Source organism: Rhinoderma darwinii, chromosome 12 (assembly GCF_050947455.1).
Source record: "Rhinoderma darwinii isolate aRhiDar2 chromosome 12, aRhiDar2.hap1, whole genome shotgun sequence".
NCBI lineage: Eukaryota > Metazoa > Chordata > Amphibia > Anura > Rhinodermatidae > Rhinoderma > Rhinoderma darwinii.
The window spans coordinates 47,379,303-47,523,481 of record NC_134698.1 but is presented as its reverse complement, the minus strand read 5'-3'; the positions used below and the strand labels follow the sequence as shown (position 1 = coordinate 47,523,481).

The window sequence follows — 144,179 nt, the reverse complement described above, 5'->3', positions numbered from 1 at the left end:
ATAGAAAACAGAGGGTGGTTATTAATAGTACATCCTCAGAGTGGGTCGCAGTTACCAGAGGGGTTCCACAGGGGTCAGTATTGGGCTCTCTTCTTTTTAATATGTTAATTGACCCCTTCAGGATAGCCTGTTTTGGCCTTGTGGACACAGACTATTTTTTCAAATCTGACATGTGTCACTTTATGTGGCAATAACTTATGAATGCTTTTACCTATCCAAGCGGTTCTGGGATTGTTTTCTCGTGACGTATTGTACTTTATGTTAGTGAAAATGTATCGACCAAATTTTCAATATTTATTTTTGAAAAATAGAAACATTTCGAGAAAATTTATAAAAATTAGCATTTTTCTAAATTTAAATGTATCTGCTTGTAAGACAGATAGTAATACCACACAAAAGTTACTAGTTAACATTTCCCACATGTCTACTTTATGTTTGCATCGTTTTTTTGAACATTCTTTTATTTTTCTAGGACGTTACAAGGCTGAGAACTTAGCAGCATTTTCTCACATTTTCAAGAAAATGTCAAAAGGCTATTTTTTCAGGGACCAGTTCAGTTCTGAAGTGGCTTTGAGGGCCCTATATATATATAAAAAAAAAACATTTTAAAACTGCACCCCTGAACATATTTAAAACCGCATTCAGAAAGTTTCTTAACCCTTTAGGCATTTCACAGGCATTAAAGCAATGTAGAGGTGAAATTTACAAAATTCATTTGTAATACATTTTTTTCTGTAAGGCTGGGTTCACACGACTTATTTTCAGACGTAAACGAGGCGTATTATGCCTCGTTTTGCATCTGAAAATAGGGCTACAATACGTCGGCAAACATCTGCCCATTCATTTGAATGGGTTTGCCGACGTACTGTGCAGACGACCTGTCATTTACGCGTCGTCGTTTGACAGCTGTCAAACGACGACGCGTAAAATGACTGCCTCGGCAAAGAAGTGCAGGACACTTCTTTGCAACGTAATTTTTTTATCAAATCTGTTTTTATTAATTAATAACAGGTACAAGGTACAGCAACTCCAAAATACAAAAGTACACAAATAGATAGAAACACATGTCATTTCCGTACTGCAGTACTAGGTAGGGTAGCATTAAACATGACAACCATTTTTGCGTTCAATGTTTGTACTAAGTTGTAATACGATTTTAACTGTGCCCCTTTGGAGAACCTGTACCCACCAAAACAGGGTCAAAATGATAATAATACAAAAACTTGACTCTAGGAGTCGGGTAATTCGAGAAACAGGGGATGATAGGATGACAGAAGAGCAGGAGGAAAAGAAAGGAGTAAGGTGGGGGGGTACCTCTTAAGTTAAGTCAATGAATTGGCGTTAACAGCTCTACAGGATACTTCAAGTTACTGTGAAGCAGTAAGTAAGTCATCTCGGTGTTGTGTCCAGGGAGCCCATATCTTTATAAACAAGTCATATGTGCCCTCACCTCTATTGGTCAATTCTTCTAACCGATAAATTTGATTCACCTTATCAATCCACTGGTTCATTGTGGGAGGTTCAATTTGCAGCCAGTGTAAAGGTATTAATGTTTTTGCCGCAGCCAGCAAATGAGTGAATACGTTTTTCTTAGATAAAACTATATCGGAGGAAGGGAGTGCCAGAACAATAAGCGCTGCATTCAACTTAACCTGTGTGTCGCATACTATGTTGGCAGCTACCTCAATTTGTTTCCAGAACTTTGTTATCAGTGAACAATGCCACCAAATGTGCGAGTAAGATCCTTGCTGAGATTTGCATCTCCAACAGATATCCGAATCTGCCAAACCCATTTTATAGAGCGCTACTGGTGTTTTATACCATCTAGTAAGCAACTTATAATGATTTTCTTGTAGTTTTACGCACCTTGAAAATCCATGAGAATGAGCTAGGATGAAGCCTCTTTCCCGTTCTGACAGCTGCAGCCCAAGCTCCAGCTCCCACGAAGAGACAAAGGATAGCAGATCCGCCACATCAGGTGTCAACAACTGTGCATATATACTCGAAAGTTTATGTTTTTTCACCTTTTGTGTAGCTAGGCATTTTTCAAACCAGGTAAGTTCTCTATTTGCCTTGTGTGTTGCTAAAAATTTTGAGCAAGTTACTTGTATATTATGCAATTGGAGAAAGTTAAGCTTTCGGGCCGAGGACGACATCAGAGACTGGAGCTCCCCTGCCGTTGGAATCTGATTCTCCGGCATCAGCTCTGCAATCTGAACTCCGGAGAAGTGTGTCCATATATCTGACCTATAATGCACTGGGGTGGAAAGTAGTTTTGGCAATGCTACCGCTGGTGTCAAAAGGTGACGGTTGAGAGACCCCTTTATCCGTTAAACCATATCTTGCCCAGACTTCTAACGTCCCCTTTAATAAAGGGTTCGACAATGACCTAAGTTCTTGTTGTGTGGGCACCCATAATGTGGAATGAAAACTCTCTACGGAGTATAAGGAAGATTGATCAGCTCCTCCTGGACCACCTATCGCTGAGGCCATATCCAGCCATCTCTGTAGATGAATAGCTTTATAATAAGTTTCTATGCTAGGGAGGCCAAGGCCTCCGTATCGCTTCCCCCTGGTTAGGAGTCTATATGAGATGCGTGGCCTTCTTTGTTTCCACAAAAATGTGGAAAAAAGGGACTGAACTTTCTGAAAAAACGTTTTCGGTAAGTGAATGGGTACCATAGTCATAGTGTATAGGAGCACTGGAAGTATATATGTTTGAAGCAGATTTTTTCGTCCTATCCATGAGAGATATGGGATATCATAAGATTTTTTGTAGCAGAGGTATATAATTAAGAGCATACAAGGAGTCAAGATCTTTAGGAAGTCTAATCCCAAGATATTTTACCGAATGAGTGGGCCATGTAAACTCGGAGGTGGTTTCCAACACTCTCGCCTGGGCCGATTTTAATGATATATTGAGGATTTCAGATTTAGTATAGTTTATTTTAAAATTTGAAATAAGGCCATATTTACTGAAAATTTGTAGGATAGATGGAAACGCTGACACTGGGTTCGTGATGGTTAGTAGCAAATCATCCGCGAAGGCGTGCACCAGATGTTGTCGAGAGTCTACCTCTATACCCGCAATCCGCGCATCCTGTCGCAGTGTCTGCAAAAGGGGTTCTAAGGTTAATATGAACAAAGTGGGTGACAGGGGGGCATCCCTGCCTAGTTCCATTACCAATAGAGAAGGAGGGGGACAGAATCCCATTTACCCCGATCCTGGCCGAGAATTTACTATACAACGTAAAAATTGCTTTTATGAGACCTTCTGGGAATTTAAACTTGGCCAGTGTAGCCGCCATGAAGTCCCATGCAACCCGGTCAAAAGCTTTTTCAGCATCCGTACTCATTAGGACCATAGGTATCTTAGAATCTCTAGCCCTTTGAATATAATTCATCAAGCGGATGGAATTCTGTCTCCCCTCTCTCCCTGGGACGAATCCCTGTTGGTCCGGGTTTACTAGGTTTGCTAGGTATTTATTAATATAGAAACAACACAGACGCACTTCTGGACTTTGTTTGTATTGCGGCCATGGAGGCCATATTGTGCGTCTGTGCCCCCAGAGGCCGGAGAGACCCCATTGCCTAGGATTGGTTGGAGAGACAACACTAGGTGGAACAGAATCTAACAGAGGATTCGCTTCCAAACGGACTATTCCTGTGACCCTGGTATCCGGTGACAGGACGCATCAAGTCTCTGCCTATCTTGACTCTGGCTCTGCTGCAAATTTCATCCAGAAAGAGCTTGTGGATCATCTTCAGCTGCCCACAGTTCCCCTGGAGACATCTTTGGCTGTGGCCTCAGTTAATGGACTGCCTCTGCCTGATCCCATTATCTCTAAAACCAAGCCGTTGAAGCTCCAGGTTGGAGTACTTCACTCTGAATTTATTTTGATCCTTGTTTTGCCCAAGGCCATCAATCCTGTTCTGCTGGGCCTGCCTTGGCTTCGACTTCATGCCCCAGTCCTGGACTGGAATTCTGGAGAGGTTCTCCAATGGGGCTCCAAGTGCCATGGTCGTTGTCTGTTGCAGATCCATCCTGTCAAGCCTTCTCTGCCTCAGTCGCTGTCGGGACTGCCTCCCCATTTTGCTCAGTATGCAGATGTTTTCAGCAAAAATGAGGCTGAGACGCTGCCTCCACATCGCACCTATGACTGCCCCATTGAACTGGTTCCTAATGCCTCTCTTCCCCGTGGACGGGTATATCCTCTCTCCTTGCCTGAGTCTCTATCCATGTCGGCCTATATAAAGGAGAATCTGGAGAGGGGTTTTATACGAAAATCTTCCTCCCCGGCCGGGGCTGGATTCTTCTTCGTTAAAAAGGATGGATCCCTTCGTCCCTGCATTGACTACAGGGGCCTCAACCTGATCACAGTCAAGAACAAATACCCGTTGCCACTCATCTCTGAGCTATTTGATCGCATACGAGGGGCCAAAATTTTTCTAAGCTAGACCTGCGTGGGGCTTACAATCTAGTCTGGATTCGCCGGGGTGATGAATGGAAGACGGCATTTAACACCCGGGACGGGCACTACGAATACCTGGTGATGCCCTTCGGACTGTGTAACGCTCCAGCAGTGTTTCAGGAGTTCGTTAACGACATCTTCCGAGATCTACTCTATGTCTGTGTTGTTGTTTATCTCGATGATATTTTGATTTTCTCCCCAGATCAGACGACTCATCGGAGGCATGTTCGTCAGGTTCTACTACGATTGAGGGAGAATCATTTATACGCCAAGCTGGAGAAGTGCGTCTTTGAGAAGAGTTTTCTGCCCTTCCTGGGCTACATTATCTCGGATCAAGGCCTCAAGATGAATCCTGAGAAAGTGAAGGCTGTCCTGGAGTGGCCACGTCCCCAAGGCTTAAGGGCCATACAGCGGTTCCTGGGATTCGCCAATTTCTACCGGCAGTTTATTCCTAACTTCTCTTCTCTGACGTCTCCCATCTTGACCCTTACCAAGAAGGGTGTGAACGCCAAAGTGTGGACTCCAGAGGCAGAGTCTGCATTTAATAGCCTGAAGAGTGCCTTCACTTCAGCCTCGATCCTCCATCATCCTGACGTATCTCGGCAGTTCTCACTGGAAGCGGACGCTTCCTCTGTCGGTGCAGGTGCACTTCTGTTCCAGAGGAGCTCCAAAGGAAAGGCTGTAGTATGTGGCTACTACTCTAGACTGTTTTCTTCTGCTGAGCGCAATTATTCCATTGGAGATCGGGAGCTGCTGGCCATCAAATTGGCCCTGGAGGAGTGGAGACATCTTCTGGAGGGCGCTGCTCACCCCATCCAAATCTTCACCGACCACAAGAACTTCACTTACCTTCAGTCCGCTCAAAGACTTAATCCTCGTCAAGCCAGGTGGTCGCTGTTCTTCACCCGTTTTCTGTTTGCACTCCACTACCGTCCCGCGGACAAGAATGTGAGGCCAGATGCCCTGTCCAGATCGTTTGAGACGGAAGACACGGTGGAGTCCCTCCAGACCATCATAGACCCCTGCATCGTCACTGCTAATCCTCTGCAGGTTAGAGACATCCCTCCTGGGAGGACTTTTGTTCGGTTGGCGGACAGGAGGATTCTCCGCTGGGGACATAGTTCTAAACTTGCTGGGCACGCTGGTGTCCGTAAAACCCGAGACCTGATCGCTCGTCACTTTTGGTGGTCCACGCTACATAAGGATGTTCTGGACTTTGTCTCTTCTTGCACGGTGTGTGCCTCTAACAAAGTGACTCACAGCAAGCCTGCCGGCCTGCTTCAACCTCTGCCTGTACCCAATGCCCCCTGGCAGCACATTGCGATGGACTTTGTCACAGACCTTCCCCCCTCAGCAGGATGTAACACTGTCTGGGTGGTGGTGGACCAGTTCTCTAAGATGGCTCATTTTATCCCGCTGACCGGCCTACCTTCTGCTCCTCGTCTGGCAAGTCTCTTCATCCAGCACATCTTCCGCTTGCATGGCTTGCCTCTTCACATTGTGTCCGACCAGGGGGTTCAGTTTACCTCTAAGTTCTGGAGAGCCCTCTGTAAACTCCTGGATGTGAAATTGGACTTTTCCTCTGCCTATCACCCCCAGTCCAATGGGCAAGTTGAGAGGATCAACCAGATCATGGAAAATTATCTCCGCCATTTCATCTCTTCACAGCACGATAACTGGGTACAGCTTCTACCATGGGCCGAATTTTCTTACAACAACCACACAAGTGAGTCCACAACTTCCTCTCTGTTTCACATCGTCTACAGTCAACATCCCAGAATCCTTCTTCCTGTGTCGACTTCATCCCAGGTTCCCGCTGCTGACTCTGCATATGGGGACTTCCTGCAAATCTGGCAACAGACCCGGTCCTCTATTTTGCTGGCAGTAGATCGCATGAAGCGAAAGGCAGATACTAAGAGAAGAGAGCCGCCTCAGTATCTTCCGGGGACTAAAGTCTGGCTGTCTTCTCGGAACATTCGCTTGAAGATGCCCTCATACAAGTTCGCTCCCAGGTTCCTTGGACCATTCGAGGTCCTGCAGCAGATCAAACCTGTCGCCTACAAGCTTCGGCTGCCTCCTACCCTCAGGATTCCCAACTCCTTCCACGTTTCCCTCCTGAAGCCTGTGATCCTAAACCGCTATTCCAAGACTCCCAGCCCTGCGGTTGCTCCCAGCGGCTCCTCGGACATCTTTGAGGTAAAAGAGATCTTGGACACCAAGAGAGTGAGAGGAAAGACCTTGTATTTGGTGGATTGGAGGGGGTTTGGTCCCGAAGAGAGGTCCTGGGAGCCAGAGGAGAACCTCAATGCCCCTACTCTTCTAAAGAAGTTTCTCTCTCGCTCCGGTCCCAAGAAGAGGGGGCGTAAGAGGGGGGATACTGTAATGTCCGTGGCTGCGGGCTGTCAGCTCCAGCCTCCCGCTGACAGCCGCAGCCACGAGTCGGCAAGCGCTGGCCCCAGCCTCCTCCTCAGGAGACGCCAGCGCTTGCATCCACTCACCTCCGCCGGAGTCCGCAGGGTACGCGCGCACGCTCGTCCCCGCTCTTAAAGGGGCAGCGCGCGCACCGGACATCTTGAACGACCTTTGACCCGTGAGTACCCTGGGCTATAAGAGGGGTCCAGCCCCCTAGTTCGATGCCTGAGCGTTGTTAGTTTCCCCAGTCTGTCTTGCAAATGGTCCCTTAGTGTTTCCCGTTCCTGTTGTTACCCGTACCAAGTTCCGCGTTCCTGTTTCCCGTGCTTTGCCCTATTATCTAGTTGTGCCACGTCCTGTGTCATCTGCCACGTCCAGAGAAATCTGCCACGTCCTGTGTCATCTGCCACGTCCGGAGGAATCCGCTACTTTGTGTCATCTGCCACGTCCGGAGGAATCTGCCACGTCCTGTGTCATCTGCCACGTCCGGAGAAATCCGCCACGTCCTGTGTCATCTGCCACGTCCGGAGGAATCCGCCACATTCGGAGGAATCCACCATGTCTTGTGTTATCTGCCACATCCGGAGGAATCCTCCACGTCTGGCGCAACTTGCGGCTCCTGTGTCATCCGCCACGTTTTGCGCCATCTGTTGCACGTATCTCATCTGTGCCAGAGCTACGGCCACCATCTGGACTATTCAGGTACCCTTGTGCGGGACATTGTATTTCTGGGGTGTCCTGTTGTTTGGCCAGCTGCCTCCCCGCTGCGGCGGTACGGCCTAGTGGGTCCACTAACCCGCTTCGTGACAACCGTATATATTTACAGATTTCTGTTTAGGTGGCCACAGATCTGGAACGGTTTTGAATTAGCTGTAAAAGCAGAATGAGCCATATAGAAGAGAAAAAGCAGAATATTTTGAGACACTAAACTGGTCAGGAGCTTTATAACTTTTTTATTTTTGTGCCAATGGAGTGGTGTGTGAAGGATTATGTTTTTGCGGGAGGAGTTGTAGTTTTTATTGGCACCATTTAAAGTACCATATAATGGGTGAATTAGAAAAAACTGAGATTCCTCCATGGTTTTTGGGTTTAGTTTTTACTGTATATATTTACCTTCTCTACTTTTACCTTAAGAGAATGTAAATATATACATCCCCAGAACCAAGCTCAGTACATAAATACAGCACCAGAACAAAGTTCAGTACATATATACAGCAACAGAGCCGAGCTCAGTATATATACAGCAACAGAACCGAGCTCAGTACATATATACCACACCAGAACCAAGCTCAGTACATAAAAACAAAAAAAAAAAACGTTCTCACCTGTCCCCGTTCCCGCTTCTTCCTCCAGCGATGCAGGACTGGTCAGAGACCAGACGGCGTCATCCTGTATAATGGCGCAGTCGGCGTGATGACATCATCGAGCCGACTATGTCATTAGTAAAGCGCCGAATGGGAGGAAGGGAAAGAATAGTTCCCTGTCTCGTCAGCGCAGTAAGCAATTGTATCCGCATCCTAAGTATGCGGATATAATTGGGTGAGAGGTCCCGCTTCACTCCGGTTCTCTGAACCGACTGTAAATTTAACAGCCGGTACGGGAGAACCGGGGCGAACTGGGCCCCTTTCCAGCCTCGGGCCCCGGGCACTTGCCCAGATTGCCCTCATTATAATACAAACCTGCTCACAGTAAAGAAGGCTTGTCGCCTCTGCAGATTGAACCTTTTTGTCACCAGGCGAAGGGAGTGCCCCCTTGTTTTTTGAGGGGGTTTTTACATGGAACAGGATTTCACCATATTTTTTGTATGTGTCATATATTCATATAAGTTAATTAAGTCTCCCGCTTAGTCGTCTCTTTTCAAGGCTAAATAGGTTTAATTCTTTTAATCTTTCCTCATAACTTAGATTCTCCATGCCCCTTATTAGCTTCATTGCTCTTCTTTGTATTTTTTCAAACTCCAGGGCATCCTTTCTATGAACTGAACTGCATATTCTATATAAGGCCGCACTAATGCTTTGTAAAGTGGTAATATTACATCCCTGTCCCACGAGTTCATGCCTCTTTTAATACATGACAATATCTTGCCCGCCTTAGAAGCAAGCTGATTGACATTGCATGATTTTATTTTGTCTATGATCTACAAGTACACCCAGATCCTTCTCAACAAGTGACTCCCGCAGTGTAGCTCCCCCTAGGAAATATGATGCATGCAGGTTGTTGGTACCCAGATGCATAACTTTAAATTTTTTCTACATTAAACCTCATTTTCGAAGTGGATGCCCAAACACTTAGTGTGTCCAAATCAGCTTGCAATTTACGAACATCTTCCATAGACTGAATACTACATAGCTTGGTGTCATCTGCGAAAATAGAAATAGTGCTATTAATCCCATCCTCTAGATCATTAATAAATAAGTTGAATAATAGTGGCCCCAGCACTACACCACTTATAACCGGGGACCATTCAGAGTAGGAATCATTGACCACAACTCTCTGGATACGGTCCTTGAGCCAATTCTCAATCCAATTACAAACTATACTATCTAAACCTATAGTCCTTAATTCACCCATTAGACGTCCATGAGGAACAGTGTCAAATGCCTTTGCAAAGTCCAAAAACACTATATCCACAGCCGCCCCTATGTCTAGGCTTCTGCTCACCTCTTCATAAAAACAAATCAGGTTGGTTTGACAACTTCTGTCCTTAGTAAAACCGTGCTGGGTGTCACTTATAATACTATTTATTGTCACATAATCCTGTATATAGTCCCTCGATAGCCCCTCAAACATTTTCCCCACTATGGATGTTAAGCTTACTGGTGTATAATTACCCGGGGAAGACCTAGAGCCCTTTTTGAAAATAGGCACCACATTTGCCCTGCGCCAGTCCCTAGGCACTATACCAGTCACTAGAGAATCTCTAAATATTATGAAGAGAGGGACAGAGATAACTGAACTAAGCGCTTTAAGAACTCTTGGGTGTAGCACATCTGGTCCCGGGGCCTTGTGCACATTTATTTTATTTAACTTAGCTTGGACCATATCTACATTCAGCCAATTCAGTATATCAACTGATATATTAATAGCACTGGCAGCGACTACATCAGCTGCTCTTTCTTCTGTTGTATATATAGAGCTAAAGAACCCATTTAGTAACTCTGCCTTCTCTTGATCCCATGTGACCAACTCCCCATTACCACTATCTAGGGGTCCTACATGTTCAGACCTTGGCTTTTTTGCATTTACATACTTGAAGAATTTTTGGGGATTTACTTTACTATCCTTGGCCACCTGCCTTTCATTTTGTATTTTTGCTGATGTTATTAATTTTTTTGCTGATTTTTTTAAGCTCTGTATAATTTACAAAGACTACAGCTGTACCCTCAAATTTGTATGCTTCAAATGCCCTTTTTTTTGTCATATATTGCCCTTTTTACAGAAGATGTAAGCCATATGGGGTTTAATTTGAGTTGTTTAAACTTGTGACCTATAGGAATACATTTTGCACTATGATTATAGAAAGTGGATTTTAAGATCTCCCTTTTATTATTTGTACCATTATTTGACATTAGTTCTTCCCAGTCTATATCCTGAATTGCAGCCCTCATCCTGGGGAAATTGCCCTTCTTAAAATTAAGTGTTTTTGCCCTCCCAGCCTGTGTTTGTTTTTCACAGTTAAGGTAAAATATAACTATATTATGATCTGTTACCGAGGTTTTCACGAACACTGACATTCTCAAAAAGCTCTGCATTATTAGAAATGACCAGATCCAACAGAGCTTCCCCTCTAGTTGGGTCTTCCACAAACTGGCCCATAAAATTTTCCTGCAACAGGTTGAGGAAATTTCTCCCCATTGCAGTTGAAGCCGAACCATGACACCAATTAATATCCCGGTGATTAAAATCTCCCATTTTCGCTACAGTACCCCCCCTGTGCTGCCCGCTCCATCTGTTTATGTAGCTGACGTTCCATCTCCTCAGTTATATTGGGGGGGGGGGTGTATAGATTACTCCAAAAGTAATTTTTTCAGTGTTTACCTCCCTTTGTAATTCGACCCACAAGGTTTCAACCTCCTCACAATCTTCACACATTAATGTCTCATTCACACTCACCTTCATATCACTTCTCACATACAGACATACACCACTGCATTTCTTATTAGCCCAGTTTTTCCGAAATAGTATAAAACCCTGTCGATTTACAGCCCAGTCATGTGGAGAGCCCAGCCATGTTTCAGCAACACCAACTATATCTATATTTTCTTCCAGTATGAAGGCCTCCAGCTCCCCCATTTTGCTTGCTAGACTTCTGGCATTTGTGAACATACACATAAACTTGCCTTTCAAATTGCCACATTTGGTATCAGAAATGTGATTATTTAACGTTATTTGGGCATTTTTATTTTCATTGCTGTTTTGTAACAAAAGGATCTCCTTATCCTGTTGTCTAGTCCTCTTCCCCTTGTTCTTTGAACAAGTTCAAGAAGGGCCTTGATGCCGTTCTTGAAAAATACAATATTACAAGTTATGAGTACTAGATTCTGGAGATGGGATGTTGATCCAGGGCCTTATTCTGATTGTTATATTTGGAGTGAGGGAAGAATTCTTCCCCTAATGAGGCAATTGACATCAACCTCATGAGTGTTTTGCCTTCCTCGGCATTAACACTGTGGGATTATAGGTTGGACTTGATGGACCTGTGTTTTTTTTCAAAAAATCAATTATGTAAATATAAAGTATGTCACATTTGATCTCGCACGATGACTCAGGCTTGGTTTACACACTATATTTTGGCATCTGAACATTACCAATGATTAATATAACCAAAAGACACAGCATGGATCTAAAAAGGCTCAGAAAAAGTAAGGTGCGGCCATCAGCAAGCATGTATTCACGTATGAGCCAGATCCTAGGGCGTATACCCATAAAGCATCCAAAGCATAAATATATAACCTAAAGAAAAGGACGCCAAAAGACTGAAAATATAGAAAAATAAGGAAACACTTTATTTGAGAATAACACATGAATATACAATGATTAAAAAAGAATCCATAGACCAACAGGTAAAAAAGACATACAAGCCATGCAATTTGATGTAATGAATACAGTCTGCATAGACAGAGAGTACTGAAAGCCAAATGGCTTAACCTGGCACTAAATATTTCGGCAAGCCGTATATAAATTGTGATGAGTACAAAGTAGAAATATATATCATATACAATGGTCAAGGTAAGAGTACTCAAGTACGTAATGACAGCGCCGCAAAACCATGGGCAATGTTAAAGTATGACATATAAAAAATAGTCACAATGAAAAATGACAATACACATACCCATTGAAAGCCCAGGTTAAGAGTGCACAGCGAGATGTCTGCCCCAACGCGCGTTTCGGCGCAACTGCCTTCGTCTGGGGGTAGCATTGAACAATGTATGTTCCACTTCTTATAGAGAAACGCTGACCAATCAAGAGGTATCCTAATCAGGGATCCCAGATGTAACAGTGTAATAATAATATAACGCCGCATAGTTACCGATCGCTTCCTCGAGGTGAAAACAAGATGGCCGCGCCAACCGGAAGCGCCGATCACGAGGGGCCGGAGCCGGACACACGTCACCGCGTCAATAGACGCGGTCACGTGGGTCCGGAGTCCGGCGCGTCATGAGCGGCGAAACGGAGGCCGACCACCTGAACACCAATCAGAGGGAGCGATGCAGCGAGAGAGTGAGTAACCCTGGATACACAATGTTTGTAAACAGCGGCCGTGATCCCTAGTAAGGTTTAAAGCGCCAATGAAGGAAGTTAAATGTAACCCTACTGCAAAGAGACATATGTACATAGAACATTGTTGTAAAAGATATATCACAAAAGTAACATGAAGTGCAACAATCATAAGAGAGAACTTGAATAGACAAGAAAAAAATATAATGAATGAATAAATGAGTGCAGTGTGCATGGAGGTGAGAATGTGTGTGTGATTGATGATAGAAGTGAAAATAACAAGGTAAAAAAGGTGAATGAATGAAAGTGAAAAAAGTGAAAGAAGGAAAAGTGATGTGAGAAACACTTGAATCATAATTGGACCATAAATCCATAATGTAAAAAGAAAACATTGTGTTATTTGAAAAAGTGCATAATGATGTGCACTGAGTACATAATAAATAATGTGTTTATTCATATACAAATGTCATTATAAAAAATCTTTTTACATGGGTAAACAACAATAAAACACTTATTGTTATGTTTGGCAAAAGAGTGACCTAAGAATATTCACAGAGATAAATCTGCACGCTGATTGGTCAATACATATCATAAAGAGACAAAATCAGTAATAATGTACAGCGACGTCCCAAGAAGTGGAAAACAAGAGATCCAGATATAATGAGAAAAATAACTCATATCGAGAGTCTAATCTGTAAAAAACAAATACAAAATGTTAAAATCACAAAGACACACAAGATCCTTTATGTACAACAATAATAGAATCCAATACCACTAAAAATTGCTGACAGTCAGAGAAATGATGAAAACCCTGCGGTCTCATTGAGACCTGCAGGGTGCATAGTTTGGAGCCTCCAAATCCACTTGCATTCAAGCTGTAGTAGACGTTTTTTGAGATCACCTCCACGCATACCAAGGTTGATATGATCAATGCCCCTGATCTTTAGCATCTTGGAATCACAGGCATGATGTAATCGGAAATGTCTAGGGATTGTCTTAAGCTGTTCAACAATGTCTGTGGTCTTTACATTTTCAATATCCCTGACGTGCTCCCTAACCCTCAACCGCAACTCGCGGGTAGTCATACCTACATATATCTTGGGGCATGGACAAAGGGCATAATATATGACCCCCCTAGTGCCACAAGATATGGGCCAACAAATCTTAAAGTTGTGACTGCCACTAGAATCCACAAAACTATCCGAGCGCTCTACATTTGGGCAGCTAATGCAGTCACCACACGGTCTGCAACCCCATTTTGGCCCCTTGGTGCCAAAAACCTTACCAGGTTTAATAGGTGAAAGGTAACTACGTACCATGGTATCGCGCAGATTGGGAGCTCTGCGCGGCGCCATGGCAGGGTAATGAGGTAGCACCTTCAGCAAAACAGGGTCGGTCAACAATATGGGCCAGAATTTGTTCAGGACGCTGCGCATATCTGTCCACCGTGAGTTATAGGTGGTAACAAATCTCACCTTCGATTGTTTGCCAGTTTTTGGGGTAACTTGAAGTAGTTGTTGACGATTAACTTTTGACGCTCGATGCCGGGCCATACGTATACTACGTTGACTGTAACCCCTTTGAGTAAACCTATCTCCTAATTCCTCAAAGCGATACTTGAGATCTTCCTCGGTAGAACAGATCTTCTTGATACGCAAAAATTGACCCACTGGAATCGCATCAATAGTGTGTCGAGGGTGTAGGGAGGTGGCATGCAATAGTGAATTAGTAGAGGTCTCCTTCCGATGAAGATCTGTCTGTAAGAGACCATTACCATCTTTTTTAATTAGGATGTCCAGAAAGTCAATACTAGATTGACTCCATTTACATGTAAGTTTAATGTTAAGCGAGTTGCAATTCAAAACATCAATGAATGAGAGGAGATCATCAGAAGTACCCTGCCAGATCATGAAGATGTCATCAATGAACCGTGCCCAAAAAGGGACACGGCTCATTGATGGCCCATGATCTGACAGAAAAAGGTCCCTTTCCCACAGCCCCAGGAACAAATTGGCATATGAGGGTGCACAAGCTGCCCCCATAGCCGTCCCCTGGAGCTGTAGGAAAAACGAACCATTAAAAGTGAAAAAATTATGTTTGAGTGTAAAATCTAAGAGTGATAAAATAAGTTGAGAAATCTCACTCTCAATGTCACTCATCTGCAGAAAATTTTTCACTGCATGCAAGCCATCACTATGCTGAATGCTGGTATAAAGGGACTCAACATCGCATGTAACCAGTAAGTGGTCTGGATCCAAATGAATCCCCTCAATCTTTAACAGCAAATCAGCCGAGTCACGTAGGTAGGATGGAAGACACTCAACCAGAGGTTTTAAATGAAAATCGATCCATTTACATGCCTTTTCAGTAAGACCCCCAGTGCCTGAAATGATGGGCCTACCTGGCGGGTTCTTTGCATCTTTGTGAATCTTAGGCAAAAGGTACATTGTTGGTATGGTAGGTTCCGGTACGTATAATGAGTCGCATAAAGACTTCGTGATTGTACCATTCTCCACAGCATCCTGCAGAATCTTCTGAAATTTCAATCTGAAAGATGACAGGGGGTTGAAAGTAAGCTTTTGGTAGCAAACGGCATTTCGTAATTGGCGGTTAGCTTCATGAACATACGATTGACGTGGCCAGAGAACTACATTGCCCCCTTTATCCGCCGGTTTCACTATCACATCGTCCCAGGCTTTTATTTTATCAAGGCTTTTTCTCTCAAGTCGGTTCAGATTATCATGGCCAATTTTATTGGATATCGTACTCCATTCTTTGGAGACAAGCTTCACGAATAAGTCAACTGCTGGACAGATAGAAAGAGGGGGAAATTTGGTGGACTTGTTCTTAACACACTCCGGTATCTTACCTTTAGGCGTACATTCTTCTTGGCTAAGTAATTCTTCCAACGTACGCAATGTCTCTTTTTCTTGTGGAGTTGTAAAGATGTTATCCTCCTCCCTAAAGTACCACCTCTTAAAAATCAGGGATCTGCCGAATAGTTGTAAATCTTTTACTGCTGAGAAATGGTCAAAAGAAGAAGCGGGGGAAAAAGTCAACCCCCTTTCCAACAGAGACATATCACTAGAAGTAAGTGAGTATTTAGAGAGGTTTATTACCTTTAGGTGTTGGTGACCCAAATTGGGTTCCAAAATTGGGTTAGAGTGCGCTTGTCTGGAATTATAGTCAACTCCTCTATTAACCCTCCTTTTCGGATATACTGAATTACTATAGTTGACCTTTCGTTTCTGTCTAGTGCTGATACGTCCTGGACCCGTGTTACGTATAGTCGTATCATACTGATCACTGAGAGATGATAAGGAAGAAATAGATGGAGAACGGCTGACACTCAAATTTGGTGTACGGCGATTCCATCTATACATCCGTTTCTGGGTATAATCATCATGATCACGAATCAATTTCTTGATTTTAATTGACTCGATTTCTTTCTCCCATGTGGTACATTGTTGTTCCAAATGGCCATTGAAAATCTCAAGATTTTCCCTAGACATTTCCGACTTGAAACGTGTTTGGATGGATTCCAGCTCCACATCCATGGTGTTGAGTGACTTGGTGTTAAGGTCAATGAGCAGATCCATCATTTTTCGGGAACAGGCGTTGCAATTGTTCTCCCATGAGGATGTGAAAACCTCATCCTCAATGGGGAACGATGGAAACACCTGGACACGCAGACCCCTGGGAATGAGATTGTGTTGGAGATAGTTTTGTAAAAAAGCACGGTTCCACCATATCTTCATCCTTTTGTGCATGAGGTTTTTAAAATAATTCTGAGACTCCCTAACATCTCTCTGACTGCCAGCACCCGTGGCCATGGATCCATCTTTAAAAACATTCGAAATTTGGGAAAGCCATGATTGTTCCCTGGCCCGAAAATCCATGGTTGGATTGCTGGAAGTATCTGTAAAGAACAGAAACAAAACGAATAATATAACCAAAAGACACAGCATGGATCTAAAAAGGCTCAGAAAAAGTAAGGTGCGGCCATCAGCAAGCATGTATTCACGTATGAGCCAGATCCTAGGGCGTATACCCATAAAGCATCCAAAGCATAAATATATAACCTAAAGAAAAGGACGCCAAAAGACTGAAAATATAGAAAAATAAGGAAACACTTTATTTGAGAATAACACATGAATATACAATGATTAAAAAAGAATCCATAGACCAACAGGTAAAAAAGACATACAAGCCATGCAATTTGATGTAATGAATACAGTCTGCATAGACAGAGAGTACTGAAAGCCAAATGGCTTAACCTGGCACTAAATATTTCGGCAAGCCGTATATAAATTGTGATGAGTACAAAGTAGAAATATATATCATATACAATGGTCAAGGTAAGAGTACTCAAGTACGTAATGACAGCGCCGCAAAACCATGGGCAATGTTAAAGTATGACATATAAAAAATAGTCACAATGAAAAATGACAATACACATACCCATTGAAAGCCCAGGTTAAGAGTGCACAGCGAGATGTCTGCCCCAACGCGCGTTTCGGCGCAACTGCCTTCGTCTGGGGGTAGCATTGAACAATGTATGTTCCACTTCTTATAGATTGTACGATGAGTGTTTACATGTTGTGATTTTTTTATATTTTGTGTCTCCCTTATTTCCTCATAGAGTGTAAGCTCTTGCGAGCAGGGTGTTTAAATTGCAAATGTGTTTTGTCGCTATGTAATGTCTGATCTCTGTACATGAACCTTCTGAATTGTAAAGTGCTGCAGAATATATAACAATTTCAGTCTGACTGTAATGACGGGGTAGGGAGACAGAGAGGTGAGCCCTAATCTACCCGCCACTCAGTCCCTGCCTACTTGCAACGGCCCGTCCTAGGCGACGGCGTACAACTGGGCGACGGTCCCTACGCCCAATAAGTGCACGACAGACAAACAGACAAGGGTACACAGAAGCTAAGGGAAATGGGGCAGTTGCCCACGGCAACACAGTGAGCAACAAGAGTAGTGAACGAGCCGAGTCAAACCAGGAGTGCACGAGGTACAAATCGCAGAGCAGGAGCGTAGTCCGTAAAGCCAGGGTCAAAAATGAAGCTAGGTCAATAATCATAGCAGGAGCAGCAGAGCCAGGAAACAGAAAAGAATCACAGGCAAAGGAGGAGCAGGAAATGCAGGTATAAATAGACAGAGGGTGGGAGCTAGCTCCGTCTGGCCAGGCTGTGATAGGCTCTCCCACTCCTCAGCGTCCCAGCCTAACTGGTAGAAGATCGTGTCACTCTCTCAGACTTAGGAGCAGGTGCAGACTGATTACCCACGGGCGTCGACACAGAAGCTGTGTCTGGCACATCTTTTACACTGACATTTATTCCAATGATAGAAGACTTCTGTTCTTATAGAGCGATCAGAGCAGTTTGGATTACAGATAACACTGATAACCATGTCTGATTCATTCGACGATGGCAGCATTATCATCAATTGAAAACAATCACTTTGTGTCATTTACATACTTAGATTTTTGGAAGATGTGGTCCTATGCAAAATTATAGCGTGTAAATTCACTCTCAATCATAAATATATATTTTATTTAGACTAAATAGAATACTGTGCAAACACTAACTTATGATCACAGAAGCAATTGGACTGGAGTGTAGGATCTTTGCAGGAGGTTCCAGTATTGTACAGTTGCCTAAGGCCTCATGCACACGAACATATTTTTCCTCCTGTAAATACGGGTCGTTTGTCACACGTATTCGACCCGTATTCCAATCAGTATTTACGGACCCATGCCCGTAAATACGGGTCCGGTGTCACCAGTATTCCACCCGTATTTATGGACCCGTTTTCTCTACACTAATCGGCAGCCTCTTCTCTCTATCAGTGCTAGAAAGAGAGAAGGGGCAAAGTTTCCGCAGCGATTGAAAGTAAAAGAAGTTCATACGTACCGTTGTCTTGGTGACGCGTCCCTCTTTTGACATCCAGTCCGACCTCCCAGAATGACGTGGCAGTCCATGTGACCACTGCAGCCTGTGATTGGCTGCAGCGGTCACATAGGATGAAACATCACCCTGGGAGGCCGGACTGGAGGAAGAAGCAGGTAAGTTAAGTTTTAATACTATTAACTCCAGCGGTAGTCACTGTCCCGGGGGCTGAAAGAGTTACTGCCGATTAGTTAACTCTTTCAGCACCCTAGACAGTGACTATCCACTGACGTCGCCTGGCAACGCTCCCGTAATTACGGGTGCACACACGTAGCCACCCGTAATTACGGGAGCCCCATAGACTTCTATGGGCCTGCCCGTGCCGTAATTACGGCCTGAAATAGGACATGTTCCATGTTTACCTTCCCGTAAGCATACAATAGAAGTCTATGGGCCTGTAATTCCGGGCGTTTTTACGTTCGTGTGGATGAGACCTCAGGATATGTTCACACACTAGAGTAAAAACGTCTGAAATTGCGGAGCTGTTTTCAGATAAAACAGTCTCTGATTTTCAGGCGTTATTGAAGCTGAAAATTAAGCTTCTTTTAATTTGGAGCTTCTTTTGAGGCGTTTTTTGAGTAGTTTTTCATAGTGTTCAATGGAAAATCAGCTCCAAAAAACGCCTCAACAAGTGACATGCTACTTCTTCTGCGTCGTTTTACGCTCCGTTTTTAATTTTTTTTATTAACGTGGCCGTATGACGCCTCGTTTTATGCGGGAGAAGTTGTATTATTTTTTTTCACCGCTTGGAGGTAGAAAAAGATTGATTACTTACCGGTAATCGGTTTTTCAAGAACCTATGACAGCACCCCTGGAGAGACGTCCCATCCACTGGACAGGAAACCTGAGGATATAAAAATGGACACACCTCTCCACACACCCAGTCTTTAGGAAGAACTCAGGATGAGAAGTAATTTAGCTTTATGTGGTTTTTTTTAATGAAAATCCCTCACACCTTTATATGTACGATATTTACAGGAGTGCTTAAATTAAAATTAGCGATCCAGCTTATGAGGGTAATTTATTACAGACATGGAGGGTAACAGCGGGGTGCTGTCATAGGTTCTTGAAAAACCGATTACCGGTAAGCAATCAATCTTTTACCTATTCACCTATGACAGCACCCCTGGAGATGTAAAATAGAAACCAATATTTTTAGGGTGGGACCACAGCTTGTAGTACCTTTCTACCGAAGGCCAAATCAGAGGCTGTATGTAGTTGTAATTTGTAGTGTTTAAAGAAGGTGTGAGGAGAACTCCAAGTGGCAGCCTTACATATTTGGTCTAGGGATGCGTCTGCTCTCTCTGCCCATGAAGTGGACACGGCCCTGATGGAGTGTGCTCCGAAAAACTCTGGGGGCTTGAGCTTTTGATTTATGTAGGCTAGTCGTATGGCCTGCTTGATCCACCTTGCTATGGTGGCTTTGCTGGCTGCTGAACCCTTGTTGTGACCCTGAAACTGGACAAACAAGTTTTCTGAGGATCTCAGATCCTGGGTAATCTTTAGGTACTGGACTAGACATCTTACGTCTAGGCAGTTAAACTGTTGTTCACTCTGATTCTTTGGGGAGTCTATTGATGGGGTTCCCCATCTGAGGATGATTTCCTGAAATATTGATGTGTTCAGGCACCATTCTGATTGGTGAAGTGTTTCTCGGCTTAGGAAGTCTGCCACCTGGTTGTCTTTCCCTTTGAGATGAACGGCTGATAGAGTCAATAGGTGGTGTTCTGCCGGAGAAAATATCTGTGTGGATAAGTCCATCAGCGAGGCCGATCTCGTACCCCCCTGCCGATTTATGTAGGATACTGTAGTTGTGTTGTCCGAATAGATCTTTAGGTGCTGACCTGAGATTGCTTGTATGGATTCCTTCAGGGCCTGAAGAACTGCTGCCAGTTCCCTGAAGTTGGAGGATCTCTGAGTGGTCTGCTAGTCCCACTGACCCTGAAGAAAAGAGGAGTCGTAATGAGCTCCCCACCCCCAGGGACTTGCATCTGTGGTCATGTTGAGAGTAGGGGTTATCTTCCATGGAATACCCCTCGTGAGATTTTCACTGTTTAGCCACCATCTGAGGGATAGTGAAAGAGATGTGTAAGGGTTGGTCCAAGGAGAAACTGCTCCTGTCCCATTGATTTAGGATGTCCCACTGCAATGGCCTGGATTTGAAGTGGGCCCATAGTACGGCTGGGATGCATGATGTCATGAGTCCCAGGACTGACATAGCCTCCCTGAAAGATGTTGTATGGCTCAGGTAGATCTCTGATATCCTGCTTATCAGGGGCCCGATTTTTTCTTCTGGAAGGAAGGACATCTGATTGGAGGAGTCCAGCAGGGTTCCTAAGAATACACATCTTTTTGATGGAGTTAGATTTGATTTTTTTTAGATTTATGTTCCAGAATATTCCGGACTATTTGTATATGTAGGGTCAGAGTTTGAACTGTCTCTGCGACCAACAGGAAATCGTCCAGATATGGAATCAGGAGAATGTCGTTCATCCTGATGTAAGAGGTCATTTCCGCTATTAGTTTGGAAAATACCCTTGGGGCTTGTGAGATGCCAAAGGGGAGAGCTCTGTATTGTAGGTGAGATACGGACCCGTTGAGTGTCACTGCTACCCTTAGGTATCTTTGATGACGATGACATATGGGTACGTGATAGTAGGCATCCTCTAGGTCTATTAAGGCCATCAAGCAGTCTCTGGAGAGGAGGTTTATAGTTGACGTGATGCTCTCCATGCGGATTTTTTTGTAGGTCAGATAAAGGTTTAATTTTTTTAGGTTTATAATGACCCTGTGTTTGCCTCCTGGTTTGTTCACATGGAAGAGAGGGGAATAAAAGCCCTGACCTATCTCTGTGCTTGGAACCTGGATTAGGACCCCTTTTTTATGAGTGACAGAACTTCTATTTCTACAATCTTTTGTTGGTCTGGGTTCCTTAGGGCCCTTGTGGGAAAAAATCTGTCTGGGGGAAGAGATCTGAACTCTGGTACGTACCCGGTTTTTATGATTCCTAGAATCCAAGGATTTGCTGATATATTTTGCCAATCCTTGAGAAACAGGGAAAGGCGACCCCCCGTGGCGTCCTTGTTGGTCCCTATTTTTAGGGTCCCTCTGGGGCCTGAAGAGAAAGGACTTGTTTTTCCTATGAAATCTCGAGGGTCTAAATTCCTGTCCCCTAGGGTTAGCGTACCCCCCTCTTTTATTACTGAGCCGAAAGGACTCTCTTGTGGGCCTTGCTTGTGTCGGGAACCCCTTCCTACTATCCGATGCCTTTTCCAGCAGGTCATCAAGTGGGGGCCCAAAAAGGTAATCTCCTGAGCAGGGGATAGCACAGCTTCCCTTTGGATCCGGTGTCCCCTTTCCAGGTCTTTAGCCAGATAGCTCGTCTAGCCGAATTTGCCAGGGCCGATGATCTGGCGGAAAGGCGTACAGCGTCTACTGAGGCGTCTGCCAAGAAGTCTGCTGCTTTAGAAAGTGTTGGGAGGGAGGCTAGGATCTGATCCCGAGGGGTCTTGTCTTTCAAATGTAACTCCAGTTGTGCGAGCCACACTTTCAGGGATCTAGCCACACAGGTGGCTGCGATTGCTGGTTTAAAACCCCCCGTAGAGGCTTCCCAGGTTTTCTTAAGGTAGAATTCGGCCTTCCTATACACAGGGTCAGACAAGGAGCCAAGATCTTCAAAGGGAAAGGAGTGCTTCCTTGATATCTTGGCTACTGGAGCGCCAAGCCTGGGGATGTTGTCCCAGTCCTTGCATGCGTCCTCCTCAAAGGGATACTTCCTTTTGAGAAATTTGGGAATACTTGTCTTCCTATCAGGAGTTTTCCATTCCTTCTTAATAAGGTTAGATATGTTCCTATGGATGGGGAAGGTTCTATTCTTTTTAGGGCCTAGGCCTTGAAACATAATATCCTGGACGGACCGTGGTTCTTTAGGGTCATCTATATTTCTATATTCATAGTCGCCCTGACTGTTTTTAGGAGTAGGTCTATGTCCTCAGTTGGGAACAGATTCCTTTCTCCCTACTCCTCACCTGATTAATCATAGGAGCTGTACTCCCCTTCTTCACCTAGCAGGGGATCCTCTTCAGCTGAGGAATCGGAGTCCATCCAGCTAGAAAAGGCGACCTGAGGATCTCTTTTCTTTTTAAGGGATTTTAGTGAGTTCCTAACTTCATCCCTTACAATATCCTTAATGCTTGTGGCTAAGTTTGTGGACTCTTCAGAGATGATATTATCTAAACATTTTTGACAGAGTCTTTTGTTATAGGAAGATGCGAGTTTCTTTTTACATATCGCACATTCCTTGTTATGGGCCTTATCCTGTTTTTTTCTAGGACAATCCCTGGCCTAAACATATGCACAAGAGAAAGGGAACAGTATTAAGCAAGGAGGGGGGTTTTCTTTCTTACCCCATATCCTGGCGTCCTCAAGTACCGGACTGGAGGACTTGGCATCCGAGCGGTCAGTGTGTCGTGGTGCTTCTCCTGGCGATTCCATAATGGAGGAAGAAGACTGGAGGACAAAGCTCCTGCTGTTTCTGGCCTAAAAAGGCCATGGATTGGCTGGGAGGCCCTCGTCTCCGGACGCTGGAGCGCCTCCTCCCAACGTGGGCCACCGGAACACCTCTCCCTGGAGTGTTGGACGCGTCACCGCACGGAAGTGACGCGTCGCGGCGACCGGACATGCCAGTGAGAGCGCCGGAAAGCCGCCAACGCTGGGTATGGTCCGGCCCCTTCCCGAGCCGAACGAGCCCCGGGAATCCGCTCCCCGCCAGAGGAAGGCCCACCGTGTGGACCTTAAACCACCACCTTGCCTTGCAGCAGGAGGGGAACGATGGACCGGGAGAGGCGGGAGTACCTATCCCAGACTAAGGTTGCTCCCTCCGAAGGAGACTTATACCTTTACAGAGCACAGCTAGTGGAATAAGGTGAGACCTTGCTAGGGGGTCTGCAACCCCAGGAGAAGTGTTTTTCCTCAGGACAATCTTCCATCCGGAGGACAGGAAACCTGACTGGGTGTGTGGAGAGGTGTGTCCATTTTTATATCCTCAGGTTTCCTGTCCAGCGGATGGGACGTCTCTCCAGGGGTGCTGTCATAGGTGAATAGGTAAAAAATTATTTTTACGGCGTGAATATAGGGAAAAGTCATTCTCTTCATCGTTTTTCTTGTGTATTTTTTATCCCGTTCACGTTTCACACTAAATAACCCATTAGATTAATTATTCAGTTTATTACGGTCGTTTAGATACCTAATATGTGTAGGTTTTTTTGTTTTTATTTAGTGTAGGGGCAATAAAATATATTTATTGCAAAATAATGACTTTTCTTTTTTAATTTATTTTGTTACCTTTTTTTTGTAATACCATTAAGGGATAACTTTTTTTCTAACTTTATTTTTTTACTTGTAATGTATTAGCATACTCCTTTATGCTAATACTCCATACTGTGTCACTATGACACAGGCTGCTGTTAGGGCAGCACATTGTCTGCCCAAACAGCAGGTTTACTGAACAGACAGCCTGGGGTCCTTTCTAGGTCCCCAGGGCTGACTGCAGAGGGATTCCATGCTCTTTATTCACGTCACCGGGTTTCCAGTGACACAATTAACGAGGGGTGTTCCCTTTGATCTTGCCGTTATCACGGACCGCAGCGATCAAAGGGTTAAACAACTGGGCTACGAATGTTTTCCGACCACAGCTGCATTCAGCAGGCTGCTCTAAGATTAGGAGCTGTAAGTTACAGCTCCAGCTTAGAGGAGCGCTCAACAGCCTCTTCTACAGCGACGCCAAAAAACATCGCTGTAGACTAAGCACATGCACCACCTGCCGCCAAAAGACGGTGGGTGGTCGTTAAGGGGTTAAAAATCTAACAAATAATGCAGGCTCAGATGGAAATTGCATGACTGCTGCAAAACTGTTTTCTCCTAGCCTGCTGTCATCACAGTGACAATCCAGCTTTGTACTCTTTCAGCCAGACTGGTTGCTTTGGATCCACCACTTGAAAATGAAAGCTTTTTATATTTGGTTATCACACAGTGCATCCCTAGCAACCAGTCTGTTTCAAGACTTTAACTTAAAGCGACCCTTCGGTTCACAATAAAGATTTCACTAAACATGCAGAATGTAAAGTTAAAATACCTGGTGCCCTCCTTTTTAATGTTGCTACCACGGTTTGTCCCATTCACAATCTCCTTTTCATGTATGTTCACAGTCTCTGATGCTGTCCAATCAGCGCGAGGCATCTTCAGACTGGCCAGGCCAAGCACGATCTCGCGAGAGCAACCTTATTTTGCGATGGACAGCATCAGAGTCTGTGAAGCTGGCTGGAATCAGTGCAGTATACACCCTGCAGGCGAACTACAGAGAAATTCAATATTGGGTGGCAAAATAATGGGGTGGGGGGGGCATATCTGAAGAATGGAGGGCACAGGAAAAAAAATGGTGCTGGAATCATGGGGATAGCAGGATTCAGGTCAGATAAGCAGTTTTGATGAATTAGGAATTTTGAGGCAGATTTTCATCTGCCAGCGCTTTTTTCGCCTGGGTTTTCACCCACAGCCTAGACGCTGATGCAAGGACCACGGGCAAAAAACGCCATGACAGACACTCGAAAACGAGCGCCACAGGGTTTTTTTTTCTGCCTCCCATTGATTTCAATGGGAGGTCAGAGGTGGAAACTGTGGCAAGAAAGGACATGCCGCTTTTTTCCCCGTGAACAGCTAACAGCCGCCAGGGAAAAAAAAAAATCTGTCCCTCATTGAAATCAATTTAAGCTGTTTTTTGGTACAGATTCCAACACGGTTTCCACATTAAAAACCGCAGTGTGAATGGGGCCTACAAAGGGACGCATAAGTAGTCTCTGCTAATGAATACTCAGTGGACAGTCATCTGATCTGAAGATTTATTATGATAAACAAACTACACATTACAAGACTGGGCTTCAGGCTCATAAGAGTACTTCTAGCATTTAAAACATATAATCCTGTCCCAGCGCCCCCACATCTTGCTGCCAGTATTCATTTGATTCCATTGCGCTTACTGGTTACCTTGCTACCAGAAGCAGGTGCCGGAGACTGATGACATCACTGTGCACTTCATGGTGACATCATTTAAATTGGCCGAGCAGATACTGCTCAGAAGAGGACGAAAGTGCAGCAAAATCATGTAGAGGAAAATCATGTGGCCACATATCGACGTACATGTAAGTGCTGAACACGTGTGAGAAAGCTCCAATTCTGGCTGTCTAATAAACAGATGTGAGCTGCGAGACTCCTCTTGTCATGTCCCCCCTCATACACTGCTCAAATGGTCCTCCAACACTTTGTACATTCTCTACAATTTTCCCCTAAAAACTGTAGAGAGAGTGAGTGAGTGTGTGTGTGTGTGTCAAACATTACACAGCACCGTGTGTGTGTGTGTGTGTGTGTGTGTGTGTGTCAAACATTACACAACACCCTCCAAACTCGTACAGCAGCTCCAGCCACATATATCTGTCATACCAATCTCATTTACACCACATACAAATACCTCACACATACATATATATCTATCACATACATAATACCTCACATATCACGCATATATACATACGCACGCACATATCTCTATATGTATATCAAACGCACGTGCATAGACCTCACATACATAACGTCCTTCTCCCTGCATTTGAACCTCCCGCTCACCGTCCGCTGAGCGGTCACATGGTACATTGACAGCAGGGTCATGTGACCATTACGTCATCAAAGTCCTTCTAGCTTGAGCTACCGAGGCCACGTGTGCAGACACTTCCGGGTTTATAGACGCAGAGAGCCGGGGAAGTGCCTGCCCGCCGCCGGCATCCAGCATGAGGGTAGTGGCGCTGATTAGGTGATTCGGTCTTCCTTTCAGAGCAGAAAAATAAACATATAACGACCCTGTTAACGTGTGGTAGTCACCACCAAGCTTTACAGGACACTCCACCTTTAATATGTTTATTTGCTATGCACATTTGTCCCAGCTAAGTATTTCCTGGCTAGTGGGCTACTTGTACTAGTATTCTTCTTCAGTGAGAGTCAGACAAATGTCAACAACTCCTTTCTGACCACCAGCATATATGTTTGTGTCACCCTATAACAAGCTGCTGTCTTTAGGTTTTGTGCTGTGATATTCTGGGACTTGTAGTTCGTTCGGACTGAATAGGTCGGGGTTCGCGTGTGTTACACCTCATAGTTTAGTGATTCTGCCGGAGTATATTGAACAATTGTAGAAACCGCAATTGTAGAATATAATCTTAATCCATTTGCTAGTTCCGCTCCGAGGATCGTGGCAGGTGGGGAGCTTGGCTGGGGCGGTACACCTGGCAAACCGTAATGCAGGTGTCCTAAGGCGAGCTCCAGGAGGACCGAAACCTCCCGTGTAGATTCATCTAGTAAATCCTGCTTTATGATGGCTTTAACTTGTAAGTCCTGCTGTGGATGACGGATTTACTGGGCAACAGGGTATTTTGGGACGGCTCATGCAGTGGATAAAAAAATATATACGTTGAGGAATTGCTTTTTATGTATTTTCTAATATATTTATGCTGGTCGCCAAAGATAAACCTGCGCTGTGAACTATTCTAGCTTTCTGGGATTTGTAGTACCATAATTAGCCACATATCTGACCACAACAAGTATCCACTAGATCAGGGGTCAGCAACTTTCTGCATTCCAGCTGTTGTGAAACTACAACTCTCAGCATGCTCTGACAGCCAAAGGCTTTATTATTCCAGCCAAAGGCTGCCAGGGCATGCTGGGAATTGTAGTTTCACAACAGCTAGAGTGCCGAAGGTTGATGGCCCTTGAAATAGAGGCACAGTTTTCCTATTCATCACGTCACATTTGAAGTTCTGATTATTTATTAAACTGTCAGTAGAAGTTTTCATTGTCTTTTTTTTTTTATTATCTGAATTTTAGTGGTGGGAAGGACAGCTGCTACAACATGATGCAGTGTGTCGTGGCTGGACATCAAATCATCGCTCTTGCTAATCTGAAACCACCGGAGAGTGAAGGTAAGAAGTGGTAAAATGATGTTTCATATACCGCCACAGACCATTGTGAAATATTCGTTGGTTGACCTCTGGCTTATATTGTAAACACATACCAAATACTGCTAGGATTTTACCCAGAAATCATAGCTTCAGTGATTCTGCCCGTTCCTCACGGTGAATTTGAGCAATGAGAATATATTGTATGGTTTATAATGTAGATATTGAGATTAGGGTTTGTCACGTTACCAGAATTTGGACTTCGATACCGATCCTTTGTTTTCCAACAGTAATAAAAAAAAATAAGTTCTTCCGTTTTCTGATGTGAGGCGCGAGGTGTGATGAATTTTGAATGCACCTCACATTAATAGTAATTAATCCCATCATGTTTCTCAGTCATGATGGGTTAATTTGTAAGGTACATGATGGGGTTAATTACTATTAATGTGAGGCACATAGAGGTTAAATTCATCACACCTTGTACCTCACAATAAGTGAAAGAAAGCAGTTTTTATTTTCTTTTTTTATAGCGTACACATCATAAATGACGCAAAAAATAGTTGTTCAGGTTATTACGTCCGCGCCAATACCCAATATGTGTATGTTTTATGTATTGAGACTTCTTTTAATATTTATTGTAAAAAAAAAAGGTGTATGTGTATTTTTTTTAATTTAATATTACTATCTTTTTACTTTATTTTTAAACTTTAATGTACTGGCATATATCTATATACTGATAGTAATGTACCGGTATATATCTATATGCCAGTACATTAGCCTGTGGACGGATAGTACACAGGCAGTTATTAGGACATAAGTATGCCCTAACAGGAAATATGGTAGGACAGCCCTGGGGGTCCTTCAATGGACCCTGAGCTGTCTGCCCATATATGGTATGTCCCTCAATCGCATCACTGGAATCCCAGGGGCATCCCCCTTTCTCACTTCCTCTTGAATGCTGCAGTCCGCTTTGATCGCAATATTCAGGGGAATAGCGGCGGAGATGAGGTTTCTCTGGTCTCCGCCGTTATAGAGCGGGGCTGCGGCTGTGTAATACAACCATTGCCCCGCTCCTGACAATAAGTGCGCGTGCGGTCAGCATGAGGAGATGCGACCGGCGGTGCACTAATGAGCGGCGGTTCAGGCACTGAGGACAGAAACATGGGTGTGTTTTGCAGTGCGCACGCCATGTTCTGTCTTCAGTGCCGCCGCTCATTAGTGCAGCGCTGGCCGCATCGCATCATCCTGATGGCGCGCACGGGGCAATGGCTGTATTACACAGCCGCAGCCCTGCTCTCATACATTCATGTATTACTTCACTAAGCTGTGGGGCCGCACAGCTTAGTATCGAAATACATTAAATAACGGCATCGAATCGTTTGAGGATGCACAGTATCGAAACTGTATTGAAGTTTCGATGCATTGTGCATCCCTAATTGAGATAAGGGTTTGGAGTCCTTATTGAAAAATTTGAGTTTTCCCACACATTATTTTGGGCATCCACATCCTCGTACAAGTGGATATAGTATACGGCCAAGTTCAGACACCATTTTAACTGCAGTTTGTGGACTCAGCCCGAGCTGAAGGCTGGAATCATACATGTAGTTTTTTAACTCAAACACAGAAGTGGATACAAAAGAGATGAGCCATGTCAGTACTTGCTTTATATCTTTCCTTCTTTTTGAATCCACTCCTGGCTGTGTAAGGGCGGATTTACACGAACGTGTAATACGTCCGTGCAACGCGCGTCGGACGTACCTATGTTACTCTATGGTCCTATATTTCTGCATTTTTCGCGCATCACGCACCAATTGAAGTCAATGGGTGCGTGAAAAGCACGCATGTCACACGGAGGCACTTCCGTGGGACGTGCGTGATTCGCGTAACAGCGGGCAAACTATGATTGCAAACATACAAACAGTGTCATAATGATGGCGGCTGCGCGAAAAGCACGCAGCCGCGCACCATGTGATCATGACACACAGAGCTGTTAAGTGCCTTTTGCACGTGCAAAACGCTGCGTTTTTTGCGTGCGCAAAACGCACACGCTCGTGTAAATCCGTCCTAAGTGCGTGAAGATTACAGTCCTGGCCAAAAGTTTTGAGACTGACACAATTTTTGGTTTTCACAAAGTTTGCTGTTTGTGTTTTCATATTTTGTAGTCCGATATTTCTATGGTAAACTGAAGTACAATTATAAGCATTTCATATGTTTGTAAATTTTTTTGACAAATACATCAAGTCTCAATATTTAGTGTTGACCCTTCTTTTTCAAGACTTCTGCAATTCTCCCTGGCATGCTGGATATCCGCTTCTGGGCCAAATCCTGACTGATAGCAACTCATTCTTGCCTAATCAGTTCTTGGAGTCTATCACAATTTCTGTGTTTTTGCTTGTCCACCCGCTTTTTGAGGATTGACCACAGGTTCTCAATGGGATTGAGATCTGTGGAGTTTCCTGGACATGGACCCAAAATTTCAATGTTTTGTTCACCGAGCCACTTAGTTATCACTTTTGCCATGTGACATGGTGCTCCATCGTGCTGGAAAAAGCATTGTTCATCACCGAATCGCTCCTGGATCGTTGGGAGAACTTGCTCTTAGAGGATGTTTAGATGACATTCTTTATTCATGGAAGTGTTCTTAGGCAGTGGCATTTTTACCAAAATGCAGAAGTTACTTAATATCTGGCAAATCGCAGGGTGTAAAACTGGCCTAACCCGTCTCTGTGATTTACAGCACAGCACAGCTTGATCTCGCTGTAAATGACTACGCCTGCTATGCTGTAAATCACAGAGAAGTGCAGAGAAGTGTCAGGATTCTGAATACACATAACGTCCTGGCTGGAGGTAATGTATATTCATTGTCAGGACACTGCAGTAACGTTATATTGTGTTTATGTAGCTGCACATAGCGATATAGCTATATCGCTATCTGCAGTGTAAATGAATGGAGAGAAGTGTATGACGCTGATTGGTCACTGATTGGTCAGCGTCATACACTTCTCTCCACAACGCCCACTTGGTCATATAGTAAAACACGTCCATTGAGAAACTCATTAGCATAAAGCTAATATAGGTCATAACTCCGTCAAAAATGATCGTTTTTCAAATAAAAAACACTGCTGTAATCTACATTACAGCGCCGATCACATCATGTACAATATAGGCCACTTATAATGTGGTGACAGAGCCTCTTTAAGAATCCATCTGTTGCGAGTCATCCGTCCTGAGTCCGTGACCACCGGCAACGTTTGGCTCCAAAAACAGCCATAAAAACTACAGCAGGACATTCCTCCACTGCAAGGCCTCGTTCACTCCGTGTTTTTTTTTTTTTCTTGAATCCATGTTTTACAAGGTGTGTAAAAAAACACCAGTAGTTTGAAATGTTATGGCCTCTTTCACATGTGTTTTTTGTATCATTTTTTTATTTTGTGATTTTATACACACGTTTTTTCCTGGAGTTTTTGACGTTTTATCAAAGAGCCTGTAGAAAAACACCAGAAAAACTCCATACCTAGATCATTCTGCATTTTGGTAAAAATGCCACTGACCAAAACATTGTTTATGCAGTCTTTCTCATAGACTGACCGCTATTTCTCCCTATTCCACCAATAAATCGCACTCTCAGCTCATCTGAGCATGCAGGTTAATTTTAGTAGGTAGAAAAGTGGCTTATTTCCTGCGAAAGCAAAGTGTGGGACATCTGACGTGGCTAATCATTATTTCCCCCCCAGATCTGCTGTCGGTGGACATTTGGAAGATCATATATATTAGTCAGTTCCTCTGGAATCTGGTGGGTTTGACCAACTTTTATCTAATCTGTATGAGCACCTTAATATCTGGGAAATCGCAGGGTGTAAAACTGGCCTAACTCTGTAGTGAGGTACTACATGCAGCTTTTTCACCGGGTCACTTTTATTGTAGTAGCAGATTTGTTTTCCTTTCCCTACCAGTGTGAACAAGCGTTTCTACTTTTTTATCTCCCCTTTTTTTTTTTTTTATATCGCTGTAATTTATACATAGAATGTATCAGTCCCAAGTAAGTCCCAAGGTGATCTCCCTATCTCAGCCATACACATGCACATTGGGGCCATTTTCATTGGAGGCCAATTGTTGTATTACTATGTGGGAGGAAATGAGCACCAAGAGGAAAACCCGCCCATGCAGATGTTGTCCTCATTAGATCAGTACCTGTGGTTTAAATTTATCAAGGGCAAAGTCAAGTTTTTAGGACATTGTGTTGGATCTTATGGTAAGAAAGCTTATAGCAAGTGCATGGTAACGGTGCTTTGGATTAGGGATGTCACGATACCAGAATTTGGAGTTCGATACCGATATTTCGTTTAGTATTACGATTTCGATACTTTGCCAACAGTAAGGCCCTGTTCACACAGAGTTTTTTGACGAGGTTTTTGGGGCAGAAACCGCGCCAAAAAACTCCTCAAAAACCGCCCGAAAATGCCTCCCATTGATTTCAATGGGAGGCAGACGAGTTTTTTTACCACGAGTAAAAAAAAGTCGTCGTGGTAAAAAGAAGCAACATGACCCATCTTGAGGCGGTTTCCGCCTCCAAAACCCCATTTCAATGAGTCAGAAAAAACCTCGACGAGTGTTTTGACGAGTTCTTGTCAAACCACTGTGCAAAAACCTACTGGAGCAGTTTTTGCAGGAGGAATTTTCCTCCTGCAAAAAACTCAGTGTGAACACAGCCTAATAAAAAAAAAAAAGTTCTTCCTTTTTCTGATGTGAGGCGCAAGGTGTGATGATGAATTTAACCTTCACGTGACTCACATTAACCCCTTAGTGACCAGCCCATTTTAGGCCCTAATGACCAAGCTATTTTATTCGTTTTTCTATAGTCTCATTCAAAGAGCTATAACTGTTTTTATTTTTTCGTCTACATAGCTGTATGAGGACTTGTTTTTTGCGGGATTAGTTGTACTTTTTAATAGCACCATTTTAGGGTACATATAATTTTTTTATTAACTTTTATTAACTTTTTTTTTCGGGGGATTATAAAAAAAACCTGAAATTCCACCATTGTTCTATGCGTTTTTAAATTGACGCCGTTCACTGTGCGGCGTAAATAACATGTTACCTTTATTCTATGGGTCGGTACGATTACGGCGATACCACATATGTAGAGGTTTTTTTTGTTTTACGACTTTTGCACAATAAAAACACTTTTGAACTAAAATTATTTGTTTTTGCATCGTCGCTTTCCAAGAGCCGTAACTTTTTTATTTTTCCATCAATGTAGTGATTTTTTGGGATTGGTACTGTTTTGGGGTGCATGGGACTTATTGATTCATTTTTATTATGACTTTTTTTGGGGGGCAATGGAAAAAAATTGCAATTTCGCTATTGTTTTTTGCGTTTTTTTTTACGGTGTTCACCTTACGGTTTAAATTACATATTAACTTTATTAATGGAGTCATTACGGTCACGGCGATACCATATATGTGTACTTTTATTTATTTTTTACACTTTTACTAAATAAAACCACTTTTTATGGAAAAAAATGGTTTTATTTATTTTTTTACTGTACTTTTTATTAATTATCTTTATTTCACATTGATTACTTCTTTCATTAGTCCCACTAGGGGACTTTACTGTGCGATCTTCAGATCGCTGCTATAATGCTTTGGTATACTTCGTATACCAGAGCATTATTGCCTGTCAGTGTAAATCTGACAGGCAATCTGTTAGGACGTGCCTCCGGCGCGTCCTAACAGGCATATGTCCAGGGCAGACCTGGGGGCTTTTATCAAACCCCCGGCTGCCATGAGAGACCCGCGTTTGCATTCGCGGGCCGCTGATGGGTGACAGAGGGAGCTCACTCCCTCTGTAAACAAAGTTAAATGTCGCTATTGGCGGCATTTAACGGGTTAAACGGCCGCGATCGAAGTAAACTTCGATTGCGGGCGTTGGAGCAGGAGCTCAGCTGTTACCAGACAGGACTTAGACTGGGCCAACGTGAAAAGGCGTCAGCCTAGCCTAAGGCCCCTTAGTGACGAACGTGAAAAAGCGTATTGTTGGTCACTAAGGGGTTACTAGTAATTAACCCCATCATGTACCTTACATATTATTTTTTTTTATATTTCACATTTTTTATTTTCAATAGAAGAAATGGGAATACAGAAAAAGAAAAGGGGTGACATGGGTACAGAAAAAGCCCATGAGGGCCGATCATTTCAACCTTCATTTCAACAACAATAAGTAAGTATGCAATTAACCCCTTCCCGACATCCGCCGTATATATACGGCGCTGTCGGGACGTGCTTCCCGCAAAGCGCTGTATATGTACGGCGCAGTGATGGTGCGGGCTCAGAAGCAGGGGTGACAGCTGTATTATGCACCCTCCTGTAACTGGCAGGACCGGAGCTATTCTCCGATCCGGCAGATTAACCCCTCAGATGCTGCGCTCAATAGAGCGCAGCATCTGATAGGTTTTCACCCGACCGGCAACCCAGTGATGCAATCGCTGGGTTGCTGTGGCAATCGGAGGCCAGAAAATGGCGTCCGAGTCTGCCTTGTACGGGAGCCGATGAGGACCCGCCTGCTGCGAGTCCTCATAGGCTTGCTGTCAGTGAATAACTGACAGCGCTAATACACTGCACTACGTATGTAGTGCAGTGTATTAGAGTAGCGATCGGATCATCAGGCCCTCATGTCCCCTAGTGGGACAAGTAAAAAAAGTTAATAAAAATGTGGTAAAACAGTAAAAACACACACATTTCAAATAAAAATAAAGCTAAACTGACTTTTTTCCCATAGTAAGTCTCTTATTATGGGAAAAACCGTAAAAATAAAAAAAACTATACATAATTGGTATCGCCGTGTCCGTAACGACCCAAACTACAAAACTATTATGTAATTTATCCCGCACGGTGAACGCCGTAAAAAAAACCATGAAAAACAGCGCCAGAATCTTTGTTTTTAGGTCACATCTCCTTCTAAAAAATGCTATAAAAAGTGATCAAAAAGTCGCATTTACTCCAAAATAGTACTAATAAAAACGACAATCCGTCCCGCAAAAAATAATCCCTAACACCGCTTTGTGCACGCAAAAATAAAAAAGTTATGGGTCTTCGAATATGGCGACACAGAAAACAAATGATTTTATAAAAAAAGTGATTTTATTGTGCAAAAGCCGCAATACATAAAAAAAACTATACATAATTGGTATCGCCGCATACGTAACGACCCAAACTACAAAACAATTATATAATTTATCCCGCACGGTGAACGGCGTAAAAAAAAACCATGAAAAACAACGCCAGAATCTTTGTTTTTAGGTCACATCTCCTTCCAAAAAATGCTATAAAAAGTGATCAAAAAGTCACATTTACTCCAAAATAGTACTAATAAAAACGACAATCCGTCCCGCAAAAAATAATCCCTGACACTGCTTTGTGCACGCAAAAATAATAAAGTTATGGGTGTCGACACAGAAAACAAATGATTTTATAAAAAAAGTGATTTTATTGTGCAAAAGCTGCAATACATAAAAAAGACTATATAAATTTGGTATCGCCGTAATCGTATCGACCCGCAGAATAAAGCTAACATGTAATTTAGGGCACACTGTGGATGCCGATAAAAAACTATTCCAGAATTGCTTGTTTTTGGTAATTTCCTTTACCAAAAAATGAAATATAAAGTGATCAAAAAGTCGTATGTGTTCCAAAATGGTACCAATAAAATCTACAGCCCGTCTCGCAAAAAACAAGCCCGCACACCGCTCAATCAACTGAAAAACAAAAAAGTTACGGCACTAGTAATGCGGTGATGAAAAAACATCTCAATGCGCAGGCCGGAGGGGAACATTCCTTCAGTTTCAGGGCCATAGTATTTAGGAACTAGGAAAGGGAATGGACACAGCACATCCGCTGGAAACGAGGGTGCCCGTATTATACCAGCGCAAAACTTTCCCAGTAATATTTCCCAAACTACAAAGGAGAAAAAATCCCCAAAAGGTGCAGAGCGTTACAAAAGGGGGATAAGAAAGAAAACCGTTTATCAGTGTGACACCGGCCTGCGCATAACGGATCGCTTCACAACGTAACACACATCTATGGATAATTGCATTATTTACCCCATTATTATACCCTCTTATTATGCCCTGATGTACTCCGCACAGATTACATATACCCCTGATATACTCCGCACAGATTACATATGCCACCACATTATAAACGGAAATACCAGCAAAACCCCAAACAGAACTATTACCAAGCAAAATCCATGCTCAAAATGGCGGTCTTTCCCTTCTTAGCCCTAAAGTGTGCCCAAACAGCAATTTATGGCCACAAGTAAGGCATTACCATACCCGGGAGAACCCGCTTAACAATTTATGGGGTAAGATTCTCTAGGGGCACAACATCTTGTGCGGTGAATGGGCAGATCAGTGGAGAAATTGCAATTTTCACTTTGCACAATCCACTGCGTATTCATTTCTGAAAAACACCTGTGGAGTCTAAATTCTCACTACATCCCTTGATAACTGCCTTTAGGGGTGCAGTTTCTAAAACGGGGTCACTTTTGTTTGGTACATCAGGGGTTTTGCAAATGCAACATGCTGTCCGCAAACCATTCCAGCAAAATCTACGCTCCAAAAGATAAATACCGCTCCTTTTCTTCTGAATGCTCCCATATACGTAAACAGCTGATTATAACCACATATGGGGTGTTACCGTACTCGGGAGATATTACTTTACAAATGTTGGGGTGCTTTTTCTTCTCTAATCCTTGTAAAAATGAAAAATGTGTATCTAAAACTACATCTTGTTGGAAAAAAAAATTATTTTTCATTTTCATGGCTTAATTCTAATTAATTCAGCAAAAAACCTTTGGGATCAAAATTTTCACTATACCCCTAGATGATTCCTCAGGGGGTGCAGTTTCCCAAATGGAGTCACTTTTGGGGTGTTTCCACTGTACTAGTACTACAGGGGCTCAGCAAATATGACATGACACCCAGAAACCATTCCAAAATCCAAATGGTGCTCCTTCCATTCTGAGCCCTACCGTGTGTCCAAACAGATGTTTGTGACCACATGTGGGGTATTGTTTTACTCGGGAGAAGTTGCTTTACAAATGTTGCTGTGCTTTTTCTCCTTCAGTCTTTGTGGAAATGAAAAAAAAAACCTAAACCTACATTTTCTTTGAAAAAATGTAGATTTTCATTTTTACGGCCTACTTACAATAAGTTCTGTAAAACACCTGTGGGGTCAAACTGCTCACTATACCCCTAGATAATTTCCTCATGGGGTGTAGTTTCCAAAATGGGGTCACTTGTTGGGGGTTTCCACTGTTTTGTCCCCTAGGGGGCTTTGCAAATGCGACATGGCCTCCGCAAACCATTCCTGCTAAATTTGAGCTCCAAAAGCCAAATGGCGCTCTTTCCCTTCCAAGCCCTGCCGTGTGTCCAAACAACCGTTTATTACCACATGTGGGGTATTGTTTTACTCGGGAGAAATTGCTCTACAAATGTTGTGGTGCTTTTTCTACTTTAGTTCTTTTGGAAATGAAAAAAAATGAGCTAAACCTACATTTTATTTGAAAAAATGTAGATTTTCATTTTCATGGCCTAGTTCCAAAAATTTTTGCAAAAAAACTGGCGGGTCAAAATGCTTGCTACACCCCTAGATAAATTCCTCGAGGGGTGTAGTTTCCCAAATGGGGTCACTTTTGGGGGGTTTCCACTGTTTTAGTTCCACTAGACCTGCTTAAAGCTGACATGGTGCCTAAAATATATTCTAATAAAAAGGAGGCCCAAAATCCACCAGGTGCTCCTTTGCTTCTGAGGCCGGTGCTTCAGTCCAGTAGCACACTACAGCCACATGTGGGATATTTCCTAAAACTGCAGAACCTGGGCAATAAATATTGAGTTGCATTTCTTGGGTAAAACATTCTGTGGTACAAAAAAAATGGATTCAAAATGAATTTCTGGAAAATAATAATGAACTTTGTAAATGTCACCTCTACTTTGCCTTAATTCCTGCGCAATGTCTAAAGGGTTAAGAAACTTTCTAAATGCTGTTTTGAATACTTTGAGGGGTGGAGTTTTTAAAATGGGGTGACTTATTGGGGGTTTCTAATATCTAAGGACCTCAAAGCCACTTCACAACTGAGCTGGCCCCTGTAAAAATAGCATTTTGAAATTTTCTTGAAAATGTGAGAAATTGCTGCTAAAGTTCTAAGCCTTGTAACGTCCTAGAAAAATAAAATGATGTTCAAAAAACTATGCCAATCTAAAGTAGACATATGGGGGATGTTAGTTAGCAACATTTTTGTGTGGTATAACTGCCTGTCTTACAAGCAGATACATTTAAATTGAGAAAAATGCTAATTTTTGCAATTTTTCGCTACATTTTGGTGTTTTTCACAATTAAATACTGAATGTATCGGGCAAATTTTGCCAGTAACATAAAGTCCAATGTGTCACGAGAAAACAATCTCAGAATCGCTTGGATAGGTAAAAGCATTCCGGAGTTATTACCACATAAAGTGAAACATGTCAGATTTGAAAAATGAGGCTCTGTCAGGAAGGTCAAAAGCGGCCAAAGAGGGAAGAGGTTAAGGTCCTCCCAACATAGTACCATCAATACACTGCAAGCATTAGTATAGCGAGACAGGAATACCATCATTACACTCTCATCCGACCCTCTATCACCCACATCTCAGTCAATTATTAGTAAACGATTGATCCAAATAGGGAAGTAAACGAAGGGTAGACAGGGAAAAAGGAAGGGGGAGGGGTGTAGGGAAATCTTAAGAGGGAGAAAGGGAGATGTTCTCCCATCACTCTCCCCCCCCCCCCCCCCCCCCACAGCACATCACAGACAAGAGAGAACTCAAGAGCTCCCCGGTTCTCCACTATGTACCTTACATATTAACCCATTATGACTGAGAAACATGATGAGGTTAATTACTATTAATGTGAGGCACATGGAAGTTAAATTCATCACACCTCGTGCCTCACAAGACGTGATAGAAAGCAGTTTTTATTTTATTTTTTTTACAGCGTACACATCATGGTGCAAAAAAAAAATTGTTGTGCAGGTTATTACGGCCGCTCCAATACAATAAAGAATGAATGTGTGTATTTTATGTATTGACACTTATTTAATGTATTGTAAAAAAAAGGTGTATGTGTATTTTTTTTTTTTTTTATAATATTACTTTGTTTTTACTTTATTTTTTAAACTTTAATGTACTGGCATATATCTATATTCCAGTACATTAGCCTGTGTACTGATAGTACACAGGCAGTTGTTAGGACATACCTAAGTATGCCCTAACAACAGGAAATATGGTAGGACAGCCATGGGGTCTTTCAATGGACCCTGGGCTCTCTGCCCATATATGGTATGTCCCTCAATCGCGACACAGGAATTCCCTGTGATGCGATCCAAGGGGCATCCCCCCTTCTCATTTTCCCCTGAATGCTGATCCTGTCAGAAAAGCAGCGAATCCTCTCAATATCGTTCACATGGCCGTGTGAATAAAGTTAACTGGGAGTTTTCACAGTACAAACTATCAAATTAATGTGAATCCAGAACCACCCAACCAGAACTCACCAATCTCATAAACCTCTCTGTTCATTTCTCCGTTTTCACTGGAGAGGTGGTCATGCCAGAACAGTCCCTCTCCATTGAAATCTATAGGATTGTATGAAAACTTCGAAGTGCCAATTTTGTCACAATATTTAACACTTGGTTTGCCTTTTATATGTATTTACTATGAAAGCTTACAATGTTCTGACGGGCAGTAGAGCTTACATGTTCACTTAAAATTGTGTCCTAATTTGACCTGTTATTGTGATTCTTTCTCTTCAGTGGATGAATTGGACAGCTATATGTACCAGACTGTTGGCTATCAGGCACTGGGTCTTTACGCAGAAGCCATGGCTTTGCCATTATACCGTGCCACCCTCAGTGGTTCCAGTTTAAACACAGGAAGAGGGTATACACCCCAAGAAGGAGATGAGGTTGAAGATCTATACCGCTTGCTGAAAAAGGTTAAGGCAAGTATTGTGTCCTGCACCTTGTCTGTATTGCTTGACAAAGCAGCAAAGACCATAATACTTGAAATAGAGGACATTGTAATCCTAAACTGTACCTATCATTTCCCCCAAAAATATAAAAAGGCCTCCCATGTAGTTATAATGCTGGGGCAATACTTACAGGTCGGTTGTTCTACCTATTTTGCTATTCTTCACAACTTTTTATTAATATCCACGTGCCGTTTGGAGTTTGAAATGTTATACAGCTGGATGGCAGAGGGGTCGGAACTCTTCCCAGCTTCTGCCAGTACGTCGTGTACGGATGACGGTGCCTTCAGTTCCCAGCGTTCTTTGCGGACAGCTCGGGAGTTCAGACTGCAATGACAGTAGTTGAATGCTGAGCTGCTACCTCTAATTATGACGTCCGAATGGGGCCGCGTGTTGCTGAAAATTGCCGAAGCACAAGTATACATTTTACATGGAGATGGCCAATGAAGGATTTGTGTACTAGGATAATGCCACTTCGCAACAGGGGATTAGGAAGGGATTATTCTATAAATGAGTTTAATTGCAAAAAAAAATAAATGTAAATGATAGTCACCCTTTACTAAAAGACCAGAAGAGAAGGGAAAGACATTAGTTATCTGTAAACTATAGTCCTCAATGATTAGATCCTGCCCCTCCTTGCAATTTTTAGAATGATGGAAAGAAGAGAAAATTCTGTCATTGAATACAGACATGACATTCTCCTGTGTATGGTGACTGGACGACTATGATGGAATAAATGCGTTTCAAGAAAGGTGGATTGGAGAGGTTGGATTTCAGTTCATCCCCTCTCATTGTTTTCCCAGAGATAAGTGTCACCATATTTAACTAAAAGCTGCTTTTCCAGCATGACTGCACAAAACGAAGTCCAAACATTTTTTTTTTGCTTTCTGTTTTTATATAAATATTTATTTCAACAATCATTCTTACAATACATTGTATCCAACATCCATTATCTTCTCCCATAAATCTCACCCTCCCCGTTCTCTGCCCAGGAGACAGAAAGCTATAAAAAAAAAAAAAAAACAGCAACAAAGAAAGGGAAGATTAATAAAAGGTTAACAGACCTGGTCCACTCCTCATATGATGGTAACTGTGTGCCAATCCAATTGGCAGCAATCAATTTCTATGCTATGTAGAGTAGTTGTCCAATCACTAACTTCTGAAATGTAATGATTTTCAATTTGGACATTGCTCCCAAAATACAAAGTATACGAGTTACTCATTTTATTTATAATTTTAGACCAATATCTGAATAATTTCGGGTAACACTACAAGAGGTGGAGCAGATCTGCTCCTCGCATTCCAGGTCTTCTACATGAATCTTCTCTCTGAGCATTGAACTTCTGCAATAATTTAGTATGATACATTCGGTGTACAATATTGAACCGAGACATAGATGTGCAGAATGCACGTGAGACGTGCAACGCTTTAGTCACTGCGGATGATGACTGAAAAATATTTTTCCATTGATCTCCGGGCATCTTACCCACCTCCTTTTTTTTTTTTTTTTTTTTTTTTTTTTTGTTTTTGTTTTTTTTTTTCTTTCCCGTTCCAGTATACATTTTTGTGGCCATTTCTTTAGCAATATGGGTAATAAAATATTATATAACTTACATATGTCTTTCTTTCTTATTTCAGCTTTTAACAAGTACTCCATAAGAGTTGAGTTACAAACATTTAAATTATATATTTTTTTAAATTGTGCTTGAAATGCGTTACATAGTGGTAAATAATATCTATAACTCCGGTTACTATATAAACTTCTTGGTTTAATTGTTCAAAAGTTATGATTTCACCATGTTTATAAAATGAAAATAGGTATGTTAATTTAGTAAGTTTTTGCAGTTTTTTCAGGCATATTTCTGAGCGTAAACACCTTGAAATACGCCTGGGGAAACGCTAACAAAGCGACTACAGCTTCCCATTGATTTCACTGTGCTGTTCACATGAGGTGTATTTTTACGCTGCTTAATTTAAAAAACGTCTCGTAAAAAGAAGTAGCATGTCCCTTCTTGAGGCGGTTTTGGAGCTTATTCTCCATTGAAAATTCCATGAAAAACGCCTCAAAAGAAGCTTCAATTGAAAAAAGCTTAATTTTCAACTTCAAAAACCGCCTTTGTCAGTTTTTTTCCCATTGAAAACAGCTCATTTTCAGCCACTTTTTTTTGTACGTGTGAACCTAAGGCTGGGTTCACACGACCTATTTTCAGATGTAAACGAGGCGTATTATGCCTCGTTTTACGTCTGAAAATACGGCTACAATACGTCGGCAAACATCTGCCCAGTCATTTGAATGGGTTTGCCGACGTACTGTGCCGACGACTTGTCATTTACTCGTCGTCGTTTGACAGCTGTCAAACGACGACGCGTAAATTGACTGCCTCGGCAAAGAAGTGCAGTACACTTCTTTGCAACGTAATTTGAGCCGTTCTTCATTGAAGTCAATGAAGAGCAGCTCAAGATTATGGGCGTTAAAGACGCCTCGCATAATGCGAGGAGGAGCTTTTACGTCTGAAACGACGCAGCTGTTTTCTCCTGAAAACAGTCTGTCTTTTCAGACGTAAAAGACATTTCTCGTGTGCACATACCCTAAGTGTAACAGTGTCACATGCAATGGCAGGTGGCACCTGACGGGTGAGTGTGGGCCCTTTTTGTGTCTCATGAGTTTGTGTACCTGACTACAATATCACCTGTACTGCCCTGATGGCGGCCCCACTGGTTGTCTAGGTTTCTAGAGACAGTACCAGGCTATTGAAAGTCCTGTGGTTGTAATGTTGTGTATCCCTCGAAAACCAGCTTTTAGGCATGATCAGGTTGTTCAGCTCAAAGTTGACAGCAGAGAAGTGGAGAAGCAGCCTGGTAGTCATGTTGGACAAAGGCATTATCCATTCCCAGCTATTGTAGTAATCCGATTTTTCTAAATATGAATTTATGTGACTTTTCTCTAAGCTATAATTGACATAGATCTGATACAGTAGATCTCTTTAACCCCACAAGTGCTTGCATTTCTGTACACAGAGAGTAGTATACCCTGTTCATGCTGCTGGGACTGTTGTTCAACACTTTGTACAGTGTCCAGACCCTGTTGTCACGCACGTAATGTCACACCCTGCGAGACCTTTCCATCATTTTGCTGTATCAGCATTGCACACGTTAAGTGGCCGAAACATCAGAGACTCAATCACTCTCCCCAGGGTCAGAACCACTAACCCAAATGAAAGCCAAACGAGCGCTAATTAACAGTAATGACCACTAATCCCTTCCATAAAGGATGTGGTCCAACTTTGAAGCAGTTAGTCGCTTGTTGAGAGCAAGCAGCACATGTTCCCTGTTGTAGTGCTCGTGTCTGATCTGTAATTATACATTGCTTTCTACTAGCATCACTTTATAGCTTGCAGGTCCCTTAAGGCAGGGTTGGACAAATTACTGTAGACTTTAGGAGCCAGTTTGATTTATTTTTTTAAGTAGTCAAAACAAAAACTACTCCCATAGACAACAATTGTAAAAAACTAATTTCTAAGTACGTTTTCTTACCTAGCTCCTGGAATTTGTCCATCCATGACAGTTTTTTTTTTTTCCAGAATGAAAGAAAAATCAAGCTGTACTATGGGATCTATGAGAGAGTCTATCTATCGCCCCCCCCCCCCCCCCAAGCTTGTGTCATGTAGCCCAAACACTTGCCGCTCAATATATACATCTCTGATGATCTCTAAAGCTAAGAGGCTGCCTATTTATTCCCATGTTCATTTATGTTACTTGGCCTTTTATTAGACACTAGAATAGAAGTGGATACCTACCTTTACATCACAAGTCTGTAATCTCATAATGCCAATGCATTGTAGGAGTTAAGCTTTACCAGCAGTTTGGCTATAAGTACCTGTCATTTCTTTTATAGGAATATACATCAAACGTTATGCAGCAGCGCCCCCTGCTGGTTTCTAGTACACATTACTGCCTCTGGCAATATACGTGATGACCACTGCCGCGAGTTCTTGGGCTGCTCCACATTGTTAGCAGATAGCGCACCAACAATAACAGGACATATAGTTTGATATAGACGCAGCACTTTTGCGGTGGCTGTGAATGTAACAGTACAGCCGCTTTTGAGAATGTTGCACATTGTACAATGACCCGCTTGCCTTCTTGCTCAGCAGTTATAGATGAATAATGCGCAGAAGCTAAAATTTTACTGCATAAAAGTTCCTATATTCTTAATATTTTTTTTACCACTATTATATGTTCTGTCTGCACAAATATAGGAGCTCATGTATAAGAAGATTCAGTGATGAGAAATTTTATCATTTAGTCTTGGCCTTTGACCAATGTGCCGGTCATTGTGTGACATAAATAAAACATTGTCCGATAAGTGTCAGATGTGACATCAGATCGCTGCCCTTGTCGGACGTTTTTGTACGTACGGCTGAGACAATTCTTCGCTGTCCTCCATTTCCTAATTTTGTAGCTGGATCGTCTTCTGCACCCCACAGTGTTTGGCCTTTTTTGCGTCTGCATTTTCTTCTATATCCCATCTTACTTTTAATTCTTTCTCTCCGGCCACGTTCTAATTTGTCCTTTCTTTTCTGTCCTTTTCTCTTTCTCATTACATTCGCACTCTGTTCCTTCCTCCTCCCTTTTTTCTCACACCCTCCTTACTCTTTGGGATGAAATCACTAAATTAAAGTCTGGTTTAATTAAAATAGTGATGAATGCAGATTGCATGAAACCCAGACAGTAAAATACAGCCACTCTCTGGCTGGGGAGCGACTATAATTACAAGGAATGCGCAGCAGGCCGTGGACCGTCTTCTCTCTTGACACTTACAGGAAATGCTCTATTAGCGTACATGCTTCCTTTAAGGAGGAGAAAGCCGATCTGGTCAAACCCTTAACTGCTGGACAACTGCTTTCTTGGGTTAATGGGTGGCAAAGTAGAATTTTGGGCAGCACTTAATGTAATAGGATGTTCAGTTTTGAACATCTCAATTCTTTTCTGTTTGGTGCATACACACATTGTACCAATGATAGAGGCCCAAAAAGCAGATTAAAAAGATCTTTAAAGGGGTTTTTCAGTCCTTGTGTCTTTTTTTAAATTAATTTCCATTTATTTCTTTCAAGATCTCTGTTGGCTGACAATGAATGGGAGCATTCTTTTTTACATGCAGAAGTTGAAAATCTGCACCGACATAAGATTTACAATCTGCTCCTGTGTGTCTGACACCCAATCAAATCTTAGTCTATATTCAGACGAGCGTGTCTGATGTATGCGCGTAAAAAACACAGCGTTTTTCCTACGTTTCTTCTCCATCTGCTTAGCATATATCAGTGTGCTTTGCGTGTGGCATGCGTTTATCACGTCCATGCAAGCACTTTTTTTTTTTTTTACATTTATTTCTCTGCTTTTCTATGTATTTGATGCGGGAAACACGAATAGCACACGGATGTCGTCTGTGTGCTGTCCGTGGTTTTCACGCACCCATAGATTTCAATGGGGGACTAGGTGCGTGAAAGTGCACTAATATAGGACATGCGGTGAGTTGCAAGCAACGAACACTCACTGCGTGAAAACTCACGCATGTGTGAATAGCCCCATTGAAATAAATGGGTCCGTGTGCGGTCAGTTATTTCAATGCACAGCACACGGACGGGTATTACGCTCGTCTGAATGAGCCCTAAGTGCATCAACTAGGGCTATATAGCTTTGGAGCTCCGTGGATTTGTAACCGGTGCATGTTGGTATCCTAGAAGAACACAAGTTCCCCAGTATTGGGTGTTGTATAGGGGACGTACTTGGTTTTGATATTGGAGCCGTGTTGCTGAAAGTGTGTGTATGTGTGTGTGTATATATATATATATATATATATATATATATATATCCTTATTTACACTAGCAGGTCCAATTTGCGTCGGCAAAAAACAGGCCGTATTTTATTAATATGACTGTCCATGAGTTTCACGCAACAGATACGCTCCGCGAAAAAATACAGCCATATAGCCAAGCCTATTGAAATGCATTGTTAAGTGACCGTCCTGTCAGTTTTTTTTAAACAGACAGCACATGGACATGAAATACGTTTGTGTGTATAAGGCCTAACCCTAAAATCATGAGGCAAGAGTGTAGGGTATATTACCACTAAGGAAAGGTCACAGGGAAATTTGGCCACTGCAGTAACATGGGTACTGGTGGAAGGTCACCGTAGAAGGCCTCTGGTGTGGGTGAGGTAAAGTGGGTACCCCCAGTACTCAGCATCACATGATCAAAAAACATTTCTTAAACTATAAGAGGAGAAAATGTCCAGGAAGTGTGTTCTCTGTTCTTAAAGGTGCAGTACAATAAGTGAATAGTCCACAAATAGGTGAAAAGTACACAATGTCATTAAGGCCTCATTCAGACTTGCATATTGTTCCTATATTAACCCTTGGTCTAGATGTAACCCTTGAGCCACCTGCGGTTCTACTGAAGTGGAGTTATAGCACCATAGATCCTTATGGTGCTGTAAGTTCGGTTCAGTGGAACTGTGTGGGATCCAGGTGTTACATCCAGAATACAGACCGTTAAATGTGGGGTACAATTCGTCCGTCTGATGCATTTCCGATGTATTTTCTAGCAGTAAAGAAGACTTCTGGGTTTGTAATCCTAGGAATAGTCCATGCAGGTCGTCTAGATCCCCTTTATATGGCTGGAATAATACACTTTGCAGTGTTTTTGTTGGAAAGGGTAAAAGTCTGTTACAAATACTGTTATATTTGACCAGCATCAGAAAGGTTAATATGTTTGTATAACCCCTACTGGGGGTAGGAAGAGGTGCAGCCCCAGTGGAAGGTATGCAGCCGGGAGAGTCGCCAATTTGGTCCCCAGCCGATCAGTAACCTTTACACATGCTGTAACATCATCCGGATGTCTTGTTTTGTTTGCAGCTTCCAAATCTTAATAACTCTGCCCCCCTCCCTCTCTTCTCCCTCTCCCGCCTCCCTCAGGCTGTTTGTGGTTCTGACTTGATGATTATTTCATTTATTTATTTTTTTATCTGATTAACTGACACATTGGGATCAAGTCAGACAGAGGCCCCCCGAGGCTACACGACGTTTTCATTTAAAGAAAAGTGGGGAGGTTTGTGATACACGCCACGTTTAATGGCTGTGTTTATCAGGCAGAGAAAAATTACCTACTTCTCTGCAGGGGGGCTGGAGTTTATCCTAAGGACCCGCAGTTTAAGAAAATTGATAATGGCTGCAAGGTAATTTACTGTTAATTTTTTTTTTTCTTATTTCTCATTAATATTACATTTCTGCCTATAATTACGGGTTCTGTTATTTGCCAATTAAACTCTAAAGTGTTGCAGCTAATTTCTCCCCTGGACAATTTCATGGTTGGAAGAGTGCGTGGAATTAAAGGGACACATAATTGGGGAGTGGCGCCTCCGTCTGATAATTGCATTACTATGTTTTCTATTTAACTGTCTTATAAATCGTCACATTGTTGTAGTGGCGCCCAAGCATTCTGTGACAATTCAGCAGACATTGGCCTGATATTGCAGTGTGTGTGGTCAAGATGTCCATGATATCTGATAGTCAACATGGGCACTAACAGTACGGAGGATTTTGCTGATTAATTATGTAAATGTCGCTGAATTGCACATTAGCGTGGACACTTCGGCTCATACTGCTCACTATATTGCGGGCAGCTTAGTTGCAGGTGAGGTTTTGTTTTAAAGATAGTGTTTTCCTCTAGAAACACTAAAATCAATGCTTTAGGAAAGAACGCGTTGATATATGGTATCTGTTAGAGCATGCAGAATTAATCTTTAAAAAATTTTTGTGCACTTTTGATACAGTGGTGAGCATGACCCCATTGAGATCCATTTAAAGGGATGTCCCATGAAGACAATCCCTTTCTAAATGCCACCATCGGGCTTGTAGACCTCATAGATGGGGGGCTGCCCAGACCCAGCTACGTGTGTTGATGCGGTGTTCTGGGCATCCATTTAAATGTTCATTGAGTTTAGGTATTGACTCATTTTTATGTTTTCTTTCAGGAGAAGGAGGGAGTGGATTCTGTTTCAGTTGGAGCTATCCTGTCCGACTACCAGCGCGTACGAGTGGAAAACGTGTAAGATTTTTGTGTTTAATGATGTATCTTTTAAAAGAAGGAATGAAACCATCCAGGAGTGGCCTGCGTTCTTTGCCAGTGTGTGCACTTATGTCTAGACATGTAATCGTGTGTACTGTTTAAATAACGTGGGTCTATATGCTTTGTCATCCCTATTGCCAACATTGTTGCTGTTGCAAGAGGACGTATGTTCTGGCTTTGATTAAAATGCAGTTTCTTTATAACCAATGTTGACCATGTATATACTTCTCGTATTGATATGTAAATATGCAAGCATTTCCACAGGACATGTTGCTTTGTCTGTATTTAAGGTGTCAGCGACTTGGTCTACAGCCACTTGCTTTCCTCTGGCGCCGAAAACAGGAGGATCTGTTGAATGAAATGATATCCAGTGGCTTACAGGCCATTCTCATCAAGGTAGCTGCATTTGGTAAGAGAGAAATGTATCGGAGGAGGACATAAAAAAATTATTTATGCTGAAATTGTTGTAAATAATGATAGACATACAAGGAGTATTTTTCAATACATTGTTTAAAAAGAAGTACAAAAAGGACTATAGCAAGAAATTCAAATGAGCCTAGTGCTGGTTCTTGTCCTCACACCCATCATCTCTAGATAGGATGGTGGAGAACTGGTTGCCTTTTCCTATTGTCTTTCTATGTGGAGTTACTCTCCGGCCATTTCTCATGCTTTGTAGGTTCACCAGACACATAGAAATAGGATATAGCGCTTGCCTAATTCCGCACTCGTTGGCCCAATAGCAGCTGCGTCGGCAGTCTCTGTAGAATGTATACCCTTGTTTAGAAAACAGTACTTAGAAGGGTTATCCTATAAAAGCCTGCACTTTTTTAAAGGCAGCCGTAAACTGAGCTCCTTGTACGCTTTGGCAATAAGCTGTTATTGCCAGGTATAGTTTTGTTAGGCCATGCATTCCCCTGCAGCAGCCAACTATGTAAAACATGGGCACCGTTCTTACCTAGTGGTGCTAAACTCCTGCTAATAGTTGAGGGTCCTGAGTGGAAAAGACCTCTTTATGAAGTCTATATGCTACTTACGAGACAGCCCCTTTTATTGATAATTCTCAATGCCCCTGTACTTATTATAAAAAGTCTGTTAGTCTTAAAAGTTTTGGAAGCTGCAATGTCACTTATTTCAGTCCACTGTTGCTAAGGACATAGGTTCGGCATTGCTCGTTGTCAGACTACACAGTTCTCAACTTCGGATAATTGTTAGGCAAGAAGTAATATGTTCTTTTTAGTCTGTGACTGTTCATCATCCCTTCACCATTCAGGCTACAGTGGAGCCAGCACTTCTCCTCCGCTCATCCTCTAATGGCGATATACAACTTTAATCTTGCAGTCTCAGCATTAGGTGTCAGGATTGGCGTTTGCTGGTATGGAAACAATCTTCTACTTCATTAGATATATACCAAGACTTCTAGCCTTTAAAGCTTTATCTTACATTTGATATAAGACCAACCTGTCGTGTATCAAATAATAACTGTTTTTTTTTCTTCTATTTAATTAATAAAGATTACATTGTAGGGGATTAGTCATAAAATCTATTAACCGTTTTTTTCCTATTTTGAGTAAATACTTTTTAATACGTCAACGATATGTATATAGAGGTAAAAATGTACTAAAACTTATTTTGTTCTGTGGATAGAAGTTAGTTTATAGTTCTACCTCTGTATTCAAAAGTAAATATCCTGTAACAGAATAGACCCAAATGCACTGAATATGTCCAGGTCCATTGAAATTGATGACATTGTGCTAAGCACTCTCTATACTGTATCAAATATGTTTAAAAGGGCTGCCCAGGATTAGAAAATAGGGACTGCTTCTTTTTTTTTTCTTCCCATTTAGGGTATGTTCACACGGGTTATTTTCAGACGTTTTTTCATGCGCCTTGAAACAGTTTTCTATTGATTTGAATGGATAATACGCTGTGTAGTGCATATGAGGCGTACTTTTATGCTGATGAATTTAAAAATGTTTTACAAAATGTCCTTTTGCACACTTCTCATATATCCAAACCTGCTCCAGGTAAAAAGATGTGAAAACCGCACCACCAAAATCGTTACAAAAACACAGGTTTTTTTTACCGCTTAAACGGTTTGCAGTCCAAAGAATTTCGTTAGAGGAGATCACTTTTCCCCAGCCTGTGTGCGGTAGGCAATCGAAATCCCAGAAAATGTGTGTTGTATTCCACACGACAAACAACTATTGCCCCGAAAGAAGCCGGAAGGGCAATACCCAGGGTTGGGCAATAGTTGTTTGGCGTGTGAAATACAACACACATTTACTGATATTTCAATCACCTATATCCTCGAAGGACTTTCTTTAGACTGCAATCCTTTTCAGCGGTAAAAACTTGTGTTTTTTAATTAAAAAAAGACTTGTAAAAGTACACCCCATAAAAAAAAAGTGAGATGTCACTTCTTGAAGCGATTTACAAGCCGATTTTTCCATTGACATTAAAAAAAATACTTCGATTGCAAAAACTCTTTGAAAATCCGGTCCAGAAACGCCTGGATGGAGAGGCTGTTTTCTCTTCGATTCAGCGTCATATTTTTCTGTCTCAAACATAAGCTGTGTGAACAGACCTAAACAGTACGACTCGTGTCCATTGTCCTTGTCTGATATTGCAGCTCCTCTCCGTTCTAGTGAATGAGACTAATCTGTAATATCTGACACGAAAACAGGGATGCCAACCTGCTTTGAAGTTTTTCAGGACAACTTATCCAAAAATCACAGACCGCAAACAATTTTTACAATTTGAAAAACTATAATGGATCGTAAAGATTCTAAATAATTTCAAGTCTATAGTTTAGAATAGTGATATGTAGCAGATAATATCGCTCACATCTAAGTTCATAACTTCAATGTGATCGATATTAGCTGGATCCTGTGTGTCAAAGATGCAGGAACCGCTCTCAGCCGAGCCATCAGTTCAGCTGAACCGGCAGAACTGACTGAGAGGTACGATACAGCTGTATACCGAATACATAGAAGCTGTATCGTCAATAGTAAAACCTTTTTTTAATAAGTCAATAAGTCAAAACACCTAAGTGATTTAATAAAAATAAAAAAATCTTCCAATGTGTGCATAGACTTTAAGCATTACACCATGCCCATTCAAATCAATGTGTTCTCTGTGTAATACAGGACACGTCCTCGAAACGCTTTTTGTAACCGCTCTCCCCTCCACTGGCCAAGAGATTATAGGAGTTTTCCATTTTCAGGGTAACTATTCCTAAAAGGTTATTTCTTCCTTAGACATTTATGGGATATCCACAACATATGCCTTAAATTTCTGATAGATGTGGGTCCTAGCTCTGGGACCCGCACCTATCTAGAGAACGGGGGTCGGCCTGCTTGCTCTGCTGTTTCCGTAACTTCCATAGGTATCAATGGAGAGCGCACACATGTGCGGCCACATATCCAATCAGATATTCATGCCATATTTTGTGCGTATGCCAAAATTATCTTAGGTGGGAATTCCCTTTTAATCTCTATAGAAATAAAAAGTTATGCAACCTTCAAATATGCTCTGTGTTTCAATTCCTCACCATTTTTAAGATACCGTATTTGTTTGCTGTGAGTGAATGAGAACACTGGTGTTCACATTCAGAGGCTGCAAACCTGAACATAGCTAGTCCTTCTGTCAGCTGAGAAGTGACCAGAATAAGCAATGCTCTGTGAGCTAAATACATCAGCAGCCACTGCCCAAACCTTTCTGGTAGTCTGCAACAATGTATCAGTCTGGAGTCCAGGCAGTTTATCTCAGAGAACATTGCCCCACTTCTCAGCTGAAGGCAAGTCTAGGTATCTTAGGCTCTATTCACACGACAGGGTCCGAGTGTCGGCCGATAAAAGGGTATGTTCACACGTCTTAACAAATTACGTCTGAAAATACGGAGCTGTTTTGAGGCGAAAACCGCTCCTGAATTTCAGACATTTTTGCAAGTACTCGCGTTTTTCGCCCCGTATTTTACGGACGTAATTGGAGCTGTTTTTCATTGGAGTCAATGAAAATTGGCTCCTAAAACGTCCCAAAAAGTGTCCTGCACTTCTTTGATGCGGGCGTATTTTTACGTGCCGTCTTTTGACAGCGACGCGTAAAATTACACCTCGTCTGAACAGAACATCGTAAAACGCCCGATTTACGTCTGAAAGTAGGCCATGTGAACATACCCTAAAAGTCCAAACTATTATAATATAATGTGATAAATGTGTGATCGCTGTACTCAGCTGTTTCAGTCATCCCCATAGACGTTCAATGGAGCAGCGGTCGCGCATGAATGCTGCCACTCCATTCAATGTCTATGGTGCCAACGGAAACAACCAAGTGCAGGGGTGGGGCCCCAGCGATCATACGTTTACCACCTATCCTATGGATAGGTGGTAAATGTGCTTTGCAGGAAAACACCTTTAAATGTTGCCATAAAAAGCAACACGTCCCGCAAAAATAAGCACTCATACGACTAAGTCGACATAAAAATAAAAAAGATATCGCTTTTGGAAGGTGGAGAGGAAAAAATGAAAATGAAAAAACTAAAAATAGCTGCGGCGGCAAGAGATTAAAGGGGTTTTCCCGTCCCTAAAATTTGATGGCATGTCCTGGCTGATGGGTCGGGCTCCGACTCCCGGGACCCCCGCCGATCTGCTTTTTTGAAGGGGGTGCTGATTCATGGTATTGCAGCATTACATCTGTGTCAACAATTCACAGTGAGCAAGTAGAAGTGAAAGGGAAGCCGCACTCGTATGGGCGCTGTACCCCCTTCAAAACAGCTGATCAATGGGGGTCGGACCCCGAGCGGATCCCGAGGATAGGCCATCAATTTTTAGGGACTGGAAAACCCCTTTAAGATCCCAACCCCCCCATCCCCATGAACTCCGAATTCCTTAATGGGGTTTATGAAGATGGGTTTTTTAAACCAGACAACCTCTTTAAAGTTATACCTACTGTTTAAGTTCATTTTACTTTTGTTTTTTAGGGTTAGATCCTGATAAACATCTTGGAAAATCATTAGAAGAAGTGAGATGTCACCTAATACAGGTCAGTTTTTAAAATGTAAATTATTAATTTGAGATCAGGAAAAACAAATTTTAATGGCGCCTACCTAAAGACGCCTGTCAAAAACTGGAATTGCAGTTATTGTGCCCTTATCTACAGTGTTTAAGCTACAGCTACATGGCATCTACTTATAGCAATATGACAAAAACAACGTACCATACAAGAGTTTTATAAAAAAAAAATGTAATCAGCAGTCATGTTATTTTTCCTTTAATTTTGTATTCCTCTGAGGATAAGGAAAGACATGGCTTCTGTGTATGTGCCATTGGGTCCACCTACTGCTCGGTCAAAGATTTGACATGTTTCATTAGCGGTTTAGGACTTGTCCACATGACACGAATTGTTGCGTATTTTCCATCCGAAATTGAACGGAAAGTACGCAGCAGAATACAGTAGCAGCAAAGTGGGTGTGAATGAACAAATCTCATCCAAATGCTGCGAAAAATTTCAGTCCAGAAATTCACCTGCGGTACGTATTTTTCGTACCGCAGCATGTCAATTCCTGCTGCGGAAAGTGGACTGAATTGCTGCGTTTTTCAGAGGAGATGTCACCATCTTCCAGCATTGTGAAAAACACAGCAAAATACGCACCATTTTCTGCAGTAAAAAAACAGGAAATGGTGCGGTTTTTCCGCAGCGGATTGTCTGCTAGTTCAATCGGAAATGCTGCAGAAATTTTCTGCAGCAAATCCGTTACGTGTGGACAAGCCCTAATAATGTGGATAGGAAAAGAAAGTGCATTTGCAGAATGATTCATGTGCTTTGCACTATTTTGTATGGCAGAAGAAAAGGAGATGCATTAACGCAAACATTTCTAGCATGTGTACGTTTTTTTGGCGATATCTCATGTCGCTTGGCACACTAAATCACAACTCAATCTAGCTATGCGCTACTTCAAATCGCCATGTAGAGAAATTGTAGACAACCCTCAATTATCTTTACGTTGCAATATATGTATTTCCGATTTTTCCATAGACAATATTAGGCTATTCTGGTTTTATCCAAATAACACTTAATCACTGTATGAGTGAAAAGTTTTACAAGCTTCTTTAATTCCTCACCATTTTCAAGATGTTTCTTTGCTGTGAATGACTGCGAACACTGTTTATAGTCCGAGACTGAAAGCTTTATATACCTAGTCCTGCTCTCCCAAATACAGGGGTGCCAGTCAGGGGTCCCCATTCCTGGCAGAGAAATTCGCAGACGTGCATTCATTCTGGTTAAATGCAAATCAAGCGTAATACTTTAAATAAAAAGTTATAAAACTTTCTTACATACTTTGTTTAGATACTTCAGCAGTTGCAATACATTGTACTATCAGGGATTTCTGCAGCTGCTTATGCCTCATGCACACGACCGTGTTTGCCGGCCGAGTACCGCAAGTGATCCGTGGAAAGATAGGGCACGTCCTGTCTTTCCACGGATTGGAGAATCGGGTCAGTTTTCACAGACCCGATTCACCCGCTAAAGTAATTGGGTCTGTGAAGACTATCGGGTGCCACTCGGATGCCGTTAAAAATGGCCCGAGTGACACACAGATCGGATGCAACTGGCGTTAGACTGGAGATAATTGTATCCACTTCTCAGCTGAGAGCAGGGCTAGGTATGTACAGGTGTGCATGTAATTAAGTGTTCTCATTCACTGACAGCAAACAAATGTCTTGAACATGATGAATTAAAACATATTATACAAGTATAATAGAAAGTTTTATACCTTTTTTCTTTATATATAGAGTGATTACGTTTTCTTAGCACAAAACCAGATTGTCCCAACATGTGCTGCCACTCTTCTGCCAGGAATGGGGACCCCCCACTGGCACCCATGTATTTGGGATCAGTCAGGTCCCAGCAGTTGGACCAAATCGATATGTCATAAATATCTTTCATGGGAAAACTCATTTAATTTTCAGCTTTTCTGACCTTTGTCTTCCATGCTACTCATCTCCCTGCACACATTCTGTATGGTACCACATTTGTCAGGATGGAAAACTCGCGTTTTGAAGTGACCTCCCTATATAATGGTTTGTTGGTTTGCTCTCATACAGCACATTATATTCCATCAGGATCTGCTGACCCACCAAATATTTCTGCATACATATAGTAGTCCTATAAATCCTTTGGATTATTGGACTTTCTTAAAGAACATAATCCGATAATTATGTTTTTTTTGCTGCCAAGCTATTAGACGTCAGCGTGTACCCTCCTGGTCTAGCACATCACGGAAGCAGCGGTTTTGTAACTATACTTCTGTATGATGGGAGCACTAGTCCTCCCTTTCCCACACATAGCATCAAACTGTTATTTCGGGGCCCCATGTTAGAGAAGGAAGCACAAAGCCCCAGAGCTTCCTCAGCAAAGTTTGAGGGTCTGAATTCAAGCATTGTCTGCATTTGTTTTAGTTGTCCGCTCAATATGGGGTCCATGTGTGTGGAGAAGGAGGAGAATATGAGACACTTACTTTGGACTGTCCACTCTTCAAGAAGAAGATCATTGTGTAAGTTTAGCATTTACACTTTTCTGTGATACTGTATGGCTATAGGTTAAGATACTTTTTCAATGCCACCTTCAATTGACTGATATTTATATAACCTCCACCCCCTAGCTGAACCCAAATTCTAAGGGCCTATACCCCCATTGCGTCCCTAACTTGCTTTTTAGAAGACAATAATTCAGATTCTTTTTACCATCTTGATTGTAAAAATCGTTATCTGCCACAAGTAGCTCTGGTAACAATGCCCCATTGTGCCTTGCCCAGGCATCACATAGGGAGGTATGGCCAGATCACATCTATCAGATGCTATACTATATGTTGATCACTCCAAATTGTGACCAGAATGCTGGAGAGCATAGATATAGGTCTGATACACCGGAAAATACGCAGGAGAAGCTGTATATTGTGCCTGTGCAGCAGCATGCCTGTCACAAGCAGTGTGCAAACTCCAGCCAACTGCAGGGAGGGGCAGAGATGACTGCTTTACAATAACCTTACATCATCTAAAGGAAGCAGCCTGAAGGAGATTCAATGATAACAGAGAATATACAGGGCTATAGAGATATACAGTTGTCACCCAGTGAATCCTAGCATTTTTGCTATGCAATAGCCCAGGGATATTCTTTGTGATATTTTATTATTCAGAAACCTATAAAAGACAGTCAATACATCATAAATATTCACAATGTAAACAATGGTTTGCATGAGGTTTCTCTTTAAATTGTAAAATGTACATCCATAAGTTGAGATGCTAGAATGACGATTTAACAGCAGGCTTTATAAACTGCTGCCGGCAGTCCGTAGTCGTTTAGGGATGGGCGGCTGCCCAGTTACTAAATTTTAAAAATGTGATCTAGTAAAATATCTCATACCTTGGACAAATTATCAGAGTTTGAAGTTGCTGTGGGAAGAACTACCTGTGGCCCCATAGCAAACCGTTCTGCTTCTGTTCTCTGGCAGCTCAATGTGCTCATAGGCATTCAACGTCCGATAACATTACACAGAAATAACAAAAAATATATATATATCCCGAGACTTTAAGAAGTATTTCTCCTTTAAATCAACCTGTTTCTGATGCATTTGGGAATGTCCTAGAAACTGCAGGTATTTTCAGTAGGCCGCATGCTAAATTACATGTATCCGAGCCTAGTTCTGGAGATCCTGGTAAAAGTTTCTAAGCTAGTAATGCTTAAAATATACAGCAACCTTTCGACTGTGAGAGAGGGCCCATGAGACTTTCCACAAGCGAGCAGAATGTGCCAGTCTTGTTCCTGGGTCTGGCAGCCAATTTCAGCGGTTCAGATGTGAGCTGCCCACCCCACAAGGTATTTGAACACTTTGATTTGCCTTGGTGCTGCGTTAATGGCACAGCAGTGTTCACAGACAATCCGCTTCCTGCATTCGGTGACAGTCGTTCTTGCTGAGAAGAAATCACCCAGAGCGACAATTTTTTTTAAACCGTTACAGCAAAGCGCGGTGACTCCAGCACTTAGAGGCTGCAATTGTTTGCTTTTCATTGAGAGCTTTTACTTTTTAAAATTAAAATCCCCGTAATCATAGCTCATAATTCTTTTTTGACAAGGATTAATCATGATACTCTCTCTCATGGGGGCTGCTTGTACTGTCCTGAGCGTTAGGACGTGTTCTTGACATTAGGAACATTTTTCTATTTTCAACTGTTGTAAATGGATACAAAAATAACTATGTAGAATGCATTGAAGCTGCTAAGAAGGCAGTACATGTACCCAGTATGTGTCAATGAAAGTCTGCACAAAGGCCGCTTTTATGTACTAACAAATGTAACTTTTTAACTTTTTTTTTTATTAATGTGCATTTCCAGACATTAAAACAAAAACCGTTCAGCTTATGAGTCTCATTGTGTACTATAGAACTGCTACATTTTCAATTTATTACCTTACGCCGTTATGTCCCGAGCTGCCAGTTGGATTTATTTCTATGGAAACTTAAAAAAATAAAATAAAAAAAGAGAAGCTAGCGGCTTCCTTCCTCCCTTATGTCACCATTGAACTACACTGTGTATAACAGCACCCTTGCAATTGCTGGGATTGGAGAAAATACGATTACCTGGTGTCACCATGAAGATAATACAAATATATTTGTATGTACAGTATATGTATGTATAATATATTTTATTTTTTTATTAAAACCATATGACATAAAATTAGTAGATGCTAAAGTAGTATAAAGTAAAACTTGCCCCTCATACAGCAGGTCTTTAAAGTCTATGTACACCTTTGCAAGCAATTTTTTTTATTATTAACTTATTGTTTTTAGTGTTTTTAACCAACTTTACAAATCACTCTTAATATGTTTTTTTTTTCGCTTTCAGATACAGCTTCTATGTATCCTGTATACACACAAGTTCTATCGTTCTATCGCAGCGGAGTCCGTCAATTCAGCTGAACTGAGGTCTCGGCCGAGAACGGGTTCTGCGTGTCTCTGACATATTTAACCCCTTAATGACCGGGCCATTTTGCACGTTAATGACCAAGGATTATTTTTTGTTTTTCCACGGTCGCATTCCAAGAGTCGTAACTCTTTTTTTATTCCGTCGACATAGCCGTATAAGGGCTTGTTTTTTCCGGGACGAGTTGTATTTTGTAATTGTACCATTTTTAGATGCTTATAACATATTGATTAACTTTTATTAACTTTATTTTAGGAGAGAATTGAAAATAAGCAGCTATTCCAGCATTAATTTTCACGTTATAAATTTACGCCGTTTACTATGCAGCGTAAATAACATGTTAACTTTATTCTATGGGTCGGCACGATTACGGGGATACCAAATGTGTAAAGGTTTTATATGTTTTTTCTACGTTTGCACAATAAAAACCCTTTTAGAAAAAAATTACTTGTTTTTGCATCGCCGCGTTCCAAGAGGCGTAATTTTTTTATTTTTCCGTCGATGTGGCCGTACGTGGGATTGATTTTTGCGGGACAATGTGTAGTTTTCATTAGTACTATTTTGGGGTACATAGGACTTATAGATGAACTTTTATTTTATTTTTTATGGGGGGAATGGGAGAAAAGAGAGAATTTTGCCGTTGTTTTTTGCGTTTTCTTTGGACGCCGTTCATCCGGCGGTTTAATTAATGTGTTCATTTTATTGGTCAAGTTGTTACGATCGCGGGGATACCATATATGTGTATGTGTGATTTGTTTTGACCGTTTTATTAAATAAAACCACTTTTTGGGGCAAAAAAGTAGTTTTATTTGACTTTGACTGTAATTTTTTTTATTTTTTTTTTCACAAACTTTATTTAACGGTTTTACTTTTTTTTTTTTTGTCCCACCAGGGGACTTCACTATGCGATATGCCGATCGCATATATAATGCTTTGGTATACTTCGTATACCAAAGCATTATTGCCTGTCAGTGTAAAACTGACAGGCAACCTGTTAGGTCATGCCTCTGGCATCGCCTAACAGGCAGATGCTGAAGACAGACCTGGGGGTCTTTGTTAGACCCCCGGCTGTCATGGAAACCCGACCGCGACCCGCGATTTGTTTGCGGGGGCGCCGATCGGGAGACAGAGGGAGTTCCCCCCTCTGTCAAACACATTAAATGCCGCTGTCACTGTTGACAGCGGCATTTAATGGGTTAAACTGCCGGAATCGGCGCGTGCTTCGATTCCGGCAGTTGCAGCAGGAGCCAGGCTGTGTATAACAGCCGTGCTCCTGCCGCTGATCGCGTGGGTAAACTGTCAGTACCCGCGCGATCACAGGACGGATATATCCGTCCTCCTGCGCGAACTAGCAGCTGCTGAGGACGGATATATCCGTCCTTCGGCGTTAAGGGGTTAAATATAAAGACTCAGCAGGTTAAATAACGGGTTAGGTGCCACTATCAAGTGTCTGAGCACCTCCACTATATATTTATATCAAGGCAAGCTTCATATGTACTAGAAAACTTGAAGAAAAAGAAGCCAAAGCGCCACAAGTATAATAAGAAAATACAAATTTTATTAGGACATACAACACGAAATTACATGTATATAAAATTCAAGGGGATCTAAAAAAGAACAGTGTGGGTTACTTCACATAATGAATCTAGGGTGTCCTACGACAAAAGGGTTCCTTGGCTCTGATGTGCGTAGCAATGACCAAAAAAATAATCGAATATCTAAATGGTATATTCTAGACATATAAACAGCCTATCGGTAATTATACAGATGCATTTAAAGAGAAACATGGGGTATATCACATAAGTATGTATTCATGAGTGCCCAGAATCAAAAAGTTGCATGACCAGTACTGCCAAGATAGGAGTAGGTGAAAGGAAAGAGGTCAGATTCAGGCCACCAGGCCAGAAAAGGAAAGTGTTAGGTGTCCGAAGTATATATAGATCCAAAGGATCTACTGAAAGCACAAATAGGTATTGTAGCAAGCTTACCCATCAAGCTGAATGTATAGATGACCCCACACTGCGGCCCGAAAAGGTAGCGCCCCAAGGTAGCGCCCCGACGCGCGTTTCGCCAAACTGGCTTCCTCAGGGGATAGTGTCTCTGACATACAGAATCCAGCTGTTATTGATCCCATCTCAGTTATAGATATGTCAGACACACACAGGACCCACTCTCAGCCGTGCCGTTAGTTAAGCTGAACTGACTGACTCGACTGAGTTAGAACGATACAGCTTATAGACGCTGTATCTTAAAAACGAAAAACATTTTTAAATAAGTGATTTGTAAAGTTGCTTAAAAACACTAAATACAATATAATAAAATAAAAAAAAAATTGCTTGCAAAGGTGTCCATAACCTTTAAAGGCTATGGACACCTTTTGTAGCGTTTTTTTCCTCATTCTTTTTCTTTTCTTAATTAAATGTATGTTATAGGTGATTTCTGATGTTTTTTTTTTTTTCAAATGACGGTTATTAAAAATCCTTCAATCCTTTTTTCAGATGCAGCTTTTGTGTATCCTCTGTAGATAGAAGCTGCGTCGTTTGCTATCAGCCAATTTAGTCATTGAACTGTACTGACGGCTCGGCTGAGAGCAGGTGCTGTGTGTCTCTAACACACAGGATCACCATAATATTGATCACAAGCTGGTGATCCTGTCTGTTCAAGATACACAGGACCCACTTTCAGCCAAGCAGTCAGTTTAGCTGAACTGACGGATTCGGCTAATAAAGCTTGACACAATTTCTATGTATAGAGGCTACATAAGAGCTGCTTCCCCACAGAGCGTGAGATAAGACATTGCAAAATGCAAACAATCTTTCATTACCAAAAGTTCCATTTAAACACCGGTTCTCAAGTGCTGGCTGCATAAAAGCTGTCATCTCGGCATTCCTTCATCTTTTATTAATTTGTTTTATACTTTTGAGACATAATGATTTGGGATGGTCCTTTTTTTTTTTCGTGTCAATGTTGATACTATACTGTGGATGATGTAGCAGTAATTGCCCGGGTATTGGGCAGCACAGCAACTCTTACTGGGTCGTTCAGGGTTATTCCAGTATTAAACTTGCCCTTAAGTAATAAGATAAAGCAAAATAAGCAAATTTTACGGCTCTTTTTAGGAGAAAAGGATGACACTTAAGGGTTTAGTTAATAATTTGCTGAGTTCCCCACATGGATCTGGAGCTTATTATGGACTGTTATTCGTGAGTACTCCATATGTCTCCCTGCCGGTAATTATAGCTGCACTATTAACAAACTCCCTCCATAGCTGCAGGCGACAGCCCTGAGAGGTCATCTTATGCTCAGTCCTATCTAGCTGCCTAGCCATTGTGTGTGTATATGTATGTATATATATATATATATATTATTTTTTGAGGCTGCAGTATCCAAACACTTCTGGCATAAAGTTCATTAATACAACGGAAGAAAAAGTTTTTTTCAATGTATTTGGTCTCTGAATCTAATATTTTAAACCTATTGTAATAGTTAGATTCTGTTGTCATTGACCCACACATATGTAAAAAGCATTTCTATATGGCAACTAGTTCCAGTCATATAGATGTTTTAATGTATTCTTATTTAGGAAAGTCCTGGTTAGTTTAAAAAAAATTAGTGAAATTGTGGGCAGCGTCTTCTGTGCATGTACTCCTGAGTGTCACATTACATTCCTGCATGTCCCATGATGCCGCCGTTCTGCCCACTTGTGTATGTGACCCCGCTGTCTTTTTTTTTCTACAGTGATTCCTCAGAGGTGGTGATGCATTCTAAAGATGCCTTTGCTCCTGTGGCTTATCTCAGAGTGTCAAAGCTTCATTTGGAGGATAAAGTGAGTAACATATGGGCTGCATCCTATAAGATGTTTTTCTCCTATCCAATCTCTACACTCCTTTTCTGCAAACATACATGCCGTATTTATGTGTGGGAAATCCAACAAACTAGTGCAATATTGCGGCATAATGAGTGGCTTAGGGGGAAGGGGGGTTCACTACACTATTCAATATAGTAAAAAAAAATGGTATGCCAAGGCATACCGGACACACGTATGACTAAAGGATGCTCTTTTGGCATAAACCAGGTCCATAGGAATCCATGGACACTTCAGTGTATACGAAAGGAGAATTTTTCCGGTGTACACACCTAATGTTCCCTGCAAAAGCAGTGAATAGAGCCTTAGCTCTCTGTCCACATTTGTGGTTGTTTCTTTTGCTGTGGTAACTTACCGTTTGACATCCTTCTACAGGTTGGATCTCAGGTGCCCGTTTCTGTAGAGCCTTGTCTCTGTGATACTGTACTTCTGCCTGATAAGACAGTGATGCATAGTGAATTGGAAAAGCAACCTATGAGTTTTATCCCCCAAGCATGGTCTACAGGTAAATATATAGAGCAATACAAAATTCCATTTTATAGTTTTCAGGGTCCATACATATAAGTAAGAAGGATGGAAGTGTCCGGACCAGCTTTAAAAGTCTATTAGTGTCTCATTGGAATTTCACCATGGGTGTCCGTCTCATCGCATGCGTGTAAACCAACTACATTAGATTAAGAACTCCTTCTTATATTTTTACCATTTTGCGCTGCTTGTCCAGCAGATGTCTGACTAATACGTACAATATATAATATTTCTTACAGCATTTCTTACTGTTAATAAATGGAGCGTATATATCTTTACAACTTGTACAAATATAACCCGTTTTCTATTTTTAATTGGTCCAGCTTGACATTTTGCTTTTGTCTCTGGCATCCAAACATAACAAAAACAAACACACTTATTACATTTTAAATCTACTTCTCTAATATCAAACCCCCCCCCCATACACATGCACGCTTGGTTTGGCTGAGAGGACCATGGCACTGCCAGACACCTCTGCGGCAGCTTATCTCCCTTGAGAACAAAGGATCGGGCATGTTGATATTCGGCATGGCTAATCTTTTATTCCCCGACATCTGTCGAACGAACATCGGCCAAACATCTGGACCCACTAAAATTTGCAGGTTTGAATGATGTTAATCTAATGTGTATGGCCTCCTTTACACGGCATTGCCTGTCCATAGGGAGATTTATTAACTTATTGACGTGTAGGAGGCAGTGTGGCTAGTTAGATTTCATGCAGTACACTTTTCCAGCGCACTCTTCTCACATTTTGTAATGTCTTACAGTAATATAATACAAAATAACTTAAAAACACAAAATGTATCATTGTTTGTAGATATTGTAGTACAGCAGTCGTCCCAGTCATTGAGCGGATTCCTCTGGATTAGTGAGATTACTGCCAGGAAAAGTAATGTCCGTGAAGCCACTGTCGCTGCGCTCTCTTCTTTGAAAGGTAAAGATGGTATCCAATATTTACTTACATTGAATGAATGAATGAAGTTTATCATATAATACTCAGAACGCTTGTTTTACAAAGGGAACTATTTGGGTAATAGGTGAATAGAACAAAGGAAAAATCAAACTCTCCCTAACTGCACTTCTGGCACCACCAGCATTATACTTTATCGAGGGACTATATTTTAAATAGGAAAAACTTACAGAAAAAACTCAACGTTTGAGCAATATACAACATTCCTCAATTAAAATCAGCTGTTAAGTAAAGATCCTTTTACACCGGCCAATATGGGCCGTGAAAACGAGAACCGATCAACGAAACAGCTCGTTGTTCGGCACTCGTTTTCTCTTTTCACAAGGACCAATGATCGGTTATGTTTGAGGGTATGTTCTCACGCACTATTTACAGACGTAATTCAGGCGTTTTACTCCTGGAATTACGGCCGAAAATACTGCTTGAAAGCGTCGGCAAACATCTGCCCATTCATTTGAATTGGTTTTATACGATGTACTGTGCAGATGGTAATTTTTTTTACGCGCCGCTGTCAAAAGACGGCGCGTAAAAAAGATGCCCGCGTCAAAGAAGTGCATGTCACTTCTTGGGATGTAATTGGAGCCGTTTTCCATTGACTCCATAGAACAACAGCTCCAATTACTGTACGTCCGTTATGGACGCTGCGAAAAACGGCTGCACATGCCATTACGTCTGAAATTCAGGAGCTGTTTTCGCCTGAAAACAGCTCCGTAATTTCAGCCATAACGGACGTGCACGTGTGAACATACCCTTATGGTGCGCGTGAAGGGGTTGTCTCACTACGACAACCCCAGATCCATATACCCTATTAGGGCATATGTACGTCATATAAGGTGCCCCCCCCCCCCCCCCCCCGCTCAGATCCCCCTATATAAACCAGAATGGAGAGTTGCTCTGTAAGCTATTCATTTGAATGGCCCGCCATGTAATGCTACATGTGTAGCCGGGGTTAGAAAAGCCGGACCCGTCGGGTGATCGTAAGCCGAATTTCCTATTAAAGGGGTTGTCCTAATGAGACCACCCCTTTTTATCTGTGATAAATTCTCACTATACCGGTGAAAGGCTAAATGTAAAGTAGCTCGAGACTAGCAAAGCAATCTGGGAAGGAAGAGTAATTGTTCTCTAATAATACGGGGTGTGTGTCTGTCCTAAGAGTATTAAAGACAATGAGATCATACAACAGATGAATGGTTTGATGTGGCACCTGTTGAAGTGTAGCATTAGTAACGCATGACCGATGTATGTTAACACTGCGGTGACTGGGGTTTTCATTGTGTCAGCTAGCTTTGTAAATTGAATGGTTAGGAATCCATCTGTATATGCGGACATAAGAGTTTGTGAGGTGAGGTACCTCGTTGTCTCCAGATTCAGAACGCTGATATTAATGTTACTAATGGAAAATACCTTCAATTATTATCCCTTCACCCGTGTTTGTGTTTTCCTGAACATGAAAATCACGTGGCGGTTTAAATGCGAGACCTAATACTGTTTTCGTTGGCGTAGCTGAATGAGGGCTTGTCTTTTTCTAATTTTTGGGGGAGAATGAAAAAAAAAAAAAAAGTTAACGCCATTCACCTTTTGACTTAACATGTTATCTCTATTCTATGGGTCAGTAGATACCAAATAAAAATATATATATATATATATATATATATGTATATGTTTCTTTTTTGTTTTACTACTTTCATCGGAGTAAAAAAAAATGTTTTTACGTTGCTGCGTTCCAAGAGCCATAACTTTGTTTTTTTTTAACCTAGTTTTTCACAAAAAATGTTTGTGAGGGGGGATTTTCTTTACTTTGCAAATTTTTTTTCTTTTTAAACTTTATTTTTTAGTCCTACCAAAGGACTTTACAGTGCGATCTATTGATTGTATCTATAATGCTTTGGTATACCCTGTATACTAAAGCATTATTTCATGTCAGTAAAAAGTGGGGAGCAATCTATTAGGCCCTGCCTTTATTAGGCCCCTCTGTCTAACCACTTAGATGCTGCTTGTCAATGGGGCATGCCCATAAGCATTCTGGCAATGTCCACACTGAATGGACAGTGTCAGTCTGCAGGGACAAACCCCATTGTCAGAAGCAATGATCACACCTAGTTGTCAATTTATTCATACATTTCCAGGAGGAATAACTGAGGAATGTCACACAGACTGTGAGATAGATGTTACTACATAAGATGGTTACGTTTAAGGGCAGACTATAGAAACGGAAAAATAGGAATTGCTGACTGAATGTACAATTGATCTTTGTCGCAGCACAAGCGCAAGAGATTGGTCTGCAGATGAGTGATGCTGTGTTGGTCCACTTGTATGTCCAAAACATGGATGACTTTGCCTCCATCAACACCGAATATACAGCACTCTTTCCTTCAGCTCCTCCTGCTCGGTAACTAACTTAATTTTTACTTTTCAGCAGTCATAGAAATAGTTAGCCACCAACATAACAACTGATTTTAGCCTGTCCTCCAGTAATGTTACTTCACTACAGACAGCTATAAATGTGACTCGAAGTTTTAAATATCTCTGCTTGCAGTCAATTAATAGTTTATTGTTTACTCGAATCTGTCCATGGTCATGTGATGACACACAGGTGCTGGGATCGTTAGAAGATACAGCTCTGATACACTTGCTGTAACTGTAACCAGCCGTGCACCTGGGTGATCATCACATGGCCATGGACAGATTTGTATCCACTGGGAGTAAGCCATTAAGGTTCTAATTGAATGACTGCAAGTGGAGATCTTGAAAACTGAGGAATCGATACAGAAATATATTATGGAAAATGTTATAATGTTACATTATGCAGAGAATAAAATTTGATTGGGGCCCCACCGCTGGGACCACCACCAATCTCGAGAATGGGGGACTTGAACCCCCTGCTTGACTGCAGAGAGGAGGACATCGAATGGAGCGGTGGTTAAGCATGTGTGCTGCCGCTTCTTTCAAAGTTTTTGGGAATGACGGAAACAGTTGAGTACGACACTTGGCTGTTTCCATCATTCCCATAGACATTAAATGGAGCGGCGGGCACGTGCTCCACCACCGCTGCATTTAAGCACCCCTCTGCGGATTGTGCAGTTAAGAGGGAGAGGAGGTTTGGGACCCCTGTTCTCACTATCATTGGGGGTTCCAGTGATCAGACAATTATTACCTATCCTGTGGATAGGTGATATTTGTCTATTCTGGTACAACCCCTTTAGTTACTTAGTTTTTCCTAAGGACACTTTTTTCTGCAGAATTTCTGGAACAATTTACTGTTGTATCACCAGACATGATCCTTTTATCAGTTCTTCCCATAACTTAGTGATTTCCTTTCATGGATTTCCAGGGTTTGCGTGCAGTGCTGTCTACCCCAGGATACCCTTTTGAAGATGGATGTTCTCTTTTGGCAGCGGCCTGTCATTTGCAGGGAAGACTGCCCCCCAGAGAAGATATCCATGCATGTACAAAGCATTTCCCACTGGGCTCCAGCTAACATTGGTCCCTACAGCCAAGCCGTGCGGGTGAGCAGCAATGTGTATCAGAGACATGCATGGCATTATTGTAAGCTTAGTGTCACTTAGCACCTTGATTAATCTTGTCCATGCAGTGGTATTAATAATCACTTACTGACAGCAACTGACATGGAGGAGGAGAGGAAACTGAGCGGTCAGGGCACATAGAGCAGTCTGGCAACAGAGGTAGTGCAATGTAGTGTGACACATCTCTGTCCCCTTGGGGATTTTTTGCTAATCATGTGGAGCTGTATAAAACTATGACTCAGAATACATCTTTTAAGATTATTTAAATCCTATTTTATTATTATTATCATCTTGAAGTTAGTGTCTGTGAAAGGTTTTCGCTTAATCCAGGTTGCTGGCTATGAGAACCTGTCAGTTGACCGAAATGGGTTGAAAATATTTATTGCTGTAGTACTGCAAAACTGTAGAAGTTAATATTACAAGTCTTTACTAGGAAAAACATAACCCAAATAATTGCATCAAAGCTGATGACTTGTGAAACTACCATAGGAAGTCCCTGGCCTGCACAGATCAGGGAGTTTGGTGTCTGTTAAAGTAAATGTAAAAGCTGTGTTCGGTGGCTTATCTTGTAACTGTAGAGTGAGATGCTAGAATGACAAATGCTTTAACCAGGCATGTTTATTTGTTTATTGTGTTGCACAAATGTAAAGAATATTATATTTTATATATTGCTTGGTGCAGTGTCACAGTGCCACCTAGTGTTAGAATACTTTATTTGCACGTCAAGTTGGTTGCAAAGAAGGCTAGATAGATTGGAAGAAGGTCTGTAGGATGTGACAGCCTTGGGTAGAGACTGTCCCTTCAGCATCAGTCAGTCAGACACTGTGCCCTTTAGCTGACGGTCCTGCAACTACTTGGAATTAGGGGTATTAGAGTGAGCCGCTTAATGCGGGGTGATGGGGTTTGTCAATATTTCCAGTGTCCTGGAAGGAGACCCCCGGCGGGCAGGTCACAGGAGGCACCTTGGCAGAAATAATGTCCCCTTCCAAACCCCCACCTCTTTGAAGGAAACAAGAAGATGCTTGTAATATTCAAAACACCAGAAGCAATAAATAAACCTTCCTTATGTAAACCACTAACATCTTGTGAAAGACTGTGACAAGTATATAGTTTGATTTAGCCTATGTCATATAATATTAGATGGAAAGAATATCTGTGTGTTTCTTTGCCTCTGCTCCGGGAAGATCTGTGTTTATTATGCGAGTGAATAGTGTATGTGACATGTGCGTGTCTCCGCTACTTTTTGGTTACGGTAGTTTAGCGTCTGCCAGGTGAGGCTCCTGTGTTTTTGGAGGCCTTAAACTTGATTACGTTGAGGTCATTAGAAATGACGCACTTGATGTATTCAATCAGAGTCATTATAATGTAATGTGAATTGTATACTGGTTCATACAAAATGATTAGAATAGCGTCATTAGGAGGTACTACTATTGTAGGTTTTTGATGCTTTACCCGGTTCTCCGTAAAAAAATATTACACCTGAAACTAAAAGTAAATGAAAATGTCTGCCGCGCGCTTAACAAGTTTTCCTGTTGACCGTTTGCGCATCATCATCTACATTGAAGAGTAAGTTGGATTCAGGTGCGTAGGTCCCTACAGAGGGAGCGAGGAAAACTTTTTTTTTTTAATATTAGAAAGTTTTGCCTTGCTGGGATCAAATTTTATGTAATTCGTTAAAAGATTGAGATATTGTAACCAAATTCGGGTATTGAGTGCATGGATAATTTTATATTTCGCTCCCAATTGGATATCAGAGGAAGTGTTGGAGGATTCAGGGACTTCTGTAAGTATCAAAATAGAATTGTAAGCTTTCTGGAATCGCATGGTGGAGTATGTCTGTGGATTATAGAATGAAGATTTAGGGTATGTTCGCACAAAGTTTTTCGCAGGCAGAAAATTCAGATTTTGTTCTGCCTGTATGCCGTTTTTCCCTCGCGGCCATTCAGCGCCGCGGGCAAAAACGCCGTGAAAAACGCTTTCTCTGCCTGCCATTGATGTCAATGGGAGGTCAGAGACGTAAACGCCCGAAGATAGGGCATGTCGCTTCTTTTTCCCGCAAGCCGGTTTTACCGCTCGCGGGAAAAAAACTCCCCTGCCTCACATTGAAATCAATAGGAGGCGTTTTCGGCCATTTTTTTGGAGCGATTTCCGATGTGGTTTCCGCGTCAGAAAACTCGTAAAAAAAACCCTCTGTCAACAGGGCCTAATATTTACGTACTAGACACAAAGAGGAAGGACCCCAATAGTTGGTGGGCGTGAAACAGTTAAATTCAAAAAGTTGCCTGCCGGCAAAGAGAGCCTGAGAGCTCTCTTTGCCGGCAGGCAACTTTTTGATTTTAATATTTAAGTACTGGCACAAGTTTGTGCTCTTCTGGCAACTACAAGAAGTACGGAGGTTCCTCTGCAGTGGATGGTGCAATCATTTTGCATTGCTACTAATTCATTACAGCTTGTTGATCATATTGCAAATCACTTGCCTTTTGGCTGGTATCTGGCTTTAATTGTAAATGCATCTAGATGAGGGCTGTTAAAATGAACATCTCCACGTTCCTGGTAACGTTCTTAGAGAATCTGTGTGAGTGCTGTCTGCGTAAAGTAATATTGGCCCTTTCTTCTGAAGATTGCACCCAGTGAAACACTGCAGGGGAGGGAGGCACATCCCAGATTGCAAGGAGGGGGGGTAATTTTGTTTTTCTGAGCGACTGCTCCTGACCTTGATAGTATTCGCAAAGCGAAGCTCGGCAGAAAAAAAAAAAAAGAGGGTAATCAGCGCGCCGTGGACAAAGCGGAGGTGACAGCGCTGCCTGCCCTGCACAGCACATCCAGTACGGGGGCATTCAGCATTCAGACAGGCAAATAGAGCAAGACTGAGCACCACCCAACAGCGCGCACACAGCGAGTGTTACTTCCACCTGAGATGCTGCCAATGTCCACAAATTTGCACAGATTTTATTTTATATGGGACGGGTACCATTCTCCTGCAAGAGTTCACATCATCTTATATAACATACATAAGTTTGTGTGACTATATAATTGGACATATATAATTTATGTGTGCGTGATTGTGTTTACACACCGTCTTGTGTACATATATCAATAGTTAATTGTATCATTTATTAATTTTGTCTTTGTTTTTTTTTTCCCCCATCAGCCCTTATGCACTTTATGCTGTTGACTATACGTGCATTATGTATTTGTATTGGAAGAAAAGGAAAAAGTTTACGAATTTTTCACATTTATATAGTGATTAATGACTAGGAATATGGTCCACACACAGACTGTGTTTAATAACCATGACATCAAATAATTTCCTAATTGTGGCAGATTTTGGATGAAGTGTCTTAATGTGACTTTGTAGCTGGAGTTGCTGCATGTGTGTTCTTCACCTCCGCATGTGCTGCTGCATCGGAAGCTCCCTGCAGGGACTACTTCTATTAGTCTAATTACTGGCAGGATTATCACACACTGTGAGATGAGAAGGTCCCTAATCCTGTTAGGGATCTGATGCGGCAGGTTACAGCTTTTATTGATTTGGGTTTGAGCCAAGGCCAGAGGTTAGATCTCCAGGGGGAGCCACTTACATGCTGCCCCCACCGCATCATAGATATTTACACAGGTCATTTTCTGCGAGGATATAGGTATTAAGCATCAGAGTCGGTGATTAGAAGTGCTACTGTATGGTGGATTCTGCTGCTTTGCTGGCGATCTTACTACTCCTCAAGTCTTGTAGTCTAGATCTGTTGTAGGTATTGGCTCCTGTGCTATTCTTGAACTCTAGCCCATGACAACATTGTGTGTTTTGTCCCCTGTCATCATCATCCCTTGTCTAAAGCAGTAGATGACGGGTGCCCTGCAGGGAGAGCGGTCTCTGTGTCACTCAGTATGCAGAGAGATGCACACTCTCCCCTGCAGTGGGAGATGCAGTCAAATGAAGGGAAAATGCTGGTTTCCCTATTGAATATTGGGTGCCCTTTGACCTCTGGATAAGAGCAAGCTCTTCAGGCGCTTTGCTGCATTGATCAGGTGGATTCAGGTTATTGGGTATTGATGTGAAGCAGCGTTAGTTACAGACAGCTGATCTATGTAGGGTCACAAAGAGGAAGAAATGAGAGGACAGGATGGCTTTGTAGCATGTGCTATTGGTAATCCTGCTGTGTTGGAAGGGACTACAATCATTACAAACCTATGCAAATATAGTTCAGAATCCACGGCTGTGCCTTGTTTATTAATATAGAAGAATTGCAGGCGTTCTCTTTTTCTGTATATATATACTTCAGATATAAGTCTAAATATGAATACAAAGGGGACAATATAAAACAAGCCTGAAGAAATGTTTCTCCGGTCATAGAGCCAGCTCAAGTAGTTGGGAACCGCAACAGTCTAAAGCCCATGTTATATAATGTATAGCTACATATCACAAGCACATAATGTATACATATATATATACACACGTATATTGGTGGTCCGGGCTTGATACAATGAAGTACACATAACAGTATTATATAGAAAAAGTAGAAATACTAATAAGACTATTGTATGAGACCGGAATTACCATATTGGGAAAACCTCAATTCAAAAAGATCAAAATTAATTCACATCAAGAACAAACGCAATCATAAACCCAGAGTTTAGTCAACGTACACTCTATGGACAAAAATATTGGGACAAACCAATTAATCATTGAATTCAGGTGTTTTATTTAGTCCAAGGTGTATAAAATCCAGAACCTAGCCATGCAGTCGCCTTTACAAACATTTGTGAAAGAATTAGTCGTTCCAAAGAGATCACTGAATTAGTCCTGTAATAGGATGCCACCGTTGTAACAAGTCAGTTCATTAAATTTCTTCCCTCCTAGATATTCCACGATCTACTGTGTGTAATATTATTGCAAGTGGAAGCGTTTAGTTACCACAGCAACTCCGCCACAAAGTGGAAGACAACGTAAAGTTACAGAGCGTGGTCGCCGAGTGATGAGGCGCATAAGCCACCAACGCTCTGCTGACTCAATAACTGCAGAGTTCTAAACCTCCTCTGGTATTAACAGCTGCACAAAAACTGTGAACCGGGTGCTTCATGGCATGGGTTTCCATTGCCGAGCAGCTGCATGCAAACCTTACATCACCAAGAACAATGCCAAGCATCAGATGGAGTGGTGTAAAGCATGCCGCCACTGGACTCTGGAGCAGTGGAACCGTATTCTGTGTAGTGACGCTTCTCTATCTGGCAGTCTGATGGACGAGTCTGGGTTTGGCGAATGGCAGGAGAATGCCGGCCTGACTGCACTATGCCAACTGTAAGAATTGGTGGAGGAGGGATAATGCTATGCGGTGGTTTTTCAGGGGTTGGCCTAGTCCCCTTAGTTCCTGTGAAGGAAAATCTTATTGCTTCAGCATACCAAGACATTTTGGAAAATTGTAGCTTCCAATTTTGTGGTAACAGTTTGGGGTTCGGCCCTTTTCAGTTCCAGAATGATTGTGATCCAGCGCACAAAGCAAGATCCATAAATGGCATGGTTGGGTGAGTCTGGTGTGGAAAAACTTGACTGGCCCACACAAAGCCCTGACCTCAACCCCATGAAACACCTTTGGGATGAACTAGAACGGAGATTGCGTGCCAGACCCTCTCCTCCAACATCAGTGCCTGATCTCACAAATGCTCTTCTGGATGAATGGGCAAAAATTCACACAGACACTCCAAAATCTTGTAGAAGGCCTTCCCAGAAGAGTGGAAGCTGTTTTACCCGCAAGGAGGGGTGGGAAAACTCTATATTAATGCCTATAGATTGGGATGTCAAAAAATCTCCTGTAGATGTACTGTGTGTGTCCATATAGTGAATGTAATACCATCCCAGTGTCGTTATTGTAATCCATACCCAAAGTTAACGACCACCATCTGAAACCCTAGGAGTTGAGGTCTGAGGTGATGGTCATTAACTTTTTATCTGAATCACTGCAACTTAAAGATTTCTGTTAAAAGAATGCACATGAAGTCAATAGTCTAGCAAATAGATTCAAGAAATGTATTAGAAACTAGGTGATGTCAGTAAAGCATTAATATATCAGTTACAAAACTCCTGTCTCCACTTTGTCTAGATGTTGGGAATACTTTAATGGGTAGTAATTAGTGTTTTGTTGCATCCTGTCACGTGTTATAATAGGACACTGGCAAAATATGTGCTTGTTTAGCATCTCACTCCAATACCATGGGCATTACCCGTTTTTCACACTGATCTACTTTTCATGGTATGAGTGTGATGTGTCTTTGGGTGCATTCATGTTCTGCTCTGTTCACAGCTTCCTTGGAAACACCTTAGAAGCCTCCGTTGCAGATGCCGACTTATTTGCCGGATAAAAAAGCGCAGACTGACATACTCAATGGAACTATTTAACATCAATAGGTTCTGTCAGGCGCCGTTGGCGTCCATCATTTGACGGACTCGGGACTTCTGTTATTTTTGTTAATATCGTTGAATATGGGAACATAGCCTAATACTTATGAAATTCAGATAAAAAGAACATTCGTGAGGTTGGACACGGATATTCGGAAATAAAGCTTGCATATTCTGGCTCATCCTAAGTTGGTTTGCTTGGGTTGGTGTTGGGCTTTGTACAGGCCAGTCAGACCTTTTTATATGCACCTTGCTTTTTGCACAGGAAAATGGTCATGCCAAATCAATATAGGACTTTCCCTAAGTGCTTATTCACACAACCGAGTGCAAACTCAGACCAGAAAAAACTGCCTTTTTCAACATCCGAGTTGCACCCGTGCGGGGCCCATTTTCACGGATCCCTCATAGACTTGAGTCTATCGAGGGATTTGTGAAAACGGAAGAAAATAGGACATGTTCTATCTTTCAACGGACCCTTCACACGGTCCGTTAAAACAACGGCTGTGTGAACAGCCTCATTGACATACATGTGTCCGTATGATGGCTGTTGTTCTAACGGCCATCACGCAGACATATATAATGTTTCTGTAAATAAGCCCTAACACTGTCCATTGTTTGCTGTAGCAATAACATTTCACTGCACAGCAACTAAGGGACCTGGCCTAAATAATAAAAATCAGCCCCAGATTATATTCATTCTCCACCAAACAATAGAGCTGCCACTAAGTACTTGTCGGGAAGCTTTGCAATGGCATAACCAATCCTAGATCAGTAAGACTGCCAGATAGTGAGGCGTGAATCATCACAGTCCGCATTCACACAGTTCCGGAATACAATGGCACTGCGCTCTACACCACTCCAGACAATGTTTAGTATTGAACATGGTGAATTCAGGCTTGTGTGCAAATTCTAATAAACGAGGCAGATCGTTGATTGGTGCTCCTTTCACAAGGAGCAATTCTTGGTTATGTATGGGGACGAGCGAGCATTACCATGATTGTTCGTCCCCATATATTTGCATCCTGTCGGCAGCACATCTTTACACAGGGAGATGTACTGCTGGCGACTATAATATTTATCGTTGCATAAACGAGCAGATCAGTCGATGAACGAGCGTGGCCTATATACTAATGTATGTCTGCTATACAGTAATAATTCATCAAGAATAGACGCACAATTCCACCATATTAACTTATCAGGTCTACTCGCTTAGCCAGTATTTAATCTGCTCATGTGAGAAGGTAAAGGACATCCCCTTTTTTTGTTAACAGACTTTAATTCGTTACTAATTTACCATACTTTCCTCCTGATTTTTTTCCCCTGATCTGATAACGGTTTATCAGGTCTTTCTTGGTAGGAATGGGAAAAAACTCGTGGTTATTTAGTCCACGCCGATTCTGGCACCCATGAAGTTTTTGACCTAACAAAAAGCTATGGTACTGTACTTCAACAGGCAGTTTTGAAACCAGTTAGTGAGTATTGCAACTGAGGAGAGACCATTTTTACATGCTTTTGTGCTTCAGTCACTTTCTCTGAGCTTCGGGGACCTACTACTTAGTTGTTCTTTTTTTTTTTTTCTACTTTACAAAAACAGCACTTACACTAGAATGGAAAGTAGTGTCATGACCGAAATGGCTCACTCGCTGTCCGTGTCGCTGAGCTCTTGTTTGTTTACAGAGACTTCGTCTTTTAGCAGTGCATGTGGTTGAAAAGGCTGGACCCACTTATTGTGAGATCATGTAGTGAATGTCTGTCATGGTGGGTTTTTTCCTTTAGGCTGGGTTCACACGACCTATTTTCAGGCGTAAACGAGGCGTATTATGCCTCGTTTTGCGCCTGAAAATAGGGCTACAATACGTCGGCAAACATCTGCCCATTCATTTGAATGGGTTTGCCGACGTATTGTGCAGACGACCTGTAATTTACGCGTCGTCGTTTGACAGCTGTCAAACGACGACGCGTAAATTGACTGCCTCGGCAAAGAAGTGCAGGGCACTTCTTTGCCACGTAATTTGAGCCGTTCTTCATTGAACTCAATGAAGAGCAGCTCAAGATATACGAGCGTCACAGACGCCTCGTATATTACGAGGAGGAGCATTTACGGCTGAAACGACGCAGCTGTTTTCTTCTGAAAACAGGCTGTCATTTCAGCCGTAAATGACAGCTAGCGTGTGAACATACCCTAACACAGTTTTTTCCATGCAGCAAAATCTGCCTCAAAATTCCTCCAGCAAAAAACGCTGCGAAAAACGCTTTCTATGCCTCCCAATGGGAGGTCAGAAATAGAAACGCCTAAAGAAAGAGCCTGTCGCGTTTTTTTCCGCTCGCGGGAAAAACTCCTCCGCCTCCGATTTCAGCCGGTTTTTCGCAGTTTCCGCATCAAAACCGCGCCAAAAGACTTGGTGTGAACGAGACCTTACTGTACAATATTTTAGTGAACTTTAAGATCTGTGTAACTTCTGTAGAGAATTGTGGCTCATAGGTGAATTCAGAATGAGAATATTCTTAGGAAGATCATTTTAAAAGCTTTTTTTCTGCTTATATTTCAGGTTGGTGGTGCAGTATTTTGTGCAGGACAGATTGCGCTAATACCTTGCACCATGCAGCTTATCCCTGGAGGAGTTGTGGCAGAGAGCCATCTCTCCCTGCGCCATGTTGACAGAGTCTTGGATGCCATCGGCCCTGGCACTTCCCGAAGTCATGTTATGGTTGCTCATTGCTACGTAACGCAGAGTTCCTATATACGCTGTGCTATGGAAGCATGGCACTCTTCTGCTGGAAGTCAGGTGAAGGAAGTTATAAAATTCATTAGTTGACTTATTTTAGCAAGGCACAGTAGCTAAGAAGTAACAATGAGACTGTGTGTGAATAAATCCTCTGGAATATCAGTGCAATAGAAATTATTTATGTAATATTTTACCAAATAAAATGTATCTTTTTCTTTTTTTTTTTTTCTAATTCATCTTAAGATACATCACTATTTTTCGAACTGTATGTCTAGCTGCAAGTTATGTCTTAATCTTCCCTTTAGGATACCCTCCCGTCCCTTACAGTGGCTGTAGTTCCCAGGCTCCCACGTGGGGCTGTTGTAGAGTGGCATGTCATGGCTGCTGTAAGTGATCCCGATGGCAGAAGAAATATATTCGTGAATGAGAGAAGTTCTGGATTCCAGGTTACAGTGAATGGCGCTCTATCCAGCTGTGAGACATGTGCCTCTCTTGTACTCTCCCTTTCTAGGCCTGCATCTCAGGCTGATTCCTTGGACTGGTGTAACGTTAGCCAACTTGTAAGGACTGTTCTCCATAAAGCCGCTAGTGAACTTCCAAGAAATTCCTTTCTCATACCAATGTGCTGCAGGGTTTTCCACCGGAGTGATGGTGTACACTTACAGCGCCTCACAGCAGGTAAGTCAAAGCTCAGGCATCCTACTTGCAACGTCCGATACATTTAGATTTTTCCTTTTAGTGTTCTGTATCTGTTAGGTGTTTACCAACAGGGGTGGAATGAGCTCTTTACCGGTTTTACTGTGGCAGCGCAAGAGAATCTTTGGCATAATGATTTAATCAATCTGTTGCAGACTAATAACCTAAAGCTTCAAAGTTTAAGTATGTAAACAATGTAACGGGTTATCAGGAGATCTTTCACTGTCTAAAACAGTGCTATCTACTCTATTAACCCCTTAGTGACCAGCCTTTTTTGTTTTTCTTTAGTCTCATTCAAAGAGCTATAACTTTTTTTTATTTTTCCATCGACCTAGCAGTATAAGGACTTGTTTTTGGCGGGATTAGTTGTACTTTTTAATGGCACCATTTTGGGGTACATATTTTTTGATTAAGTTTTATTGACTTTTTTTGGGGGGGAATAGAAAAAAAACCTGAAATTCCGCCATTGTTATTTTTTTTACTGTAATTTTTATTTATAATTTTTATTTCACATAACTTACCAATTTTTGCGATCTTTAGATCACTGCTATAATGCTTTGGCATACTTAGTATACCAGAGTATTATTGCCTGTCAGTGTAACCCTGACAGGCAATCTATTAGGAGGTGCCTCCGGCACGTCCTAATAGGCATATGCCCAGGGCAGACCTGGGGGCTTTCATCAGGCCCCCGGTTGCCATGACACCCCATCAGAAGCTCCCTCCCTTTGTAAACCAGTTAAATGCCACGGTCGCTAATGACCGCAGCATTTAACGGGTTAAACGGCCGCGATCTAAGTAAACTTCGATCTAGGTCGTTGGAGCAGGAGTCCGGCTGTCGTCAGATAGCCGAGCATCAGCTGCAGCCTGCACGGATCACCCGTGCAGGACTTAGACTGGGCCACCGTGAAAAGGCAACGGCCTAGCCTAAGGCCCCTTAGTGACCACCAATATGCCTTTTCACAGTGGTCACTAAGGGGTTAATACAGCACTTACCGATCGATAACTGCTGTATTAAAGCTTATATCGCATCCTGTTGTGCCTGTAGGCGGCCGTGGATTATTGTGGGATGCCAGGATCACAAAACCCGGAATTTCAGACCCGACTCTTGCAGAGTCTCGGGTCATTTGCTTGATGAAATCACGTCTTCTCATGAAGCAGGGGGGGGGGGGGTTCTAATTACATGTATTTACAAAAATATTTTCTTAAGGTGTTAATGTTTTTGTTTTTTTGAATAATAAAATAGGTACCCTACTGCTGACAATAAGTACTCTAAGGGCAGGTCTGCTGGGCTATTCTACCAAACGGCACAAAAAAATATGTTGTGCCGTTTCTACAATAGCTGATAATACATAATATAGCGGAGTCCGCTATATTCACAAACCCAGGACTATGAGTGTGCAGCAAATTCTGGTAACAGATCCACTAAGTGACCACACAGCCTGCATGGACCAGAGGAGGTCATCTTTGAAATTTTGGTTGGGATAACTGGATTTTGGTTCAGAATATAAAGTGATTTTGAGTACCGGTTGGTATAGAGAGGTGTGCAAGGACTGCGTATGTTTAATGGAAGCAGGATATGAGATGAACATGCAAGAGCTGTGTTACTAGTACTAGCTGGAGGGTGTTGCTGACTGTACCATATGACATATTTGCCGGCTGGTGCCCGCTTGGCTGATTTGGGTGTGGATGTTCTATGTACTTTATCCTGATGTCACTCTGTTGATGCAAGTATTAGGAGACTTCCCTGAAGACAGGAGGAAACCTGTAAAAGGGTGAGATATCATTAGTAAAGCTTTCAGCAGTAGCTCATATCATCTTGGAGAAGATTACTCATTAGTTGGTGCCTGATACTGAAGTGCGTGCATTACCTGTTCTGACGAAATGCGATTTATTCAAAGTCAACACATATTTAACCAATTAAAAAAAGAACGTGATAAATAAATACAATAGGAAAAACTATTTTTTTAATCCTTAAAATACAATTTTCCCAATATTTGTAATACACTAGTCCTTGAACTAACTTCTTCTGTGAAGGATTTACAATTGCTATTAAGCCAAATCTTCATTTTATCTGATAGCAAAGGTTTGTTGGTAACAGATATTGCCGCTCCTGCCACGCAACCTTTTCTAGAGTCCTGAATGACAAATTCTGCAGATATATAGGAGAGGGGTGTGTCACTGAATAGCCAGGCAAATTTCAATTCAGAAAGCTGGGTGACCATCTTTGCACGCACAGCAAGGATGTCAGCGATATTAGTTGTCACTCTGCTTTCCAAGAAACACGTAAAAACTAATAACCACTGCACAGAATTTGAAATCAATAGAAGAGGATAACAATTTATATTGATGGGCAAATGCTTATATATTATTATGTACAAATCAAACCTGGCCGGCTGACCCCATTATTTATATATTCAATATTTAAAGGAAATCTCTATTGAACGTTCTTCTAATATTTAAGTTTTGATCAACATAAAATGTTCAGCAACTTCTCAGAAATGTCAGCCCTAGTGGATACTGATCTCCCTAACAGCCGGGAGAACAGCCCAGCTAGTAGTCGGCGGGATGGAAATGCCGGTAAGGCAAGACAATTGGTAGTTGATGGGGTTTCTATAATCAGGAAGACGGATAGAATAATTTGCCGCCAAAACCGCCTCAACCGAATGGTTTGCTGTCTCCCTGGTGCCAGGGTTCGGCATGTGGTGGAACGGGTGGATAAATTACTGGGAGGGGCTGGTGATGATCCAGCTGTCGTGGTCCATGTAGGTACCAACGAAAGAATAAACGGTAGGTGGAGGAGCCTTAAGAATTATTTTTAAGAACTAGGCTACAAGCTAAAGGGAAGGACCTCCAAGGTAGTATTCTCAGTAATACTGCCTGTGCCATGCGCATCACAGGAAAGACATCGGGAGCTCGGGGAGTTAAATGCATGGCTGAAGTCTTGGTGTAGAGGAGAAGGCTTTGGGTTCCTAGAGCACTGGGCTGACTTTTCATTGGGGTACAAACTGTATTCTGCAGATGATTTGCACCTAAATTGAAGGGGATCTGCTGTGCTGGGGGAGAGAATTCTAGCTGGGGTGGCGGAGCATTTAAACTAGGGCTGAGGAGGGAGGTCAATGTAGAAAATAAAGGGGCAGTCAGGTTAGAGAGAGGTCTGACTATATTGGTGGGGGAGAAACAGACTGTGGGAAGAGGACTAGACAACAGGATAGGGAGATCCTTTTGTTACAAAACAGCAATGAAAATAAAAATGCCCAAATCACATTTCTGATAATGAAAGTGAAAAACTGAAAGGCAAGTTTAAGTGTATGTTCACAAATGCCAGAAGTCTAGCAAGCAGAATGGGGGAGCTGGAGGCCTTGATACTGGGAGAAAATATAGATCTAGTTCGTTTTGCTGAAACATGGCCAGACTCTTCACAAGACTTTGCTGTAAATCTACGGGGTTTTACACTTTTTCAGAAAGACAGGACAAATAGGGAAGGCGGTGGTGTATGCCTGTATGTGAGAAGTGATATGAAGGCGAGTGTGGAACTAGAAAGGGAGGTAAATACTGAAAAAAATTATTTTGGTGTAATCAATAGACCGCCCAATATAACTGAGGAAATGGAAGGTCCGCTATATAAACAGATGGAGCGGGCTGCACAGGCGGGTGCTGTAGTGATAATGGGAGATTTTAATTACTGGGACAATAATTGGCGTCATGGTTTAGCTTCAACTGCAAAGGGGAGAAATTTCCTCAACCTGTTGCAGGAAAATCTTATGGTACAGTTTGTGGAAGACCCGACTAGAGGTGAAGCTCTGTTGGATCTGGTCATTTCTAATAATGCTGAGATTGTTGGGGTTTGTGAAAACCTCGGTAACCGTGATCACAATATAGTTATATTTTACCTATACTGTAAAAAACAAACACAGGCTGGGAGGGCAAAAACACTTAATTTTAAGAAGGCCAATTTTCCCAGGATGAGGGCTGCAATTCAGGATATAGACTGGGAAGAACTAATGTCAAATAGTGGGACAAATGATAAATGGGAGATTTTCAAATCTACTTTGGGTAATTATAGTGCAAAATTTAGGTAAAAAGTATAAACTACTAAAATTAAACCCCACATGGCTTACACCTTCTGTAAAAAGGGCAATACACAACAAAAAAAGGGCATTTGAAAAAGACAAATCTGAGGGTACATCTGTAGTCTTTTTAAATTATAAAGAGCGTAATAAAATCTGTTAATTTAATAAAATTAGAAAAAATACAAAATGAAAGGCAGGTGGCCAAGCATAGTACAGCAATTCCCCAAAAATTCTTTAAGTATATAAGTGCAAAAAAGCCAAGGTCTGAACATGTAGGACCCCTAGATAGTGGTAATGGGGAGTTGGTAACTGGAGATCAAGAGAAGGCAGAGTTACTAAATGGGTTCTTTAGCTCTATATATACAACAGAATAAAGAGCAGCTGATGTAGCCAGTGCGGTTAATATATTAGTTGATATACTGAATTGGATGAATATAGATATGGTCAAAGCTAAATTAAATTAAATAAATGTGCACAAGACCCCGGGACCAGATGGGTTACACCCTAGAGTTCCTAAGGAGCTTAGTTTAGTTATTTCAGTCCCCCTCTTCATAATATTAAGAGATTCTCTAGTGACTGGTATAGTGCCAAGGGACTGGCGCAGGGCAAATGTGGTGCCTATTTTCAAAAAGGGCTCTAGATCTTCCCCGGGTAATTATAGACCAGTAAGCTTAACATCCATCGTGGGGAAAATGTTTGAGAGGCTATTGAGGGACTATATACAGGATTATGTGACAAAAAATAGTATTATAAGTGACAGCTAGCACGGTTTAAAGGAACAGTGTCACCACAAAAAAAAATTTCATGTCAGTTTAATGTTCGTGTTTTATTAAAAACGTTTTTATTTGTTTGTGTTACTTTTTTCTATTTTTTCACTTTTTCTTCCCTATGGGGGCTGCCATTTTTTTTTCCATTTCTGTATGTGTCGATTAACGACACATACAGACATGGAATACGGCAGCCACAGTCCCATAGGGACTGCGAACGGTTCCCGTCCCATCCACTTCTGTGTACGCCGTCTGTGTGGGAACTGCGCATGCGCCGCTCCCACACAGTCCAATTTGAAATGCGCGCCGTCCGGCGCCATTTTCCTGTGGACCGGAAGTCGCGGCCGGACTGTAAGATTACTACTTCCGGTCGCGGCTTCCGGACTTGTGCACTTGGAACAGCGGCAGCAGACGGAGCGGACGGGCCGGAGGGAGCCGCGGCGGCAGGAGCAGGTAAGAGAGTTCTATGTATGTTGGTGTTTGTGTGTGTTTACTACTGTATGTAAACCTACTACACTGTGTGTTAGCTCAAAAAGTAGCGACACACAGTGTAGGAGGTTAGACCGTTCAATCCCCTCGTTTATCCCGGCACTAGCCAGGATAAAGGAGGGGGGGATTCTCAGAGCTCACTAGAGCGAGTGCTTTTTTTCCCAATTTTGCAGCAAAAAGCAATGTGGTTGCTTTACCACATGCAATGCTGCAATTTTGGGAATAGCTCCATCTAGTGACCAGCAATGGGAAATATTATAAATTAGAATCTAATTTATAATATTTCCTGACTCGTGAAAAAAATAAAAAAAAATTGAACAATGTTTAATCACCTACACACTAAATGTTTAATTAAAAAAAAAAAAACATGTTTTGCTGGCAACACATTCCCTTTAACTAAGGACAGAAGTTGTCAAACTAACCTGATTTTGTTTTTATGAAGAGGTGAGCAGAAGCCTAGACAGAGGGGATGTTTTGTTTTTGGACTTTGCAAAGGCATTTGACACTTTCCCTCATAGACGTCTAATGGGTAAATTAAGGACTATAGGTTTAGATAACATAGTTTCTAATTGGATTGAGAATTGGCTCAAGGACCGTATCCAGAGAGTTGTGGTCCATGATTCCTACTCTGAATGGTCCCCGGTTATAAGTGGTGTACCACAGGGTTCAGTGCTGGGACCACTATTATTCAACTTATTTATTAATGATATAGAGGATTGGATTAATAGCACTATTTCTATTTTTGCAGATGACACCAAGCTATGTACCGGTAGTATCATTCAGTGTATTGAAGATGTTCGTGAATTGCAAGCGGATTTAAACAAATCCAGTTGGCAAATTAAGTTTAATGTAGATAAATGTAAAGTTATGCATCTGGGTACCAACAACCTGCATGCATCATATGTCCTAGGGGGAGCTACACTGGGGGAGTCACTTGTTGAGAAGGATCTGGGTGTACTTGTAAATCATAAACTAAATAACAGCATGCAATGTCAATCAGCTGCTACAAGGGCCAGCAAGATATTGTCGTGTATTAAAAGAGGCATGAACTCGTGGGACAGGGATGTAATATTACCACTTTACAAAGCATTAGTGCGGCCTTATATAGAATATGCAGTTCAGTTCATAGAAAGGATGCCCTGGAGTTTGAAAAAATACAAAGAAGAGCAATGAAGCTAATAAGGGGCATGGAAAATCTAAGTTATGAGGAAAGATTAAAAGAATTAAACCTATTTAGCCCTGAAAAGAGACGACTAAGGGGGACATGATTTGATTTATATAAATATATTAATGGCACATACAAAAAATATGGTGAAATCCTGATCCATATAAAAACCCCCTCAAAAAACAAGGGGGCACTCCGCAGACCGCAACCCGCAGAGGCGACAAGCCTTCTTTACTGTGAGAACTGTGAATCTATGGAATAGTCACCGCAGGAGCCGTCACAGCCGGGACAGTGGATGGTTTTAAAAAAGGCTTAGATAATTTCCTAGAACAAAAAAATATTAGCTCCTATGTGTAGAAATTTTTACCTTCCCTTTTCCCATCCCTTGGTTGAACTTGATGGACATGTGTCTTTTTTCAACCGTACGAACTATGTAACTGCTTTTGCATAACTTGTTTTGTTTGGATTTTTTATTAAAGAGAACCTTTCACCTCCCCATACATGTGTACATGAGTGCAGCATGTACTGGGCAGGGCTGCACAAACCCTGGGGCACGTAAAAAAAAAATTCTACCCTCCTCCATTATTTAGATATCGGTGCCGTTATATTTGGCGCCCGATATTTAAATAACCCCCTGAACTGTCAATGGGGCGTGTAGAAGATTGATCTTGACGGCTAAAGAGTGAGAGCGCGTGCGCACACTCTCTCCTCTATCCTCGCTCTTGCTGTAACACTGTCCGTATCTGATTGGACAGTGTCAAAGCCACAGTAACGCCCCCTTTCCATTACACGCCCCATTGACCGTTCAGGGGGTTATTTAAATATCTGGCGCCAAATATAACGGCACCGATATCTAAATAACGGAGGAGGCTAGAAAAAAATGTAAAGTGCCCCAGGGTTTGTGCAGCCCTGCCCATTACATGCTGCACTCAGCTGCATACGTATGGGGAGGTGAAAGGTTCGCTGTAAGTTCCGTCTTATATACCGTATATAAACAGCTGTGTTCAGACCACTGCTTTTTTTTCATGTTACCAAAAGGCACTGCATTGCGTAAACAGATCACAAAGTGCTATCCCCACCCCCTCCAGTGATCTGCTGTAATCTGGGGAAACCATGCAGGTTTTACACAGGACGATTATCGGGCAGACAAGTGTTCATATAACGCTCATTGCCGATAATTGCCCTGTGTAAAAAGGGCAGCGATCAGCAGATGAATGAGCAAATGCTCGATCATCTGCTGGTCGTATCGTTTTAACCAGTTCAGGACCGGGCTATTTTGCGCCTTCAGGACCAGACACCATTTAGGCATTTTTAGCACGTGTTAGTTAAATGGCTATAACTTTTTTATTTGTTGGGCTAACGACGTGATTTTTGCGACGTTTTTTCCGTAGACAATGCAGGTTTATTTTTGTATCCTTTTTATACACACCTTTTTTGCTTTTTTATATTTTTTATTCATAAAGTTTGAAAATAGTAGAAAAATAAGCTTTTTTACGTTTCAGCTATTTTTTTTGGTAATAACATAGTTTTACCATAAAATAGACCTTTTATTTGTGATTGTCATTGTTTACCGTAAATTTTAATATATTACATGTCTATATTAGGGTAATTGGGTCAGTGTTACAACAATGATTGGCGGGGGGGGGGGGGGGAAACGTTTTTTTTTTGGGATGGGTATTTTATGTGTATTTATTATTTAATTTTTTTTTGCACTTTACTTTACTATTTTTTTATTACTATGGTCTGTCCCTCAAAGGTCAAAAAAGACCTTTGGGGAACTTTATATATTTTTTTTCTTTCTTTTACACCATGTTATTCCACTGTAACTGGGGCTGCACAGCAGCCCCAGTTACAGGGGAAATCGGCCCTCTCATAGTGACTATTGTCACTAATAGGGCTGTGCTGGGTCTAGTAAGACCCAGCAGCAGTCTGTTAGTAATGGCACCCGGCGATCATGTGACCAGTCACATGATCACCGGGAGGAATAGAGACAGCGCCGCTGCTGCTGTCTCTATTCCTATACACAGCGTTCATTGAGCGCTGTGTAAAAAGACATCGGAGAAGACAGAAGCAACGAAAGCTGCTTCTATCCTCTCCTCAGGGTCCCCGGCAGTCACTGACAGCCGGAGACCCAACATTCAGCTGCCCGATCGTGCGGGCAGCAATTTAAAACCCGAGCCGTAAAAAGTCTATGGCTCAGGTTTTAAGGACCCTGACTGCTGGCCGTAAAAATACAGTCAGCGGTTAGGAACCAGTTAATAAAGTAGAAGATTATTGTTGTCAGCAGCACATCTCCCTGTGTAAGTAGGGAGAGGCACTGCCGACATGATAATAATGGATGGGGACGCGCGATCGGAGTAACAACGTCTCATCCCCATCCATAGCTCCGTGTGACAGGAGCAAGCGAGCGCCGATCAACTACGTCTTGTTGATCGTCGGCCTGTCTAAAGGGGCCTTTAGTGTTCAATTTCCTTGCAGCGCCACCACAGGGGATATGGGAATGAGCCAGTGCTAAACTCCTTTCACAGCGGTTTATCTCCTGCAGCAACAGATGTTTGGGCATGTTCAAATCCAATATGCCTGATCCTTCTTACCACAACATTTCTTATCCAGTGTCTGCCCCGTATACATTAATTATCAGCAGATTTTGACCAAAATGGTAGGTGTGACCGACTTTGATCCACGGTGTGTGGTCAACCAGTTCTCACCCTGCACTTTCTAGTTGCATGGCTTTAACCCCTTAAGGACGCAGCCTAGTTTTGGCCTTAAGGCTCAGAGCCCATTTTTCAAATCTGACATATTTCACTTTATGTGGTAATAACGTCGGAATGCTTAAACCTACCCAAGCGATTCTGAGATTGTTTTCTCGTGACACATTGGGCTTCATGTTCGTGGTAAAATTTGGTCGATATATTCAGTGTTTATTGGTGAAAAATTGCAAAATTTAGAGAAAATTTTGAAAAAATTGCATTTTTCAGAATTTAAATGCATCTGCTTGTAAAACAGACGGTTATACTACCCAAAATAGTTACTAGTTCACATTTCCCATATGTCTACTTTAGATTGGCATCGTTTTTTGAACATTCTTTTATTTTTCTTGGACGTTACAAGGCTTAGAACATAAACAGCAATTTCTCATATTTTTAAGAAAATTTCAAAAGCCTTTTTTTTAAGGTACCTCTTGAGTTCTGAAGTGGCTTTGTGGGGCCTATGTATTAGAAACCCTGATAAAACACCCCATTTTAAAAACTAGACCCCTCAAAGTATTCAAAACAGCATTTAGAAAGTTTTTTAACCCTTCAGGCATTTCACAGGAATTAAAGCAAAGTGGAGGTGAAATTTGCAAATTTCATTTTTCTTGCTGAATTTCAATTTTATTCATTTTTTTTTCTGTAACACAGAAGGTTTTACCAGAGAAATACTACTAAATATGTATTGTCCAGATTCTGCAGTTTTTAGAAATGTCCCACATGTGGCCCTACTGCGCTCGTGGACTAAAACACAAGCCCTAGAAGCAAAGAAGCACCTAGTGCATTCTGAGGCCTCTTTTTTATTAAAATATATTTTAGGCAGCATGCCAGGTTTGAAGAGGTGTTGAGGTGTCAAAACAGTAGGAATCCCCCAATAGTGACCCCATTTTGGAAACTACACCCCTCAAGGAATTCATTTATGGTTTTTGTTACCATTTTGACAGCACAGTTTTTTCACAGCACGTATTTGAATTGGGCTCTGAAATGAAAAAATTCCATTTTTTCCAATAAAATGTCATTTGTGATCAAAATTTCTTATTTTCACAGGGAAAAAAATACCCCATTTTGTTGCCCAATTTGTCCTTAGTGTGGCAATACCCCATTTGTGGTGATAAACTGCCGTTTGGGCCCATGGGAGGGCTCAGAAGGAAAGGAGCGCTATATGTTTGTTGGAGTCCAGATTTTGTTGGATTGGTTTTCGGGTGCCATGTCGCATTTGCAGAGCCTCAGAGGTATCAAAGCAATGGAAACCCACCAAAAGTGACCCCATTTTGGAAACTACACCCCTCAAGGAATTCATTTATGGTTGTTGTTAGCATTTTGACCACACAGTTTTTTCACAGCACCTATTTCAATTGGGCTGTGACATTAAAAAAAATGACATTTTTTCCAATAAGATGTAAATTTTTTACCAAAATTTCTTATTTTCACAGGGAACAAAATACTCAATTTTGTTGCCCAATTTCTCCTGAGTGCATCAATACCCCATTTGTGGCAATAAACTGCCGTTTGGGCCCATGGGAGGCCTCAGAAGGGAAGGAGCGCTGTGTGTTCTTTGGAGTACAGATTTTGCTTGTTTGGTTTTCGTGTGCCATGTCGCATTTGCAGAGCCCCAGAGGTATCAAAGCAATGGAAACCCACCAGAAGTGACCACATTTTGGAAACTACACCCCTCAAGGAATTCATTTATGGGTAATGTGACCATTTTGACCCCATAGTTTTTTCACAGAACTTATTTGAATTGGGCTGGGAATGAAAACAAAATTATTTTTTTCAAATAATATGTAGTTTTGGCTGAAAATTTCTTATTTTCACAAGAAACAAAATACCCCATTCTGTTGCGCAATTTGTTCTGAGTGCCGCAATACCCCATTTGTTGTGATAAACTGCCGTTTGGGCCCATGGGAGGGCTCAGAAGGAAAGGACCACCATTTGGCCTACTGGGGATTTTCTAGTGCGAAGTCATGTATGCAGAAGCCCCTGAGGTACCAGTACAGTTGAAACCCGCAAGAAGTGACCCCGTTTTAAAAACTACACCCTTAAGGCATTCATCTAGAGGTGTAGTGAGCATTTTGACCGGAGACCTACACCCCATAAACTGTAATGTGGGTTCTCCCGGGTATGGCAATACCCTACATGTGGCTGTTATCAGCTGCCTGGGCACACAGCAGGGCTCAGAGGGGAAAGACGAGGGGGGATAAGCTGTGCGGAGTGCATCAGGGTAAGTAAAATTGGGGTAAATTATAAACCAAGGGATGTATTATAAATTTTAAAACACTTTCATACAGAGCTCTGGTTATTCGGGACACGTGTCACATTGATATATTGTGTCATCCATTATCGCCCTCTTATAGCAGGCTTTGCACCTCTTTTGACTTTTTCCCTTCTTGCCAGTTTGGGGAACTTCTCCTGGAAAGTGTTGCCCTGGTACGATGCGTGTGGGCTCGCTTCCAGAAGTACTGGGTGCCCCCCCTTCTTGGTCCCTAAAGATTAGGTTCTTGATAATCACCTCTTGAAATTCCAGGAAAGTTCCCGTCTGGCCTGCATATCGACGTAGCATGTACGCATTGTACAATGCCATCTGTATGATGTGCCCGGCCAGATTCTTATACCACACCGCATGGCGCTGTAGGGCTTCAGGGCTTGATCTTACAAGTCAATCCCTCCCATGTACCTATTGTAGTCCAGGATGCAGTCTGGTTTGGGGGTGGCCTTTCCTTCATATATCCTAAACCTGTAGGTATACCCTGATGCACTCTCACAGCTTATACATCTTCACGCCATACCTTGCCCTCTTACCCGGCAGGTACTCGCGGAATTGAACCCTCCCTTTAAAATGTACCAGGGACTCATCAATAGAAATACACTTCTCGGGTGTGTATGCTTGGGAAAACCGGACACTGGAACGGTCTAATAGGGGTCTCCGTTTATACCAACGGTCAAAACTGGGGTCATCTCGGGGTGGGCACGGCTCATTCTCAGTATAATGTAAGAAGCGAAGTATTGCCTCATTTATTTATTTTTTTAGGTTCCAGTTCAGTTCTGAAGTTGCTTTGAGGGGCCTATATATTAGAAACCCCTATCAAACACCCCATTTTAGAAACTAGACCCCTCAAAGTATTCACAACAGCATGTAGAAAGTTTATGAACCCTTTAGGTGTTTCACAAAAATTTAGAGCAAAGTAGAGGTGAAATTTACATTTTTTTTTTTGTCAGAAAATCCTCTTTATACCATTTTTTTTATAACACAAAAGGATTTATCAGAGAAACGCAACTTAATACGTATTGCCCAGATTCTGCAGTTTTGAGAAATATCCCACATGTGGCCCTAGTGCGGTAATGGACTGAAGCACCGGCCTCCGAAGCAAAGGAGCACCTAGTGGACTTTGAAGCCTCTTTTTTTATTAGGCACCATGTCCGGTTTGAAGAGGTCTTGTGGTGCCAAAACATTGGGAACCCCCCAAAAGTGACCCCAATTTGGAAACTAGACCCCTTGAGGAATCCATTGTAGTTTTCATGGGGTGCATGCGACTTTTTGATCAGTTTTTATTCTATTTTTAGGTGGCGTGGTGACTAAAAACCAGCAATTGTACTATTGTTTTTTTTTTTTCGTTTTTTTTACAGCGTTCACCGTGCGCTATAAATGACATATTCACTTTATTCTGCGGGGCGATACGATACGATTACGGCGATACCAGATGTTTATAGTTTTTTTTTATGTCTTATGGCGTTTGCACAATAAAATACGTTTTGTAAACAATCATTCACTTTTTGTGTTACCTTATTCTAAGAGCCATAACGTTTTTATTTTTCAATCAATAAAGCCGTGCGAGGACTTATTTTTTGCGTAACGAACTGTAGTTTCGATCAGTACCATTTTTAGGTACATGCGACTTTTTGATCTCTTTTTATTCCATTTTTTGGGAGGTGAAGTGACCAAAGAATTGTGATTGTGGTTCGGTTTATTATTATTTTATTTTACGGCGTTCACCGTGCGGGATAAATAATGAAATAATTTTGTAGTTCAGGCCGTTACGGACGCGGCGATACCAATTATGTATAGTTTATTTGTTTGTTTATATATTTTTATTAATAATAAAGGACTGATAAGGGAAAAAGGGGGATTTTTTACTTTTATTACTTTTAAATCTTTTATTTTCTTATTTTTACACATCTTTTTTAAACTTTTTTTTTAACTTTATTACTTTGTCCCACTAGGGGACATGAGGGCAGGAGGCCCTGATCGCTATTCTAATACACTGCACTACATGCGTAGTGCAGTGTATTAGAACTGTCAGCTACTCACTGACAGCAAGCATAGTGGGTCCTGACGTTGTCAGGACCCACTAGGCTTCCGTCTATGGCATAGCCGGACGCCATTGTTTGGTGTCCGGTTGCCATAGTCACCATCGCCGGCCGCTATCGCGTAGCAGGCCGGCGATGGCAGCTTAACCCCTAAAAAGCCGCGATCTCTATAGAACGCGGCTTTTAAGGGGTTAATCAGCGGGGACACAGCGATCGGTCCCCACTGTAGGAGCTGTGACAGCTGCTGAACAAGACAGCAGCGTCACAGCTCCTGTATGTGTCGGGAGGACAGCCGAAACGTACTATTACGGTATGGAGCGCGAACGATACAGCTGCCATGACGTAATAGTACGTCAAGGAGCGGGAAGGGGTTAAGGGCATGCTGTGGTTTTTAGAAACTGGTGCATGTTGTATTTGGAACACTTTTATTGTGGTCTTCCCACTATAGCTTCTGTTTGGAAAACTACAACTGCAATGAAAACCACAAATCCAATTTTACTTGTGGTTTTCCTGTAGTGCTTCAGTGAAAGCAAAACTGCAGCGGAGAACATATATTACCATATGATTTTGGAAAGACATGTAAATGCAAACTTACGGTGGTGACATGGAGGGTCTTCCTTAAATAGTCCCATAGGTGAACAGTAACCTCTTAACTTTTATTAGATAATTGCCAGCCTACGGGATCTGTTGCCAAAACCTAATATCTATGGGCAGCTTTAGAGTTTAACCATTGCACCCCTCCCAGCTGGGGAGCGCTGCATGGTAGTGGCTTGGGTTGAGTATTTGAGAGGTCCTCATTCACACATACATTTACATTACAAGTACATGCATTTCGCTCTTCTCGCCCTCTCCCCCCCCCCCCCTCCCTCCACTGGTACAGCTGGGAAACTTGTAATGAACGACTCCTTGATTTAATAAAGCCCAATTATTGCTGCTGTTTATCTGCTCATTTAGAACATTTTGGGATTCAGCAAATTGCAGTGCTCCGGGCCTTTGCAATTTCAAGAACTGCTAATATCCCCATCAGGCCCTGAATTAATAAAGCACAACATAAAATCCTCTTTCTAAGGAGATTATCATTTCACAGCGAACTCTGCTGCTTCTCCAGCTCCGTAAATTCTATAGAGAGGAGTCAGTGGGGCTGCTGAACATTGTGTCTCTTCCCTCTCTCTCTTCGGCCATATTTCAACTGTTGGGGCCTTTTCTGCGGCTAAGAAATATATGGTCACTCCCATGCATCAGGAATAGCCATATGGCTAGAAAAGGTGCAATGTTGAGTGACTTATTACAGATGAACTTTAAGAGAGTCATTAATTCCCTTGCCTGTTCCCACCTAGCCCCTAGCAGAGGTGTATTTTTTTAAAATAAAGTACTCTACTGCCTGCATTGCTGTGCCGACGATATTTGGACCACTTCTTCGTAAGTTAGAACAGCAGTCAATGGGGGAGATTTATCCAAACTACTACACGGCAAAAGTGAAATTATTACAAATAGCAGCCAATCAAATTTCTCTTGCGATTTTTCAAAGGCCATTTGAAAAATGAGAGCAGCCACCTGATTGGTTGCTATGGGCAACTACTCTACTTTTCCTTTGCACCAGTTTTGATACAGCTCCCTCAATATTGACGATTATGTCTAATTTACTTAGAGATATTGGCAAATTACTATTCAATTGAACTCCTATTTACAAAAGAGAGAACAGAATAGCATTCATATTGGTTGTCACTTTTGAAGTGGCTTCTCAGATGCTGATGATCGGTAGTTTTTTTTTGTCAGTATATTCAATCAACAACAAAGGTTTGCCATTCATTTTTGAGGAGTTGATTCAAAAGTCACAACCAATTTAGCTGCCAGCGCCCACGGCGCCTCAACCATTTTTTTTTTATGATGTACTACCTTTCTAGAGAAAAAAACAATTGTTAAAAAAATAAATAAATCTTTTGCGTCGCCATGTTCTGAGTTTTTTTTATTTTTCTATCGATAAAGCGTCTTTTTGCACGTGGTGCATACGCTTTTTGTGATCACTTTCTATTCCATTTTTTTGGGGGGGGGAGTGACCAAACAAAACAGTTCTGACATTGGGAATATTTTTTTTTCCTATCCGCGTTCACCACACGTGTTAAACACAGTTAGTGATATTTTAATAGTTTGGACTTTTAGAGACGCGGCGAGACCAATTATGTTTACTTTTTTTTTATTTTTACATCATTTATGGGGAAACATGGGTAGCAGCAGAGTGTCTCATCCATGCACTGCAGAAAAAATCAGCCAAAAAAACTGTTTATAAATTGCACGTCAATTTATGCTGCAGAATCAATGCTTTTTTTGTTGCAGGTTTTCTACAATTAATTCAATGGGGAGATAAAACCTGTGGCCTATAGCAAATGTTGCGATTTTTGCGGCAAAAATCGCAACTCGGATAAAATTAATAAAAGATTAATACTTAGCGTGTTCTCCGTTGCCATAGCGATGCTTTTTTCTGTTCTCGTCCAGGCCTGCCTCATGGGATGACATTTCATCCTATGTGCTGTAACAGTCACAAGGGCTGCGGTGTCATCCCAGGAGGCCGGCCTGGACGATAACCGTAGAAAGCGTCGCTACGACAACAAAGAACGGGGTAAGTATAAACGTATTTTTTTAACCATTGTTCCGCTATGGAGATTCCGCCCGAAAAGCTGCAACACAATTTGGAATGCCCAGGGGTTATAGGACGGATACGCTGTATACTTTTACGTAGCGTATCAGCCCTGTGTAAGCATACACTAAGTATTTTAAAATATTTTTACAAAATTTACCGGCCCTTAAGCCCTCTAGCATGATAACCATTGGCACCTCTCATTTGCGTTGTGGGGGTAGCAGTGGGCTGTCAGAGAGGGCCACCCCCTCTTTCTAACAGCTTTTTATATGCCGTGCTTACTATTGATCGCGGCATCTAAGTTGTTAAATGGCTGGGATCGGAGTTATCTCCAATCCCGGCCGTTAGCACGGGGTGTCAGCTGTGTATTGCAATGGGTTTCTGTGACTCCACTTCATACTTCTCTCCCCATGCCACCACATACAGTTTCATCATGGTGCGGCAAGGGGTTAATAGCCACTGGAAGTAATCAATGAAGGTTCCTCTTGAATGACCGCAAGCAGAGATCTTTTAACCCCTTCCTGCTCCTCGATGGACTATTAGGTTATGGTAAGTGCATCGTTCACGCTGCATGACCTAATAGTACGTCATGGGAGGATCGGCCATTTCGGCCGTCCTCCCGATACAGACAGAGCTATGACAACTGCTGTTTCGTACAGCAGATGCCGCAGCTCCTTCAGCGGGGACCGATCGCAGTGTCCGCGCTGATTAACCCCTTAACGGCTGCGTTCAATAGCGATCGCGGCTTCTTAGGGGTTAAACCACCATCGTCGGCCCGCTACATGATAGTCAGGACCCACTATGCTTGTGGTGTATTAGAATTGCGATCAGGGCCGTCTGCCTTCAAGTCCCCTAGTGGGACACAATAAAAAAAGTTGTGTAAAAATAAAAGTTTATATGTAATAAAAGTAAAAATCCCCCTTTTTCCCTTATCAGCCCTTTATTATTAAAATAAATAAAGAAATAAAATTTACATAATTGGTATCGCCGCATCCGTAACGGCCTGAACTAAAAAAGTATTTTGTTATTTATCCCGTGCGATGAACGCCATAAAAGAATGATAATAAACCATACCAGAATCAAAATTTTTTTGGTCACTTCACCTCCCAAAAAATAGAATAAAAAGAGATCAAAAAGTCGCATGTACCTAAAGATGGTACTAATCGAAACTGCAGTTCGTTATGCAAAAAACAAGTCCTCGCACGGCTTTCTTGATGGAAAAATAAAAGTTAAATCTCTTAGACTAAGGCAACACCAAGTAATTGATTGCACAATAAAATACTTTTTATAATAAAACGCCATAAGACATAAACTATAAACATATGGTATCGCCGTAATCGTATCACCACGCAGAATAAAGTGAATATTTCATTTATAGCGCACGGTGAACGCTATAAAAAAAACAATAGTAGAATTGCTGTTTTTTAGCCACCACGCCTCTTAAAAAAAATAGAATAAAAACTGATAAAAAAGTGGCATGCACCCCATGAAAACTACAATGAATTCCTCAAGGGGTCTAGTTTCCAAAATAGGGTCACTTTTAAGGGTCTTCCCCTGTACTGGTAACTCAGAAGCTCTGCAAATGCGACATGGCGCCCAGAAACCAATCCAGCAAAATCTACATGCCAAATAGCGCTCCTGCCTTTCTGAGCGCTGCCATTTGTCCAACCAGCAGTTTATGATCACATATGGGGTATTGCTGTAATCGGGAGAAATTGCTTTACAAATGTTGGTGTGCTTTTTCTCCTTTATTCACCGTAAAAATTTGTATCTTTTATTGGAAAAATGTGATTTTCAATTGCACAGCCAAATTCCACAAAATGCAGCAAAGAACCTGTGGGGTCTAAATACCCACTTTACCCCTCGATAAGATCCTTGATGGGTGTAGTTTGCCAAATAGGGTCACTTTTAGGGAGTTTCCACAGTTTTGGCACCACAAGACCTCTTCAAACCGGACATGGTGCCTAATAAAAAGGATGCCTCAAAATCCACTAGTTGCTCCTTTACTTCTGAGGCCGGTGCTTCGGTCCATTACCACACTAGGGCCACATGTGGGATATTTCTCAACTGCAGAATCTTGGCAATATGTATTGAGATGCGTTTCTCTGGTAAAAACCTTCTGTTTTACAGAAAAAAAATTTAATAAAAAGGATTTTCTGACAAAAAAGACATTTGTAAATTTCACCTCTACTTTGCTTTAAATTCCTGTGTAACACCTAAAGGGTTAATAAACTTTCTAAATGCTGTTTTGAATAATTTGAGGGGTCTAGTTTCTAAAATTCGGTGTTTTCTTGGGGTTTCTAAAATATAGGCTCCTTAAAGCAACTTAAGAACTGAACTGGTACCTAAAAAAAAAAAGGAGGCTTTTGATTTTTTTTTTCGAAATATGAGAAATTGCTGCTTATGTTCTAAGCCTTGTAACGTCCTAGAAAATAAAAGAATGTTCAAAAAAATTATGCCAACATATAGTAGACATATGGAAAATGTGAACTAGTAACTATTTTGGGTGGGATAACCATCTGTCTTACAAGCAGATGCATTTAAATTCAGAAAAATGCTATTCTTTCCATATTTTCTCAAAATTTTGCTATTTTTCACAATTAAACAATTTTAAAAATTTTACCGCTAACATAAAGCCCAATGTCTCACGAGAAAACACTCTCAGAATCGCTTGGATAGGTTTAAGCATTCCGAAGTTATTACCACATAAAGTGAAACTTGTCAGATTTGAAAAATGGGCTCTGATCGTTAAGGCCAAAACTAGGCTGCGTCATGGGTTGGAACAATGAGAAGTGTATGACGCTAATTGGTCGCTGATTGGTCAGCGTCATACACTCCTCTGTACAACGCCCAGTCGGTAAAAAGTAAAAACACTCAGTTGGTCATTAAGAAACTAGCAGAAATCTAAAATTGCTCATAACTTGCTCAAAAATCATCGTTTTTCAAAATAAAAACCGCTGTTATCTACATTACAGCGCCGATCATTATGTACAAGAGAGGGCACTTTTATAATCTGGTGACAGAGCCTCTTTAAGGGGTTAAAACTGAGGATTTGATAAAGTATATTGGAAAATTCTATAATCGTTCACTATACAAAGAATAACCTCTTTTGCTGAACCGGAATAGCCTTTATATTCACCTATATCTAACTTTAGAGCATTTCCCATGGAAACCAGAAAATTACCTGTATATTTAAGGACATGACTATTCTATTCTTAGTCCTATCTGTTTCTGAGAAACAAATGATAGCAGGAAATGGCTAGTTAGATCTTGTCATTCAGGAGTTTGGGAAAGCTGGTGGTTGTCATCCAGCTTGTCAAGGGATAGATAAAACGAAGAGACAAAGGAATAGAATAAAATACTTCACACAATGTCAGAGTTGCAGATAATTTGGGATTATAGGAGCACTTAATCTTTATGGTTGTACAGTATATGTAGAGAATGTCTGGATTTAACGGTGTGCTTTCTTTTCTGTGTCTTTTGCAGAGTTGCCAGAGATTCTGAGAGAAGTTTGGGGTGAGAATTCCCCCTGCCTGGTCTTCGTGCCTGTAATAGAGTTGTCCATATGTTCAGAACATCTGCACCTGTCTATCTGGCTCAGCTCTTGAGCCTATGGAAGGGACATCCTAGTCTCCGTGGACATCTCCCTCCTCTATGTGCACGGGGCGGTTGGAAAACGCTGCACTAAAGGATTCTAGAAGATATCGGTGTCATAATTCCATTACTCTGGATTTATATGTTGTTGGACTGTTTGTTATACAATAATCTCTATTCTCCACCAAGAAGCTGTTGACTCTGACTCACTAATTGAATTGTTCATTATCGCTCTTTACTATATATTTGTATGAAGAACTTTATTATTGGCTCATTGCTGTTTTTAATCTAACTCCACCTGGGCTCACAGAGGAGTCAAGGTAGAGAAGACAGGCAGCATGCATAGGCTACAGCCTCCCATATGGATACATGTTAAGGTGCCCATTCAAAAAACAATCGTAGCTAATAATGCTACGTTTTACTTAGCCATTATCATAGAAAATCAGTTCAGGGGCAATGTAAGGGTACAGTATAACTGCAAAGTGAAGAGGTATGGGTCGGCAATGTCTGGATTAATAGTCCTTTGGAGTTTGGACGGAGTACAAATCGTGCCTCGGAGCCCAATAGGCACCTCCCTTGACCAGTATTGACTGGCATCCATGTTCTTCGGACGATTCTTCCTTTTTGGTCGCACAGCGGACCATTGGAAAACCTTGTCCATTTCAAAATCGCGTTTGTCCCACAGGAATTCATCTTGCTTTCTTTCTTTAATTTCCGCCTGTATTGGTACTAGGGTTTTTTTTCCAAGCGTTTAAAGAACACCTAAGATTTATTCCCAGTCAATCTAGTTCTCAGTTAATTTTTTGCTTTTCATAGTTCAATAGTAGTATTTTCATATTCATTGCGTTTCAGGTTTAAGGCATGGTCCAGATAAGCCGGTTTACTTCTCTTCGGCTTTATAGGATATAAGACCTCTATGGACTCTGCCACTGGCATTATAATATTGCAATGAGCTAAGTTGCAGTAGGTACCAGGAAATGTTTGTTTTTCCCCCTTTCCCACTGTACTTTGCAGGAGAAGAAAATAACTGAGAACTCTTCAGATCGGGGACCCAGCTACACATAAGAAAATTTTCCATCTTTTAGGCTGTTCTATTGGTGAATGGATCCTCATACCGTCAGCCACTGTGAACCAGCTCTATTGTACATACCTGTAGTACATAAGTATCAGAATGAATGTGTTTTTTTTTTTTTTATACTGCATGAAATTATTTGTAGAACACGTTTCCAGTCTAGAATACCTGTGTATCGCATCTGTCAATGCATTACAAGAAAAAGACAAATGCTTTACAAGTCATTTTCTAATTCTGTGGCATGATTCCATGATTCCATTTGACCACATGAGGGCAACACTGAGTAAAACAGATATGTAATGCAATGTTACAAGCGAATGGCATGTACAGGACACGGTCTTTTATATCATCTCAAGTGATGGTAATGACATTTCAGGTGTCTGTGTGTTAGGAGATCGAGCTTAAGAGAGATTACAATAATAAGTTGCTGCTTATGTAAAATACATCTGCTGATTCCCCAGTTTCTCCACTCACGAAAAAATTATAATACAAATTGCACGTGAATTTTCACTGCATAGTTAGTGAGTTGAAAAAAGACATAAGGTTATCAACATCAATAGCTTTTATACTTACAAACCCCAGTTGATCCAGAGGATGGCAGAAACCACCCTTGAATGATGTAGACTAAGTTTTCATAAAGTGGGAATACATTACGTCATCCTCGAGCGTTAGTTACTACAATATGACTTACAGGCATGTAATTTTGTTTGCGCGGGATCATCAGCTGTGTCCGTGCGATCACCATGGGATCCTTGCTGTGACTGCATAGATTGCCTGTCAGTTTTACACTGACCGGCAATTATACGTTGGTATACTGAGTAAACTACAGCATTATATCAGCGATCAAACAATGTGAAGTCCCCTAGTGGGACTAAAAAAAATAATAAATGTAAAAATAAAATAAAACCATTCGCCAATGTGACGACCCGAACAATAAAGTTAACATGTTATATAAACCATATGGTGAATGCCGTACAAAAAAAACAACAAAAAAAAAAAAAGAGGCTCCCCCCACCCGCTCCCCAAAAAAAAGTTAAGTACACCTTCCGAAAGCATATCAGGGATATATAGGAGCTATATCAAAAATGATTTTTATTTTCAACCCAAATAACACCCAATTAAAAAATCCGGGATACATAGAAGTTATGTCTTGCAGTCAAAGTCAAATCCGTCAGTTCAGCGGGACTGGCGGCTCCCGGGGCATCTGGTCCTGCGTGTGTCTAATGTATCTAATGTTTATGAACGTAGATATGATCGATAAAAGATGGATCCTGCATGTCAGAAACACGCAGGACCAGCGTTCACCAAAGTCGTCAGTCCTGCAGACCTGACGGATTCGGCTTAGACAGCAAGATACAGCTTGTATCTGAAAAACTTAAATAAAATAAAAAATAATTATAAAACCCAATTCAACATTTTAAACAAATAAAACATTGATTTTTTAAAAGAAACAAACTTGACTTCCAAGGTTTACATAGCCTTTTAATTAATAAGTCCCACGTACCCCAAAATGGTACCAATGAAAACTTTATCTCGTCCCGCAAAATACAAGCCCACATATGGCTACGTTGATGGAAAAGTAAAAAAGTAATGGCTCTTGGAATGCGGCCACATAAATACAAATTATTTATATTTAAAAGAGTTTTTATTGTGCAAAAGTAGTAAAACAAAAAAAATATATCCATTTGGTATCGCTACTGACCCAAAGTATAAAAGGTAACACATTATTTATGCCACAAGGTGAACGGCGTAAGCTTGACATGCAAAAAACGATAGCCAAATTGCTGGGGGTTTTCCACTTCCCCAAAAAGTTAATAAAACTTAATAAATGTACTGCCAAAATGCTTATTTTTAATTATAATTTTTTTGTCCGATGGAAAAGGAGGCAGTCTGGTCGGGGGCTGAGACTTTACCGGACTACACCCTACAGAGTTAAACGAGTGAGACAAGGTGACGGCATCAGTACGTAATGGAGGCTGCACAATAATATGCTGAAATTTCATTTTAAATTGTGATCGATTGTAGCCTGGGGGATACTTGGCTTAGAGAAGTTGAGAAATCCTGATGTCGATCTTTTGAGATCATCTTCACCCACTTTTGGAGCTATAAATAACGCAGCCCTAACTTATTTCTTATTCTACCTCTCAAAGCAGTCCTCTTCAGTGATGGCTTTCATAGAAGTACAGTATGCAATATTATATTCAGCTTCTTAACTTACACAAGAAGAACTTTTAAAAATCTTTATTTCAGCAGTGTCCCTGGAATTTGTATTGTTGCACTTGGTATAGGTCAATACTGTCGCTCTCTGTGTTTAGGCCATTTATATCTGCAGGCACTAGTTACCTGTTTTGCCTGGTGGGTAATCCAGCCATGTCTCCAAATGGGGTCCAGTCAACACCTTAAGGACTGTGCACATTACTCATGGTACTGACTTAAAGCATTGCGTGAGTCTAGAAAAAGGTCACTGCACAAGAATCAGTCTGGAGGAAATGACCGCTGTGGGGACCTCTCTGCTAAGTCCAGGTGGTGACTACAGAGCAGAATGCTGTAAATGTCTTTTGTAAATCTGGTTTCACTGAGTGAAGATATTAGAAGGGCTGGACATTTGTGGAATCCTCCATGACATGTTCTGTGGTGCGGCTATAGAAGGCCTGAGAAAACAATCTATAAAGAGCCAATAGGTTGTTTTTATACTGCAAGATAAAAACAGATGGAAATCCACGTTGTCCAGTGGAAATAGATGTTAACGTTTCTTTTCACTGATATTTGGTTTTGTAGATATTTTGTGGAGTTTTATAGTTTCTGTACACATAATTTGATTTGTATACCTCTGGTGACCTCCACTGGTAGAAAAGTGAATAGCAGGTATAAATCAGTTACTACATTTTAAATGTCCCCGGTCACTCCCACTGGGTCCCCCACCTCCCCAAAACTGCGGTATGAAGGAAAAAAAATATGTTCCGCACAATCCACTCTCTAGGGCTGGATCCAGCCACCATCATCTTCCTCCCCCTGGCAGCTGGGACAGTAAATTCTGGTACTGCAAACAAATTTCACAAGAGCGTGGAGAACCCATTTTGTCTCCCACTGCCATGACATCCATTGCTAAGCAGTGAACATAGAAGGATTTGTGTGGAAGGGGCTTTTCCAGTAATAACATAGTTGTTAGGCCCCCACCCCCAACTTTTTGTATCCCCAGTGATCCCAAGAATGCGCCCTGCTCCTGGTGGAGAGGTGGGCATCGATTCTCCGCACCACATCTCACATATGTTGATGCAGAGTGGCTTGTGATTTTCCATTGAGGATTGGCAAAATATAAATAAATCTGTATACTCACCTTCCCAATCCTCTGATGCGTCCTTGGTAACACTAGCCTGGTACCTCACTGGTCCCTGCATTCTGACCTTCAGCAATGACGTCATCAGATGTGACCTCTGCAGCCAATCACGTGTCTACATGACACATCATGACTGGAGGCCAGGATGCAGAGAGCTATTTAGGGAAAAAACAAGAATAAAGACAAACGCCAGGCGGAACATAGAGCTTCAACTGTGGAGATGTGTGAGAACACTGAGAAAGGCAGATGTGCTTACCTGAAAGTGTTGTGCTAAGAGCACAACATCATCACGTGTATATCTGTAGAGAGAGGGGGGCTGATGCTGCTGATGATCCGTAACAGGGCCGCCAGGGCTCAGTCAGTATTCAATGCAGTGAAATGATAAAAAAATAATTGGATATCCTTTGTTGTAAGCGCTGTCCCAGCCATCTATTCCCACAAGGTAATTCTCCAAGTTATAGAGGGAGCTTTTAGTTAGGGAGAGGGGAATCCTCAGGAGCAAATGATGTAGATCCAAGTATAGATAAATATGTGTTTATTAAAAGTTCAGCAAACAGTAAACAGCTACGTGTTTTGAAATCGTACCGAGCGTTTCCTAAGGCCTTATTCACATGAACGTGTTATACGTCCGTGCTATGCGCGTGATTTTCACGAGCGTCGCACGGACCTATGTTAATGAATGGGGCCATTCAGACTGCCAGTGAATTTCACGCAGTGTATCTGCGCTGCGTTAAACTCATGATATCCTATATTTGCCACTGTTTCGGGCTGCACGCACCCATTGAAGTCAATGGGTGTGTGCAAATCGCGCTCGACACCCGGAAGCACTTCCGGGTGCCGCGTGTAATTTGTGTAACAGCAGTCAAATAAATGAATGAAAACAAAAAAGCACCACATGCTTTTCTGTTTGCAAACATAAAAACAGAGTGTCATAATTATGCCGGCTGCGCGAAAATCACGCAGCCACGCATCATATGCTGAAGACACACTGAACTTTTTGCGCGCGCAATATGGACACGTCCGTGTGAATAAGGCCGATCAGAACACACATCAAGAGTTGCAGCGGTGGCGGTTTTATAAAACAAAACAAAAAACACCAAACCTGGTGGGGGAGGGGGTCAGAGGTTAAAAGGACATATTGGGCCAGTCTGACTTGCAATACAAATGAGAAAAAGCAAAAAACACGGCGCCACATAGTGCAGGTTACCCAGGTATGGAGTGGTGTACAAGAAGAGTGGTACTCACCTGGTAACGGATGGTAGAAGGCAATAAAGGATAAAGGTACAGCTGCTGCCAGGACTCGGGACCGGTGATTCAAATGAACGACCGCGAAGGTTATGCTGGTATAGCAGAAAAAGGAGTCACCGCGGGCGCTGCTGCACTTCAATGGAACCAAAATGCTTGGAAGGTTCAGATCGTTGGTAATAATGTACGGAAGAGTGTAAGAATAAATGGAATTTATTAATAATATGACAAAATAGTCATATTATTAATAAATTCCATTTATTCTTACACTCTTCCGTACATTATTACCAACGATCTGAACCTTCCAAGCATTTTGGTTCCATTGAAGTGCAGCAGCGCCCGCGGTGACTCCTTTTTCTGCTATACCAGCATTGCAATACAAATGACAGAATTATCAACACATATATATTATGTAGATCAAATAAAAGAAAAACCAAACTGAAAATGAATAAAATGACAGCAACTGTACATTGTCCCTAACTTTGTATACAATTCGTGTGTAATCCCCAGGCAGCTGCAGATGCGACACTACCAGATGCATGTGCTGCAATATTATTAGTCACAAACAGGGCCAGCTTTAGGATAGATGGGGTACGGTGCGAAATTATCTTTCGGCGCCCTACCCACATCATAAAAAAAATGCCCCTTGAAAAAAGTATAATGCCCTCACCACATTATAGTGCCCCCACTCAGTATAATGCCCCCCATATAGTATAATATATTATAACGCCTTCAAGGACAGTATTTTGTCCTCTTACTGTGCCCACACAGTATTATGCCCTATAAGTGCCACGCACAGTATATTGCCCTCTGTAATGCCCCTACACAGTATGTCTGCTTAGAGGCCTCCACATAGTGTAATGCCCCCCTCCCCTGGCTGCCACACCCCCCCCTTGTAGATAATACCCCCTGTAGATTGTGCCATACAGCCTCTAGACAGTGTCATATTCCCCCACCTCCTCCTTGTAGACAGTGCCATACAGCCCCCCCACCTGACCCATGTAGACAGTGCCATATAGCCCCCCACACCCCCATGTAGACTGCCCCCCCCCCAAAAAAAAATGGTACTCACCTAGGCCCCGTTTCCACACCGAACTGAGCTGCTCCACAACGCCGACGATGGAATCCTTGCGTAGACCGGCGTGATCCTGTACCCTAGTACAGAGTTTCCCAACCTTTTCGGACTCCAGGCACCACTGGGGAAAAAATTCCTCAGGGCACCCCTACCAAAAATTGTTTTGAGAAAGACAGAAAACCGCTTAAAACAAGCATTACACTGTTAGGCCTTATTCACACGAACGTGTTTAACGTCCGTGATACGCGCGTGAAAATCACGCGCGTCGCACAGACCTGTGTTAGTCAATGGGGTCGTTCAGACATTCCGTGATTTTCACGCAGCGTGTGTCCGTATAACTCACGACATGTCCTATACTCACGACATGTCCTATATTGAAGTCAATGAGTGGGTGAAAATCACGCACAGCACACGGAAGCACTTCCGTGTGTCGTGCGTGATTCACGCAACAGTAGATCAAGAAATGAAGGAAAAAATAAAACCACTTCCTTCATTTCTTTTTCTAAACATCAAAACCGCATGTCATAAGGATGGCATATGCGTGAAAATCGCAAAAAGCACACATTCGTGTGAATAAGGCCTAAGGTTATGTTCACACAGCGTTTTTTGTAAGGCACAAAAAATCTGCCTCAAAATTCCTTCAGGTATATTGAGGCAGATTTTTAATTGACAGCGTTATTTGACTTTTTTTTTTTTGCTTTTTTTTTAGCCGTTGAAACTAGTGCAGGCAAATAGACGCAGGCAAAGAAGCTCTCCAAACAAGCACCGCAGGTATTGTCATGTCCCCCAAGACATTACTTGTGATATAATGTGTTGTAAATGTATTTTATGACATTATAGCACTTTTAGGTACTGTCACTTTAAAATAACAAGTTACAATGCACAGTGTTACAGCCTATGCAGGAGTGGCTTGGACTGGGAAGTTTCCAGAAGGTGGGAGGAGCTTAGGACATATGGGGGGGGGGGGGGGTCCAGTGGCAGTTGGAGTCGGTTAGTAAGGAGGAGAGTGGTACCTGGGTCCATCCATCTTGGATCCAGAGACAGGCTGCCCTCATCATCAGACCATAGTAAAGCTTGCAGGAAATAAGGAAAGTCTTAAGAGAAGGAAATCTTCTGACATCTATTGAGAGTAACAGGAATCCATTCTGTGGACTGTGAGCAATGTCACCTCATCAAGTTGGTGAGTCTCATCCTTCACCTATACATGTTTACTACCCTTACCGACAGGCTGAGAGCCATTACACAGGAACAGAAAGCTGCATTCATGGACAGATATTTTATCGTCCCACTGAATTGACAAGGGTAGGAAGCCACAAGGGAAGCAGAGGGAGGGTCCCCCGCTCCTGCATCTGGCGCTTCATCGTATTATAAGGATTGAGTCTATAGTAAGAATTGTGCCTCCAAGTCGTAAGGAAGAATGTAACCGCCATGTTATGTGGAAAACTAGTCAATTGTGCCGCGAGCGAGCCTGTTATACTGCCACTCTTCAGCCTCCTGTCTTATTTTGCACCCATAACACCAAGGACACCCCCAAAACATCAGGACAGGAGCAGACACAGGGAGTGTCCCGGGGGATATCAAGAGACTGTCATCCTCATTACCCAGTACAAGCCCCCTCATCACTAGCTGTGAGCGGGCCCTGAGAGAAAGCGAAGGCCTGTTGGCCATCGTGGTCCACACTGAGAGCCGAGCCGACTGCCAAATTTGTGGGCCTATGCCTTATCCCCTTTCCCATCGCTCTTCAGGTCACCCGCTCGCACGCTACAGTATTTTCTACCTCCTATTAATTTCAATTGGAAGTCAGAGGTGGAATCAACTTGAAGACCATCAGCCCCCCACTCACAGTAAAATGAGCATCAGCCCGCCACTCACAGATGCCCCCAGTAGATAGTGCCACACAGCGTCCTGTAGATAGTGCCACACAGCCCCGTTGTAGGTAGTGCCACACAGCCCCCTTATAGGTAGTCCCAGACACCCCCTTGTAGATAGCACCCCCCCCCCTCCTGTAGATGGCGCCACTGTAGCTCCCTGAAGGAGCAGAATCCCCATGTGGCCGGGGATTCCGCTCCTGGATGGAGTGCTTGATGTCTCCGTCCATATATGAACAGTATCTAGAGTATGAGGGAACGAAAAAAGAGAACGCCCAGCGCACGTAATGCATCATCACAAAAGAAAAGCAAATAGGGGCTTGGGGATAATAAATATGCTTACCACAAGGCGGGGGCACAACACCCTCTTGCGCTTGTCAGAGTAGGAGAATACTTCCCCAGCACTGCCTTTTTGCAACGAAGGTGTATACAAATGATTGTAGTAATCAGTCCATGTGAGGCAGGAGGTAAATGCTATTTGTTTAATTGAAAATAAAAAACATGTCTTTTAGTCTGATGAAGAGGTCGGTCTGATCTCGTAACACGTAGCTTATTTTCATTTAAACATATACTATTTTTCTTCCTGCCTCACATGGACTGATTGCTACAATTATTTGCATATACCTTCTTTGCAAAGAGACAGCGCTAGGGAAGTATTCCAAAAAATATATATTTTTAAAAAATACATATATATTTTTATTCTACCTCCTCTCACACCATATATGGATAGTGACATCAGGAGCAACTCTTGAAGCGGAATCCCCATCCACAAAGTTGCCGATGTTGTGACCAGGGATACCACTCCAGGAGAAGCCCCTGACATCTCTGTTCATTTATGGACAGTGACGTCAGGGGCTTCTCCTGGAGTGGAATCGCCGGTCACAGATTCGGGGATTCCACTCGAAGAGAAGCCCCTGACGTCTCTGTCCATTTATGGACAGTCATTGTCGGCAACGCTGTGGATGGGGATTCCGCTTCAGGAGTTGCCCCTGAAGACACTATCCATATATGGACAGAGACATCAAGCGTTCCCTCCAGGAGCGGAATCAGGGAGCTACAGTGGCGCTAGTAGATAGCAGAGCAGGGAGATACCACACTGCTCTGCTATAGTGTTCAATAGTATCTGCGTCCTATGGACGCAGATACTATTGAATGTGGCGCCGCTGCAGCAGCGGCTGCTAGTGGTGCCGCCGGCAATGGGTGTCCTCAAGCACGGGCGTCCTCATGACCGGTGTCGAATCTAGCAGCTGCTGCAGCGGGAGCAATGCCACTGAGAGAAGCAGAAAGGGAGCTGCTGAGTCGCCGAGCCCGATCGCTTCTGAAACACAAGCAGGCGAAGGGAGCCAGCGCAGAGCCCCCTTCCACCTGCTAGAGTGAGGTGCCCTGTGCAATGGCACAGGTCACAAACTAACTACATTTCTGGCTACTCATTCCGGTAATACATTCAATATTAATCATCATCTCACCCGTAAATCCAGTTATGTAATTTACCTTATTCAATGCATCTGCAGCATACAATTCAACATACATAGGACAATTCAACCATTACACCGCAGACTAAATTAACACCGGTCCAATTGCGATAACACATTTTTACAACACAGCATATCAAGACACTGCTTATTGAAACATAGTTTTCTTTGACTGTTATCCCATCGCACCAATTGTCCATATACATTCTTCAAGCAGCAATAGCTACGATAACTTAAGTAAAAGAGAAGTTTACTGGATGTATAAACTAGAGACATTAAAACTTAATGGTCTACACAAAATTTCTGAGACTATCATCTAAAAGTTCATATATATATATATATATTATTTTATAATTATTTTTTTCAATCACTCTAACAAACAGATTCCTCATTCTACATATCTACAACCAGTATTATGCGCGAACATCTCTAGACAATGCCTATTTTGGACAGGCACTGAGTAATACCTCCTCTATGCTGCTCTACAATCAGTTTAGTTATAAACAAAAGGTCAGGTGACAAACATCCTGCTATCTTCTCCCACTTACTTATATTGTCTGGTCTTCCACCTCGAACGAGCCATCCTTTCAGGAGGTGCTTTTTCATCATACAAAAATCCGTCTGCATATACCCAGGGCGTTCTGCCCATAAGGGTATGTTCACACGGCCTATTTTCGGACGTTTTTCGGGCCGTAAGGCCCTGTTCACACAGGTATTTTTTTTACATGTTTTTTGACATGGAAACCGAGCCGCAAAATGCGACAAAAAACTTCCGAAAATGCCTCGCACGGAAAAACCGACTCGCGGTAAAAAAAAGCTCATCACCGCCAGTAACTTCATCTTATCATCCTTTACAACAGAATTGTAAACAAACGTAGGGACATTGTAAGGGCCTGTTCACATCACCGTCGCTTCCCGCTGAGGGGTTTCGTCTGAGGTGTCTTTCGGGTTAACCCCTTAGCGGAAAGGCAAACGGAAACCAGCTTCTGTTTCCCTCACCGGAACCCCTCAGTGGAAAGCGACGGTCATGTGAACACAGCCTTACAGTTGGCTTCATTTTATTCATTTTCAGTTTGGCTTTTCTTCTATTTGATCTACATAATATATATGGGTTAATAATTCTGTCATTTGTATTGCAAGTCAGACTGACCCAATATGTCCTATTAACCCCTGACCCCCCTCCTATGCCAGGTTTGGTGTTTTTTGGGGTTTTATAAAACTGTGCCACAGCTGCAACTCTTGATGTGTGTTCTGACCGGCCTTAGGAAGCGATCGGTACGATTTCGAAACACGTAGCTGTTTACTGTTTGCTGAACTTTTAATAATAACATATTTATCTCTACTTGGATCTACATCATTTGCTCCTGAGGATTCCCCTCTCCCTAACTAAAAGCTCCCTCTATAACTTGCAGAATTACCTCGTGGGAATAGATACTTGGGTGTAAAGGATCTGCCAGGCACAGCTTCGGGGTTAACGCCCATAGATAATCAGTCTGCACCTGCTTCTATGTCTGTGAGACTGACTCCATCTTCCACCACTCAGGGTGGCAGGCTTAGGAGTGGGAGAACCTATCACAGCCTGGCCAGACGGAGCTAGCTCCCACCCTCTGTCTATTTATACCTGCCTTTCCTGTTCCTCCTTTGCTTGTGATTCTTCTCGTTTGGTTTCCTGGCCCTGCTGCAGCTTCTTGTACCATTGTCCTTGCTTCATATTGACCCTGGCTTGCTGACTACTCTCCTGCTCTGCGTTTGGTACCTCGTAATCTCCTGGTTTGACTCGACTTGTTTACTACTCTTCTGCTCTGCGTTTGGCACCTCGTACTCTCCTGGTTTGACTCGGCTTGCTCACTTCTCTTGTTGCTCACGGTGTCGCCGTGGGCAACTGCCCCTTTCTCCCCCTAGCTCTGTGTACCCTTGTATGTTTGTCTGTCGTGCACTTATTGAGCGTAGGGACCGTCGCCCAGTTGTACCCCGTCGCCTAGGGCGTGTCGTTGCAAGTAGGCAGGGACTGAGTGGTGGGTAGATTAGGGCTCACTTGTCTGTCTCCCCACCCCCGTCATTACACTGGGACAGCGCTTACAACAAAGGATATCCGATTTTTTTGCCTTCACTTCATTAGGATGCAGAGATGGGCAGAGGATCAGTCTAGCATTACAAGGGGAGCGACAAATGATTGGGATGATGGGTATATATCACTTTTTAAAAAAAAGTTCTTAAAATTCAGTGAACTTACAGATTTTGCTGCGGATTCATGGGTAATACACAGAGCTAGTAATTCACAGATATGCACGGTACATATGGTAACCACAGTGAATATTTCACCTATACGTACATCATAGTAAAAGCAGGCTGGTCAACGTTGCTCAAAGGGTAACTAAACTTTCAACAAACTTTTAACACGTCATAGTGACATGTCAGAAATTTTGATTGGTGGGGGTTCAAGCACTGAGACCTCCACCGATTGCTAAAACGAAGAGGCAGAAGAACTCGGGTGAGCGCTGACCCGCTTAGTTTTTTACCGCCTTTTTTTCAGAAAACTGATGTAACGGTGTACGGGCCCAAAGACTTTCTATTGAGTCCATACACCGTTACATCGGCTTTCTGAGAAAAGCCAATCAGTAACTAAGCGGCTCAGTGCTCACCTGACCTCTTTTCGGCTTCGTTTTAGCGATCGGTGGGGATCTCAGACCCCCACCGATCAAAACTTCTGACATGTCACTATAACATGTCAGAGGTTTGTTGAAAGTTTAGTTACCTTTTGAGGAGTCCAAGACATTTACAGAGAAATGTTCCCATGAAATACTCCATATTCCTATTTTTTTTTTCGAATTTAGCTATAGAGTTGCACTTTTCGTATTCTCCCTGGTCCAGCCTGATCACATTATACAGTACATCCTGTCTAGAAACACTACCATTAAGCCAATGGGAGGCTTTCAGTTTTCTAGCTTGGTATAACATACGACCTATTGCAATTTTGATAAATTTAGAAAAATGTATCCCCCCAGGACGCTTTTAATTCAGCTAATAACACACTCACTGGCGTAGCTATAGGGGTCGCAATTGCGACCGGGCCCCGAAGCCAGGGGGGCCCACGGCCCCCCGCACCACATCAATAAAAAGTTACTATAGTAACTCGGGCCGCGGGCCCCTGTTACTATAGTAACATACTTTACTTACCTTCCTGGTTCCGGATCGCAGCGGAGGTCCTGACGTCAAGCGCTGTGCGCAGCGCATGATGTCACAGCGCTATGCGCCGCACACAGCATCGAGACGACAGAACTCCCGCCGCGGCTGAAGAGGAAGGTAAGGTTAGCCCTGACTGGCGGGGTCCGACTCCCGGGACCCGCCAATCAGCTGTTTTGAAGGGGCCGCAGCACTCGTACGAGAGCTGCTCTCCTTCATTCCCGTCACTTCATTCCGGTCACACTGTGAATCGGTGTCGGCGATTCACAGTGTGGGCGAGTAGTGAAATGAAGGGGAAGCAGCTCTCGTACGATTGCTGCGGCCCCTTCAAAACAGCTGATTTGCGGGTCCCGAGAGACGCATCAGCTATTGATGGCCTATCCTGAGGATAGACCATCAATGTTTAGGGACTGTACAACCCCTAAGCCTACGATGTAGCAGGCTTAGGGGGCCCATGAGACAGGATCACAGATTGTGTGATCCTGTCTGCTGGGCCCTGTATCTAAGCCAATCACATGGTAGGCTTAGATACATGGTCCATGCGTGATCCTGTCTGCTGGGCCCTGTATCTAAGCCAATCACATGGTAGGCTTAGATACATGGCCCATGCGTGATCCTGTCTGCTGGGCCCTGTATCTAAGCCAATCACATGGTAGGCTTAGATACATGGCCCATGTGTGATCCTGTCTGATGGGCCCTGTATATAAGCCTACCACACTGTAGGTTTAGCTACAGGGCCCCAGCACACAGTAATATTATACTGTATAAGATTACAGTCTGCTGGACCCTGTATCTAAGCCTACCTTGTGGTAGGCTTGGATACAGGGTCCCACAGACAGTATCGCACATGGGCCCTGTATCTAAGCCTAACACATGTGTTACTAATCGTTTTTCTTGTGTGTTTTCTTACAGGTTCGGTCGTTGGACTACGTCGGATTCCAGGACTACTTCGATGACAGTTTTTTTTTTTATTATCAATAAAATGGTTAATGAGGGTTGTGTGGGTTTTTTCTTTATTTCAATAAAATATTTTTTCTATGTCTGTGTTTTTTTTTAAACTATATTACTACCGCCTTAGTAATGGCCGCCGGCTGATTGACAGCATCCATTGCTAAGGCGGGGCTTAGTGTTAGCCGATGCAGAGGCTAACACTAACCCCCTTTATTACCCCAGTACCCACCGCCACCAGGGGTGCTGGGAAGAGCCGGGTACGATCCAGTACCTGACCATCTGTAGTTATGGTTGGCCACTGGGGTGGCCGCAGGCTGGTATTATCAGGAGGGGAAAGGCCAAAAACAGTGGCCCTTCCTACCCTGGTGATGCTAGGCTGCTGCTGCTTTATTGTATCTGGCTGGTTATGAAAAATGGGGGGGACCCCACGTCATTTAAAAAAAAATAAAAAATAAAAATAATTGGAAAGAACGATGTGGGGTCCCCCCCAATTTTCATAACCAGCCAGATACAAAGCAGCAGCAGGCAGCATTACAAGGGTGGGAAGGGCCACTGTTTTTGGTCTTCCCCAGCCTAATACTACCAGCCTTCGGCCACCTCGGTGCCTGCCCGTCACTACAGATGGTCGGGTACTGGTTCGTACCCGGCTCTTCCCAGTACTCCTGGTGGCGGTGGGTACCGGGGTAATAATGGGGGTTAGTGTTGGCCTCTGCACCGGCTAATATTAAGGCTCGCCTTAGTAATGGAGGTTGTCAATCAGCCAGCGGCCATTACTAAGCCGGAGATAATAAAGTTTAAAAAGATACAAGCACATAGAAAAAATATTTTATTGAAATAAAAAAACACAACCCTCATTAACCATTTTATTGAGAATAAAAAAACCGCTGTCATTGAAGTCCTCGAATCTGAAGTCCAACAACCGAACCTGTAAAAAAACACAAACACACAAAAATAATCAGTAACACATAAAGAAGCAAAATTATTATTCTTACCTATCCTGGGTCCAGCGCTGGAGACGCAATGTCAGCGAGCTTGGCCCTGTATCTAATCCAATCATGTGTGATACTGTCTGCTGGGCCCTGTATCTAATCGTATCATGTGTGATACTGTCTGCTGGGCCCTATATCTAATCGTATCTTGTGTGATACTGTCTGCTGAGCTGTGTATCTAATCCAATCATGTGTGATACTGTCTGCTGGGCCCTGTATCTAATCGTATCTTGTGATACTGTCTGCTGGGCCCTATATCTAATCCGATCATGTGTGATACTGTCTGCTGAGCCACTGTATCTAATCCTATCATGTGTGATACTGCCTTCTGAGCCACTGTATCTAATCCTATCATGTGTGGTACTGTCGGCTGAGCCACTGTATCTAATCCTATCATGTGTGATACTGCCTTCTGAACCACTCTATCTAATCCTATCATGTGTGATACTGTCTGCTGAGCCACTGTATCTAATCCTATCCATAGTTTATAGGGTTGTAGTGCTATAGATATGCTATGCTGTCTCATATACACACTTTTTTTGGGGCGGACACATATGTATTGGGGCTATTTCCCTGACATTTTAAGCCCTGAGGGTATGTTCACACGGCAGCGTCCGTTACGGCTGAGATTACGGAGCTGTTTTCAGGAGAAAACAGCACCGTAATTTCAGCCGTAATGGCATGTGCAGGCATCTTTCGCTGCGTCCATTACGGACGTAATTGGAGCTGTTTTTCTATGGAGTCCATGGAAAACGGCTCCATTTACGTCTGAAGTGACAGGCACTTCTTTGACGCGGGCGTCTTTTTTACGCGCCGCCTTTTGACAGCGGCGCGTAAAAAAAAATGACCGTCGGCACAGAACATCGTAAGACAGTAAGAATTTTTGCATCGGGGCCCATGAGCCTTTATCTACGCCCCTGAACACACTCCAATGGAGAAAAGGGGATACAAACCTGAAATACTGAGTGATCATGAGAGATGGTTGTTCTAAAAGCGACCTAGCGGAACAAGTCCAAAATTTGAAGATCCGCTGGTTGAAGTCAACTTCTGGGACAGTTAGCATCTGTTCAGTAACCGATTTTGTGGAGAAAATGTGGTGTCCTGTACACTCTATGTATGAAAAACAGTTGCGAGAGACGTGGGCTTCACTGGCAGATAGCTTTGGGAAAGAAGAAAGAACAGATTCCTGTTTTTTCCCCAATTTCCACAATATTCTGCTCACATTTGTCTTTTCATTGTAATTGGATACTGTTTTATTGTGTAGCAATTTCTCACATAAATGTCTAAATCTTTGCTAGGGAACCTCCTCAGTGGACACATGATGATCACACAGGTGCACAGCTCATTACAGTTACCAGAATTCTCATGACCTGGACAGATTTTCAACCTCTGTATGTAAACAGCGCCGGTTGCCATTCACTGACAACAAGCAGAAATAATGAAAATGGTGAGGATTTTACACGTTTGCAAAATGTACCATGATTTAATGAATGAACTTTATTGGTATATATGTAGCCACATATTCAGACACTGACAGGTTCTATGTTACAGCCATTTAAAGGACAATAGGTGCGTTGTCCCAGGTCTGAGGCTCACGCAGCTAAAGTCACCAAGTCTAAATAATATAAGGGGAAATAAAAATAAAAAAAACAAGGGAAAAAAAATGGCACTCAGACGATGGGAGAAAATTAATTCAAATGACAAGGAATGTAAGGTAGGCTCACTTCAAATAACTAAAGGTATGGAAAATTTATGGAGGGATACAAAAGTTATATACAAAAATAGCACAAAGACAGTGTACACTATAGAAGAGCTCTAAAGCCCATACCACTCCAACTGTATATGAAACTACAACTCCCAGCATACCCTGACGACCACGGGTGTCAGGGAAAGCTGGGAGTTGTAGTTCTCAGAACAGCCGAACATAACAGTTTGGAAGTACTGAACTACACATTCTCTCAGCATCACTACATCGTCTGCTGAAACTGCGGTCTTCATTCACCATAATCCTCGTCACGGCAGACAGAAGCCAGCACGACAAACGTAAAGACAACAAACCATCCCATATCCAATATGGCCGCGCGAGATTCAGACGCTGTTCGATGACGTCCTGTTTATCGGCGTTCTGTCGTGACCTGCAGGCAAAGGACTTCCGGGTGTGGATGATGGCTGCTGTCCTCAGCTCACCCTCGGGTTTAGTTCTGTAGGGATGAAGCTGTCCACAGCCCGCGTCTGTAGAGCACTCTCCGGGGGAGAACCGCTATAGCAGCCGGAGGATACAGGAGCCTTGCTGGTAGTGTGTAGATAAGACAGGAGACGTCCATTAGGTGGAGCGTCACTATGGGGATCTTTTTGAGACTATAGCCAGGTATACAGCATCCGTGGAGTCATGTAATGCAAAGCCAGGAGGCTGACTACTGCAATGCATTCTGTGCCAGAAAAGATGTTTAAAAGCCAACAATACAGGCATCTTAGGAAAGCCCCAAGAAGGAGGCCATATTACTGTGATGCATGCCCCAAGCAATTTGAAACACCTTCTAAGCTGGCAAGACATTACCTCACCCACACCGGCCAGAAACCATTTCAATGCCAGGACTGCAGTAAGACTTTCCGCCAGTTAGTGCACCTAGAAAGACATATGATGACCCACATGCTCCCTTTCCAGTGCAATATTTGTCACTGCCACTTTAAAAATCTCGGACCGCTTTCCAAGCACCAGCAGCAGCATCACGCACCCCCCATAAAGGAAGTCAGACCCCCCATAAAGGAAGTCAGACCACCCAAGAGATCCTCAGCGCCTGGTCAGAAAAGCTTCTCTTTACGGCTCTACTGCTTTGGGTGCCAGAGAACATTTACAAGTGAAGAAAAGCGTTTGCTACATCGATGTGATTTTATGAACGTGACTTCTGTCAAGAAAACCAAAGCACCATGCTGTGAGTTCTGCGAAAAGGTGTTTCCTTCTCGCTCAAAGTTGGAGAGGCATTTAATGATTCACACAGGCCAGAAGCCATTTACCTGTGCACTTTGTGGGAAAGCCTTTAGACAGAAAACGCACCTGAAAATCCATCTTCTCACTCACTCGCAGGAGAAACCCTTTGAGTGCAGTCAATGTGCTAAGTCCTTCAAGATACCAGAGAAACTTCTGAAACACCAAGAGATGCACACAAGTGTATCTAACGTCCGCAGCAAGGTGAAGGGCTCTGGAACGGAACCTCTGGAAGTGAAGCAGGAGGTTGATGAGGACGTTAACATATTTGTTATTCCTTTCCAGTGTTCATGTGGACAGTATTTTGAGAACCAGGAAATTCTGAACAACCATGAATGTGTATTAGAAACTAATGTCACGGAAGCTGTAACTCCAGCTAGAAGACCTTATAATAGAAGATCTGTCAAGAAAACGAAAATACGAGAATGTCATCCGGACGATGAGATTCTTCCAAGTGTCTCGGCACCAATTGGGAGATTGCTGAAAACTGAGCACTTGGAAGATTCAGATCACATGGGCACCAATGCAGCAGAAACCTTTGGTGTCTCCAAAAATCTATTTCAGAAAGGAAAAACACGGAGGAAAAGCATTAGGCAGGCTCAGATACACATGGAAAAATATTTTCAAAATCAGCTTGGGCTGAATTTTCCTGGACTGCTGGAAATAAAAAATGGTGAAACCATGTACAGTACCTTTTATACTTATGACCAAGGCCAACATGGACAGGAGGGTCACTCACTTCACCAATTTCTTCAAGGGGCACAGGGCGTTTTGCTGCAAAGGCACAAAGTCAACAAATGTGACCAGTGCAATAAATCGTTCCCTTCCATGTCCAAGTTGCGCAGACATTACCTCATCCACACTGGGCAAAAACCTTTTTCATGCACTGAATGCGGGAAGACATTTAGACAATCTACTCACTTAAAACGCCACCAAGTAACTCATGTACAAAAAGTTTCTTTGCACAGGTCACAGGATGGGCTGGTAGATTATTATTCTACGTTTTGTCAACCACAAACCTCAAGCTTTTCCCTTTCACAGCATTATGACCCAACGTTAAACACTGAAGAACTTGATCAAGTGGTCACTATTGTAGTTCCTGACGTAAAAGTAGAAAGTGAATCAAAGGACTTGTCTTCTGTGAGTCCAAAACGAGGGACACATAAAAAGACAAATGTGTCTAAGGAGCACAGCGCAAGATCCCATCAGGAACGTCCTCTGCAGAAAACGAGGACTCCATCTGTCCAGAAAAGCTACAAGTGCAGTGTGTGCACCAAAAACTTCCTTTCCCCTTCCAAACTCGAGCGTCACTATCTCATGCATGCTGGGCAAAAACCCTTTGAGTGTACAGTGTGTGGTAAATCTTTCCGTCAGGATCCTCACCTGAAACGACACATGCTGACGCACGTGCGAATGAAGAAGTAAACTGAGGATGTTGACGTCTTAGAGGACATATACTTCACTAAAGTTTATTTGGATAATCAATAAACCGAATTTTATTGGTAAAAAAATAAAATAAGATACTGAGGATTATTGAAACTGTCTAGCGGAAAAAATGGCCTTGTTGCTCATTGCAACCAATCACGGTGCAGCTTTCATTTTTCCAGAAATTAAAGCTGAACTCTGGTTGCTGTGGCCAACAAAGCCCGATTTTCTGTTGGACAATTTTGATAAATGAGGCGCATTGTGTTTGTAGGTCGACTCACTGGTTATATAGCAATAACATAAAAATTAAGTAACTAAAAATGGGTAAATAACTAGATTACTAAAATTACTATTTATTTCTGTTAAAGTATTATTTGGTGTCTTGTGCATTGCTCAGTTTCTTTTAATGTTTTATCTTTATTGGGAATTTAAAGCTTTCCTCCAAAATATATGGAAATTTACACTGAAAAATAGAGTTCCTGAGTGGTTAGTCATGAAACTGAGAGTATGTTCACACGGCGGTATGTCCATATAATTATTGCCAAAATCGTGAGCCATTAAGAGAAAGTAGAAAATGATTTTGTTTGCATTAGGCTCTGTAGCTAGATGTCTGTTTATAACTTGACAGCCATGACGGTTCTGTCAGGACTCCATTATCTTTGACGGCAGGCATAGTGCTGCAAACGATACAATTCTTGCCATCAAAAATGCTGGAATCCCATGGAAAGAAAATACTAACGTGAACAGTGTCTTAGGCCCCATGAACACGACCGTAGTTTTTATATGTAAATACGGATCCGGAATTGCGGATAATCTGTGGACCCATTCATTTCTATTGGCCACAGACACCTTTTTGTTTAATTTCAGATGTGTGTCCGGGCCCTAGAAATGATCTGCAAAATATAGAACATGTCCTATTCCTGTCCGCAATTGCGGCACAAATTCACTCATAGAAGTGTATGGGCACGTTCAAAATTGTGGATGGCTACAGATGTCCATCAGTAGCTGTCCGTAATTGCGGAAGCTTTGCTATGTGACAGCAGGGGATTCCCCAAGAAAATGGTGCCTGAGTGATCATATGACCTTTTCAAGGTGTTGGGACATGTTGGTGACAACATATGTAGCCTCCCCTTTTTTTTGCGGATCCGTAAATACGGATGCACTACGTTCTGTATTTGCGGACAGGGTGCCAGATATGCAGATGACTTGCGGATGACTACGGATCCATAATTGCGGATGACTACGGTCGTGTGCATGAGGCCTTACTCGAACGGCATCTGCCCACGTTTTTGGCATGAATTAAACTGGACATAATTACAGCCATGTGAATGTGCTCTACACTTATAGAAGCTGTGATTTTTTTTTTCTCTTTTTGTATCAAAATGCCTCTATTTTGTTAATGTTACTGATAAATGTTCTGTATCTTGCTTAGTTATAGCCTCTACCAGTCTTCTATAAAATATATTTTAAAGGAATCGAATACTGGGAAATCTGTATTCCTTATGTGTAAGATTGGCATTGGATTTGTGAAATTGTTTCCTGTGCTCATAACACAAAGAGAATTAATTCCCCCGTAGCGACACCTCTTTTATATGCAGGTACTGCGTCCAGCCGCAGAACTAGTAGTACTTTTTAGGTGCTGGGGCTATTGGGCTACTTGTGACAAGTTTCTCTGGTTACAGTAATTGTAAGGACAGTGTGATACCAGGCAGACCCTACTACTAATCTAACATAAGGTGGCCCTTCGTAAGTAAGATTTGTGAGGACATGGAGTATGCCAACGCTCAGAATTAATATTTCAGATTTTGACTGGCGTTATCTTGGGTCTTCACCTTCAGGGATACTTGTACTTCTAGTCCTGCATATATTGATCCGGCCCAGTATCATCTATCCAAAAAGCTATTTGCACTAGTGGGATCAAACCCACTGCTATTTTGGCACTACGCTAAGGGCTGGGTTTTTAAGGGCTTTAATATCTATGATGAGAAAACCTCTTAAACACCAATGTCATATTGAGCGGATGTGCCACAAATGTCTGATCTGTGGTGGACCTACCCGATGTCCCTTGTTCTTGCAGTCCTTCCCCATTACGGGAACACCCGAGTGGGACATTGACCATGCATGAGCATCCATCTCTCTGTCAGGAACAGGAGATCGGTATATTTTACATAAATGTGTCTGATGGGAGAACTCTGTTAAGCATGAAGAGAAAACCATGCATTAACCGGTATCGGATTTACTTTCAGATGAGACTGTGGGTAAGCAATGAAGAAACACGCTTGGATGTTGTATGTTTAAGATGACCTTTTGTGATTTTGTTTAAAAAACAAATCTATAAAGATCAACTAATGATTATATATTATCTGCATCCGATCATGATGCTTTTATTTCTGGTCTGGTGGTTGCTATTGGAAACAGTCAACAAGCATGTCAACAGTCACATCACTAACCCCTTTGCTGAGCTTCTATAATTTAGTGTGACCGATTTTCCTACATCAGATTGCTTTAAAGTACCTGGTGTAGAGGTTACGCTTCCTGGAATGTAAATCACCAGAACAATATGTGTTCAGATATTGAGGCTAGTAAGGCTATAGTCAAACTGGAGAATACACCCCGCCTTGTTTTTCTAGATCATTGTCTTTAGGTGTGATTTGGCTTCTGTTTTTACCTCAAATTGCATTAAATTCAATAGAATGAGAGATGAAAAAAATGAAATCCAGGCATGACATGAGTTTTTCATCTGTCACATCCGTTTTATTTAGTTATCAATTCATAGACTTCAATGTTTAAAAATAAAATAAAAAAGGTGGTATTCATCATTTTCAGGCCCCATGCAAAGGGCAGGTTGCATTTTAAAACCATGAAAACAAACTTCCATGGGATTTGTTGAGATATCTGTTTTTGATTATCTTTTGGTCACAAAAGATGGATGAAAATGAGGAAAAAAGAGTTACATGTTTAGAGAGCCTAACGTGTATTGGGTGATTTAACCTCTTAACGCCGAAGGATGCTAGTTCGCGCAGGAGGACGGATATATCCGTCTTGTGATGGCGCGGGTACTGCCACTATACCCACGCGATCAGCGGCAGGAGCTTGGCTGTTATACACAGCCTGGCTCCTGCTGGAATCGAAGCGTGCTCCGATTCCAGCATTTTAACCCATCAAATGCCGCTGTCAATAGTGACAGCGACATCTAATGTATTTGACAGAGGGAGGGAGCTCACTCTGTCACCCCATCGGCGCCCCCGCAAACAAATCGCGGGTCGCCGTCAGGTTTCCATGGCAGCCGGGGGCCTAACAAAGACCCCCAGGTCTGCCTTCAGCAAATGCCTGTTAGGCGATGCCTAAGATTTACACTGACCGGCAATAATGCGTTGGTATACTAAGTATATCAAAGCATTATATATGCGATCGGCAGATCGCATAGTGAAGTCCCCTGGTGGGACTAAAAAAAAAATGTAAATCAGTTAAATAAAGTTTGTGAAAAAAAAAAAAAATTTGTCAAAATCAAATAAAACTTATTTTATTTAGTAAAAGTGTCAAAACAAATAACACATACACATATATGGTATCCCCGCGACTTGAACAATAAAATGAACAGATTAATTAAACCGCCGGATGAGCGGCGTCCGAAAAAAACAACGGCAAAATTCTCTCTTTTCTCCCATTCCCCCCCATAAAAAAATAAAAGTTAATCTATAAGTCCTATGTACCCCAAAATAGTACCGTACTAATGAAAACTACACATTGGCCCGCAAAAATCAAGCCCACATACGGCCACATTGCCGGAAAAATAAAAAAAATTACGTCTCTTGGAATGCGGCGATGCAAAAACAAGTAATTTTTTTCTAAAAGGGTTTTCATTGTGCAAACGTAGGAAAACATATAAAACCTTTACATATTTTGTATCCCCGTAATCGTGCCGACCCATAGAATAAAGTTAACATGTTATTTACGCTGCATAGTAAACGGCGTAAATTTAGAACGTGAAAATTAATGCTGGAATAGCTGCTTATTTTCAATTCTCTCCTAAAATAAAGTTAATAAAAGTTAATCAATATATTATAAGCATCTAAAAATGGTACAATTACAAAATACATCTCGTCCCGCAAAAAACAAGCCCTTATACGGCTATGTCGACAGAATTAAAAAAAAGTTACGACTCTTGGAATGCGACCGTGAAAAAACAAAAAATAATCCTTGGTCATTAACGTGCAAAATGGCCCGGTCATTAAGGGGTTAATCTCTGAGGCCTGCAGAATTGTGACAGCAGTTCTAAATGGGACATAAGGATTACAGGATAAATGGAGTAATGCATTTACTGAATTGTTGAATATAAGGCTTTAAAGCCTTTTTCGGGGAAAACACATTGATGGCTCATTCTTAGGCCTCATGCACACGACCGTAGTGTTTTTCTGGTCCGCAAATTCCAGGACCGTGTTCCGTGAAATGTAATCCGCAGTTCATCCGTATGTAATCCGCAGTTCCTCCGTATGTAATCCGCAAAATGCGGATAAAAAAAAAAACCTAGGTTAAACAGGATGTCAAAAGCTTGTCCCAACCCCTTTAGAAGGTCACATGATCGCTCAGGAGCCATTTCCTAGTGCATTTTTCCTGATCTTTGCTTTGTGCGAGTTCGGTCAGATTGCGCTGCTAATATAGCTGTGGTTTTTGGCAGTTCCTCACCGCGAAGATGTCTTCTGTTGATGTGGATGATGTGCTCCTGTACTGGCTCATCTCCAGGCGATTTGGACAGCAACCACCAATGCTGGACGAAGAACCGAGGAGGAGGAGGAGGAGATATTGGGTTCACCCCATTGTCTCCCAACGGCTTAGGAAGGGGTATTTTAACATGCTGTACTCAGACCTGCGGCAGCACCCAGACAAGTTCCTCAGCTACTGCCGTATGTCCGTTCAAACTTTTGACTGTCTGCTGGCGGACCTTCGTCCTGGACTCATCTTCCAGGACACCACCATAAGATGTTGCATTTCTCAAGAGGAACGCCTGATCGTCACTCTGAGGTAAGAAAACCTAAATCCCCTTCTACGCCATGTCTCTACCCTGCAAACAATATTAGTATACTTGTCCCCTGTGCATATTGCCACCATGTCACCGTGCTGCAGATATTTTTCCTGTATGTGCATATTTTTATATATATATATATATATATATATATATATATATTATTTCTTTTACAGATTTCTTGCAACCGGCAACTCCTTTGCATCGCTACATTTCCATTTTCTGCTGGGGTGCTCCACTATTTCTCAGATTGTCAAGCTTACCTGCAAAATCATCTGGCAGCAACTTCGAGCAGAAGTGATGCCTAAACCCAAGCCTGAGGACTGGATTCGGATTGCCGATGGCTTCTTACAATCAGCACAGTTTCCCAACTGTGTTGGTGCGCTGGATGGTAAGCACATCCGCGTTAAAAAGCCTGCTCACTCAGGGTCACAGTATTTCAATTATAAACAGTTTTTCTCGGTGGTGCTGTTGGCCTTGGCTGACAGTGACTATCGGTTTATAATTGTCGATATTGGGGCCTATGGAAGCTCTGCGGATGCTGGCATCATCAGGGCTTCCAGAATGGGTGAACGGCTAGCATCTAACCAGCTCGACCTTCCAGAACCTAGACAGCTTCCAGGATCTACAGGACCACCAGCACCCTTTGTCATTGTGGGTGATGAAGGTTTCGGACTGTCCCCTCACCTGATGCGTCCATTCCCTAGGTGTGGCTTAGATGAACGGAGGCGCATTTTTAACTACCGCCTTACCTGTGCGAGACGGTATGTGGAGTGCGCCTTCGGAATTCTAAGCAGCAAGTGGCGTGTGTTCCAGAGCTCCATTCAGATGAATCCTGAAAATGTGACAAAGGTTATCCAAGCCTGTGTTGTCCTCCACAATTTTCTGAGGATTCATGAGTCGGCAGTGGACGCAGAGCTGAACCATTTTTCAACAAATTCCATTGCTTTGGACTACACACAGCATGGAAGACCTGGAGTGTCTGGACTGGCAGTCCGTAATTTGTATACAGACTATTTTGTATCACCTGAGGGAGCAGTTCCTTGGCAAATGGATGTGCTTCGTCTGCCAAATTAAATTTCATAGGGACTGTTGTATTTCCTGTTTATGTTACAAATGTTAGTTTAGTTTAAAGTTGCAGTAGTAGAGTAGGGACTCGCAAGAGAATGAGGACCCTTGACGCGGGTTGCGAGCTAATGTATTTCTGTCGTTTTTTTTTTAAATTATTTTTTAATTTAAAAAAAAAATTTCATTCTTTGCATTCGGCAGAAATGGAAACCAATACCTCATTATGTTTTTCAAGAATAAAAAATACAAACACATAATTAACTATTAAACTTCTTTTAATCTTTACACAAAACAGTGTCATGAAACAAAATCAAAACTATATAATATTACAAAATTATAAATCATAAAATGATTGAGAAGGTGCAGGGTCTTGATGGGGTCTTTGAACAGCCTCCCCCTGCTGCATGTGCCGATATTGCTGTGGCGAAGGTCCTGGCATGCCATACCCTGGACGATCTTGGCTGAATAATGGCATTGAGGCTTCATATGGTGGCTGCTGGCTGGCTTGAGCGGTTGCTGCAGGTGCTGGAGGGACACAGCAGAAATTGCTTCCATCACACCCCCGCCTATGATACTCTATGGCTTGATGTATTTCACGAGGGATCTGGATGTGTTGCAAAAATGTCAACAACTTCTATTAGGGCTGTTTGGCACCTCATCTGCCTCTCATTTGGCACTCTTTTTAGCAGATTTGAAAGAGAGCGACAGAAGGTGCCCTCTTCCGGTAGAATTTGGGCTTCCGGTTCCGTGGCACAGACAGAATTATCCACTTGTGTGTTTTCCACAGGCACAGGAGTGGAAGTGGACCTAGCACTCCCCAAACCTACATCAGCCTCTTCTATTAGAGTGGCATCTGAGTCTTCTTCCGTCTCAAGGTTATCCTTGGTTCTGTTGGAAAATTAAAAAATAATGTTAGGGAATTTTAGTAGTAATTTAACGTCATGTCTACAGCAGGGCAAATACACTATGTAAACATACCCAGCTTATCCGATGGGCTGCCTAGAGGGAATTATGTGCTTGAATAGACCGTATAATTGGGCACACCAATACGTACTCTTTTAACATACTCGCATGCATCACTACATGCAGGGGCGTAACTAGGAAAGACTGGGCCCCATAGCAAACTTTTGACTGGGGCCCAACCTCCCCTGGGTGTCACACAACCCCCCCCTTGTAGATAGTAAATTTTTTACAGCCCCCCCTGTAGATCACGCCATACAGTCCCCCCTGTAGATAACGCCATACAGCGCCCCACTGTAGACTGTATGGCGTTATCTACAGGGGGACTGTATGTCGTTATCTACAGGGTGGACTGTATGGCGTTATCTACAGTGGGATTGTATCGCGTTAACTACAGAAGGGGACTGTATGTCGTTATCTACAGGGGGGACTGTGTGGCGTTATCTACAGGGGGACTGTATGGCGTTATCTACAGCCCCCACTGTAGAGAACACCATACAGCCGGGAACGCCATACAGCCCCCCCCCCAAAAAAAATGCGACCTATAGTGTGTCCTACAAATAACATGCATCCTCAATCCACAGGATAGGGGATACATGTGTGATCGCTGGCAGCGATAGGGAGAACGGGGGACTGAAAGTCCCCTGAAGTTCTCCATGACTAACCTCTGACTTCCGGCGTCTGCGCAGCTCATTAAAAGTGAAAGGAGCGCTGGTCACGCATGCGCACAAGCGCGACCGACGCTCCATTCATTTCTACGGAGCTGCCGACACAGACCCCGGAAGTCCGAGGTTTGTGATGGAGAACTTCAGGGGACTTTCAGTCCCCCGTTCTTCCTGTCAATGCCAGCGATCACACATGTATCCCCTATCCTGTGGATAGGGGATACATGTCTTTTGTTTAATGGCAGAGTGGGGATATACCTCCCTGCTCTGCCGTAGTGTTCAGTGGCGTCCCGCTGTAGCAGCCATAGCGGCTGCTAGCGGAGCCTCCGGCCATGGTGGGTAGCAGTCGCTACGGCGGTAGTTACGCCACTGACTACATGCCCAGACAATTATCAAAGTATATAAGCAATACTTACGGGCCAACCTGCATGACATCCAGCAGGAACGACAGCTGTTTTGTGTTTAGGTAGGGTCTTTTTTTCTGCCGTCCGTCTCCGCTCCTCCCCTTGTCATTTAGCTCACGCTTAAATTGGTCACGGCACGTGTTCCAACGTGTTTTCACGTAGTCAACTATGATATAAAATAAAAAAATCACAGATCAACATATTTGAAGTGTATGTTACTAGAACTTAGGAAATGTAGTTTTTTCTCTGAAAATGTTGGCGCAGATTTGGGGCGTTTAAGCAACAAATCTGCACCAACAATATAACCGAAAAGCACAGCATGGATCAGAACAGCCCAACAGAAGTACCTTGCGGCTGTCAGCAAACAAGAAATTAATTAGTGTGATATGAGCTAGATCCTGGGGCGTGTACCCACATAAGCATCCGAAACATAAATATATAACCTACAAAAGAAGATGCCTGAAGACTGGAAGTATATGAAATTGAGAAAATACTTTATTGAAAACAACATATAGACATACTAGAATAAAAAACGGATCCAAAAACCAACAGGTTAAAAGGACATGCAAGCCATGCAGCTCATAAGGTAAGTAGTATATGAAAATGGATGCATGAAAAAATGCCTGGTAGTGAACACTAACGCTATAACACTTATCACAGAGACAAATGAACTCCTACCCAGCACAGTTAGTAACAACATGAAGTAAGGAAAAACATAACGAAATGATTATGAAAACAGGTATGTGTGAACAAGGCAGATAGAACACATTTCTAATAAATGAGCGAATAGTGATGGGAAAACGTACCCATAATGAGTCCAGGACTGAATGCACAGCAGTATGTCCACCCCAACGCGCGTTTCGGCGCTAATGCCTTCGTCTGGGGGTAGTGCTGGACAATGTACGTACCACTTTAAAAAGGGGAGACCAGCCAATGATGATAGAGTATCCAAAATGAGGGTCCCAAGAATAAAAAGTGTATACATACCTCGCTGTCTGAATACAGGTCGCTGCCTCGAGGTGAAGCAAGATGGCCGCGCCGCCGGAAACACCGCCGATGAGGGGCCGGACTCAGAGACGCGTCACCGCGTCAGCTGACACGGTCACGTGAGTCCGAGATCCGACACGTCACCAGCGATGGAACGGAGGCCCGTCACTCGTCCACCCGAAGGAGCGACACAGCGAGGAAGGGGTAACCCTGGGATACAAACACATAATAAATTGGCTGGTATAAAAAATATAGAGAAATGTTAAGTGTATTGGCCAAAATCATCTGTGCAACCATACCAAATATATGTGTTTGATATATTAACATGAATTGAATAAATTAATAAATAAACAGATGCTAACAAAAAAGTGTATAAGAGTGCATAACATGAGAGTGGGTAATAACACTCCACAACAAGAAACACAATATACAAAAATGTGCCAAAAAAGCATGTGAGGAGTGGAATGAAGGGGAGGGGGGGGGGGGGGGAAAGAAAAGGGGGACGGGGGGACGGGGGGAACGGGGGACAAAAGAGCGTGTGGGTGACGTGTGTATGTGTGCAAGTAACGAAAAGCACCGACGACAGAAAAAGAAAACCATCGCATGGGGCCATATAACGGTGAAGATGAAAAATAATAATAAAATTTATATGAATAAACGTATGCAGTGAGTGATGGAGAGTGATGGAATGAATGAAAGAATGAAGAACATCAATAAAAGTTATAATAAAAGTATGTAGGTGAGGTGTGGGTGCAAAATAAATATGTGTATATAGTCATAACAAGAATAAGTGCACATGAGGTATTGTGATATGTAAAATATATTCATATTTATTGTGTTGGAAAATAGCAAAAATAGTAGTACAGTGGTATAATTGTGATGCATAAAAGATAATATTTATTATATTTAAAAAAGTCAAAAATAGTTGCAATAGTATAATAGATGAACACAATGAAGAGGCCAGACGAATAATGATTCAAGATGAAGATCCCCAAGAAACGTGGACAAACAGGAAATCCAGATATGCTGAGAAAAATCTCAATTTAAAAGAATCTAATCTGTCGAATACAAAATAAAAAATGTTAAAATCACGTAAACACAAACTCTATGTATATACACATATCTATGATTAAACTAATAAAAGAAACCAACACCACTAAAAGTACTGGCAATCAGAGAAATGATGAGAACCCCATGGTCTCATTGAGACCCTTGGGGTGCATGGTTTGGAGCCTCCAAATCCATTTGCACTCCCTCTGTAGTAGACGCTTTTTAATGTCACCCCCACGCATGTCCAGATTAATGTGGTCAATGCCCCTCACCTTCAACATACTGGATCTACAAGCATGGTGTAGGCGGAAATGTCTAGGGATTGTTTTAAGTTGTTCAACATCGTCTGTATTATTCGCGTTTTCGATGTCCCTAACGTGCTCTCTGACTCGCAACCGTAATTCGCGGGTGGTCATGCCAATATATATCAGCGGGCACGGGCAAGTTGCATAGTAGATGACCCCTTTAGTGTTACAAGATATGGGCCAACAGATTTTGAAATTGTTGGTACCACTAGAGTCCACAAAAATGTTCGACCGTTCTACATTGGGGCAGCTAATGCAGTCACCACACGGTTTACAGCCCCATTTGGGTCCTTTTGTGCCAAAAACCTTGCCAGGCTTGGTAGGTGAAAGATAGCTGTGTACCATGGCATCACGCAGATTGGGAGCTCTGCGTGGCGCCATGGCAGGGTAGTGTGGAAGAACCCTCTGTAGAATGGAATCGGTCATCAAAATGGGCCAAAATTTATTCAAAGTATCCCGCATCTCAGCCCAGCGTGAGTTAAAGGTGGTAACAAATCTCACCTTTGGTTGTTTACGTTCCTTAGGAGTAACCTGGAGTAGTTGTTGTCGACTCACTACTGATGCACGATGACGGGCTTTACGTATACAACGTTGACTGTAGCCTCTCTGTGTGAACCTATCTCCCAATTCATCAAAACGTGATTTAAGGTCAACTTCACTAGAGCAAATCTTCTTGACGCGTAAAAATTGGCCTACTGGGATCGCATCAATAGTATGTCGAGGATGTGAAGAGGTGGCGTGCAAAAGTGAATTAGTTGATGTCTCCTTTCGAAAAAGGTCCGTCTGCAAAAGACCATCAAAATCCTTTTTAATCAAAATATCCAAAAAATCAATATTAGAATGACTCCATTTATAAGTGAGTCTAATATTGAGGGAATTACTATTCAAAGCATTGATGAACGTTGAGAGATCGTCTGAAGTACCCTGCCAGATCATGAAAATGTCATCAATGAACCGTGCCCAAAACAGGACACGGCTCATCGATGGCCCATGATCTGACATGAAAAGGTTCCTCTCCCACAGCCCCAGGAACAAATTAGCATATGAGGGTGCGCAAGCGGCCCCCATAGCCGTGCCCTGGAGCTGTAGGAAAAAAGAACCATTAAAGGTAAAAAAATTGTGATGAAGAGTGAAATCGAGAAGAGACAAAATAAGTTGGGAAGTTTCCTTCTCAACATCACTCATGAGTAGGAAATTTGCCACTGCATGAAGGCCGTCCCTATGTTGGATGCTGGTATAGAGGGACTCGACATCGCAAGTGACCAATAAATGGTCCGGATCTAAATGGATCCCCTCAATCTTCAGCAATAAATCAGCCGAGTCACGCAAGTAGGACGGCAGACATTCTACCAAGGGTTTAAGATGGAAATCAATCCATTTGCATGCCTTTTCAGTCAAACCCCCTGTGCCCGAGATAATAGGCCTACCTGGCGGATTTTTAGCATCCTTGTGAATCTTGGGTAACAGGTACATAGTTGGTATGGTAGGTTCTGGTACATAGAGAGAGTCACTCAGTGGTTTCGTGATAGTACCATTTTCCAAAGCATCTTGCAAAATCTTTTGAAACTTGAGTCTAAAAGATGACAAGGGGTTAAAAGTGAGTTTTTGATAGCAAACTGAGTTGCGTAATTGACGGTTTGCCTCGTTGACATATGACTGACGGGGCCACAGTACTACGTTACCCCCCTTGTCAGCTGGTTTCACCACAACATCATTCCATGATTTGATTTTAGCAAGACTATCCCTCTCTAGTTGGTTTAAATTGTCATAACTGATTTTGCGAGATATCATACTCCACTCATCCGAGACAAGTTTCACGAACAGATCCACTGCTGGACAAATGGCAAGAGGTGGAAATTTAGTGGATTTGTTCACTATGCACTCGGGTATCTTACCTTTAGGTAAGGAATCATCCTGATTAAGTAAATCTTCCAATGCACGTAGTGTTTCTTATTCCTGTGCTGTTGGGAAGGTAATATCATCCTCTTTGAAATACCACCTCTTAAAAATCAGGGATCTCCCGAACAGCTGTAGATCCTTCACTGCCAGAAAATGGTCAAAGGAGGAAGCAGGGGAGAAAGTCAAACCCCTTCCCAACAAAGACATATCACTGGGAGTAAGTGAATGCTTAGATAAATTAATTACCTTAAGATGTTGATGGCCTAAATTGATTTCCGGATTAAAGTTAGGATTCACTTGTCTGGGATTGTAATCAGCTCCTCTGTTGGCCCTTCTTTTTGGATATACAGAGTTATTGTAATTGACTTTACGTTTTTGTCTGGTGCTAATACGACCAGGAGCCGTGTTACGTGTGGTCATTTCATATTGGTCGCTGAGAGATGATATGGATGAGATAGAAGACGAACGACTGATGTTGGCAACAGGCGTTCTACGATTCCATCTATACATCCTATTCTGTATGTAATCATCATGATCACGAATCAGTTTTTTGGTCTTAATAGACTCTATTTCCTTCTCCCATATGGTGCATTGTTGCTCCAGCTGTACATTGAAAATCTCTAAATTCTCCTTAGTCATCTCAGATTTGAAACGTGATTGAATTGTTTCCAACTCCAGGTCCATAGTATCTATCGACTTAGAGTTTAAGTCAATAAGGAGATCCATCATTTTACGTGAACAGGCGTTGCAATTATTCTCCCACGAGGATGTGAAATTCACATCCTCGATGGGAAACGATGGAAACACTTGAACACGCAAACCCCTTGGAATGAGATTATGCTGGAGATAGTTTTGCAAAAAAGCGCGGTTCCACCATATTTTCATCCTTTTGTGCATGAGGTTTTTAAAATAATTCTGGGACTCCCTAACATCCCTCTGACTGCCAGCACCTGCGGTTAAGGATCCATCTCTAAAAACATTTGAAATTTGGGAGAGCCATGATAATTCCCTGGCCCGAAAGTCCATAGTTGGATTGCTGCTGTTATCTGTGAAAAACAGAAACACACAAATAATATAACCGAAAAGCACAGCATGGATCAGAACAGCCCAACAGAAGTACCTTGCGGCTGTCAGCAAACAAGAAATTAATTAGTGTGATATGAGCTAGATCCTGGGGCGTGTACCCACATAAGCATCCGAAACATAAATATATAACCTACAAAAGAAGATGCCTGAAGACTGGAAGTATATGAAATTGAGAAAATACTTTATTGAAAACAACATATAGACATACTAGAATAAAAAACGGATCCAAAAACCAACAGGTTAAAAGGACATGCAAGCCATGCAGCTCATAAGGTAAGTAGTATATGAAAATGGATGCATGAAAAAATGCCTGGTAGTGAACACTAACGCTATAACACTTATCACAGAGACAAATGAACTCCTACCCAGCACAGTTAGTAACAACATGAAGTAAGGAAAAACATAACGAAATGATTATGAAAACAGGTATGTGTGAACAAGGCAGATAGAACACATTTCTAATAAATGAGCGAATAGTGATGGGAAAACGTACCCATAATGAGTCCAGGACTGAATGCACAGCAGTATGTCCACCCCAACGCGCGTTTCGGCGCTAATGCCTTCGTCTGGGGGTAGTGCTGGACAATGTACGTACCACTTTAAAAAGGGGAGACCAGCCAATGATGATAGAGTATCCAAAATGAGGGTCCCAAGAATAAAAAGTGTATACATACCTCGCTGTCTGAATACAGGTCGCTGCCTCGAGGTGAAGCAAGATGGCCGCGCCGCCGGAAACACCGCCGATGAGGGGCCGGACTCAGAGACGCGTCACCGCGTCAGCTGACACGGTCACGTGAGTCCGAGATCCGACACGTCACCAGCGATGGAACGGAGGCCCGTCACTCGTCCACCCGAAGGAGCGACACAGCGAGGAAGGGGTAACCCTGGGATACAAACACATAATAAATTGGCTGGTATAAAAAATATAGAGAAATGTTAAGTGTATTGGCCAAAATCATCTGTGCAACCATACCAAATATATGTGTTTGATATATTAACATGAATTGAATAAATTAATAAATTGGTCACGGCACGTGTTCCAACGTGTTTTCACGTAGTCAACTATGATATAAAATAAAAAAATCACAGATCAACATATTTGAAGTGTATGTTACTAGAACTTAGGAAATGTAGTTTTTTCTCTGAAAATGTTGGCGCAGATTTGGGGCGTTTAAGCAACAAATCTGCACCAACATTTGCATATTTGACAGGTAATTCAGACATTGCAGAAACGACAGCGGACTTGCCACAGTTTTCAGTTTTTTCATTGAATTCAACATCAATTCCACCACGTCTGCCCGTGCCCACATGACAGCGTCCGTAACGGCTGAAATTACGTTGATGTTTTCAGGAGAAAACATCCCCGTAATTTCAGCTGTAACGACATGTGCAGGCGCTTGAACGCCGCGTCCATTACGGACGTAATTGGCGCTGCTTTTCATTGGAGTCAATGAATAACGGCTCCAATTACGCCCCAAGAAGTGACAGGTCACTTCTTTGACGCGGGCGTCTATTTACGCGCCGTCATTTGACAGCGGCGCGTAAATATACACCTCGTGTGAACAGACAAACGTCAGCCCATTGCTTTCAATGGGCAGATGTTTGTCCACGCTATTGAGGCGCATTTTTCGGACGTAATTAAGGGCAAAAACGCCAGAATTACGTCCGTAATTAGTGTGTGTGAACATACCCTCATAGTGACATGTCACGTTTTGATTGGTGGTGGTCCGAACCATGAGACCCCCACAATCTCACGTGCACTTCTGCAGCTTCATTTCAGCGATTGGTGGGTGTTTCAGTGATCCAACTCTCACCAATCAAAACTTCTGACATGTCATTATGACATGACAGGAGTACTCTTTAAAAAATAAGAAACCGCATCAAGGTGTGAAACTTACCCATGCATTTCTTTTGCGCTTTCGTTGCCTTCTCCCACTCTGACAGATACAGCTCACCGCAGACCTCCTGCCAGGCAAGATCTTTGAGATTCCTGTCAGCATAGTCTTCCATGCGCTTATCCCATAGACAGGGCTTGTGCTGGACCAGGATGATTAGCTTCTCCACGCTGATCATTGAAGCCATGCTGCTTTCTGCTGCTTTCCTGCACTCTCTCCAGCCTTCACGACGACAGAACTCATTCCCGGTCGTCGCCTAGCAACACTTCCGCAAATCCGCAAACTGCGGTTGACACACGGAGGTGTATACGCATTTTCCACGGGCCCATTGACTTCTATGGGCATGTCCGCATCTAATTTGCGGGCCGTAATAAGACATGTCCTGAGTTTATGCGGCACGGATTTGCGGACATGAGGAGACCCGTGAAAACACGGATAGTGTGTATGGGCCCATAGAAATGAATGGGTCCGCAATTCTCCCGTGGATTTGCGGGGGAATTGCGGACGCAAAAACACGTTCGTGTGCATGGGGCCTTAAGCTGACCATACATTTCACATAGAGCGTTCAGCCAACAGCTATTCCTCCCGACCCGAAATACACATACATGCTCGGCCAGGCGTTCATGTGTTTTCAATAGGGAGAGGGGAGAAAGCCGCTGCCAGACTTGCCTAGCAACGGCTTATCTTCTTGCAAACAAAAGGATCAGGCATGTTGTAAATCAATATGCCTGACCCTTCCTGCCCCCAACATCTGCTTTTGGGGGAGTCGGGACGCCACCATACATATTAGATGGTGAGCCAGTCCCACTGAAATCTGCAGGTTCGGCCAACATACATCTAATGTGTATGGCCAGCTTAATATGGTTGGACTCCCACTGTCACACATTGATGACTTATTCCCAGAAAACTCCTTTAAAATTAACTATATGTATATAGGCATTTCAACTATGCAGCAGCCTTTGAAGTGGGAGTTTTGCCCACTTCTTTATATGAAGCTACTATTATCATTTTGCTGAAGCCTGACAAAGACCCCATGGAGTGTGGATCATATAGACCTATCTCCCTGCTCAATTTAGATTATAAGATCTTAACTAAAATTTTGGCAAACCGACTTAATCATATTGTCACCTCACTCATACATGAGGATCAATCTGGTTTTATTCCTGGGAGATCCACTTCGGGGAATATTCGGAGGGCTCAGGCGGTTTCACAGGTAGGGGGGAAGTTGAACAGACAATGGGCGATGGCATCGCTCGATGCGGCCAAGGACTTTGATTCAGTGGAGTGGAAATATCTGCAAGCGGTATTTTCTAAATTTGGGATTGGATCTGGATTCTCCAAATGGATATCCATTCTATATAAACACCCCAGAGCCAATTTATTGGTTAATGATAGGGGTACTGCTTTTTTTTATTTGAGTAGGGACACCAGGCAGGGATGTCCATTATCCCCTCTTCTCTTTGCATTAGCCATAGAGCCTCTGGCCATTTATATACGACAGGATCATATATTTCAGGGAGTGAAAATTGGGAACAGAGAAAGCAGAGTAGGTTTATATGCGGACGATCTGATCCTATACATGTCCGAGGTGCATGATACTCTCCCAAGGGCTATTGATATTGTGAATCGTTTTGGCCGATATTCTGGGCTGCTGATAAATTGGGCTAAGTCAGCTCTGATGCCACTGTGGGAAGTGGACTGGCCGGATGTATATTATAATCTGCCCGTGGTCACTAGTTTTAAATATTTAGGTATATACATCACAAAGTTCCCGGCAGAGTCTCATGACAAAAACATATATCCCCTGGAGGCCCTGTTTATCGAGAAATTTAAGACATAGAAAACGTTGCCGCTGTCCGTGGCAGGCCGGGTAAACTTGGTGAAGATGATTCTTTACCTAAGGGATTATATGTATTGGAACATGCAAATGGTCCCATTCCGAGATATTTTTTTAATAGACTACACTCCTTGACGGCTGGCTTTGTTTGGGGGAAATCTCGGAGGAAGCTTGCTTTGGTTAAACTACAACGTCCACGGGACAAGGTAGGAATGGCACTGCCTGATTTTTATATTTATTTTTTGAGTGGTCAACTACGCTATTTGAAAGAATAGATCGGACAGGGTACGGAATCCTTCCCCGACTATGCTTTAGGGCAGGTGCTAGGAATATCAGTCATTTGGCCGGTGCTGGAGAATCCCAATATGTTTAGAGGGAGACTGCTCCTACTTCACAGACTAGATCATCAGGTGTGGAAAGCAGCTAAGTTGATGTGTGGCTTTGGGGCTTTGGAGGAGGGGACACCGATGTGGGGAAATCCCATGTTCTCACATTTACAAATGATGGAGGGATCTGAGTATTGGAAGGTCAATGGGGTTATGTGTCTGGGGGATGTTTATAGAGAAAATGTGTTGCTAACATTTACTCGGATGGTGGAAGAATATGGTTTAAATCGCACCCAGTTCTTCAGGTATTTGCAACTACGACATGCGTTGACGCTCAATTTTTTTTTTTTTTAAATATCCTTTTTATTGTCAGTTTTCACATTTTCTTACAAACATTTCACGTAAGAGTTACATCATGAGTGTGCAGCACTCAACTGTCATGGGATTAACTTTTAAATTAAATTCAACATAACATATAAACACACCAACATAGAAACATGGCATAATTGTCGATCTTCAGATGGACCAAACAAACATGACTCCCCCAACTCCAACACCACCTAGATCATCAATGAGTTTCCACTCATCCTTTCTCCCCCAGCTGGTTCACAGTTACATACTCCCTAAAACGCCTGCCAAGAGCTGCGTGTAATACCACTTTGTGTACTGGAAAGGCCTAACAATTTCCGCTATTTCGGCTGTTGTACATTGCGTTTCTATAAATACTTGCCACTTATCAAATAGCTTCTTGGTTCCCGTTTCCTTCCGCCTTTCCACCTCCACCCTCTCAAGAACCAATAACTGTTTCAGCCGTGACACAATCAATTCTAACCCCGGCGTGTCTGCCTCTAACCAGTGACTCAGGAGGCATCTCAAAGCTACCAGTAAAATCGTGTGCACCAACACAGGAGGTGATCTTACTCCTCGAGCACCCTCTTCCTCTGGCGGCCGCGCCTGATGGAATAGTAGCGCTTGAGGCGTCATTGGGAGATTCGTTTTCCAATGGTCCTTAATATATTTCTGTACCATCCCCCAAAATCTTTTCGTATGTACACACCCCCACACTCCATGCCACAAATTCGTCAGTGGTGTATTGCACTTGGGACAACTTGTAATGCGATCAGGGAAAGATTGTGAGGGCAAGATATTAAAGCCATATATAGCTGTATGCATCAACTTGAAATAGGTTTCCCTCCAGCTCTCATTTATCACACTCTTCCGTACCGTCTCCCAACCCCCCAGTATGGTCTCTCCTATATCTGGATCCTGAGTCCACCGTTCCCAGCTTTTAAAACTAATCCTTAATTGCGGACGAACAAAACCCTCTCTCAATGCTCTATACATTCCTGAAATGGTCGCCCGCCCAGTTGTTGGACCTATGACCTCATCCAGAGTGTGCGTAGTAGCTTCCTTACTCAAATCCCTGAGCCTGGAGGTACAAAATGTTCGTACCTGAAGTACTTGCAAAAAATTGACTCTATCTACTATGGGTCTGAGTTTAGCGGTGATTTCCTCCCCAGTTAACCACCTCTTTTCCTCTGTATGCATAAGATCCCCTGTGCTACCAATGCCTACCCTCCCCCATGAGGCAATTCCGTCCCCCTTGTCCATTCCCGGTAAAAACTCCGGATGACCGCTCAACGGCATATACTTCGATACTAGGTGGGGTAACCCAAACTGCTTACGTACCACTTTCCAAGCTAGAACTGTATCTCTCAATACAATGGAGGTTTTGAGACGGCACGGAAGAGAAGCGATTCTACAATGTAACAAAGCTTTCAGGTTCCAAGGTGAAGCATACTCCCCTTCCAGATCTAAATTGGAATAATTACTTGTTTCATGAAGCCAATCTACTACATGACGCAAAAGACAGACTACGTTATAACCCCTGACATTCGGAAAGTTCACACCCCCTTCTTGTTTACCCATCATGAACTTGGTGAGTGCTATACGCGGCCTTTTTCCTGCCCATATAAATTTAGTGAATGAAGCCGTCAATTTCGAGACATCCACATGCTTCAATAAGAGAGGTAGCGTTTGAAAGGGGTATAGCAATCTAGGAAAACTAACCATCTTGATCAGATGACATCTTCCCAAGAGGGACAACGGCAATTGGCCCCATCTAGTGAGTTCCGCTTGTATTTTTTTAATTAACGGTTATAATTTAAGCCATACAGAGTGTCTGGTACCCTCCCTATTTTGATACCCAGATAGGTAATGCAGTGTTCCACCGGTGATATCCCGCAACCCAAGGATTGCCAAAAGGTCTTTGGCAATGGCCTGCCCAACTCCAGCAGTTCGCTCTTAGCTATATTGACTTTGTATCCCGAGCATTGCCCAAATTCCTGCAAAAATTGAAAAACCTTCCCTAAATGCTCCTGAGGGTTTGACATAAAAAGTATGACATCATCAGCGAACAGGGCTAATTTCACTGCACAAGATCCCACTTGAATGCCTCTGAACATATCCGATTCCTCCAAGAATCTGGCCATAGGTTCCAGTGCTAGATTGAATAGCAGGGGCGACAAGGGGCAACCCTGTCGTGTTCCTTTATGTAATTGGAAGGGATCTGCTAGGAACCCCGAGGAGTGAACACGTGCTTGCGGGCTATTGTAGACTCCCTTCAGGAAGACCCGGAAATCTCCCTGAATGTTAATTTTGTCTAGCACCATCCCCATTGTATGTTATCAAAGGCTTTCTCTGCGTCTAGCGCTAAAAGTGCCGGCCTGGTACCTGGCTGGGGATCGTGCCTGACTGTTTCTAGCACCGTCAATACCTTGCGTAAATTTGTCACTGCAGCCCTGCCCTTTACAAAGCCTACCTGAGATTTTCCCACCAGTATGGGTAGATACATAGCCAGTCGATAGGCCAAAATTTTTGTGAGCAATTTCTGATCTTGATCTATCAGCGAGATGGGGCGGTACGACCCCGGGTCAAGAGGATTCTTCCCCTTCTTGGGTAACACCTTTATATGCGCTACCTTGGCCTCTGCTGGTAAAGCTCCCGTTCCTAGTAAAGTATTATAATATGCCACCAAGGTAGGGCTGATTTCTTCTCTCAGAGATTTGAAAAACTCCCCTGTGAATCCATCCGGACCCGGGGCCTTTCCGTTAGATAATGTTTTAATGGCGCTCCAAACTTCTTCTAGTGTAATCTCCGCGCTCAAATGACCATTCTGCTCCTGGGTGAGCCCTGGCAACTTCACCTTCTCCAAAAATTCCCTCCCTTTTTGGAGATCTATGGGTGTTTCTGAGTAAAGGGCTTGGTAATATTTACTTAATATGGTATTGATTTTTTTTGGGTCCGAGGTAGGAGTTCCGTTTGATTCTTTAAGTGTTGAAATATGTGCCGGTGCATACCTCCCCTTTGCTAACCGCGCTAATAATTTGCCCGCCTTATTGCCGAAACGCATTAAATCAGCATCAAATTGGGACCGGTAAATACTCTCTCTTTTGTCTAACCATTGATCAAACGGTCGCTTGGCTTCCTTCCATTCCTCCCCCAATAGCATTGATGGCGAATGTAGGAATGCTGTGTACGCACGCCGTAATCTGTCGCTCGCTGCCTTGTATCCTTCGGTCGTCTTACGTTTAAGATTAGACATATACTGCATGATTTTCCCTCTTATTACCGCCTTGGCTGTACGCCAATACAATGACGGTTCCGAGCGATGCGCTACATTATCCCCATCGAATTCCATCCACCACCCCTTAAGCTTCTGTGTAAAGCCCTCATCCTTTGCCAGAAAAGCGGGAAACCTCCAGATAAAATCCGTTCCTCTAGCTACTGTGTCAGCCAATGTAATGGTAACCGGAGCATGGTCCGAAATAACTAGATCTTCAATTGCCGCTTCACGTAAACGTTGCGCCATTGCGTCACTAACTAACAAATAATCAATACGCGACCATGACTGATGAACATGAGAGAAATGTGTATATTCCCGCGCATCTGGGTGTAAACTCCTCCACGCATCTATTAGGGCCGTGTGTCTTAAAAAGTCGGGCAAGATCTTATCTCTATTTCTCTGCGAACTAGTCCCTGCGCTCCTATCCTCCTTTGAAGACCTTACAGTGTTAAGGTCTCCCCCTAAAATCAAAAACCTAGTGCGATCCTGCTGGAGTTGGGTTTCCAAGTGACCAAAAAAACCAGTGTTAACCGTATTTGGGCCATACACATTATAAATACTGATGGATCCAACGGCCCTCGTCATCCCGCTCCTGGGACACCAGCGTAAACGCAAAGTTTTTATGTACCAGAATTATAACTCCCGCCTTACCCTCCCTTGCCGACGAGCCAAAAACCTGACCCACCCAGAACTTTTGCAAATACTTAAACTCCGGCTCGGTAAGGTGAGTTTCCTGCAATAGGGCCACATCAGGATGCAATCGTTTCATGTGCCTTAAAAGTTTGGTCCGTTTCTGTGAGGATCTCAGCCCTTTAACGTTCCAAGAAACTATTTTCATGTTATTGGACCGTGTTTAAGATGAGCTAAAGTGCCTAAAAGTCGTGTGGAGTCCAGGGAGTCAGATCCGTCTTTTCCCAAGAGCCATGTACAAACATTAACATTAACATCATAACCAAACCCTGGCTTGTAAGCCAGAACCAACATGGCCAACCATCCCTTACCTAACAAAATCATAAAATCACCTGCGGCAAGGGTTAGCAGTCCCTTAATACCCACTGGTGTATGTGACTTCACTTTTTTCTGTTATGCCAGAACGCGCCCCTCCCTCCCCCTCCTCCCCAGCCTGCCTATATGGCTCCTTCCATGAGGAAGTAACACCTGCCCTTGCCCCCTCAGTACCTCTTTGTCGCCTGCGCACCCTTATGTACATTCCCTTATCATTACTTTAACAGCCTAGAGTCCGTTAGGATTGCATCCTCACATTTCCCTATGAACCTTGCTTCGCGTCAAGGTTTCCCTACCTCCGTGTCCCCTATCTCCTACCACAATTTCCCTCAGTCTGCCATTGTAACAGATAACACTAATCCCTTGCGTGGGGGAGGCATTGTATCACTCCCGGTCAATCCCGCCCACCAGGGACAATCTCAGATCCTGATCTAACTCCCTCACAAATATCTTGCAGTGAAAAAGCAGGGAAATATCAGAATGCATATACTTCAACCTTGATAACATTGTAACATTGTAACAATAGGTCAACTATTGACCGGTACATAGTGCTGTATAAGACCCTCAATAACTTTCAGATTATCTGTAAACTTATCTGTAGCTGGTCGGAATCTGCAATTGGTCTACAGCGTCCACAAAATCATCATCACAACAGCTTAAATAAAATGCGCCAAAAAGGACTTCGTCCGTCAATCAGGAGACGTAGATCGGGTGCGGTCCCGTGTTCGCCTCTGCGGCTTCGGAGAGTCCCCTCTATTTCCGGCTCGACCCCCCCGGGATCTTCCAGGTGTGGGCATTAAGGCTTCTGCCCAGGTACGCTCCATATTTAGCCGGTTCCTTTTGTCTTCTCTTGACTTGCGCTGCGGACTATGTACTGGACTGTGACGCTCCTCTTGCTGTGATCTGTTCCCACAAAGCTCCGCAAGTGCGTCCTCCGCTTCCTGTGGAGTGGTGAAAACCTTATTCCGCCTGTTCTCTTGAAACACCCGCAGGATGGCTGGGTACTGCAGGCTAAAGCGTGTTCTCGCTTGGAACAGCGCGGTGCAGATCTTGCTGAAAGACCGCCTTCGTTTTGCAACCTCCGCCGAGAAATCCTCAAATAGTAGCACTTTCATGCCCATTATTTCCAAAGGACGCGATCTGCTGCGGAAAGCTTTCATGAGTGCCACCTTGTCATTGTAATCCAACAGTTTGAAGATCACTTGTCTGGGACGATGTGAATTGTGGTCAGCTGTTGCTGGGAGGTTTCTGGGGTCCGGCCCCACTCTATGCGCCCTCTCCACCCGGCATGGACGGGGGAGACCTAAGGCTTCCGGCAATGTCCTCTCACACACTCGTTGCAAATCAGCAGATATCACCGCTTCTTTCAGCCCCACCAGTCGCAGGTTGCTCCTCCTGGAGCGATTTTCCAGATCCTCCACCTTGTCTCCCAACTGCGCAGTAACAGACAGCACCCCTCTGAGTTTGGATTGCAGGCGTTCATTTTCATCCTCCAGCAACGTCATACGCTGTTCTAACTCATCAGCTCTGATAGTGACTTGTGCCAGCTCCGCATGCACGCGGTTTAGAGAATCTTGCACTGTTTTTTCCAGCGCCTTTTGCAGGTCTGGCGCTATCTGTTTGGCTACTTCACGGGCCAGGGTTACATAGTCAATGGCTACTGGAAGAGCGGACAGTACATGCTCTGCCGGGCTTGAAAGCTGGGACTGATGGTGCTGCAGCTCATCTTCCTGTGTGTATAGCAGGGTCGCAGTGGCGGGAAGCGCCGCCATCTTACCTCCCTTTACCACGGCCGCGGCTGATTCCTCCATGGCTGGCTTCTGCGCGCTTCTGAGGAGGTACCTGTCCATACAGGCACCCCCGATGATGTTGCCGTGTGCAGGGCTGGTGACTTCCCCGCTGATTATCGTCGCCGTAGCGACTATTGCGAGCTTACAGGCTGGACGGGAGCGGGAGCTCAGTCACTCGCGTCCTGCATCCCCAGCGCCGGAACCGGAAGTAGACCGCTCAATTTAACACGCAGTCTCCATCTCTTTCGAAGTTCCCATTGATTGGAATTCTAAAGACACAGGGACTCAAGGGCATTATTTTGGCACTATACACTCATCTCCTGAATGCACAAACTGAGTCGCATAAGCTTTTGTTGCAGTCGGCATGGAAGGCAGTTATCCCCGGCATGTCCGAGGAAGACTGGTCAGAGGCCCTGGAATCTCATACGTTGGTATCTCCTTCTGTCAATAATAAGCTGACCCAATTGTACATAATACACCAGTGTTACCTTACACCAACACTTCTACATCGTATGGGTCGGATGCCGAACTCAGAATGTCACATTTGGCACTCGTCAGGGGCAAACTTTATACACGTCATTTGGGATTGCTCGCGCATTAGTTCCTTCTGGGAGGGGGTACTTGAGGTTCTGAAGGATATTGTGTTGGCGCCCATACCCAAGACGCTGGAACTATGCCTGTTGGGACTGTTGCGGGAGGAGGAGTGGCCATTTCATACCCGGGTGTTCCTTAGGGAAACACTGTTCTTGGCTCGCAAAGCTATAGCCTTGAGATGGATGGCGGATAGACCTCCCACGGTTACGCAATGGAAATCCCTGGGTGATAACGTCATCCCATTTGAGAGAGTGGTGTACAGAAATAGGAAATGTGTTAATAAATTCGCGAAGATCTGGGATGGCTGGCTTGCATCATCTGGGACCCTAGGTGTGGGAAACAATATGCACTCTTTATTACATTGATCGTCAAGGAGGTGAGGAGAGTGGGACAGGATGGTATGGTGAGCTAGTGTAGTGAGCAATTATACTTTTGTAACTTTATTATCAATGTATGTATATATAATATTAACTTGACCTATATCATAACCACCTGCCCATGTATGGGAAGATACAATGACTGAAATGTACTCTGTGATGTATGAAATGTCTGGAATAACATGTACTAATTCTATGTTCACTGTTATAAGATATGAAGTACCATTGTAAAGTTATTTCTTTTTACTTGTACTGCAAGCTTGGAGTTCAATAATACAAGTTTAAAAAAAAAAAATAGACACCTAGAAAAAAAAAAAAGAGGTGTGATAATACGTTCCTGGTATATGCTATAGATGTATTGGATCAGTAAAGAGATGTAAGTGTGCCTAGTTTCTCATAAAACAAAAGTATTTTTTAAAGGGCAATTGAACCCTTTCTGGGATACCTTCTGATGAGCCAAACTAGAGATCCCACCTGAAGAATTCCTATCCAAGAATCTGCACCGACCACCCTATCCTGACTAGAAGCCACAAGTAGCATAGAAATGTCTCTGACCACATTCCCTAATTTACTCACGAATCACATTCTCAAGAATATCTTACAAGAACAATTACTATTGAAAAAAAAAAACCTTTTGCAAACCACAACCAAACACAACCTGACCAGGAAAATCCAACTCAAAATCATTTTATTATCAAAACTGTGTGAATTATTTCTATCACACCTACTTTACGTAATGATAATACTTTCAAGAGTAATTTTATCAACATTTATTAGCCCCACAAAAGACTGAAAACATACTTTTACCCAAAAGTATAAGTAACCATTTCTCACTTAACTTATGCCTCCTGGAACAAAAACCCTTTTGAGTAAAGTTATTTTTTCTTCTTTGCTCTCCTGAATTAAGAAGTCACGACAGTCACAATGTTCCAATCACAGCACAATGCCCGTTTGAGAACAACAATACCTAAAATGCTGCAGTACCTGCCACAAAGTCCTCAGTGCCAACCACCTCTCCCCATGACAACCACAATGCCTTTAATGAACCCTATGCAAGCCACAATACCTGCTAGGCCAACCAAAATTCCCACATGACAACCAGAGTGCCCTCTATACCAGCCACAATACCCCAATAAAAGCCACAATGCTCTTCAGGCCAGTCATAATGCCCCCATAACACCCACAAAGTACCTTATGCCATGAACTATGCCCCATGCCAGCCACCAGGTTCTTATAAGAGCCACTATGCCTTATGCCAGCCATTTTGCCTCCTTTTAAGTCACAATCAACTCTCTTCCATGCAATAATCAATGCCCTTTAAGCCAGCCCCTATGCCCAAGTGGTATTTAAAAACTGGCATTATCCCTTTACGAGCCACTATGCTGCAATAAAAAGCAACGATGTGCTCACTTCCCCCTTTGCCAACTAGCTCATGACAGATACAAATCCCCATGCTAGCCATGACACCTGCCAGACATAATGCCCTCATGACCCCTGCTATGTCCCTTATCCCAGTTAAAATTCCCCCAATGTTAGCCACAATTTCATCCATGCTAGCCACAATGCTAACTAACCACAAAAACACCATGACAGTCAAAGTACCCCGTGACAGACAACATGCTTATATGAAATCACCAATATCCCATATCCACACCAAAATGCCCCCATTACAGCTACAATGTCCCCAGTATCCTTTATACCTCTCACAATTCCCCTTATTCCAGACACATTGCCCTCAATGCCCCCCTTAGCCAACCGCAATAAAACCATGACAACCACAATGGCCTCAGTGCCCCTATGACAACTATAATGCCCTATGACAGTCAAAAAAGTCATCTTGCCAGCCACAATGACTCCATGAAATTTACTAAACCCCCATCTGCAATATTCCTTATCTCCTAAAAATGCCCTCATGACATCCACAATGTTCATAATCCCAGTCACAATACCCCATGAAACTCACAATAAAGCCCACATGAGAGCCACAGTGCCCATGACAGAAACTATTACCCTACAATGGCCAAAATGCCCCAATGACAACTACAATGCTCTCATTGCCCATTTTACCAGCCACAATGCCCACATAAACACCTCAATGCCCTCCATAACAGCCCTAATACCTTCATAACTATTAAAATGCCCCCATGACAGCCACACTGAATTAGAATTCCTCAAAGACAACAGCAATAAGCTTAATGATCCTCTAATCAGTCTCATTGCCCCATGAAGACCATCATATCCTTTATACCAGCTATAGTGCTCCATGCCAGCAAAAACTCATATTTTCCAGTCACAATGCTCACCATAAGAGCCAATATGCCACCATGACACCCACAATAACTCTTATCTCAGCCACTATGTCCTTATTACAGCCACAATTAAAATCATGACAGCCAGAATGCCCTCATCGTAGCCTTTCCAGAAGGAAAGTCTCCATACCACCCACAATGCCCTGTGCAATCTACAATGCCAAAATGACAACAGCTATATCCATTTTTCCAGTCACAAATCCCCCATGCCAGCCACAATGTACTTTATTAAAGCAACAATGCTGTCAATGCACCTTATGCTCGCCACAATGCCTCTTTGACCAGCAAAAGCCTTTAATGCCCTTATGTCAGCCACGAATCCCCACTATAACCAAAATGCCCTCACTTCCATCTTTGCCAGTTACAATGACCTCCATGCCAGCCAGAATGCCCTTAATTTCCTTTTAGCCAACCACAATATCCCCAAGGCAACCACAAAGCCCTCATGCCAGCCATAATTCCACATTCCAGCCACAATGCCAGATACAATGTACTTAATCCCGGAAACAATACCCCTTATGCAGCCACATTGCCAAAATGACAACCACAAACCTCCAATGCCCGTATACCAACCATATTGCCTCCATGACAGCCAAAATGTCCTCACATCCCCTTTTGCGAGACACAATACCATCCATGCCAGTCACAACGCCCTCACTTCACCCTTGGCCAAAAACAATGACAACCACAAAGCCCCCATGCCAGCCACAATAACACCTGATATGTCTATTATTCCAGTCAAAATGCCGCCATAACAGCCAGTAACAATGCTGCCAATGCCCCTTATGCCAACCACAATGACAGCTACATATAATCAATGCCCATATGACAGACAAAATGCTCTCATTTGCCTAAAAACAAAGCCCTTCATGCCAGTTACAATGTACTCATTTCCTCTTTGTCAACCACAATGTCCACATGACAGTCACAAATACCTATGCCAGCAATGATGGCACATGTCAGCCACAATGCCCTCCATGCCAGTCACAATGCAATTATTAGCCTATGCAAACTAGAATGGCCTTGTTCTAACCATAATGTTGCTAATTTAAGCCACAATGCCCACATGACACCCGCTATATGCCTTATTCCATCTGGAATGCTCCAAGCCAGCCATAATGGCTCCCATTCAAGCAACAATGCCTAAATGCAAGCCATAATACTCCCATAAGAGCCACTTTGAAC

The 144,179-nt window shown here is 42.6% G+C and overlaps 2 protein-coding genes across 2 annotated transcripts; both read left to right on the top strand.

The window, feature by feature from the left end:
- Nucleotides 1-26,311: 26,311 nt before the first annotated feature.
- Nucleotides 26,312-96,958, top strand: DPH6 (diphthamine biosynthesis 6). The gene is made up of 15 exons (XM_075844864.1): nucleotides 26,312-26,417; nucleotides 27,485-27,579; nucleotides 39,399-39,586; nucleotides 47,646-47,719; nucleotides 48,031-48,149; nucleotides 52,719-52,780; nucleotides 55,198-55,292; nucleotides 61,456-61,543; nucleotides 61,958-62,087; nucleotides 62,925-63,041; nucleotides 65,337-65,466; nucleotides 66,409-66,583; nucleotides 75,539-75,775; nucleotides 76,021-76,393; nucleotides 96,079-96,958. Exons 1-15 carry the CDS (start codon nucleotides 26,395-26,397, stop codon nucleotides 96,198-96,200), a joined length of 2,028 nt encoding a protein of 675 aa, XP_075700979.1. The 5' UTR covers nucleotides 26,312-26,394; the 3' UTR covers nucleotides 96,201-96,958.
- Nucleotides 96,959-113,519: 16,561 nt separating this feature from the next.
- ZNF770 (zinc finger protein 770) lies at nucleotides 113,520-118,441 on the top strand. The gene has a single exon (XM_075843538.1). The coding sequence runs from the start codon at nucleotides 113,801-113,803 to the stop codon at nucleotides 115,787-115,789; it is 1,989 nt and encodes a 662-aa protein (XP_075699653.1). The 5' UTR covers nucleotides 113,520-113,800; the 3' UTR covers nucleotides 115,790-118,441.
- The last annotated feature ends 25,738 nt before the right edge of the window (nucleotides 118,442-144,179 follow it).

Excerpts from the sequence above, each read along its gene's own strand:
- DPH6 (XM_075844864.1), top strand. The coding sequence starts at position 26,395 with ATGAGGGTAGTGGCGCTGATTAG. Across the intron at positions 55,293-61,455 it reads TTCAAGAAGAAGATCATTGT|TGATTCCTCAGAGGTGGTGA; the intron begins GTAAGTTTAGCA and ends TTTTTTCTACAG. Across the intron at positions 66,584-75,538 it reads CCTACAGCCAAGCCGTGCGG|GTTGGTGGTGCAGTATTTTG; the intron begins GTGAGCAGCAAT and ends CTTATATTTCAG.
- ZNF770 (XM_075843538.1), top strand. The coding sequence starts at position 113,801 with ATGCATTCTGTGCCAGAAAAGATGTTTAAAAGCCAACAATACAGGCAT.